The sequence below is a fragment of the Neoarius graeffei genome, chromosome 1 (genome assembly GCF_027579695.1).
Source record: "Neoarius graeffei isolate fNeoGra1 chromosome 1, fNeoGra1.pri, whole genome shotgun sequence".
Lineage (NCBI taxonomy): Eukaryota > Metazoa > Chordata > Actinopteri > Siluriformes > Ariidae > Neoarius > Neoarius graeffei.
Genome location: NC_083569.1, coordinates 78658496 through 78802674, shown reverse-complemented (window position 1 = coordinate 78802674; position 144179 = coordinate 78658496). Strand labels below are relative to the sequence as shown.

General features: G+C 42.0%; 4 protein-coding genes across 6 annotated transcripts; 3 read left to right on the top strand and 1 right to left on the bottom strand.

Moving 5' to 3' along the window:
* Window positions 1-48869: 48869 nt before the first annotated feature.
* On the top strand, window positions 48870-64021 carry LOC132893172 (E3 ubiquitin-protein ligase TRIM39-like). Of its 3 annotated transcripts, none has more exons than XM_060932158.1 (9): window positions 48870-49029; window positions 51215-51304; window positions 54472-55028; window positions 55178-55273; window positions 55392-55625; window positions 55722-55884; window positions 56027-56053; window positions 61382-61507; window positions 63307-64021. In XM_060932158.1, exons 2-9 carry the CDS (start codon window positions 51238-51240, stop codon window positions 63840-63842), a joined length of 1806 nt encoding a protein of 601 aa, XP_060788141.1. In that variant the 5' UTR covers window positions 48870-49029; window positions 51215-51237; the 3' UTR covers window positions 63843-64021. The 3 variants fall into 3 exon arrangements, with proteins under 3 accessions (XP_060788141.1, XP_060788055.1, XP_060788226.1); XM_060932072.1 differs by having other exon boundaries at window positions 61379-61507; XM_060932243.1 differs by lacking the exon at window positions 61382-61507.
* Window positions 64022-72828: 8807 nt separating this feature from the next.
* LOC132893112 (E3 ubiquitin-protein ligase TRIM39-like) lies at window positions 72829-86922 on the top strand. The gene is made up of 8 exons (XM_060931946.1): window positions 72829-72950; window positions 73573-73659; window positions 76792-77348; window positions 77499-77594; window positions 77715-77948; window positions 78045-78201; window positions 78329-78355; window positions 86275-86922. The coding sequence occupies exons 2-8, from the start codon at window positions 73596-73598 to the stop codon at window positions 86820-86822; spliced, it is 1683 nt and encodes a 560-aa protein (XP_060787929.1). The 5' UTR covers window positions 72829-72950; window positions 73573-73595; the 3' UTR covers window positions 86823-86922.
* A 5104-nt stretch (window positions 86923-92026) lies between these two features.
* On the top strand, window positions 92027-127628 carry vbp1 (von Hippel-Lindau binding protein 1). Its single transcript, XM_060931821.1, has 6 exons — window positions 92027-92135; window positions 101099-101223; window positions 116650-116716; window positions 116831-116929; window positions 118917-119055; window positions 126954-127628. Exons 1-6 carry the CDS (start codon window positions 92055-92057, stop codon window positions 127028-127030), a joined length of 588 nt encoding a protein of 195 aa, XP_060787804.1. The 5' UTR covers window positions 92027-92054; the 3' UTR covers window positions 127031-127628.
* Window positions 127629-135541: 7913 nt separating this feature from the next.
* On the bottom strand, window positions 135542-143907 carry LOC132893000 (ras-related protein Rab-39B-like). The gene is made up of 3 exons (XM_060931704.1): window positions 143787-143907; window positions 139597-139817; window positions 135542-136520 (listed from the first exon to the last, which is right to left on the bottom strand). Exons 2-3 carry the CDS (start codon window positions 139809-139811, stop codon window positions 136094-136096), a joined length of 642 nt encoding a protein of 213 aa, XP_060787687.1. The 5' UTR covers window positions 139812-139817; window positions 143787-143907; the 3' UTR covers window positions 135542-136093.
* Window positions 143908-144179: the final 272 nt, after the last annotated feature.

The window sequence follows — 144179 nt, the reverse complement described above, 5'->3', positions numbered from 1 at the left end:
TTAATTCGAGACCCGATGAGGAGGCCGCTGAGACTCACCTGACCGATTATCGGATCAGACCTGCAATATCTACCCCAATGACACACGGAACAACAGACTGAAGTTTTAAAGGAGTTATATTGAAAGCAATAAAGACCTTTCGCAGCAAAAAAGGTGAGTAAATTAAAGTGAGTACTGTGAAAAAAAAAACCCCAACAGTACCTAGTACATAATCACTCAAAGTTGGATTCAAGGTATACAGTTGTTTTAAGTACCTTTGTTGTTTGATTTGAACCAAAAAAATATGAAAATAAAAATAACAAAAAAACCTCTGAGATCTCAGGTAGTAAAAAGTAAATTGTCCCAAAAGTTCAAATGAATAGAAAAAATAAATAAAATGAGTGCACTCAAGTCCTACCGCCCTCAACAATGAACGTCCAACGGCAAGTATTGCAGGGGGCTGAAGATGTGGATGAAGGCGTGGATGACCGGGGAGTAGCAACCAGGATGAAGATGGAGATGAACCAAGGACCCAAGTGAAGGACTCTATGGAAAAAAAAACAGCTGGGAAATCAATCGTTTACTACAATTCACATCGTCCTACTCGAACTTGCAGCACGCCGATAGTCTCTTCTATCTCTGTCTCTTCTCTTGCAGTTTCCTGACTTCTGACTTCCAGTTTTTATCAGTTCAATTCCAAGTTTTCCTCTTTATTCCCTTCTCTTCCAGCATCTACTCCCACACACACACCAGGCATCAGTCGAGAGGGATTCGCAGAGACCGGCGCTAAGGTGAGATGCACACTCCTGTCAGCTTTTCGCTCACCGAAAACAGCGCCTAACAACTGCCACCTAAATTAAAGGGGCAGTAACACATATAGAGATCTTGCATGTGACGTCACAGCCGATCCAGATTGTGACAGACGCCATCGTGTCGGTCAAACGCCATATTCCGCCTTCTACTTCTACCTTTTCTTCTGGAAAACCCTACTATATACAATTCTACTACAACGGCTGTGGCTACAAGCTCTCCCTACCTGTGCACGGTTTTTATGTTTTTTGTGTGTATTTTTGCGTGTTGTTCGTCTGTACCAGACTTCAATATCCACTACAACCGTATGGACTTACTGGACATTGGTTTCCAGCAGAAAATGACAGTTTGTAGCGATTTCCATCGCATGCACAACATTCCGGATGAGAGAAAAAAAACAAAAACATTCCGGACGAGACCAGATTGCGAGACCAGCAGGGTCTCCGTGGATTGTTATCGGAAGCAAAGCGAAGGAGGCAGCGCCGGGAGCCGAAGCAAAAGCGAGGCTACAGGCAGAGCCGGCCTGTTGACTAAGCTCAGAAAACAGCCACTCAAATCTCCACTGCCAAGCCTCTACCTCTCCAACGCCAGATCCATGTAAACAAGACGGACGATTTGGAATTACCTTATTCTATAATCGGCTGGTCAGTGCTATACTCAATACTTGTGACTTACCCATCCAGTGAGGATCATTTTCTTGTTTACAAGATGCCACATCTGAGTCGCTGACAAATCCTGAATTTCTGTAAAGATAACTGTCCAGAGATTTACAAGCACGTAGTGCTTCACCACTGAACAGCAAGGGAAAGTTGATGAGGTAATCATACACGTCTGGGTATTCCGCTGGCAGTTCAAAATCCGGTTGTGAAAACTCCGTCCGGAAAGCCATAAGGGTCACAAATCTGTAGATCGTTTATTTTAGACATACATCTAGTTATCTGTTCATTAGAAAAATGAGCCCTGTAGTCTGTCGGTTGAAATTGATCCATTCTGTACACGAGTGCAGCAGTATTCAGCGGTGTTTTTGACCGACACGATGGCGGTTGTGTACTTTCCGGTCACGTGACTGCAAGATCTCTATACAGGTTTGTTTTTTTAGGAGAAGATATTTTTACTGCTCCCCTCTCATAGAAAAATACTAATGAATTGAGATTTGAGAGAACACTTAGAACATTAATACGTAATGTACAGATAAATAACTACAAACAACCTGGGGTTTAATTAACGCTGGTTACATGTATATTACCGTGAAGGCCTCCAAGAGTTCCTGAGACAGTGAGCTTTGTAGTCTATTTTTCACACATTTTAATGCAGAGAAGCTCCGCTCGCATGCAACCTGAGTGCTTGAAAGGGTCAACAGAAACTTGTATGCCAGCCCAATTACATGGTAAGCATCTGTAAAGAGGTTATACTGTGAGAGGATCAGATAAACACAGATGGCACAGTTTTTGCAAGAAGAGCAGGTCCTACTCTCAAGTTCAAACATTGGCTCCACATATGACCTCCCACTATTCTCCTCAATTGTCTGTGTCACCTCTCTTTCTGTCCTGACAGTGTAATCCTCCAGAGGAGACTTTTTCAATCTCTCCCACTGGGATGCCTGGCTATACAGCTCTCCATGCAATGTACTAACAGTTGCTCTGTCATCAAACCTCAATAGACAATTGCTATTCTCTTGGAGTGCTGTACTGGGGAGTCCATTTGCCCTTATGTCCAGAAAATATTTAGGGTCAAGGCAAGCAAAATCTGAGGCAAGCTTTGCATTGGCTGAAAACCGCCCATCTATGCTGCCAACAACAGTGTCCAGAATTACATTATGGACCTTGACCTCAAATGCAGTATCAGGTGAGGCTACTGGATCATCTTCCAGGAGCTCTCCTGGCATTCTTTTCTTTTTCGAACACATTTTTGTGGAAGTGCAGTCTCCACAACAAGCTCACTGTCTGCCTCCTCCAGTTTCTCATTGGCCCAACTCACAAACACATCAGCTGCTCCTTTAACTCCCTCAAAGTCCCTGACATATTTATTGAGGCTATCCTCTGTCCGCTCAACCAAACGCTGAGCTGACAAAATATCCATCCCATGTGTCTGTAGATACTTGGATAGAGGGGAGGTGTGTTTGAAAATGCGGAGGAAAGTCTGAGCAGTGAGGATAACCTCATATTTCAAAAGGGTTTCCATGTGTCCCTTTGCTTTTGCCCTAACCGCTGACTTCATAGTGTCATCCCCTTCGATTGCGACTAGGGTCAACAGGAGGTCAACATACAGTAGGAGGGCATCCCAAGGATCACCAAAGCACCCAAACACTTTTGTTAGGGCCTGATCCCTAGCCCACCACCTGGTTGCCCCTATTGGAGACAGTTTTCTGTGTCTTAGGTCATCACTCATCTCCTCCCACTTCTGCATGCGTTTCCACGACTCCCTCAGAAACACTGCCACATCGTTAAGTACTGAAAAAAGTGATGCACTTTCAACCACACTGCCTGTTGTCTGCCAGGACTAGATTTAAAATATGGCCATAACACCAGACATGGACCTGTGTAGGAGACTGCTCAGAGAGAAATGCAGAGAACCCCTGATACTGTCCCTGCATATTGGCAGCGCCATCAGTGGAATTGCCCACACATGTGCCAGTATCAATGCTGAGCTCATCTAAGGTCTGTTTCAATGCCTCTGTGAAGTACTTTCCTGTGGACTTTTCACAGTTCTCCACAGCAACCAGCCTCTCATGAATGACATCTGAAAACATATCTTAAGATGATAGCACACTGGTCTGTTGAAGAAACATCTTTAGTATCAATTTGAACCGAAAACATGCCTGCCTCTCTAACCTCATCTGCAATCGTGCTCTTTATCAACTTTTTGAGAACATCCACAACTTTGTTGACTATGTCCTTCGATACAAGAGTCACAAGAGAACCCCTACCTTTTGCCCCAGCCCCACTGTCATGATGCATCTTGCTTTGCTCAATACAACTGCTAATGTGCTGCTGAAGGCACATATCATACCGGCTTAAAAGAATTAACTCTAAAAAGTTGCCATGATTTACTGCAGTGTTTTCTAGAGTATAAGCACACTCTGCTTTATCCCCTCTGTAACTGAGGCCACATTTTCCTATGACTTTAACCACATCTACTATGCGTTCCATTACCTGACGCTTCTTTTTCACCTGCTCATGATGTAAAGACATGTTTGCCTGCCAGAAGGCTTTTTACATCTGCCCCTTTAGCCATCAGAAAGTAAACATCAGCACTATCCCTGTGGATCTTACTTTTCTCATGCTCTCCAATGCGCTAATGAATATGTTTCCGTGCTTTCATACCACCCTTTATGAATGGATTATCAGTTGCAGCGGATGCAAATGCCAATCAGACAGAACAATACAGTGATTGTGTTTTTTCACTATACGTCAACCATTTGTGGTTGGTGCCTTGCTTGTTATAAAACACTTAAGGGAATTTTGTGGGCTGCTGTGGATGGTAACTGAAAAACATTTGTAGACCCTGTCTTTGAGGATGAGCAAAATAATCAAAATCAGTCTCCTCATCTACACTAGCAGCTGCCTGAATCTGTGGGACCTCCTGCTGCACTGCTGCTGTCTCACTGGACTCTTCCCTCTCAGCATCTGACTCACCTGTATTACATAGCATATAGGGCATATACACTGATCATGGACAGAGATAATTATTGATGAAACAATGTTTACCTATTTCAATTGGGCTGATTTTAAAGCATTTTCAGCATTCTGAATATCTGGGTACCATTTAGAATCTCTCTTTCACATCTGTTCTGTGTGCAATTTCTTACATAAAATAGGTTTTTTTTAGTTGATTTTTATTCTCTCTACCTGTTGCCTCTGTAGTCCTGGCCTCTCCATGCCTAATTGGTTCACCAACAGGATCAGACTGACTTATCTGCTGCTCTGAGGCTACAAAAACATTTCATTAAGGGTTAGCCTATTTTGCTGAATAACGTAACATGCAGAAGTCCCCCCCCCCCCCCCCACACACACACACACAATTTAGCCTATATTGTGATTGTGTAAAATTGATAGTGATTTAGGCTATTTGTCTCCATTTGTTAAAATAAATTAGGCTATCGTGCCGACATCTTTCTGAATGTCTGAACAATTTAACATATATATTTATCATATCTCTCTATGTTATCATTTACATTACAAATAACTATCTTAGTTTAAATAAATAAACTGTTCGACCATCCTCTACCTGTCCCTTCAGTAGTCATGGCCTCCTCGGGATCATCAGTAGTGTCAGAAGGGGTTTGCTGCTCCGACGCTACAAAAACATTCCATTAATGAGATGCTATTTAATGGGAAATTTGGTCTCTGCATTTATTCCAATCATGAATTAGTGAAATGCACACAGTGAACACACAGTGAGGTGAAGTACACACTAAATTATACCTCTAAATTATGTTTATTATTGTCAGCTTGAAACTGGATTTGTGATTAATGGTGTGTATTGGGCTCTACAAAATAAACTATGCTAAATTGACATTGCAATTGTTGCGCAATAGCCTTACACTGACAGTAGGCTACAAAATTATTTCCATATCTCTCTTTACTGGCTGCAACTGAGGTCTGTCCTCTGGAAAACAGGTCTGTTAATTTCGCACATTTGGCAGCATCTTCTTCCAACACCTTTCTTCTTTTTGTCCTGGCCTTTTCGGCTCCACCTGGCCTCTTCCTGCCCTCCATCACCACTGACTGACGCTTCGCGCTATTCTGTTGCTATATTTAATTTTACCCCTCCAAAAAAGACGACTTGTGGGCCCAACCAACTTAAACATTTGGGAGGGGAGAATTCATCAGATGGTAGAACCCACAGACATATAAACATAGACGCCGCATTGAGCTCGTGGCCCGTTGCTGGGATACGTCAGAGTGTCCGCCATATTGGATGTGGCAAATCTTCCCCGTAAACCAATGCAAGTAAATGGACTGAACTTCATAAAGCCCCTTTCTACAATAATATTTAACTCGATGCCTTTTATTCACCCATTAAGACACACACGTATATATTTGGGAAACAAACAGGCATCAAAACAACGTATATAACTTTTAATGTGATGGTTATAAATAGTGTGTGAAATACCCTGTACACTGCAAACTAGTGACAGATATGCGATAGATAGCTCAGGTAAGCTAATCAGTCAGCATACCGTAGCAAGCTACCAAAACCTGAGGCCAAAATAACCAACCTACAAGACTGAATATGATAAATGATGGAAATAGTGGAAAAACTGGAAATAGTGAATGAAAATAAAAATTTACTGTTTTATTTATTGAGTCACCACACAGACCTACTCTTGTTGAATAAAGTGAGCTGAATGAGCACCAAACTGAGTTCGGCCATGTTCTAACGTCATACCAAAACAAAATACATCACTGATTCCTTCACATTCAGAAAGGTTAAAAACATTCATCATACATTCAAAAACGTTCATCATAGTGTGGCACTGTATTATCTAATTCTCACTGCTTATAACTGTACACCTACCCGGTGGAGATGAGCTGGGAAACTGAAGACTGAAGGAACAGCTCCCTCTCTGATCCTGACTGTCTGACCTGTTCTGTCCAAATCCTCCATTCTGAAGTGTTCACTGCAGAGCATGGATGACGGAGTAGCAGAAAACCCTTCCCGTCGCACAGCTGTCTCCCACTGCTTTTTCATGTCTTTATTTTTGGGAAACCTACATAGTATGTGAAAAGTTAGCTAAGCAACTAACAACAATCAGCGTAGTTATGAAGGAAATACTCCGTTGTTTGGAGACAGGTTTCACCGAGCGGCTATTACGTACGAGACTTCATATTAGCCACAAAGTCAGAAAAACCTGTTCGTAAAATTACGTTATAATGACCAAATACAGTGAAAAGTATTTTCCCAGTCTCACCTGTGAAAGGTAATCCCATGTGATCTCGTTTGGACGGTAAACCTGTTGGTACAGTTAAACGCAGCACATGAATGAGGCATCTTTATTCTCGGCTACTGTCTAGACGCTATACCAGAGACGGTTGAAGAATCTCCACTTTGCCACATCCAATATGGTGGCGAGGATGACGTATGATTCTACGCAGAAGGCGGCGTCTATGTTTATATGTCTATGGTGGAACCCATCTAATCTACTGCGCTGTCAGATGAATGGAGAATGAATGCAAGAAGATGATTAGATAAGCAGACCCTCCAGGATTTCGCAATTTGCAAATTCAATGTAAATTCAACCAATCCCCACAAATCAGGGCGGTGTTGCAATTATATCCAATCACTGCAACTTTCCCGCAAATTTGACCAATCGTTGGCGTCGTCTTGAGGTGACATCGACAAACTACCTTCCGCGTAGATGTTCAAGAGAAGCAGCATGTGTGCTGTGTTGCCAGATTGGGCGGTTTCCCGCCCAATTGGACGGTTTTAGGTGCATTTTGGCAGGTTTTGAACATATTTTGGGCTGGAAAACCTCAGCAGTATCTGGCAACACTGCGATGTGCGAGTCAGTGTTTATATAGGCTTAAATTCTGTTACTTAAAGTGTGTTATGTTTACAGTGGACTGTGTGCACTTTACATTATTTTTTTACTTAATACAAGAAATTAATGGATGCCAACATTTTTGCCAAAATGGTATTTTATTTTCCATTGTTTAGGCAGCTTCAGCATCATACTGTGAGATTCTGTTCAAATTGTTTTTTTTTTCCTTCTATGAAGCCTGAGCCATTTATTTTATTAGTTTATAATTATTGTTTAATTTAGTCTTCAGGAGAGACTGCCTGCACACAGTACTAGTATTAATAGTTTTTTTTCTTACATGAAAGCTGAGGCATTTATATTATATTTTAAGGTAACTTCATGTTGTGCTGTGAGGTTCTATGCACTTTAACTTTTGAACCAACAGGTGCATTTGGATAAGTAAAGCTTATTTTTCTGCATTTTTGTAGTCCTGGTAATCTTTTATATTGGTAAAGATGTTTATAGGACCATTTCTCAGTGTCTTTGTTTTTTTTAAATCAATAGTTTTTCAGTAATAACTTAATATTTAACATCACTCAATTTTAATCACAAAAAGAGAAAATCGCAACAATTTCTCGCAACTTTCACTTCCTCCCGCAATGTAATCGCAACAAAAACCTAAAAAACACTGCAACTTTCATCGCAATTTTTTTGGAAAAAAACCCGCAACAGGCATTTTACCCCGCAACAATCACAAAAAAGGCCTGCGAAATCCTGGGGGGACTGGATAGGTGTCAAAATAATTTTTTCCATCCAACCGGCCCAAATTTGAGATTGACATGAGCTGGCCCATCGGGAATCCTCCCGAATCTCCCGATTACCCACTCCGGCTCTGGATCTGTTAACCATTTTAATAAATTACGTGATAACGTTGAAGAAGTTTGCAGAAAACCACCAGGTCGTTTTCTCATAAACCAGCGCTGACGTAGGATTCAGGGGGAGGCGTCCCACACGCGACGTCACGAAAATCAATGTTTGCCAGGAAATCCAAATGCCAAGTTTTTTTCAGAGGCGGACCAATTCGCCTCAAATGGCTTGATTTCAACTGAATTTTTCTGGTATTGCACAAGGTGAAAAAATTGCACAAAATGTGACAGATATTTGACCAAAGTTTAATATAAAATAGAATTACATTGATCTTGCTCCTGAATTTACCCATGATATGCACTTTAAGGGCCTCCCAAAGCAAGGAAGGGGAAGTCTCTTTGTTTACATTCGTTTCTAAAAATGTGTCTATGTAAACATTAATAAAGGCAATAAATGATTCATCTGACAAAAGTAGTGGGTTGAGTCTCCATCTGAATCTGCTACAGTAGGTCTGTAGTTGGGGAAGATCAAAACGAGTGTTACAGGGGCATGATCAGATATCACAATACGGTTATAATCACATTCTTTAACCAGTGGAACTAAGGACTTGTATATAAAGAAATAATCTATGCATGAATAAGTATGGTGAACAGATAAAAAAAAAAAAGAATATTCTCTCCTCGTAGGATAAAGGAATCTCCATGGGTCAGACATCTCACAAGATTGTAAAAAATTCTATGTATTCGGCTGTTTTGGAGTTACTAATTGGGCGGCTTGACGATCCGTCTAATACAGGGTTAATTACACAATTACAGTCACCAGCTAAAATAAGCTGATGAGTATTTAAGTAAGGTATACCTGACAGGAAGCTGCACATGAACTTAGAATCATCCCAATTTGTATTTAGAGATTTTTGTATTTAGAGATTTATTCCGAACAGTAAAGAAGAAATAAAAACAAAATAAAAGTAAAAAAATGCAATCACCAAAACATCTTCATAAACAAACAGAATAGCGTAGCCACAAGGCAATAACAATGTTCGGAAAGGATTAGGAAGAAGTAAATAACTTATCAAATCCTAACCCTCTATACCACCGTTAATCAAACGTCACTTTCCACCATAATAAACTATATATACAAAAGAAAAAATCAACAACAACAAAAAAAAAAACCAAGAAATACCAACATCGTATATTATCGATCAAATCATATCTACAGATATGTATTGTATATGTGTGCATAACAAAAGTATGTACAGTACATACACTGTGCTCACTCTAGGACCCAAATTGTTTTAGCGAAAAGTGCTAAAGACTGAAATATTTATTTAGCAATTTGCAATTTCGCTTAGCAAGAAATGCTAAAAGAACAATTTTTTTTTTAGCAAAGTAATTTTTTAATTTATACCATCTACTGTGATAGGTAGTACCTTTTATAGACAGGGACAGGCTGTTGAACAGGCAATTCCCATCACCAAGTGTTTGGGGTATCAGATTGCTGTTTTTGACATTGGACAGGGTGAATCTGGGGGAATGAGGGCTGTGGAGAATTCATCAACTCGCATCTTGCAAGGACTACTGTCAGACTGGCCTATAATTGGGATCCGTGTGTGTGTGTGTGTGTGTGTGTGTGTGTTTAGGGGGAGGGGGGTGTCTTTATGGGTAGGATGAAGGGAGCTCAGGGAGTTAAAATCAATGGTTGTTTCTTATAAATTAATCTCATAACCCAAATATAATGATATTCACCATTCATTTCTCAAGTGAAACACTTGCAGTCAAAACTTTGAACCATGTGCGTCAAAACACTCTGAAAACAAGGTACACTTAGTCGATATATCCTGGTTCATCTGCGAGTTCTTCCAAAGTTCTGTCAGAGTTGATATTATGTAGAAAATACATCTTTAGAATGGTTATATCGTGTTTTTATCCCCAACTGAGAAAGCTAACAGAATATTCTAATATGTTATTTCACTTTTTAGATAAGTTTTTGTCATACATAAATTCGGATAATTTATTTTAAACAAACCTCACTATAATCTTGTTCACCAATGAGCGAGAATTGCCGATTATCAGTGCAACTCGGAAATTGATCATTTTACAGGCTTTCGTCTAAACCGGGGAACAGGGGCGCTGCGCCCTCTTACTGAAATGCCGATTGAACCGCAAGTCACACTTAGGCCATGCACTTACAGTATATGCTACTGCACAACATGCAATCTCTCAAAATGATCTTTTCTCCGTGAAAACATCCCAGCAACACCACATGACAATGTGTCTGATCATCAAATAGAGTAGAGTGGGGTAATACGCCCCCGTGGGGTAATATGCCCCCAGCCTGTTTTACCCAAAATAACCACCAGATGGCGCAAAGTTACATTTCTATTGTTGCTATGGACTGGCTTGACAACGGGGATATACAAATATCCACTGTGGATCGCATATCAGCAACGCAGCGGAGAGAAATCAAATTTCATGGTAAGTCATATAATTTTCAGATATCAGTAAAACTGTATTTAGATAGCTGCTATTTCGTCAGATATCACAGCTGTGTATGTGGTATGAGTAGACAAGTCAGTAACGTTAAAAAAAATACATTAGGTATAAAAAGTTGAATCACATTTTGAAAGTAAGACCCTTTTTTGTAAAAGTGTAGTCTGTGGGGTAAAACGCCCCCTTAATGGCGGGGTAAATGGCCCCCAGGGGGCATCGTTTCCTTTTATCATAATTACTGTATTTCATACATTTCTGAATAGCAGATACATTAGTTTTTAATAACATCTCACTTACCTGGTTGAGTAAAGCAAGTAATTTGAACTTAATATTAAAAATATTACCTCAGATTAGCCTAGATAGCTATGTAGCTAGCTAGAACAGTAGCCTAAGATTAGTCACATCATGTTTGGCTAATTGATGCTCATAAGATTCAGATTCTTATAAGCAAACACTTTTGCTATCCAAACAGCTTTTTTTTGAGTGAGGGGGCCTATTGCCCCACCTCAGGGGGCCTTTTACCCCACTGGGGGGGGGGGGAAGGCCCCCTTGGCACAATGTTTGTTTTTGTTAAAAAAAAAAATTAAGTATTAACTTTAGGCAAACTTTAGGTGGCATTATTGTTCATGTCACTGTTGTCAAAAACTATGATTAAAACTAAACACATGGTTCATTTCAACTTGGAGAAAAACTGAATTTTCCTTAAGGGGGGCTTTTTCCCCCTCACTCTACTCTACGTTATAATTACTCCAAAAATATTCCAATCATAGTAGATACACCGCCAGACGGTGCAAAAACAATCCGAATTGGCGTTTTCCAGACTGAGGCGCCATGTTGTTTACGTGTCGCGGCTGCTCTCGCGAGATTTGACATGGGTTACATACAAGGTCAGCTGACTTGTAGAGCGAGATTTCTCGAGACTGAATGACCTTTCACCCACCGGCGCGGGAGCTTTTGACAGGAGTAGTTCGCGAGTTGTTTTTGTTGACACTTGGGCATTTAAAGATGTCATCCCGCGGCACGAAGCGGAAGAAAGCCAAAGACTGTCCGGGGCAGAAGATGATTACTTCTTTCTTTTTCAATGTTGACAAACAATTTGTTACAATTTCCCTCTCAGACAGCCTCAGAATGTCCCATTGTAGCCTCAATTTTTCAAAGGCTTCGCACGGGGGGGAGGGGGACAACCGGCACCCCCGCTTCACTCCCTCGCCATGGTGAGCGCCCTCATACTAAATTTTTCTAGAAAAAACCCTGATTTTATATGTAAGGTCCGATGCTATTGGAAGATGTAATTTGCGGTCAACCAATAAGAAGCTTCGAAACTCGGGGGCATTGGTTATAAATCAAAACATCAAAGATGGACACAAAAGGTACTGTTTATCTTGAGAAATCACAATTGTTTGATGGATTTTGCTTAAACTTTAAATGACTTTCGCATAAAATGCGAATACAGATGATTTTCTTTTCGCAAATTGGAATAAAACTTCGCAATTTGCGGATGTGCGAGTGGCTAGCGTGAGCCCAGATACATACAGTGGTGCTTGAAAGTTTGTGAACCCTTTAGAATTTTCTATATTTCTGCATACATATGACCTAAAACATCATCAGATTTTCACACAAGTCCTAAAAGTAGATAAAGAGAACCCAGTTAAACAAATGAGACAAAAATATTATACTTGGTCATTTATTTATTGAGGAAAATGATCCAATATTACATATCTGTGAGTGGCAAAAGTATGTGAACCTTTGCTTTCAGTATCTGGTGTGACCCCCTTGTGCAGCAATAACTGCAACTAAACATTTCCGGTCACTGTTGATCAGTCCTTAGAGGAATTTTAGCCCATTTCTCCGTACAGAACAGCTTCAACTTTGGGATGTTGGTGGGCTTCCTCACATGAACTGCTCGCTTCAGGTCCTTCCACAACATTTTGATTGGCTCAAGGTCAGGACTTTGACTTGGCCATTCCAAAACATTAACTTTATTCTTCTTTAACCATTCCTTGGTAGCACGACTTGTGTGCTTAGGGTCATTGTCTTGCTGCATGACCCACCTTCTCGAGATTCAGTTCATGGACAGGTGTCCTGACATTTTCCTTTAGAATTCGCTGGTATAACTCAGAATTCATTGTTCCATCAATGATGACAAGCCGTCCTGGCCCAGATGCAGCAAAACAGACCCAAACCATGATACTACCACCATGTTTCACAGATGGGATAAGGTTCTTTTGCTGGAATGCAGTGTTTTCCTTTCTCCAAACATAATGCTTCTCATTTAAACCAAAAAGATCTATTTTGGTTTCATCCGTCCACAAAACATGTTTCCAATAGCCTTCTGGCTCGTCCACGTGATCTTTAGCAAACTGCAGATGAGCAGCAATGTTCTTTTTGGAGAGCAGTGGCTTTCTCCTTGCAACCCTGCCATGCACACCATTGTTGTTCAGTGTTCTCCTGATGATGAACTCATGAAAAATAACATTAGCCAATGTGAGAGAGGCCTTCAGTTGCTTAGAAGTTACCCTGGGTTCCTTTGTGACCTCACCAACTATTACACACCTTGCTCTTGGAGTGATCTTTGTTGGTCGACCACTCCTGGGGAGGGTAACAATTGTCTTGAATTTCCTCCATTTGTACACAATCTGTCTGACTGTGGATTGGTGGAGTCCAAACTCTTTAGAGATGGTTTTATAACCTTTTCCAGCCTGATGAGCGTCAACAATGCTTTTTCTGAGGTCCTCAGGAATCTCCTTTGTTCGTGCCATGATACACTTCCACAAACATGTGTTGTGAAGATCAGACTTTGATAGATCCTTATTCTTTAAATAAAACAGGGTGCCCACTCACACCTGATTGTCATCCTATCGATTGAAAACACCCGACTCTAATTTCACCTTCAAATTAACTGCTAATCCTAGAGGTTCACATACTTTTGCCACTCACAGATATGTAATATCGGATCATTTTCCTCAATAAATAAATGACCAAGTATAATATTTTTGTCTCATTTGTTTAACTGGGTTCTCTTTATCTACTTTTAGGACTTGTGTGAAAATCTGAAGATGTTTTAGGTCATATTTATGCAGAAATATAGAAAATTCTAAAGGGTTCACAAACTTTCAAGCACTACTGTATACACATACCTATAACTATACACATCCATACGTACACAGACACCATCTCTCACACACACATTTTTATATATATATATATATAATGTGTATGTACCCATCCCCACATATATACACTTATATTAATAGCATGTTATTGTAATTCCTCCTCCCTATACCTCATAATGATCTGTTCCTTATACCTTTTTTTGAACTGGTTTCTAGTTGTACATTTCATGAGCTCCACGTCCAAACTGTTCCATAGCTTTACTCCACAAATAGAAATACTGAACATTTTTAACGCTGTCCTAGCACTGCAAATTTTACATTTCAATACCTGGTATATCTGTCCCACCCAGCCTCTCCTTAGACTATTATGGTCTGACCTGCGCATATGTGTCTCAGTTTGGAAGGCTATATCAGTTTTCAGAAGCGTAAGATGAGCTAGGACCTTGGTGCATTTAATAGTATGATTGAGCCCTTTCACATTCCAATTGGTAAAGTTAACAGACTGGCCACTCCCCCCAGAAGGCATATATGAATTAACTATATTATTCAGCAATATAAATAATATTATGGTACACAAACAATCTGACATGACAGATTAATTTTGTGACTCTGGCAGATGACATGCATGAAATAATGTGGAACCACAAGTGGGCACAGTGAAAAGTGATCGACAAAATAGAAAAAAGACTCATTACACAAGCAACACTTACCCCCACCCCATCCCAAACAAAGTGCATAAACCCAAGGACAGCACGCCCCACATTTTCCAAATCTCTAACTTGGGTCTCTAACATAACCAAAACTGACCCAAAGCACAGTGGGCAGCTAGAATCATAAGGAAACAAACAATGCCAACCAATCTGTATGCCACAGGTAAATCAAATGAAACAGTTTTAGTGGGACACCTGCTTTAAAAAACACATAGGCTCAAATATTAGCCCTCTAAAAATAGTGTGCTATCCAACAGTAGCAACTTATTAATAAATTCTGTCAGCAAAGAAGTAGCCCCATATAAAATAAGATAGGCCTACGCCAATTTAAAAGTAATAATAAATGGGCTAAATAAAACAGCCTCAAGAAAAACAGATCAAACATTTTAACACCAACATGGGAAAAAGAAAAAAAAGAATTCAAGGCACATTGAAAAACGTGGCTCCACCTGCTGGAAGCTACGTTCGACAAAAAAGGGGCTTCTATTGGTCCATAAGAAATTAGGACAGAAAATACAGCCTCCACCATAAAATCATAAAACACGTACTCTCTCACTTGAATAGGTATGTATGGTCAGATTCACAAACCAAAACGCTCTCAAATAAGCATAAAGATCAGTCACTTAGATATAGGCCAATCCATTTTTAAAGTAGCCGATGAAGATACCTGATTATGCGATAGAATGTTCTCCTTAATATGTGCGACAGCTGGCTCAGGCTCGGTGAAGGAATTTTCCTCGTCTTTGAACATGATCCAGAACATAGCTGGATAATGAAGGCTGAACTTAACATTCTTTATGTTTCTAAGGAGCTTCCTTGCCTCTGCAAAAGCAGCTCGCTTCTTTGCTACATCTGGAGTGAAATCCGGAAAGATGTGCACATGCTTCTTGTAAAACAACTGTCTCTTCTGACTGGAAAGGCAAAGGACACGGTCCCTCATGTCTCCATGGTGTACACGGATTATGAAGGGCCTGGGCCTCTCCCCCTGTTGAGGTTTTGGTGCGAGTGAACAATGGCAACGGTCCAGGCGTGGAGTTTCTTCCAGGTCCAATATCTCCTTCAATGCAGTCGCACAAAATTGCCGAGGATTGTTCCCTTCCTCTATTCCCACCAACCGAATGTTCTGACGACGGCTACGGCCTTCCACGTCCAAACATTTTTCCATCAGACTGCACACATCTGACTGCAGCGTTTTCACTGTAATTTCCAGGGTCATGACAGTCGAGCTCCACTCTGAGGCAGACTGCTCAAGGTCGCCAATGCGCTTGGTATTCTGTGCATTAGCAGACTGCAATGAGCTAACAGTCGTATGCAACTCTTGGCGGATGGAGGATATTTCTTGACGAAGGGCAGTCATTTGTGTGTCTATTTTCATGCTCAATGATTTGATCGCTGTCAATTTTCTCAACGGAGTCTGAGGAAAGTTGTTGTGCATCAGCTTCGGTATTAGCTCTTCTGCAAGTAGTAGCAGGCTTCGGTGGCCAAGCAGCCATTTTTAGACGAGGCAGGAGGGAGAAAAAAAAAACCTTAGGCGACTTCTATCTATACTTCAATTCCTTCAGTAGTGCCATACAACATTTAGAAACTATATTCAAATGTCAATATGTATTTTGCACACTTATAAACACAAAGTAAAGTTGCCCACTGAGCTTGAGGATCTCGCAGCCTCACATGCCGAACGCGAACCGGAAGTCCCCCGCACTAAAGTGCTTCAACCCTTTTCTCCTTTAGAAAGACTGATCATCTTCCATTTCACTCAAAGTCATTCAGGAAAAGTGTGTGTTTGGACAGAATTTAACTTGATTCTTTATTTCACTGCATGAGAATAAAACTCTTGTCCTCTCAAAGGTAAATGTTGTTCTTGTGGTAAATAAAGAAGTCAAAGAGTTTTATACTCCTGCAGTTAGAAAATAATTTTGGAAAAACGCAGTGTCTATCATCGACTTTAGAGTGACGCGTTTTCTTTCAAAAGCTAAAACCAACCAGACATTTATCATCACTAGAGACACTCACTGAACTTATTTTGTCCATCAGGATCGAGTTTTTCCTCAAATGTTTCCCTCATGTTCTGTGACTCCTTCTATAATTTCCTGAAAAACAAAAATTACAAACACAAATAAATCACAAACGGTTCAGAAAGAAAACATTTAATATTTCTTACCTTTGAAAAGCTCTGGCCATAAACTGTACAAGTTTTTTTTTTTCTTTTTTCAAGGAATAATTTAAAAATGTTTAATTATTTAATCTTCGACAAATCCTCTTATAAATCGTGACGAATCTGATCCACTGGATGATGATTTAATCTTTTTTACCTGCAAACTCATATCACACACTGTGTGTTTCTCTCAGTGGATGTGACTCTGGATCCTGATACAGCTCATCCCAATCTCATCCTGTCTGCTGATGGAAAACAAGTGACACATGGAGACAAACAACAGAAACTCCCCGATACACCACAGAGGTTTGATCCGTGTGTTAATGTTCTGGGAAAGCAGAGTTTCTCCTCAGGGAGATTTTATTATGAGGTGCAGGTCAGAGGGAAAACTGAATGGGCATTAGGACTTGTGAGAGAGAACATTAACAGGAAGGGGATGATTACAGCGACTCCTCAGAATGGATTGTGGACTGTGGTACTGAGGAATGAGAATCAGTATCAGGCTTGTGCTGGTCCCTCTGTCCGCCTCACACTGAGAGAGAAGGTGGAGACGGTGGGGGTGTTTGTGGATTATGAGGAGGGTCTGGTCTCCTTTAATGATGTGAAGTCCAGATCTCATATCTACTCTTTCACTGGTCAGTCTTTCACTGAGAAACTCTATCCATACTTCTGTCCTTGTTTAAATGGACATAAAAATTCAGCCCCACTGATCATCTCTCCTGTATTAAAGACTGAATGAATTTTCACCTCATTAATTTAATCTATTAAATAGTGAGAATAAACAAATATTTTACATTTTCTGGTTAATTTTAGAAATGCATATTCCCCTTTAAAGTGCTGTACAGTTTTTTTTTTTAAATACCTGGGCTTTGTTTTTGGCATAAACAATTTTAATCCTACAGTCTGTTTTTATACATTTTGATTGTGGAACTGTCTCATGACAAATCAAATATTCATGATGCTGTTCTTCAAAATAGAAATGAATGAATAAATGAATCTTCAATCTGCACTAAATCCTGCCATCTGCTGGTACAAAGGTGAAATGATGCGGTCCATTTGGGCTAAAAATCCTAAATTAAAACAAATATGTACAACGTAGGATGGCAGAGGGAGTTTCATTATTCAGAACAAAGCGCTCCCTGATTGGTCAGTGACACGTTCCGGCTCTGACGTTTCATGCTGCTGCACGTGAGTTGTGACTGCAGTGAAAAGTCATCCTGAGGAGATTACACTGACTAGTTTACCTGATTCCCTGATTCCTCTATCAGAGTCATTGTCACTTCTTTCCTCATGAGCGTCACTGTGTTTTGTCTGTTTAAGAATGTGACCGACTGCTCGTTCAGGATTTTGATCTTTTTATAAATGTCATGCTTTTGATTGATGCATATTTAAATACTTATTTAAATTAACTTTTTTATATCCAGTCAGGTCCATAAGTATTTGGAGAGTGACGGTTTTTATTTTGCCTCTGTACACCACCACAATGGATTTGAAATTAAGCCATCAAGTTGTGATTGAAGTGGAGAGTTTCAGCTTTAAAAGGTGCTGTGGGTAAGAATTGGCCCCCTGGTGAATTAATTCTCCACACTCCAAACAAATAGGGGGCAGTATATCACCAGAAAGTTGGGGTGTCCACCACTATCATAAGAAAGAGGTAAATACATGGTCCCTCCTCCCTCATTCTCATTATCTCTAGCCGCTTTATCCTGTTCTACAGAGTTGCAGGCAAGCTGGAGCCTATCCCAGCTGACTACGGGCGAAAGGCGGGGTACACCCTGGACAAGTCGCCAGGTCATCACAGGGCTGACACATAGACACAGACAACCATTCACACTCACATTCACACCTACGGTCAATTTAGAGTCACCAGTTAACCTAACCTGCACGTCTTTGGACTGTGGGGGAAACCGGAGCACCCGGAGGAAACCCACGCGGACACGGGGAGAACATGCAAACTCCACACAGAAAGGCCCTCGCCAGCCACAGGGCTCGAACTCGGACCTTCTTGCTGTGAGGCGACAGCGCTAAACACTACACCACCGTGCCCCCTACATGAAACTTGATGATTGTTCCAAAGATGCTAGTTGCTTATTTACGTATTGTCAATAAAAATAATTTTGAATTTATCTAGAAAATCATTATTCCAGTTTGAATAAAGCCCTACATCCATCTCCACACTCAATTATTGTTTGAGTAAAGTGTTTGATTATAGGCTCATTTCTGACTATATAAAATAATTTGTTGCTAACTGTTGTATATCTTCTGCTCCTTTATCTGATCACTGTTTGAAGTGTTTAACTCTGAAACCTAGTAATGCCTACAACCGAAACAAGGGCTATTGGAAGTTCAATGCCAGCTTGTTACATTCTGAGATCTACTGTCAAGGGGTTCAAAGTATTGCTGATGTTTCTGAAGATGCCAGCCTTTCTTCTTGGATCTCCAAATGGGAGTTTCTGAAATTTAGAATAAGAAACTTTGTTATTTAATAAACAACAAACATTGTGTCCAGCTGGAAGAGGCCAATTTGATGAGAGAAATATATCTGTGCTGCAGTAAACCCTCAGTTAGTGATGCTGACAAAAGGAAATTGCTTACATTACAAACCAAACTGGATGATATTTAGACAAAGAAAGCAAATGTGGTTTTCATTCGATCTAAAGCTAAATGCATTGAGGAGGGAGAAAGAAACTTATTTTTGCAGATTGGAGAAAAACCTTCAAGAGAAAAATATTGGAACATTGATCATTAACGATAATGAATGCTCAGACCCAAAGAAAATAGCCAAAGAAACACACTGTTTTTAGTCAGTCTTACTCTTCTAGTTTCTCTTCTGATTCAGAAGTCTTTTTTTGGTAGAATAAAGACTTCATTCCTCAAATAAATGAGGATTTCAGAAATGACTGAGAGGCACAAATCACATTTGAGGAGCTTGAGAGAGCATTGCATTGCCTGACTCCAGACCGCTCCCCTGGCCCAGATGGCCTTACAGCACATTTTTATCAACACTTTTAGGATCATATCAAAGCCCTTTTTTGAAACACTAAAAGAATCTACAGAATATGTATCACTTCCACCAACTATGATTTAAGGTGTCATAGTTCTTATACTAAAACTAGATAAAGATCCAAAAATATTAGATAACTAGAGACCAATAACACTCCTCAATAATGATTACAAACTACTAACAAACGCATTCTCCAACGGTCTCAAAAAAGGACTCTCTCAAATAAGTAATACTCAATCAGGTTTTATATGAGAGGTAGATCAATACATGTGTGCCAAGTTCTGGACCTTCTTGAATATAGTGATTATATTGATGATTGGTTAGCGCTGTCGCCTCACAGCAAGAAGGTCCGGGTTCGAGCCCCGTGGCCGGCGAGGGCCTTTCTGTGCGGAGTTTGCATGTTCTCCCCGTGTCCGCATGGGTTTCCTCCGGGTGCTCCGGTTTCCCCCACAATCCAAAGACATGCAGGTTAGGTTAACTGGTGACTCTAAATTGACCGTAGGTGTGAATGTGAGTGTGAATGGTTGTCTGTGTCTATGTGTCAGCCCTGTGATGACCTGGCGACTTGTCCAGGGTGTACCCCTCCTTTCGCCCGTAGTCAGCTGGGAGAGGCTCCAGCTTGCCTGCGACCCTGTAGAACAGGATAAAGCAGTTAGAGATAATGAGATGAGATATTGATGATTGCTTTCTTTTTCTGGATTTCTATAAAGCTTTCAACATGGGAGATCATCCTGTTATTGTAAAGGCATTGGAACTCTGTAGTTTCAGAGAGAACTTTAGGACTGTAATCAAATCCTTTTACCACGGCACTAATAGCTCAATATTGTTGTCAGGCGGCACCTCCCATCATTTCACAATTAACAGAGGTATAAAACAAGGCTGCCCAATTTCACCATCACTCGTTTTAAATGAAACAGAAATGCTGTCAATTCTTGTCAAAAAATCTGACATTAAGCACTTAGATGTTTTTGAGAACCAAATAGTCATAAATCAACTAGCAGATGATGTATGACAGATGATGTATGACTATGTAGCACCTACAATATGCAATGTGCTTAGGACCAGTGTGTAGGTTCAATAAGAGCAGTAATTAAGTACATAATAAAGAGACCACAGAACATGAGATAAGTTTTAACTGCTGGCGTACTTTTATCGAGAAAATTGCATGAAAATAGGTACACCAAGATATGTGATTATGCACATGAAATGCAAACTTCAATTGCAGATATCAAAAATAAAATAAAAAAACTTATCAAATATTTGGTATTCTTGTTTTATATTCCCCCTTTTCCCGATAGGTTTTGTTCAAGTATTCAGGTTTCAGTTGTTAGTAATCAAACTAAAGGTTATTTTGTCCTCTTTTCGGATTTAAATTCTAATTTTAGGCCCATTTTAATCAAATCCCCCCTTACTTTTGTCTTATTCACTTTTTACCAGAATATATTGCAGTTAACCATTTAAAAAAAAGAAAAGGAAACTTTCTTTCCACATTCACAATTCACCTGAGAAAATGAAATACAATTGTTATTAAATTTGTCCACTGCAATTCACAAATCACCATAAAAAGTTCCTGCTTATCAGCCTTGAAATGTCCATTTAGCATGCAGTGAAAAAATGACAAAATGAATGTCCAGGCTATATCAGCCAATCAATGTCTCTGTACAATACCACGTGGCCTTTCGCGCTGAGATCCTGGCAGTTGTTCCCTGAGAAGACCACGTGGTCGATCCTCATGGTCGGCTCGCCATCTTAGATTCTTCACAATGGTATGAAAACACCATGCAACCAACCCAACAAAAAACCTGACCTGTTTATGCAACAGGTTATACATAAAAATTAATTAGCAACATAAAACTGTCAAATCCAGATACATTACAAACTGATAAGACATCGGGTTTCATTACCTACGAATATGCATTTCGCCAGCGCACTACATTACATGAAATGGCGGTAGCTATAGTAACACAGCTAGCGAGCAACCTAGCTACACACACAGGTGAATAATTACAATCTTATGAAGCTAATCACATTCCCTAACTGTTCACCATTAGGCCTACAGCTGCTGGAACACTGGTCCATTCTCGTATACAATACTCCAAATGAACAGAAAATAAAATGACATGAACTTACCAAATCCGTTCAACAACTTTTCCACGGCCAGTTCGGAACGGTTTGCACATGAAAGTGAGGATAATTGGCAAGATATCAGTTTAACCAGTCTAGCTTGAGTTTGTTTAATAATCTGTTTTTAATTCAAAAGGTTTGTCTTATCACCGTTCGAACTACGGGGGTACTCGGGGGATCCGAGATCCCCTGAAACAGACATGAGATCCCTTGAAAACATGATTTGGGAAATGTTGGGGGGGGTGTCTCTAAAATATTGGCAAAATGATGTTTATTGACATAGCAATCGTGTGTAACGGGAAGCATTTGCATATCCGAAGTGTTGTGTTTACATCAAAGATATAATAAACCGATATGACAACAACTGCTGCTGCCAGGTTGGGGACACAAACTAGTAGAAAGGAAATGTGCCAACAGTGCCAACACATTTCCTTTCTACTAGTTTGTGTCCCCAGAATTTTCCCACGACTTCCATCCATGTTTCTGTAGTTGCCCCTCTTTCCCACGGTTGTTTTGCTACAATGTTTGCAGTGGGCGTGGCAGTAGGTTGAGAAAGTGTTTATCATTCGGTGCATCTTCAGATCATGCGAGTGCTAGTCTTCAGCGTTAGCCATGTCGAAAAGAAAACAAGGTACTCTTTCGAGTTTTGGATTTGTTAAGATAAGTAAAAATTCCGAGGAGCAGCAAGACGGTTCTTCAGCAGATGACAGTGGACAACCGTCCGCAACCACCACCGCTGCACCTGCTGGGAATGCCGGGCCCGCTGTCAGCATGCAGCAGGATGAGCAAGCAGGCAGCGTGGAGCTATCTGCCGGCGAGTCCACATCCACGGGCCTCTCTCACCCGAGCATCTGGAGCAGCCAGCAGTGGACAGAGTGGAAGTCCCGCAACCCCTGGCTGTTTACGAAGGATGGCAAGTTGGGGTGCTCAGTCTGCCGGGACACAAAAACCCTTCTTTCGGAAACTATTGGAAGTGGCACACACCTGTCCGAAGAACGGATAAACGGGGATGGAGGTGTGGAGTCCACGTGATATGTGCATAAGATAGGCTTCTCATGTGTTTGGAGATCCGCGCTCTGAGACAAGCGCAAGCACCCCCCCAAGGGAAAAAAAGGGACCCCCCGAAAATATCGGCATAGTTCGAACACTGCTTATATTTATCCAAGTATTATGTATTTTAAAACACGACTGGCGCGCCGAAGAACTTTCCTGCATCTCCTGTTTTTAGCTGCTTCATTCAATTGAAAGAAAAAAAAAACTGCATCTCGTTTGCCTTTCTTTCTCCTGCTTCTTAAAGAGACAGTACACAATTTCAATACCAGCAATTACAATGAATTAAATCGAATTATGTAAATAGTTCACAATGTGTTATATTTATAATAATGTATTATTGTATAGTTTTAATTAATTATAATATAATGCTAGTTTATATTTATTCATCCTGGTTTCATAAGGGAAATTGGAACCTGTGTTACAACTACTTTATTTATTTTGTTAAAGTTTGATCAAGTTCCAAAGGCTATTCAGATTATAGATTTATTTTCTAAAGCATCAGGTTTACAGTCGAACAATTGTAATATTGTATTTATCTAATCAGTGTGAATTACTAGCTTTACATAACTGCCACCTTGTAGCAACAAATGGTATCACCATCAAAACCTCAATCAAATACTTAGGAGTGCACATTACACAGGATACTACAATAAGTGATGCTGTGAATAAGATACTATCCCAAAAGGGAAATTCGTCTTGAGCTCCAGTCACAGCATCACAGACCTACAGTAGCTTGCACACCACATAAATACGAACATGTGCTTCACTGCATCATACAGAACACAGAGACACAACATAATTGCAACTCAACAAAATGAGCACGCACAGAGCATGGGAGGGAAAAGTAAACAACAGCAGTCAAGGCTACAATAAGCCCAATATATAGGTTGAATAAATACTGAATAATGAAAAATACACTGCTATTTGGGGGCGGCATTGTGGTGTAGTGGTTAGCACTGTCGTCTCACAGCAAGAATGTCCGGGTTCGAGCCCCGTGGCCGGTGAGGGCCTTTCTGTGCGGAGTTTGCATGTTCTCCCTGTGTCCGGTTAGGTTAACTGGTGACTCTAAATTGACTGTAGGTGTGAGTGTGAATGGTTGTCTGTGTCCATGTGTTAGCCCTGTGATGACCTGGCGACTTGTCCAGGGTGTACCCCGCTTCTTGCCCATAGTCAGCTGGGATAGGCTCCAGCTTGCCTGCGACCCTGTCGAACAGGATAAAGCAGCAGGAAGATGGTGAGGTGAGGTGAGATGAGACACTGCTATTTGTTACTATTTAACATCTTTATGGCAGCTGGGATGAAAGAGTTCTTATACAGTGGTGCTTGAAAGTTTATGAACCCTTTAGAATTTTCTATATTTCTGCATAAATATGACCTAAAACATCATCAGATTTTCACACAAGTCCTAAAAGTAGATAAAGAGAACCCAGTTAAACAAATGAGACAAAAATATTATACTTGGTCATTTATTTATTGAGGAAAATGATCCAATATTACATATCTGTGAGTGGCAAAAGTATGTGAACCTCTAGGATTAGCAGTTAACTTGAAGATGAAATTAGACTCAGGTGGTTTCGATCAATGGGATGACAATCAGGTGTGAGTGGGCACCCTGTTTTATTTAAAGAACAGGGATCTATCGAAGTCTGATCTTCACAACACATGTTTGTGGAAGTGTATCATGGCATGAACAAAGGAGATTTCTGAGGACCTCAGAAAAAGCGTTGTTGATGCTCATCAGGCTGGAAAAGATTTAAAAAACATCTCTAAAGAGTTTGGACTCCACCAATCCACAGTCAAACAGACTGTGTACAAATGGAGGAAATTCAAGACCATTGTTACCCTCCCCAGGAGTGGTCAACCAACAAAGATCACTCCAAGAGCCAGGCGTGTAATAGTCGGCGAGGTCACAAAGGACCTCAGGGCAACTTCTAAGCAACTGAAGGCCTCTCTCAAATTGGCTAATGTTAATGTTCATGAGTTCACCAGCAGGAGAACACTGAACAACAATGGTGTGCATGGCAGGGTTGCAAGAAGAAAGCCACTGCTCTCCAAAAAGAATATTGCTGCTCATCTGCAGTTTGTTAAATATCATGTGGACAGGCCAGAAAGCTATTGGAAAAATGTTTTGTGGATGGATGAGACAAAAGTAGAACTTTTTGGTTTAAATGAGAAGCATTATGTGTGGAGAAAGAAAAACACTGCATTGCAGCATAAGAACCTTATCCCATCTGTGAAACATGGTAGTGGTAGGATCATGGTTTGGGCCTGTTTTGCTGCATCTGGGCCAGGACGGCTTGCCATCACTGATGGAACAATGAATTCTGAATTATACCAGCAAATTCTAAAGGAAAATGTCAGGACATCTGTCCATGAACTGAATCTCAAGAGAAGGTGGGTCATGCAGCAAGACAACGACCCTAAGCACACAAGTCGTTCTACCAAAGAACGGTTAAAGAAGAATAAAGTTAATGTTTTGGAATGGCCAAGTCAAAGTCCTGACCTTAATCCAATCGAAATGTTGTGGAAGGACCTGAAGCGAGCAGTTCATGTGAGGAAACCCACCAACATCCCAGAGTTGAAGCTGTTCTGTATGGAGGAATGGGCTAAAATTCCTCCAAGCCGGTGTGCAGGACTGATCAACAGTTACCGGAAATGTTTAGTTGCAGTTATTGCTGCACAAGGGGGTCACACCAGATACTGAAAGCAAAGGTTCACATACTTTTGCCACACACAGATATGTAATATTGGATCATTTTCCTCAATAAATAAATGACCAAGTACAATATTTTTGTCTCATTTGTTTAACTGGGTTCTCTTTATCTACTTTTAGGACTTGTGTGAAAATCTGATGATGTTTTAGGTCATATTTATGCCAAAATATAGAAAATTCTAAAGGGTTCACAAACTTTCAAGCACCACTGTATTTATTTAATCTGCAGTTTGGCATCCTGAATCGTCTACTTGAGGGTAGCATCACAAATTCCTGATTCAGAATGTGAGTCGGGTCGTCCAGAATCTTTAGTGCCTCCCTGAGCACTGACTTTTCATACGGTGACTGCAGGTAACACTGATCTTGATGCCCTACAATTTTCAAAGCTGTTTTAACCAAACGCCCCAGCTTGGACTTTAACTGAACTGAAAGACCAGGTTTGCATACCACACCGTATCACACTCTCAAATATCATTTGAAAAAATAAAAACAGAAGTTTGCTGTTGACACCATACAGTCTACATCTTCTCAAGAAATACATCCTCTGTTGAAGCCTAATACAAAGACTTTCAACATAAATGTGCCAGGTGAGTGAACAATCAATAAAAACACCCAGATACTTATATGAAGTAACCTGACGTATGGGTATGTTATGTATAAGCACTGGACTCGGTTCATAGATTGATTTCGGATCAAATACCATTTCTTCTGTTTTATTCGTGTTAATTACCAGATGGTGAGCATCACACCAATCTACTAAATGCTTAATTTCAGAATGGTAGGAGGCTATGTCTTGATCTCTGTGTAGTAAGCCAGGAATGGCAGTATCGTCAGAGAATTTAACAATGGAGTTTTGTAGGTGTTTACTCACACGCTCATTGGTATAAATAGTAAAAAGGACAGGGGAGCTCACACACCCCTGTGGAGCCCCCGTGCTGATGGATTTGGGGTCTGAGACTGCTTTATGCACCTTCACATATTGCATCCTGTTAGTTCAAAAAAAAAAGAAGAAGAATACCTTTTAACAAAAAAAGAGCTTACACCCATCTTTTTCAATGTCTCCAATAGTAGAAAGGGCTGAATAGTATTTAATGCTGAACTAAAATCTATAAAAAGTAGATGTGCATAGGCCTTAGTGTCCTCAAAATGTTTTAGGACTATGTGGGTGATGCTACTTATCCGTACTCCTACCCCGTTTGTAGGCAAACTGCCAGGGGTCTAAATTCTGGTTTACCTTCGTTTTTTACAAGGGACATTTCTCAAAACATTTAATTACAGTAGATGTCAGTGCTACAGGCCTAAAATCATTATTCTCTATGGGACAAGGCTTCTCAGGGACTGGAATGATGACGGTCTTTTTCCATAAGTCTGGGACAGTGTGTGAGTCAAGTGATTGCTGAAAAAGAGGACACCAGGCTGGGACAAGCTCCTCCACACACATTTTTAAAAGGCGGGCAAAGATCCCATCTGGACCCCTAGCTTTCCTGGTACACAGCTGTTGGAACAGTGACTGTATCCTTAACCATCTACTTCATGCCCTACACTCATATCAGTGCTTAAAGAGTTTAGGACAGCGATGCATTCATTGGTAAAGTCCTGAGTCCGAAACCTAAGATAAAAGTTGTTCAGTTCATTAGCTTTCAGCTGATCATCTGAAGTAACTATCTGCCCCTTGCTTGGTACCATGTTTGCAATGGTCTTCACTGAGTCCCAGAGTTTTCTAGAGCTCATAGTGGTGAAGTGGCTCTCCATTAAGTCCTTTTGATGTCTCCTGGCCTTTTTAAGCAATTGATTCAGTTCCTTTTGTACCACTTTTAACCCAGCCTGATCTTTGTTTCTGAACGCTGCCTTTTTCTGGTTAATACAATCCTTTATGTCCTTAGTTACATAAGGCTTATTATGAGGGTAGACCACAATTTCTCTTTTGGTAAGAACACTGTCTACTCAATAATTTATGTAGTCCGTGATTGTATCTGTAGTCACATCAATGTCCGTGTCATGAAAAACATTCCAGTCTGTGCACAAGAACACAAGGTTAAGTGTTTCTATCCCATCATCAGACCACATAGTTACTGTTTTCACTTGTGGCTTACTGCATTTCAGTATCGGCTACAGCACAATCAGGTGTATGCGTTGTGTTACAAAAATGGTCAAAATTTGATTAAGCAGTTTCAAGAGGTAAAGTGATCATTTTGCTGCCACATATTGGGAATGTGGTACTGAAAGTTTTTTTTCTTATTCGGACCTACATTTAAAAAAAAAAACAACAGATATATGGAGCCATGTATTGAGGGCCTACGGACACTACATACTCATAATGAAGTTATCAATAAATGCCAATGACTATATACAATATTTAGTGTAAAATAACCTTTATTCATAAACTTTAAAACAGAACATGTGCAATAAATGCTTATAAATCCATATCAAAATGTCATTATGTATTTCTTACATCTAACGTAATGAAATTTCTAAACTCAAATTGCTTTATCTACTAACAGATTCTGGAATCTGAATGGAATCCTCCCTTTTGATCTTGTTTCATATAAACCCTTAACTGTTTATATTTTTCAAGTACAAAAGTAGTATTAAATTCACTATTATGTCATTTATTTGAGTAAAATAGCAATTTCTATTAAGGTACCTACGGACACTACAGACAACCGGTCTAAATCAAATACTCACAACTAATGTATACAGTTGTATTTTTTTTATTCACCAATGTTACAAAGATTCAGATACATATCAGCTATGGTCAAAGTTAGCCCAGGCCACAAGCCAGGTCACAGTCTTCAGTGGAGCCAAACAGGGCATCTCAGGCATCGCCAACCACTGCCTGGGGCGGAGCAGAGCCTAGAATTTTCTGGCTAGGTCAAAGTTAAAACAACATGCAATTAAACTGTTAAATAACTGGTAAATACAAATAGATGTAATTTCAAAATTTATATAGCTGGATCCGGTTAGTACTGGATCCAGCGAGGAGAGTGGGGGTCGGCATCAACTTCTTCACTGAGGACAGCAATTCCCAACTTAATCTACTTTCGATGGCCAGATGTACATGCCAGTTCTTTTATACTCGCTCATGTATGTTAGGTGGACCTCTTCACCTGAAATCTCCTTGATCTGAAAGAACAAGAAGAAACATTATTGACAATTATAAAAAGGACTGGTGAATACTAGCTAGTTATTCAAGTGAGTTTGAAGTATGAATTTCACATATATAAATTTACCTCTTCGATGAAGTCTTTCGTAGTCTTTCCCACTGCCAGGGAAACCATAACAAATTGTCCTTCTTGGTAGAGAAGGTCATGTAGGTTATGTAGGTGGATGTGAGATTAAGGCAACTGCCACTGTAAATGCAGAATGTATGTTTACTACTGATGTTAAATAATGGGAACAAGATCAGTGAAGCTTTGGACCTACGGACACTACAAGTAGCTTGTGTTATTTTGACTGATTTAACAACAACAAAAAATTTATATTGACTGATGTGAGATTTGACAACTAGCATTGTAGACTAAAAACAGGCAGCACTACAGTGCTAATCATACGACTCAATGTTAAATTTTATTCTTTGTTTGCTCTCATGTTAAATAATTTTCTTCATTAATTTGACGCTCATACCATTACTGTTCCTTCATTTTATTTGCACATATATAAAATTTTGTTTACTTATTTTTACAAAATTTGTTAATTTAATGGGAGAAATATGGGTAAATCACTGCAAAATAGGAACAAGAATGCTATCCTATTTTGCAGTGATTTACCCATATTTCTCCCATTAAATTAACAAATTTTGTAAAAATAAGTAAACAAAATTTTATATATGGGCGGCACGGTGGTGTAGTGGTTAGCGCTGTCGCCTCACAGCAAGAAGGTCCTGGGTTCGAGCCCCGGGCCCGGCGAGGGCCTTTCTGTGTGGAGTTTGCATGTTCTCCCCGTGTCCGCGTGGGTTTCCTCCGGGTGCTCCGGTTTCCCCCACAGTCCAAAGACATGCAGGTTAGGTTAACTGGTGACTCTAAATTGACCGTAGGTGTGAATGTGAGTGTGAATGGTTGTCTGTGTCTATGTGTCAGCCCTGTGATGACCTGGCGACTTGTCCAGGGTGTACCCCGCCTTTCGCCCGTAGTCAGCTGGGATAGGCTCCAGCTTGCCTGCGACCCTGTAGAAGGATAAAGCGGCTAGAGATAATGAGATGAGATGAGATGAAAATTTTATATATGTGCAAATACAACGAAGGAACAGTAATGGTATGAGCGTCAAATTAATGAAAATTATTTAACATGAGAGCAAACAAAGAATAAATTTTAACATTGAGTCATATGATTAGCACTGTAGTGCTGCCTGTTTTTAGTCTACAATGCTAGTTCCGGTGGCGGCGCGCACATACGCAGCAGCCCCTCTCTCTCCCGTGTTTTGTTTGTTTGTTTCTTTGTAAATGTGTTTTTCGGAGTGTCTTTCTCGTCAATGTATGTCGGAACAAAAGTACAGCCGACAGGAATTGTTGCACATTTGGAACAGCAAGATATGCGATGTTTTGGACATTGAAACACAGACGCTACAGGAGCTGGGAATCCTGCGCAGACCTGCGGACTCGCCTAGCACGTCGACCCCAGGGAAGAGGCATCGACCGCGGTGCTCGGGAACTAAGAAGCGGGGGAAACGCGGAGGCATCCTGAACAGGCTAGCAGCTAACCCTACTCGGCCGGCCATACCATCCATCCTGCTAGCAAACGTCAGATCACTGGACAACAAAATGGACCACATTTGACTTCTAAAATCAGCGAACCGGACAGTAAGCAGCTGTTGTGTGCTCATTTTCACTGAAACATGGCTAAACGACAACATCCCTGACTCAGCCATACAACTGGAGCAGCTAACATGCTACCGAGCGGACAGAGCGCTCTCGGAAGGAGGTAAAAGTCGTGGCGGGGACGTGTGTGTTTACATCTGAGATGAATGGTGCAGAGATGCTAAGGTAGTTTATAGACACTGTTCACCACTGGCTGAGTTCATGATCATTAAGTGCCGTCCATTCTACTTGCCGAGAGAGTTTACCGCGATTCTGCTCGTCGCAGTTTACATTCCACCAACCAACAACAACAGCGAGAGAAATGCAGCACTAAACGAACTCTACCATGCCATCAGCGAACAACAGACAACACACCCAGATGGTTTCATCATTCTCGCCGGGGATTTCAACCATGCTGATCTAAAAACTGTCCTTCCAAAATACCACCAGCACGTGGATTTTCCAACAAGGGGAAAAAACACACTGGACATGGTATACACTTCCCACAAAGAAGCCTACAGAGCAACACACCTCCCCCAAATCGGACTATCAGACCATGAAACTGTCCTGCTACTGCCCGCATACAGACAAAAGGCGAAACTCACCAAACCAGTTCCAAAGGAGGTGAGAGTATGGCCAGACGGCGCCCAAGCTGCCCTCCAGCACTGCTTTGAAATAACTGATTGGGACATTTTCAGACAAGCAGCCACCTACAACAGCCAAACAGACATTGAGGAGTACACAGACACCGTGACCTCCTACATCACCAAGTGCATTGATGATGTGACGCACACAAAAACCATCATCACTCGGGCCAACCAGAAGCCATGGCTGACAGGGGATGTTCACAGGCTGCTGAGGGCTAGAGATAAAGCCTTCAGAGCTGGGGACGAAGCAGGCCTGAAAACAGCAAGAGCCAACCTGTCACGAGGCATCAGGAAAGCAAAAAAGGACTACACACAGAAAATAACCTCCCACTTCAGAGATAGCAAAGATGCACAGAGCCTATGGAAGGGCATCCAAGCTATCACTGACTACAAGCCAGCGCCACGAAGCTGCGAAAGCAACACACCTCTGCTGAATGACCTGAACAGCTTCTTCGCACATTTTGAGGAACTAAACAACACCCATCCACAAAAAACACCACCTCCACCTCACGACCAGACACTGTGTCTGCCTGTCGCTAGCGGGAAGAGAGCACTCACCAACATCAACCCACGCAAAGCAACAGGCCCAGACAACATCCCTGGTCGGGTGCTGAAGGACTGCGCTGAGGAACTAAAGCATGTCTTCACTGACATCTTTAACACCTCACTGGAACAAGCCATCGTCCCCTCCTGCTTCAAAGCCGCCACCATCATACCCGTGCCAAAGAAGCCATCACCATCCTGCTTCAACGACTACCTTCCTGTAGCACTGACACCCATCATTATGAAGTGCTTCGAATGACTGGTCATGGCACACATCAAATCCACCCTCCCACCCACCCTGGATCCCTTCCAGTTCGCATACAGGGCCCGACGCTACACAGAGGATGCAATCTGCTCTGCTCTTCACCCAGCCCTCACTCACCTGGAGAAAAAAGACTCATATGTGAGAATGCTGTTCATTGATTTCAGCTCAGCATTCAACACCATAATACCCCAACAGCTGATCTGCAAACTGGACAAGCTGGGCCTCAGCACCTCCCTCTGCAACTGGCTACTAGACTTCCTCAGCAAGAGACCACAAGCAGTACGTGTCGGCAACAACACCTCGAGCACCATCACACTGAGCACAGGAGCTCCACAAGGCTGTGTGCTCAGTCCTCTGCTCTTCACCCTGCTGACACACGACTGCAAAACAACCTACAGTACCAACCACCTGGTGAAGTTTGCAGACGACACAACTCTGGTGGGTCTCATCACCAACAGCGACGAGACGCACTACAGGACTGGGGTGGACCTTCTGGCCACGTGGTGCAGAGACAATAACCTCCTGCTGAACGTCAGCAAGACAAAGGAGATTGTTGTCAACTTCCAGAGAGGCCATAGCCAACACCTGCCACTGACCATCGATGGTGCTGCTGTGGAGAGAGTGAGCAGCACAAAATTCCTTGGAGTGCACATCAGCGAGGACCTCTCCTGGACCAACAACACCACATCACTGGCCACGAAAGCCCAACAGTGCCTCTACTTCCTGCGCAAACTGAAGCACGCCAGTGCCCCACCACCCATCATGACCACGTTCTACAGAGGGACCACTGAGAGCATCCTCTCCAGCTGCATCACTGTATGAGGTGGGAGCTGCACTGACCACAACAGGAAAGCCCTGCAGCGTATAGTGAACACAGCTGGGAAGATCATCAATGCACCCCTCCCCTCCCTGCAAGACATATACACCACCCGCCTCACCCACAAAGCTCTCACAATCGTGAGAGATGAGACTCACCCAGCACACAACCTGTTTAGCCTCCTGCCCTCTGGAAAGAGGTACAGGAGCCTCCAGTCCAGAACCACCAGACTCACCAACAGCTTCATCCACCAGGCCGTCAGGATGCTGAACTCCCTCCCCTCTCTCCCATCACTGAAAGACTCTGACTCAGGAACACCCCCCCACCACACCCACACACACACACGGAAAGACTCTGACTCAGGAAGCCCTCCACACACACACATAGAAAGACTCTGACTCAGGAAAGACTCTGACTATGCAACTGCACTATGTGACTTTGCACCTTTACCTGCACTACCTCACTTTTTTTTTTACACACCATACACTGCTTCTTGTTGCTGCTGCCCTCCACGGAAAAGACTTCTCTATGGAACTACACATGTGACTTTGAACCTTACCTGAACTATCTCACAAGAACTGCCTTGGGCCCTGCAATATAACAACTCACCATCTGCTGCTTCTGAATGCTGCTACTATGATAACCTCAACTGGACTGTGCTGTACTGTGTCTTGTATGCTAGTCTTGTTCTTATCTTCCTGTCTTTAGCCTAGATTATTTTTCTAAATGTTAAATGTTTCAATTTTTTTTAATACTCATTACTTTATTATTACTTATTGCTTGTTACACTGTTATTGGTCCTGTCTTGCACTTTAATGTCTGTCTCGTTAATGTCAGTCCTATGTATGTCTATGTCTTTGCATGGGATAGAGAGAAATGCAATTTCAATTTCCTTGTATGACCTGTGCATATGAAGAAACTGACAATAAAAGCTGACTTGACTTTGGGCCTACGGACACTACAATCAAGAATTATGTGATTTTGACTAATTTTATAACAAATTTTTTTATATAAATTGATGTGAGATTTGACAACTAGCATTGTAGACTAAAACAGGCAGCACTACAGTGCTAATCATTTGACTCAAAATGTTAAAATTTATTCTTTGTTTGCTCTCATGTTAAATAATTTTCATTTAACTGACACTCATACCATTACTGTCCTTTCATTGTTTAATCATTTGCTCATATATAAAATTCATCTCATCTCATCTCTAGCCGCTTTATCCTGTTCTACAGGGTCGCAGGCAAGCTGGAGCCTATCCCAGCTGACTACAGGCGAAAGGCAGGGTACACCCTGGACAAGTCGCCAGGTCATCACAGGGCTGACACATAGACACAGACAACCATTCACACCTACAGTCAATTTAGAGTCACCAGTTAACCTAACCTGCACGTCTTTGGACTGTGGGGGAAACCGGAGCACCCATGCAGACACAGGGAGAACATGCAAACTCCGCACAGAAAGGCCCTCGCCGGCCACGGGGCTCAAACCCAGACCTTCTTGCTGTGAGGCGACAGCGCTAACCACTACACCACCGTGCCACCCCTCAATGAGCATAAAAAATTAAATAAGTGATAAAAGAAAAACATGAATTTTACTAATATTTGCAATTCATTTAAACATTTTTTACATTTAAAAAATCAATAAATAGCAAGTGCAACATCATTATATCAAATTTATGAAAAATTTGGATCACATAATTAGTCATAACTTTGGACTCGATTGATCGATTTCCACAATTTTTTCAGGGATTTTAGATCCAACATAGTTACATAATTTTCATTATTCTTCATGATAGACAAGCAAACTCATATGATGTAGGATACAGATACTCGATACTAACAGTAATTGGTACACCTGATTGTGCTGTAGCCGTATGGTTTCATATGTGGGAATTAAATGAATGGCGTTGTGGTCTGAGTTAGCCAGAAGGGGTTTGGGTTTGGCAATGTCAGCATTTTTGATGTTTTTGATGATTCTCACGTGTGCTGCAATTAACATATTGTTCGAACCCAGGGAGTCCTAGTTCGAGTTTGCAATAATTAAAGTCGCCCAAAACAAAAACAGGAGCACCCAGTGAACGCTGTAGTTCTTGATATACACGGTCCGCAATGTGAGTTGCGGCTCTAGCTGCATTCCCGCTGAGAGGAACGTAAACAACGCACACAGCCACGCTTCCGAACTCCCTTGGGAGGTAAAACGGTCTCAAAGTCAAGTGCAAAATCTCAACATCAGGGCAGCAGAATGTTTCCCTAACTGTGTAGTGTTTGCACCAATTGTTACTCACATACACAGCTATGCCACCACTTCTACTTTTCCGGGCTTGTTCAGTCCTGTCTGCTCAGACGAGAGAAAATCCCTCAATGTCAACCAGAGAGTTTTGGATATCCTGGTATAGCCAAGTTTCTGTGATGACCATCAGACTTGAAGTGCGATACTCAAAGCATGTCCTGGTGTTAACCTAAAAAGTTCATCTATTTTAGCTCAAAGTGATCTTGCGTTGCAGAGTGTAGCCCACTTCTCCCCATTAAGTCAGAGAGGGGCCCCAAGTTCATATTTTCACTAATTTCACTTGTAATAAAATACACCAAATAATATTTCTGGATCTCTTAAATTTATAATGATAACAATTGTCTTGGGTTACTTTAATATTTTCCTACTAAGCTGCATCAATGATAGAATTTCACCAAGTTGACCTTTAACTTGTGTGACAAAATTAGAAAGAAGAAGAAACCTTTATTTGTCACATGCACACTTCAATCACAGTGAAATTCATCCTCTGCATTTAACACATCTGAAGCAGTAAACACACGTACACACACCCAGAGCAGTGGGCAGCCACACACAGCACCCGGGGAGCAGTCAGGGGTTTGGTACCTTGCTCAAGGGCACTTTGGCCCAAGGCCACCCCACGTCAACCTGCATGTCTTTGGGGGAAACCCGAGCACCTGGAGGAAACCCACGCTAGAGTGTGGATCGGGCCGATTTTTTCTGTCCGAGACCGGCCCGCATCCGACAGAGCGATGCTCGAAACCGACCCAAGTCCGAAAGGAATTGAGATATTTGTGCCCAAGCCCGACCGAAGCCCGAAGCCATTTAAATCACACAATTTTCATTAGCCTACTAAAGACCCATGTATGATATTTTGTGTGGAAAGTTTGTGTGGTTTTATCAGCAAACTGAAAAGGGCATTTTGAGTCATCAACGCCGGCGAGCGCTTTAAGCGCACGCTTGGAGCAAGTCTGCCAGGCTCATGTAGCCTACTCACTTAACCTAAGCAAACCAAAAATAACAGAACAGCAGAACAAATCCACAACATTCAGACAAAGGGTTCTGTTGACCTAATAAACACTAGGCCATTTAATGAAATTCAACAAATAATTGAAATGAAAATCCCGCTGTCTGTCTGCACACGTCATAAACACACACTCGCGTGTGCACCAAAATAACATAGCCACAATATTGCCGTAAAGCCATCACATAGCCTACAAATAGGCCTAACCAAGATATTATATGGGCCTAGGTCTGTAAATTAAATTAACTTCTGCTCCCAGCACGGTAACAATAGCCTATTGGCCAAACATAAATGGTTTAGGGGGATTAACAAAAACACTCACCATTCAAACAGGGAATTATTTACATTTACATGAGTCCATCCAAAGATTATGCTAATCCATATGCTTGTGGAGAAAAAGGATTGCATCAACGGTGGATGGCTTCAAGGCTGTCCTCCTCTGCTCAACTGTCCTGCCAGGAGCGCTGAAGTTGCGCTCACTGCTGCTGCTGCTGGCTGGTACGGCAAGGATGCCGCGGGCAAGAACGCTGAGCTTCGGGTATTTATGTTGCTGATCTCTCCACCAGCCCAAAAGATCTCTCTCTCGTCCTGCATTGCATGATTTTCAGTTGAGTACATTTCGACTTCGTCCCTGCCCTCTGCCATGGGTACATTTTCCCAGTCCTCAAATTCACATGCCGCTTTCTTGGGTGCTGCTGGTCCTTCAGAGGCGGCCTCGTCAGCGCGGAGCTCACTGACTTGTCTGCGAACCTCCAGGTGAAGATTGTCTCTGTCCGAGGCGGACAACATATGGAGCTGACTAAATTTAGGCCAAAGGAAAGTTGCGATTTTGTGGAGTTCTTGGATCTCCACTTTATGCAAAATCCATGTGAGATGTCGCTCGCGGATGGTGACTTGATAGGGGATGTCAGTTGTCTTTCTGTTGCAGTGGCACTTCAGTCGCTCGAACCACAAAAACACCAGGTTAATTGTTGGGTACTGGTCCTCTTCCAGTTCACGCTGGGCATCATAGAATGGTTGCAGAAACTCGATAAGAAAGTCAAGGACATCTAGGGATATGCCATCGAGCCGCCAGCCCTCTGCACGGTCATCCAGTTTCTCGCGCAGTTCTTGATATACTGAGCGGACAGAGTTCAAGGTGAGATAGACTGTGCTCAATCTCGTGTCTGCCATTTGCGTCACTGTTTTTGACAGTAAAGCTGCGATGCCTGACTTTTTCACATATTTCACAAGTGCCTTGGTAGCTTGCAAAGTCTCTGAACCCGTCGGAGCATATTCGGCCAGTTCTGTGAGGTCCAGGGAGTGCCTCATCACTGTGTTGTACAGGTGGTCTTGACAATCAAGTCTCCGGTATGGTCTGAGGGCACTAATGATGTTAGAGCCTTGGTCTGTCACCCAGACCACTTTGTTCAGCAAACTCATGTCTAGGCCATACCCTGTCAGAAGTCGGATGATTTCTCTCCTGATATTCTCCCCCGTTTTAGCATCTTCCAATGGGAATGCTGCTGTTGTCAGCACGGCGCTTGTCAATATAAATCCCCTCGTCACAAAATGGCAAGTAATGGTGATGTAGCTTAATTTGTGGTAGTCTTCTGTCCAGATGTCCGTTGTCATGCCAATTAAATTCACCTCGGCCAGAATGGCATTTAAATGCTCTACCAGATTTGCACGTTTCTCTGTTGCTAGCGATTGGCACCGTTTCGACACGGTGGTGGGGTCAGGCAGTATGTCCTGTGCTGCCAGTGAACCATACGTAGCACCAACATTGATAAGTTGCTGGGCCAATTCCATGAAACCCCTTCCTTCGATAGAACGAAATGGCCGTATATCTTTGCAGCAGAACTCGACACATTTTTCAATCACTTTCTCCTTAGCCTGCATTGGTATTTTTCTTGAGGTAGCAAATGCGGTGATATTTGTCTGCAATGGTCCATGCGACTTGCAACCTCTGTCCACGTGTCTCTGCAGCTGGGAATTTCCCGTTTTTTTGCTGTCATACTTCAAGATGGTTCCGCACATCTTACACTGAACATGTCCGACAAATTCGTTACTCTCGGCTCCAACGATCATGTTGAAATGTTTCCACACAGTGGATTTGCCCTTATCATTTTCAGTGGTTTTCAATTCTCCGGAGTGTAACTTCTTTTTGATGTCAGCTTCCATTGCACACTCAACTGCGCTAACCACGCTTTGTCACTACATCAAATCCCGCGCACAGCTATGACGCGTATGAAGCGAAACTGGTTTAAAGTGACTACTTTTAAATTTACACATTAATTTTACACAAAGTCTTATCGTGAGCATACAGTATGTCCAAGCCCGAGCATAATTTCTAAATATTTGTTCGAGTCCGACAGGTTCCCATGCCTTGACCCACGCAGACACCATACAAACTCCATGCAGAAAGGCCCTTGCCAGCCACCGGGTTCGAACCCGGAACATTCTTGCTGTGAGGCGACCGTGCTAACCACTACACCACCGTGCCGCCATGAAAATTAAGGAAAAGATTACACAAGACAGTTTAAAAAAATAATAAATAAATTATTTACTTGGACATAAACCCACTGAAACTAATAGGAGAGTTCGCCGTGACGTCACCAAATGGTCACGTGACGTTTCGGTTGGCAAGAGGCTATTTATAAATGGCCAATCGGAGTTATTGGGTCATTGATTAATTATGGTAGTGTCGTGTTATCGGCTGTACATACAGATTTGATAAGAATGATCCCAAGAGTTTTTTCTGTATACCAAAGAAACCTGAAGCTCGCCGAAAACTTTGGATCGCAGCAATTAAGCGTGACAAGTGGGAACCTACTGACAACCACCGGGTTTGCTTTCGACACTTTATATCTGGTAAGACACATGATTTTTTAAATTATTTTGCAGTTTAATATGATGATATTAGATAAAATGTCCTCATCAGAAATAATTGGTTGTGCTATGACATTGCTTAGATATCAACCAAAAGATGAGTAAAAACGCACGAGCAGCTGATTTGTTTGCAGCACACATGAGTACGATTTCCGCAAACGCACTCGCCGCACATTTATGGACTTTTTGCAGGATAAATATTTGACATTAGAAGATTGGTCGAACTTTTCATAATGTGTATTTGAAGATAAATAGCATAGCCTGGATTTAAAACACTGCTTGTGCATTCTAAATGTAGAACTTGCTGAAGTTTAGTACTGTACTGGATATCTTTGGTGTGCGCGTGTGAAGCAACAACATTAACTTATGTTTCAAAGATTATATTGTGCCTATTTAATCTTTGTCTTTTTATTAGGCACAAAAAGCAAATATAAATGCGTATTTCAATAAAACAACTGAATAATTAACACTTGTCTGCATCAAGAGACTTGTAGGCTTTCACTGATTCTTTAGTGTATATTGAAGGCGTGTCAGTCACATACAGTAGATATCGCTGAAGGTCAGGTCAGGCCAGGCGCTTGGATTTGGGTCCCATTTGTCCGTAACTGCGTAAGGATCAGGCAAAACTTTGGTGCCGCTGTTGTACAGAAGCTTTGCTGCATATCTCTGCTTACTAGGGTGACCGGACGTCCTCTTTTGCCCGGACATGTACTCTTTTTGAGACCTAAAAAAATGTCCGGGCGGAATTTCAAAATCGTCCGGGATTTTGTTCTGAAGCCCTCAAGCATGCTGAACATCGGAATTTCCATTGCGTTTCTCTGTGTCGCTCACAAGCTAGCCCCGCCCCCCTACTCAGTTCCGTTGGCTTTGCTTTGAGTGGCAGTGAGTAGGGGGCGGGGCGTACGGTCTGACTGTAGAGCTGCCGTCATTGGTCGAGAGCCTTTTCTGCGGGCGAATCATGTAATTGGTCAGTGTGCGCCTCAGCAGCGCCGCGAGCTGCCTTGTTTATCAAAGAGAGCGCGTGCAGCCGGCATCTCTGCAGCTGTGCCGAGGCGGAAATGTCAGTTCGCGGATGAACTAAACAATACATTTCCATGCTTTCGTCTTGGTCGCGATCCAAACGAAGCTGAGTGTCTGACGTGTAAAGCAGGCACTTACGTGTCAGCGGCAAATAAAGGTGCCAACGACTTACAAGCGCACATAAGTTGAGCCGAGCATGCAGCGGCAGCGAGGGGTGAGAGGCGCTCATCATCCAAACCCACCCAGTGTTTTGTGAGTAAATGCGGGAGTGCAGCTGCCACTGCAGCAGAGGGTGCCGATGCTTCTCACACGGTTAAGCACCACGAAAGCTACAGGTCAATGGACTGCACATCTGGCTTGTTAAAACAGGTTTTCACAGATTCCCCAACAGCTCAAAACTTCTCAAGTGCTGAACAAAGACAGAAGCGATTGTAAACGCCGTGACAGCCCCACATTCTGCTGACTTTGCTCTAGAAGCACTTCAAGATATTCCCTACTGTGGCGTGTCTCCTGATGGCAGCAATCACGGAGCAGTGAAAATATTCCCTCTGCTCATTCAGTATTTTGACTGGAAGAACGGTGGCGTGCAAAGTAAATTACTTGAAATTAAAAGCACCCCAAATGAATCAGCTGACACTATTGCACAGTACATAAAAGACACACTGGAAAAGAATGGGATATTTTCTAAATGCATTGCGTTTACTGGTGACAACTGCAATACAGTGTTTGGAGGAATTCTTTGAAAGATCCAAAAGTGTCAATTTTCATTCAGAGCTGCTTAAGATGGCACAGTGTTTTGTTTTTTGTTTTTTTTCCATACCTGCTCACAATGCAAATGTTGAGCGAATCTTTTCACTGATGCAAGCTCAATGGACCGAAGAGAGGAATCGCTTGTCTGTTGATTCACTGAAGGGGATTCTGTGCACACAGTACAATTTCAAGAACATGACCTGCAAAGATTTCCATTCCTATTTAATCGGCAATAGACAACTATTGGGAAAGATTCAGTCATCTGAGAAATACGCCCCACGTGAGGAGGACTGAAAAGCCATAGGCCAGTGTAGCCTATTACTTTTTTTAAATGTTTTATTTTGTGCCCATACAAATAATTATGTTTATGTTAACAAATTGTTTTATTTTGTATTTTTTTAGGTTACCATTATTGTTTTATAGGGACAAACAAAGCGGCTAGAGATAATGAGATGAGATGAGACTTTATCACAGCGGCGGCACGGTGGTGTAGTGGTTAGCGCTGTCGCCTCACAGCAAGAAGGTCCTGGGTTCGAGCCCCGTGGCCGGCGAGGGCCTTTCTGTGTGGAGTTTGCATGTTCTCCCCGTGTTCACGTGGGTTTCCTCCGGGTGCTCCGGTTTCCCCCACAGTCCAAAGACATGCAGGTTAGGCTAACTGGTGACTCTAAATTGACCGTAGGTGTGAATGTGAGTGTGAATGGTTGTCTGTGTCTATGTGTCAGCCCTGTGATGACCTGGCGACTTGTCCAGGGTGTACCCCGCCTTTCGCCCGTAGTCAGCTGGGATAGGCTCCAGCTTGCCTGCGACCCTGTAGAAGGATAAAACGGCTAGAGATAATGAGATGAGATGAGACTTTATCACAGCACTGAATGGAACAGAAATGTTTAATTTTGTTATTGCCCATTTGAAGCAGTGTAATGTAGCTCCTCTTAAAAGGAAAATGATCAGAGAGAAAAAATTAGCACCCTGGTATAATGATGACACTTGCACTTTAAAGCAGATCACTCAAAAATTGGAACGTAAATGGCGTCAAACAAAATTGGTAGCGTTCAAATTAGCTTGGAAGGAGAGCTTCCTGAAGTATAGAAAAGCTCTTAGTGCTGCGAGATCAACATATCTCTCCTCCCTAATAGAAGATAACAAAAATAATCCTAGATTCCTATTTAATACTGTAGCAAAATTAACCAGGAATAAGTCCACTATAGACACATGCACACCTGCAGTATGTAGTAGCAACGACTTCATTAATTTTTTTAATGACAAAATTGAAAATATCTGACAAAAAATTCAAACTACTAATTTAAGGTCAGACAATGTAAGTGACCCTGTAGTTAACAATATAACTGTATCATATCAGCAATTAGAATATTTTACTCCCCTTAGAGAAATTAAATTACTTTCATTAATCTCTGCATCAAAAGCCTCAACTTGTGTACTAGATCCCTTACCTACACGTCTATTCAAACAGATAATATCTGAAGTAATTGAACCGCTTCTAAAAATAATAAATTATTCTCTTTGGATCGGCTATGTACCCAAATCCTTTAAACTAGCAGTTATCAAACCCCTGATTAAAAAACCTGACTTTGATCCCTGTCAGCTGTCCAATTATCGGCCAATAGCAAACCTCCCCTTTATTGCCAAGAGCCTTGAAAAAGCTGTGGCACAGCAGTTATGCTCATATTTACATAGGAATAACATCCATGAAATGTATCAGTCAGGAATTAGACCTCATCATAGCACAGAGACAGCTCTGGTTAAAGTAGTAAACGACCTACTGTTGGCTTCTGATCACGGCTGTGTCTGGCTGCTTGTGTTGCTTGACCTTAGTGCAGCATTTGATACCATTGATCATTCCATTCTTCTGGATAGACTAGAAAATGTTGTGGGAGTTAAGGGAACGGCCCTCTCCTGGCTCAGGTCTTATTTAACTGATCGCTATCAGTATGTTGATGTAAATGGTGATTTTTCGAGACATACTGAGGTAAAGTTTGGTGTTCCGCAAGGTTCTGTCTTGGGTCCACTGATTTTTTTTCTTGATATATCTTACAGGGCGGCACGGTGGTGTAGTGGTTAGCGCTGTCGCCTCACAGCAAGAAGGTCCAGGTTCGAGCCCCGGGGCCGGCGAGGGCCTTTCTGTGCGGAGTTTGCATGTTCTCCCCGTGTCCGCGTGGGTTTCCTCCGGGTGCTCCGGTTTCCCCCACAGTCCAAAGACATGCAGGTTAGGTTAACTGGTGACTCTAAATTGACCGTAGGTGTGAGTGTGAATGGTTGTCTGTGTCTATGTGTCAGCCCTGTGATGACCTGGCGACTTGTCCAGGGTGTACCCCGCCTTTCGCCCGTAGTCAGCTGGGATAGGCTCCAGCTTGCCTGCGACCCTGTAGAAGGCTAAAGCGGCTAGAGATAATGAGATGAGATGAGATGAGATATATCTTACCTTTGGGTGATATTATTTGTAAACATTACATTAGTTTCCACCGTTATGCTGATGAGACACAGTTGTATGTTTCTGCAAAACCAGATGAGAGACACCAGCTAAATAGACTTGAGGAATGTGTAAAGGACATTGGACTCTGGATGCTTATTAAATTCCTTCTGCTTAACTCTGACAAGACTGAAGTACTTGTATTAGGACCACATGCAGCTAGAAGTAGGTTTTACACATCGAGAACACATCGATTACATTACCCAGATAGCTTTCTTTCATCTCAGAAATATTGCTAAGATAAAAAAAAAAATTTAATGTCACTTCACGAAGCAGAAAAACTAGTTCATGCTTTTGTTACCGCCAGGTTGGATTACTGTAATGCCTTACTGTCTGGATGTTCCAATAAGTGCATAAACAAGCTCCAGTTAGTTCAAAATACAGCAGCAAGAGTCCTTACTAGAACTAGAAAATATGACCCCATCACCCCTGTCTTATCCACACTGCATTGGCTCCCAATCAAATTTCATATTGATTATAAAATATTACTATTGACCTGTGTCTCGCTGGAGTCTCATCACATCGCTCCTGCGGAGGACGGCCCCATATGGACAGTTGAAAGTCACACTTGGAAGACGCTCTGGACACTTACAGTAATGCTTTTATGGCTGAGGACTACAGTTGATTTGCTAACTTTAGGTCTGCAGTTGTCATGAACAGTTTTGCACTGAAGTTTCCATCAATGAAGATTTATAACATCAACGAAACTGACTTCATGTTAAAACTTTTAATGTTGTCTGTTGTTGCCCAAATGAGGATGGGTTCCCTTTTGAGTCTGGTTCTTCTCGAGGTTTCTTCCTCATGTCGTTTGAGAGAGTTTTTCCTTGCCACCGTCGCCACAGGCTTGCTCATCGGGGATAGATTAGGGATAAAATTAGCTCATGTTTAAAGTCATTCTGTAAAGCTGCTTTGCGACAATGTTTATTGCTAAAAGCACTATACAAATAAACTTGACTTTACCTTCAAAAACTAAAGGGCTTCATTTTAAGTTTTTTTCATAATACTGTATATACAGTTAGGTCCATATATATTTGGACACTGACACAAATTTTGGGTTTTTTTTACCTGTTTACTGAAACATATTCAGGTTATTGTTATATAATGGACATGGACATAAAGTCCAGACTTTCAGCTTTCATTTGAGGGTATCCACATTAAAATTGGATGAAGGGTTTAGGAGTTTCAGCTCCTTAACATGTGCCACCCTGTTTTTAAAGGGACCAAAAGTAATTGGACAATTGACTCAAAGGCTATTTCATGGGCAGGTGTGGGCAATTCCTTTGTTATGTCATTCTCAATTAAGCAGATAAAAGGCCTGGAGTTGATTTGAGGTGTGGTGCTTGCATTTGGAATATTTTGCTGTGAAGAAAACATGCGGTCAAAGGAGCTCTCCATGCAGGTGAAACAAGCCATCCTTAAGCTGCGAAAACAGAAAAAAAAACATCCGAGAAATTGCTACAATATTAGGAGTGGCAAAATCTACAGTTTGGTACATCCTGAGAAAGAATGAAAGCACTGGTGAACTCATCAATGCAAAAAGACCTGGATGCCCACAGAAGACAACAGTGGTGGATGATCACAGAATAATTTCCATGGTGAAGAGAAATCCCTTCACAACAGCCAACCAAGTGAACAACACTCTCCAGGAGGTAGGCGTATCAATATCTAAATCTACCATAAAGAGAAGACTGTATGAAAGTAAATACAGAGGGTTCACTGCATGGTGCAAGCCACTCATAAGCCTCAAGAATAAAAAGTCTAGATTGGACTTTGCTAAAAACATCTAAAAAAGCCAGCACAGTTCTGGAAGAACATTCTTTGGACAGATGAAACCAAGATCAACCTCTACCAGAATGATGGAAAGAAAAAAGTATGGCAAAGGCGTGGTACAGCTCATGATCCAAAGCATACCACATCATCTGTAAAACACGGCGGAGGCAGTGTGATGGCTTGGGCATGCATGGCTGCCAGTGGCACTGGGTCACTAGTGTTTATTGATGATGTGACACAGGACAGAAGCAGCTGGATGAATTCTGAGGTATTCAGAGACATACTGTGTGCTCAAATCCAGCCAAATGCAGCCAAACTGATTGGTCGGCGTTTCATAATACAGATGGACAGTGACCCAAAACATAAAGCCAACGCAACCCAGGAGTTTATTAAAGCAAAGAAGTGGAATATTCTTGAATGGCCAAGTCAGTCACCTGATCTCAACCCAATTGAGCATGCATTTCACTTGTTAAAGACTAAACTTCAGACAGAAAGGCCCACAAACAAACAGCAACTGAACACTGCTGCAGTAAAGGCCTGGCAGAGCATTAAAAAGGAGGAAACACAGCGTCTGGTGATGTCCATGAGTTCAAGACTTCAGGCAGTCATTGCCAACAAAGGGTTTTCAACCAAGTATTAGAAATGAACATTTTATTTACAATTATTTAATTTGTCCAATTACTTTTGAACCCCTGAAATGAAGGGATTGTGTTTAAAAAATGCTTTAGTTCCTCACATTTTTATGCAATCATTTTGTTCAACCCACTGAATTAAAGCTGAAAGTCTGAACTTCAACTGCATCTGAATTGTTTTGTTCAAAATTCATTGTGGTTATGTACAAAACCAAAATTAGAAAAATGTTGTCTCTGTCCAAATATTTATGGACCTAGCTGTATCCCTCAGGTAAACTCCTGAGACAAAGATTCAAGTTTGATCAAAATAATTGCACATTCTGTGACAATGAAATAGAAAGCATGGATCACGAATTTTTCTTCTGTCTGTATAACGATACCTTTTTGGTGTGACATGTATGATTGGCTCGAAGCAAAAAATCTCTCTTCTTACACAATTTATCAGAAATGAGGTTACATTTGGAATAATAATGGAGGATCAAGAGACTGAATTTCTCTTAAATATTTTAGTTATTCTGGACAAATGTTACATTCATAAATGTAAATATATTAAAACAAATCTTATTGATTTTTTTAGAGAACTATCATATTACAAATCATTAAAATGAATGAAAAATAAAACAGCAGAAATTACTGAATATTATTAATGTATTAAACTTGTTAGAAATGACCCCTTAGTTGTGTTGTTGTTTTGTTCAGTTAACATTGTGTGCTCATTTTGCGCTTGCCATATATTATTGTACATTTCCTGCCTCAATTTAAAAAAAAAAAAAATCAGTAAATAGTGGTGTATTTCATGTGGTAGCGCCCCCTAGAGGAGACACACAACTTACAAGAAGTATAAAAGCTTCACACTGCGGAAGCGTCGAGGTCGAACTTCCGGTGTGGATTTGATCCAGAAGTGAAAATCAGCCCGAACAGAATCCTCACAAATCAGATCAAATACATTTATTTGTTTAAAGTCACAGGGTGATATGATAGTACAATGTTTATTTCTCTGTAATGTTTCAGAAATCTCAGTGAAATAAAAATGAAGTAGAAAATTATTGCACATATCACCTTTAATTCAAGGATTTTAACAAAAAATCACAAATATTTAGGAATTACAAACATTTTTACACATTTTCTCCATTTTCACAGGCTCAAAAGTAATTGGACAGACTGAAATGCTTATAAATGTAAGGATTATTTTTAATACTTGGATCATTATCCAGGGGCAGCATGGTGGTGTAGTGGTTAGCACTGTCACCTCACAGCAAGGAGGTCCTGGGTTCGAGCCCAGTGGCTGCTGGGGGGGTTCTGTGTGGAGTTTGCATGTTCTCCCCATGTCTGTGTGGGATTCCTCCTGGTGCTCCGGTTTTCCCCGCAGTCCAAAGACAAGCAGGTTAGGTTAACTAGTGACTCTAAATTGCCCGTAGGTGTGAATGTGAGTGTGAATGGTTGTTTGTCTCTATGTGTCAGCCCTGTGATGGCCTGGCGACTTGCCCAGGGTGTACCCCGACTCTCACCCATAGTCAGCTGGGATAGGCTCCAGCTTGCCTGCGACCCTGTAGGACAGGATAAGCGGTTACAGATAATGGATGGATGGATCATAATCCATCTGTACTGAAACTTCAAAATGAAGATTCTCTTTGGGTTTTTATTTTCAAGTACAGATATAAAATAAGCTTAAAAAAAAACCAGATACATAACTGACATAATCACACATTTCATTCAATTGTATGATTGTGGAACTTCATTACAATTCAAATATTAATAAAGATCATTTACAGTTCACACTGATATTAAAATGATCAATAAAATTTGTTAAAAGCAGCTGCTGATGTCTGTGTGGATAAAACTGAACAAACATGAGTTTCTCCTTTCAACAAAAATACAAACATTATTCTTATATTTAGAACTAAAAATGTTCCTTAAAAATACAGTATGACCAAAATAAGTGTTAATCAGGAATAAAATAATTCCACCATGTGATCATGAATGAATGAAGTCTCCATTTGGGCCAAATGCTGCCATCTGCTGGGACAAAGATGAAATGACGTGGCCCACGATCTACTCCATAGGTGGCCAACCCGCGGCTCGCGAGCCGCATGCGGCTCTTTGCCTGGTGTCATGCGGCTCTCACCTTCACGTCCAAGTTGGTGTTCGTTTGTGGTTTTATGTGCGTTTTCGCTTCACTGCAGTTAATTACGGTTATTTTATTAAAGGTGCTTCGCTTGGTTTCATTACGGTATTTTCACATCATGACAAATGCGCAGGTGCGTGAGATGATATGCTAAACTCCCCTACAAGTAGCAATTCTGCTGCTGTGTGTGTATATGTGTGTACATTTGAGTATGTGAATGTGTGCTGATGTGAATTCAGATACACTACAGGCCAAAAGTTTGAACATACCTTCTCATTGAAGTAGCGGGTGACCGTTTGTGATGCTAAGTGCGTGTGTGAGTATTGTACTATCCCTGCTGCTGAGGCTTGGGATACGCGCTGGGCGCGCAAGCCTGAGTAGTGGCTGAGTGCTCATTCAGGTTTGATGCCTTGAGTGAGAGTAGAGTATACTGTAAGTGTAAATAGTCATGAGAACACAGAACACATTGAATGAGAAGGTGTGTCCAAACTTTTGGCATGTAGTGTATATACATTATGTATTTGTTCATTTGTTTTCCAGTTATCAATTTGTGTGTGCGCGTGTGTTCTTCTTTCAAAAATTTGAGCATTGTATTATATTTTATCTATATTTGCACTTGCACTGATCACTGTTCCCAGTGCCTATGGAGCTTGTACTGTTTGAGGAAATTAAATTAGCACTTTAATTTCCATTTTCCGACTGACTGTATTTATTTGAATACTTATTTATTTGAATGCAGGTCTTGTGCAGGTCATGCAATTGAGAATTCAAGCTGAATCAAAATGGCTTTTGCATTTTCGATGTTAAACAGGTAACTCCAAAATGCACTAGAATACAGGAAATTGCATCTAAGAAATCCAAAATTTTTCGGGGGAGGCCCCCCGGAACCCCCCCAATGGGGGGGAATCCCCACATGTAAACAATGTCTGCCTTTGTGCCCCACCTACAATTTTCTTCACCAGTCGCCACTCTTGAAAATGACTGGCCTGTGGTCTTGGTACTGCAGTAAATGTATCATCATGTTGGTGTGGGGCATTGGTTAAGTTGGAGTGTGACATCAATGTGGCTGTGCGTGTGTGTCCACGCGCGCAGAAGGAAGGGTAATTGTGTGCCCATGTTCATGTGCCGATGTGGCTCTTTGCCGTAACACGGTAAGAATTGTGGCTCTTGGGCTCCAACTGGTTGGCCACCCCTGATCTACTCCGATAATCACGATAATCTGCAGGAGAAATAAACCACATTATTGTTACTTCATGTGCAGTTTGAATGACTGTATAAATCCACATGAGCAGAGGTGAAGTCAGGGAGGTGGAGACAAACTGCACTGTGATCATATGAGGAACCGCCCCTTTATCAACCCCTACAAAGGGAACAAGGAAGGGATTAAAGTCAAAGTGAAAGCAGTTCCAGCTCACATCGAGAAGAAACCCTTATTTTCACATTAATTTCTGAAATTCACTGCCGGATTTTCACCGAGGCTGAAATATAAACACAGACAATTCTCACTCCCTGAAAAGAGGCGAGTAAAATAAAGGTATGTTCTTCAGTGAATGTTTTATAGTTCAGAGGTTTTGTCAGTGTGTGATTTATCAGGATAAACTGTACATGTTAACAATGTCAGACAGAGACAGAGTCTCTAACACACTGCTGAAACACTGACACTGAAATACAAGCTGATTATAAGTGTTTTTACTGAGTTTAGTTTAAAAACTGTGTCTTTAATGATCAGTGATCAACCGAGACAACAAACCTGAAAAACAGGTTTAAAGGTTGCTGTGTTCAGGGCCGTAACCAGGATTTTTCAAATACCGAGGTCAAACATTGCGATACATCTTATTTGCCAAAAAAAAAGTCCTAATATGGTGACTTTTCATACATTTTGGAAATGAGTCAAAATCACAAGCCCAACAAGGAGATGAACATGTAGGTGAACATGTTTATTTTAACAATTTCAAAACTGCACGATCACAACAATATGCAGCATCCTCAGATGGAGAGTACCGTAGCCAGGGGTGTTTTTTTTTTCCCACTCAGCACTATATCTCAGAAGCCTTTTCCCAAATTGACGCTGGGGGTATTTATACTGGTCCCTACTCCATCTACCCTGAAGAATGTTCTTTTTCTCCTCATCTGTGTAGGAACTTTTGTTTTTATAGCTTGCCGGATCATGGATGGACAAACTTGTACTTGGACTTTCTTGATCTTCACGTGTTATTTCCCTATCTTTATCTCCTGATTGTTATCTCTTCCTCTCATGACTCAGTTCTTCCCTTTTCTTCCTTTACTGGCTCTGCTCTTCCCTTCTCTTCTTCTCCTGGCTCTCTCTCTTCAACTCGCTGATCCTCACCCTCAGTGTCCTCTATTTGATTTTAAAACATTATTATTATTATTATTATTATTATTATTATTATTATTATTATTATTACTATTATTATTATTGGTGATCGGAGGAGGAGCTGTGAACGCGGCTGGGCTGTTCATGATTGACAGAAAGCAGTCAGAGGTGGTACATCATGTTGTAAATAAAATGTGAACATGATAAGTTTGCTACCCGTTTTCATTTCCGTTCGAAAATACAACCAATGATCAAAACAATAGTGTCTTGTGTTCACGTTAGCCTATAGTCTGGTAAGTTAGCAAAATAGCTCAAGTCTCGTCAGCACCCAATAACTTCATAAACAACAGGTCACGACTGTCCAGCCTTTTCTGATCTGAAACGCACCAAATCAAATCGAGAGAGAGAATAAAAGAGTTTGTGCCGCCTGGAAAACGAAAATCCTATCTATAAGTGGCTTCGACTGTTGTTGCTTGAAATGCTCATTAAAATTGCACTGTTAATGATCATAAGCATTCCGGACTGGCAAAATTAACTCACCTTCTTCCCTCTTTCTTTTTCTCTCACTTGTTGACTTTCCAGAGCTGAGTTTGGTTTGTTTTAGTGTAGTAGACTTCTTCATCTTATGTCAATTTTCAGATTCCACGACTAATTGACAAACTGCCTGGCTGCGGAGTCGGACCTTGATGAGACACTTCTCAGCTCTTGTATATCCCGCGGTGCTTAGCTGACTATCGCGAGGCTGCCTGATATGAAATGTTTCCAATGTCGGATATTTCAGCTTCGTTTAAAAATGATTATGTGGACTTTATTTTTAGACAAACAAATGAGAACAGGGGGATGCAAGCTGAATTTAGAATTTTCCACCGATCAAAGTCAGAGTGAAAAAAAAATACCGTGGGAAAAAAATGCCGAGGACATGACCTCGGTGTCCTCAATGGTAGTTACGGCCCTGGCTGTGTTTTATTAACTGCTCAAAACTAAACTGATTCCAACATGAACACTGAAATACAAGTTAAAATACAATTATACTTTATTGTGTGTGTGTGTGTGTGTGTGTGTGTGTGTGTGTGTGTGTGTGAAGTCCAGAGGTGATCACTGGGTGAAGCATAAACACTTATAGAAACATATCAGTCAGTGAGAAACTGTGAATGATCCAGTTCCTGAGCTGAGAGCTGTGAGAATGATCAGTGAAATCCTGTGTTTATTACAATCTAATGAAGATGAGAATGTTTACGTGTGTTTTATATCACAGTCTAAATGCTTCCAGTGTCATTGCTGAGGTTTAACACTGCAGACAGGCCTGTGGAGTCAAACAGACTAATCAGTAACACCTCATACTGTTACATGTGTGAACTGAATGATGTGATTTCTGACTGAAAAGGTTCAAAACACAGGAGGAAGAAAATGGCTGAATCTTCATCACCAGCAAAAGACAGAAGAAGGAGAAGCATGGAACAACCAGGTTCATCATGTAAGTTATACAGCTCATAGATGATTGTTTATGTTTATTAATCAGTAATGCAGCAGTAAATTACTGTTTCTATAGTAACAACTAATTCTCAGGGACTTGTACTGCATGGTGGATGAGCTACATCATTTAATGAAGGACTATTATGAAATTTTGGCTGAAATGAAGGATTATAGAAATGATCTCAGTGAATGGTTTCATTGTTTTTCTGGTGACTTTGTGCCACTTTTCAGATCACACTTGTGTTATAATGCAGGAACATCTTAGAAAGCCAGTTATTGATGCTGTATATTGACATTGTGTAACTGTGGAGGATGTTTTAGAGTTTATTAGCTGAATATTTAATTACATAAAGATAATTTAATAATTAGATCCATAGTTAAATGTGTCAGAAAATAAACTGTCCTGGAGGAGGATTGTAACGCGAGACAAATCGTGGTCAGGAAACGGGCAACAGTCCAAGAACCAGGAATCAGAAAAACACAGGCGATATAAACACAAGGGCGGAACGGGGGAAAGCGGAAGGCAGAAAGGGTCAGACACAGGACTACACTCAGAATAATAGCGCTCAGTAGTCTGACGGAATGCAGAGGCGATACTGTGAGAGGAACAAAACAAGCAAAGGGGCATCAATACAAACGGAGACCGAAAGGAACAGGTGATGGTGATTAGAACTCGGGGGAGCCGCTCCGAGGAAGTGGCTCCGGATTGGCTGACGGAGAGCACGTGGTAGTGACTGGTGTGAGGGGGATTGTGGGAAGTAGAGTCCTGAGTGTTGGGTGAACCCGGAAGCGTGACACTTTCACAGTAAAGAGAAAAGATCGCTGTGATTAAATCTCATGCTTGCCAGTAATTTAGGCACAACTGAATATATATGAAAGTCAATTAAAGTATATGATTGTGGAATGTAATTGTTAATCAGAATCGGCACAAATAATCAGGATAAAATGGCTGTGATCAGGCTGCAATTTAATGGAACCTTACAACATTTTTAAAGCTAAACATGTATAATGTAAAACCAGGGGCGGTTCTAGCCATTTTGGGGCCCTAGGCGAAATACAGACATGGGGCCCTCAAAAGTCAGTCTTGAAACACACATACAGAATAATGGTCATCCTTACTTGGCACATGCCATATCTCCGTGCTGTAAATTCAGAAAAAAAGATAGCAAACTGCCACTAACAATGTGCCCCAAATAAGCTCCACAGTGAAACAGGTTTGAGATTACTCCAGCATTTGCCAAAATTCTGACAGTGTTTATTGCTCAGATCAAACCAGAAAGAGAGAGTGACAAGGCAAACAACAGAAGAAGAGACAGTAGAGAGAGAGAGAGAGAGCCAATTTTAAGAGTCAATCTCCATATTTTAAGAAAACAAGGATATCTGAAATCCAATTATTATTTTTACTCCACTGATACATATTACCAGATATAAAATTAACTTATTCTTATCAGAAGTAGAACACAAATGGATACATATTACCAGATACACATTACCAGAGATACAAAATGATCTTACTGTTATCAGAACTACAACACAAATGGATATTACTCTATCGAAACCTCTACATTTCAATGGGATAAGACTGATGGCAAGATAAATGTACGAGAGAGAGAGAGAGAGAGAGAGAGAGAGAGAGAGAGAGAGAGAGAGTTTGTGTGTGAGAGAGAGTGAGGGAGTGAGAGAGAGAGAGAGAGAGCCATTTAGTGACAGGCAATACAGTGGTTGAGAGACAGATACAGAGGGATTGTGAGTTTGTAAAGGATGCAGCCAGTACATTATTGAAATGTCCTTAATCTTCAAAATTCCATTGTTCATGTATTCCATCACCATTCCATAATGGGGTGTAGGTGGGTGTGTGTGTGTGAGTGAGAGAGAGAGAGAGAGAGAGGGGGGGGTAGAGAAAGAGAGAGGTATGAGTTTTTAAAGGTTGCAGCCAGTACATTACTGAAAAGTCCTTAATCTCCAAATTTCCATTGTTCATCATAATCATATGAGAAAGAAAGTCCTACTTGTTTTTGGGAAAATCTACTCCTCGTATTTGTACTGGACCTTTTTGAACAATTGAACACCTCTCTGAATCTGGTAACGTTGCTGGCCACAGTGCCAGATCATCGCTTAATATGACATTGTCTCCACTTTAGTTAGTTTCAGAAGTGCAGCTGCATTCTTTTTGCCCTTTTTTTCGTTTAGCGCAACCACTCTCATAACTGCGCTTCATCTTGTTTACAGTTCCCTCTGCTTTGGTTTGAATTTCCGTCGCGCACCTGTCTACGTCGTCAGATCATGGACTAGTCCAATGTAAAACAACCAGGGTGTGTGTGTGTGTGTGTGTGTGCTGGGACAAATACTATATACACATGAATTCGATATCCTGATGCTATTTTGGTGTGTTTTTCCATTTATATCGTTGACTACTTAATATCAGAGACAAATTAAGATTACATATATATCGTTTGGTGTTTACCGTGGTGGGGCTGACTGTTAGGGGCCCCCAAATTTGGGGGGCCCTAGGCAACCGCCTTGGTTTGCCTAATGGTAAGTCCGCCCCTGTGTGAAACAAAGTATGATAAAAAAAAGATGATTACACAGTGAGGTACAAAAGTCTGAGACCACATTAAAAATCTGGGAATCTGGACATGAACAAAGTTTGAATTTTTGCACATGTTCCACATTTAAAGTCACTACAGAATGAAAAAAGTGTGACTTTGTGAAAGAAAAGTGTTTTATTGTTGGAGTGTTGCACCGATACTGTATAAGAGGAATAAAGCACAAGCATGAACAGTTTTATGTAAAAATAATCAGCTCTGGGGTGATGACAACTTTGTCATTATTATTAATGCAGGAGCTTCTGGGTTTTATTTCTGATGTAAGATCTACAGTACACTTGTAAATACCTTTAACTGTAAAATTCATGAAAGTATTCCACAAAAATATTTTTACACAAACATTAAATGATGCCCCAACAAGTGCCTTTAGACTTCAATTGTAAGGGAGTTTAGAATAAAAACCTTTCATATCAGTCCAGAATAACATGTAGAAACTGTGGTGTATGATTTTCACACCTACACTACAGACGCAGTGGACTGTATAGAGACAAGGTTGAAACAAATTCCAGTATTTCTACACTATTTATAAACAATGTGTAACATTATTTTCTATCAACCCTAGTTTCTGGTGACTCCAGCAGTCTCCTGTCTGAAGAGCAGCTGCTGTGTTCGATCTGTCTGGATGTGTTCACTGATCCACTCAGCACTCCATGTGGACACAACTTCTGTAAGAGCTGCCTTACACAGTGCTGGGAGAAGAGTCAACACTGTCACTGTCCATTATGTAAAGAGAAATTCACCAAGAAACCTGAACTGAAGATTAATACAACGCTGAGAGAGGTTGTAGATCTCTTCAAGAAGAAACGTGGTCCTGACAAACCTGAGGTTCTTTGTGATGCCTGCACTGGAGAGAAGCTGAAGGCTCTGAAATCCTGTCTGGATTGTTGTACAACTTTCTGTAAAACTCATTTAGAGCCTCATAATCATGTTTCCAAACTTAAGAAACACAAACTAATAAACCCTGTGGAGAACCTGGAGGACTACATATGCCAGAAACATGAGAGACCGCTGGAGCTGTTCTGTAGAGATGATCAGACGTGTGTGTGTCAGTTCTGCACTGAGACAGACCACAAGAATCACAACACTGTTCCTATAGAGGAGGAGAGCGGAGAGAGGAAGGTGAGAAACGTTCATTAACATCAACTTTAGACATTATTATGTGGTAGATCAGATTGGAAATTTGAGATCAAGTTCCAGGACAAAAGTATTAAAAATATCAATTATCAAATATTAAAAATATCTATTATTTACTTCTGCTCTGTCATCAGACTCAGCTGGGGAAAACACAGACAGATGTGCAGCAGATGATTGAGGATCGACTGAAAAATATACAAGAGATCAAACACTCAGTCGAGCTCAGCAAAGTGTGTGGAAAGTAGTTTATGTATTGTTTGCTTTAATCTGTAGAAATGAACAATCCGCAATAAATATTAGTTCATTATTCAGTGTGATGTAAAGAAAGTGAAAATGTTGCTCCTTTAGAGAAGCACAGAGAAAGAGAAAGCAAGCAGCGTTGAAGTCTTCACTGCTCTGATTCGCTCCATTGAGAGAAGTCAGGCTGAGCTGCTCGAGGCGATGGAGGAGAAGCAGAAAGCAGCAGAGAGGCAGGCTGAAGGACTCATTAAAGCGCTGGAGCAGGAAATCACTGTGCTAAAGAGGAGAGACACTGAGCTGGAGCAGCTCTCACACACTGAGGAGCATCTCCACCTCCTACAGGTCAGTGTTCCTCTCTCTGCTCACTGGCAATGCAGAACATCACAGAACAACACTCACCATGCTGAGGGATTTCTCCTCTCTCCTGCTCTACTGTAGATTTACTCCTCCATGTGCAGCCCTCCACACACCAAGAACTGGACTGAGATCAGTATTAATGCTGATCTGAGTGGGGACACTGCGAGGACAGCTCTGTCTCAGCTTCAGCAGACTCTGAATAAGAAACTCACTAAAACACTCGATGACAAGTTAAAGGAAGCAGGTGAGAAACTTTTATATGATATGATTTCTTGGCACAAGTCTATAATAATATTTGACAAATTTTCACTTTATTATTCAAATCCTGCAATAAAACCATCTGAAATCTAATGAAAGTGATGTTTTGTTGTAATTATTTTCCACAGAACTGAAGAGGATTCAGCAGTATGCAGGTACAGTGAGGTTTCTGTTTCCTCTCATATTAAAATGTACAGATCATCATTACACCACTGCATCATCAGACTTATTTTCATCTGTAGATCTCTCCAGCTAAAAGGACGTCTTAAAGTGTCTCTCATTATCCTCCTCACTACACTGTAAAAACAAAAAATGTTGAGAAAACTCAAATTATCAAGGCAACATGATGCAATAGATTTTTGAACTGTCTCAACTTTTGACTACTGTCGTTGACTTTTACTAGTTTTCAAGTTTAGACAAGAGTTCTGCAGACTTTAATTTTCTTGTTTACATAATTTTGATAATCTTGCGAGGCTAAGCACGAAATTCTTGCTTCAATAACACGTATTTCTATCTTCAACAAATACAGAAATTCCTGCTGAATAAACAAGTCTTGATTCAGTGAGATAGAAATGTTGCTTTATAAATCGATAAAAACGCATGCTGCTGTAATAAATAAACATTTAAACAAAATGAAAAGCACAAAGCATTAAGTTCACCGACACTATGTTTATTCCTCTTGGTAAACATCGTGGTGAACAGGACATGCATACATAAAATAATTGCCTGTCCAAGTGTATCTTTAGAGATGAAAGTGGAGCAAAGAAAAAACCCCTGAACTTTTGAAAGTCAAAGTAAGATGGGGGCGGGGGGGGGACATCCCCCGAAAATATTTTAATAACATCACACGCAAAACCCTGCATTCTAGTGCATTTTAGCACTTATTTTCACTAAAACAAGTGATAACTTTTAAGCCTTGTCCTTTCATGTACATTAATGATTAACATGTCAAAAATATCAAATTTTATTCCCCTAGTTAATGAGTAATTTTCAGGAGTGCATTTAGAAAACGCGGTGATTTTCCTGCTACACAGTTCATTACTTTGAAAAATATCAGACAGCTGAAGGTAAACTCAGCAAAATCCCAAAACAGTCCTGTTAAAAAGTAAAGGTCTGTTAGAGTTTCTAAAGCTTTCAGGTTTCAATGTTGGGGACGTTAATAAATGAGGCTCAATCTTTTAGTCGAGTTGTGCGTTTGCATAAGCTAAAGTGAACTAAACATTTCCAATTCATATTTATGTGAGTTGAAGCCAATTGTTTACATTAGTTCGTATTGTCTGTAAATTTAAAACACCAATGAATACCAAATTTCTCATAAATCGGGCCGTAGTGTGTGTGTGTGTGTGTGTGTGTGTGTGTGTGTGTGTGTGTCACACACTGACTGGCAGCCTGAGTACATTATGTAACAAAAAATAAATTACCATTGCTAGTTTTAGGCAGCTTAGAAACCGGCTCTTCCATTATTGCTGTTTCTTCCACGTTTTCTTGATGATGTGTTCTAGAAACGGCACTACAACTTAGCTTCGAAACCACAAAATGCAACTTTGATGGAAAAAATATAGATATAATAAATTGCTTACCTCTCTTCATGTCGAAAGAAGGAGGAAAGTTTTGCTTGTTTTGACATGGCGAATTATTAACACAAGAGGAAATACTCGTAATTCGCAACTAAAAAGACTGCAGCTACACTGGTAGCGTGAACATGCTTTCTAGTGCGATTGTGTTGCGCTTGTGCAGAACGGTGTCAGTCCTGCGCGTGCGCCATTAACAAAGAACACCTGTCTTTAATCAATGAACTGTGTTTGGGCTATTGAAGGACTGCGCCCATGCAAGGACGATGCCAAGTATTACGCCGCGTCTAGGAACGCAAAAAATCCGAAAAATTAATTTGTCCATTTGGAAAACTGGAGATTTTCAAGAGTTTTGTCAAATATCTGGATTTCCGGGTATTTGCGGAAGACTTTCATCCCTGTATCTTGAAGTTGTAAATGAGCACTAATCACAATGAACTAGACAAGTTTAAAATTGCACATACATTGAAATTTTAGGAACAAACTTGAACAGGCAAAACACTGGTTATGTGCCTCTTACAAATCTTGTAAAATGATTGTGACAAACGCATCCAAAAACGTCTTGAATCTGGATTATGTCGCACAAGATGTGCATTTTTCAAATGCGTTTAAAAGGTCTTTGAATCAAAGAATTTAAGAATAAAAAAAATTATAAAGCTCCACCGCCTCTTGTTAACTGACATCCAACAATACCAAAAATGTATATTTCACAGGCAAACTGGAGTTGCATGCTTAAAATGACTGCACATGCAAGATAGTGCATACACCCAAGTTTTACTTGAGCACCAACAACAAACATGAACAGTGGAAACACGGTATATGCACCTCTTGTGAACTGGCAGCTGACATCTCCAAAAGTTTCATGAATCTTTGTTTCAGAGGCAGAGATCTGCATGCTTAATGACTAGCTTACAGCAGTAGCTTTGTTTTGAGACCCCTTATGCGCTGTGAGCATCGAGAGCCAAGCTCAAAAAAAGATAGTCTGAAGTGCTTCAAAGGTATACCTCATCTCCTTTGGATAATCAATGTTCATGGCATACAGAAGGCCAAAGAGGGATGCAAAGGCAGTACTGAGGTCTGGTAGGTCATGGAGCACAATGGCCCCTTCCAACACAATAGCCATGTCTCGCACATTTGGTGAAATGGCAGCATCATTGTCTTCGAGGACAGTGAGGATGGCAACAGACACACCTCTGAGCACTCGTTCTTCAGGGTCAGTGTCCTGAAGAGAAGGAACAAACATGATTGAGTGTTAAAGAAAACTGAAAGACAAAATGCATTTCTTCTTATTCCAACCTAAATTTTAGTAACATGCTCCTGACCCTTGCCATTCAGCTTGTGGAAGTTTAAAAAAAAAAAAAGCACATTGACTTACCTGTGTAGGAAATGTGCTATAGAAATAAACTTGCTATTACTCACCGAACACTTCAAGAAGAATTTAGCGGTGTCATCCCAAACAAAAATAGGCAGGCCCCTCAGTGCTGCTGTCTTTCAGTGAGACACAATGTCCAATGTCTAACAGTACCCTGTGGAAAACACACAAGCATATCAATTAGTATAGTGCCAAAGTGAATTTATACAAAACGCAAAAGGAAAGAGGGAAAGAAATTCCACTGCAATCCTGCATTAATTTGTACTTTTACAAATCAGAAATACTGTGATCATTTTCTGTTTCAATTCAGAACACCAAAGCAATGACTGGTACCAGGTTCTGGGTCAAGGCCCTTCTTTGACTTTTTGTACATCTCATTACCCTTACGCAATTTCAGTTCAACATCATATAAGAACTCAGGGATTGGGAACAGAGAGGGCCGCTCAGCAACATGCCTTAAATTGCTCTGGATAGAGTCTGAGCTAGACCTGAAATGCTCAGAGTGAACACTGGCTGGATCAAGAGCGGAGACTGAACCAATCGAATGGTCACTGGATTGGTTAAGTAGAGATGAATTACAGTCCCACATAATATGCAGGACTGCACGCTCAGCTGGTAATTCAGACATTGTCAAGTTGCATAATGCATTGCCAACATCTGGATCCTCAAACTGGAGTGAGAAATCACCTTCAAGTCCAAGTCTCTCTTTCAGTCCATCAATCAGTTCACTGACAGATTCTGCTACAGCAAGCTGTATTCGTCTGGCTTCTTTGGAGAAGACAACCACCCGAAGTAACAAAGTCTGAAAATAAGAGTGAAATAAAGAGCAGGAAATAGTCAGACTTGGTTCAAAAACATTTGACAAAATAAAGCCAAAGTCTTAGGTGATCACAGCCCAGAGTGACGTCTTCAAACTGCTTTCTTAATCTGAGCAGCAGCCAAAGTATTAATTTTATAATAAAAGGAAAAGAACCTTGACACCTCAGTGATGCTAGTATAAGAAAATGTTTAATAGTTTAACTTGATAATTTCAATCAGTTTTCAAAAGAATAAATTTGTTTAATCTCAAATAATCAAGCAATTGGGGCGGCACGGTGGTGTAGTGGTTAGCGCTGTCGCCTCACAGCAAGAAGGTCCTGGGTTCGAGCCCCGGGGCCGGCGAGGGCCTTTCTGTGTGGAGTTTGCATGTTCTCCCCGTGTCCGCGTGGGTTTCCTCCAGGTGCTCCGGTTTCCCCCACAGTCCAAAGACATGCAGGTTAGGTTAACTGGGGACTCTAAATTGACCGTAGGTGTGAATGTGAGTGTGAATGGTTGTCTGTGTCTGCCCTGTGATGACCTGGCGACTTGTCCAGGGTGTACCCCGCCTTTCGCCCGTAGTCAGCTGGGATAGGCTCCAGCTTGCCTGCGACCCTGTAGAAGGATAAAGCAGCTAGAGATAATGAGATGAGATAATCAAGCAATTGCAGATACATGTATATGTATGAAAATATAGATGTTCATGTTTTATAACTGATATGGTTCAGCATGAACTGAGAATGAAACATTTTCCCCCACATGCATGGACAGTTAAATGACTTAAATAAGACAGAATGTTCTGAGTAACTTAAATGGATTTCAATTTAAGCACAATTTTGAACAATGAAAATCCTACAAAATCTTAAAACTTGGACTATTTTTCCTCACATTTCACACATGAAAAGGTTAAATAAGATCTTTGTTGAATCGACCCTTTAGTGTAAACAGCTGGCACAAGGAAACATTCCATTCTGAGTTGCTTTAATGGAGATACGATCGATACTTTAGATCGATGCTTTTGATTGATACTTTAGATCGATCTGCCCACTGCTAGCGTTTACATTCCTGCCGCAGCATCCATTCGGGAGGCACTGGGAAGACTGTGCTCTTCTCCTGGGCCCAAGTCTAACCAACTTCAAAGCCCCTTCACTTTAATCAGCGAGTTTCCCGCATGGTGCTATACACTGGCATGGATCTGCAGAATTGTAACATTTCTGACTGACAAATCGCCCCGCGTTTGCGTTCACTGCGCGGCTACTGCTAACTGCAGAACCAGGTCACCCCCTCCCCCTCCTCCCAGTGCTCATGGGCATCATTTCCTCCTCAAACAAAACTACACCATAATTCAATTACAACGCATTATAAACACACGCAGTGCTTTCCAACATATTAAAGTTAGCATAAAGTCGTGTTTGTGAGGGTGACCAGACGTCCCGGTTTTACCGGGACAATCCCGATTTGGGGTTGTGTGTCCCGAGTCCCGACAAAAGTCTGTCGGGACTCGGATACGTCCCGGTTTTCGCCACTCGCGACGTTTGCGACTGAGCAGCATGGGAATCATTAGCGGAGAAACGTCTGCATTTACTATTTTGATGAATTGACAGGAATCGCAAACTTTCCTGGTTACTGTCCCCTGGCCCTGTGGCATGGGTGTTTATTTAGCCACATTATTCCAGACAATAGAACGTGTTGCCATGCAACAATATAATAAACATTAACTGGCGTGAATGTTCTTTGTCTAGCAGCTAGCAGCAGTAATGCCGCAGCAATCATGCCGAAAAGAAAATGTACCTTTTCCAAAGATTTACAGCGCACCTACCCCTTCCTCCAAGAGGTGCAGAACAATGCGCACCAAGCCTACTGCACACACTGTAAGTGTTTTGTTCTTGTACTGAGTTGGGTTGCCTATGTTGCAAATGCTGTGCGCTCCTGTGGGGGCTTTCCTCGGGCTGTCGCCCATCTCCTCCTTTACTGCTGTTTTGTTTGAGTGTATATTTACGGAAGCCGAGAGAGGCCCTTCAAATAATCTTTTTTTATTCACCTTGTTATCCCGACATAACGACATAATTAATTCAGGATCTCGAGAAAACAACACAACTAATTCGAGATCTCTAGAAAACAAAACCGTTATTTCGAGATCTCGAGAAAACAAAATTATTTCATGATCTCAGCTGGATCACTGTATCTCCGTCGGTAGAGACGAAGCCGGGCCAGTCTTCTGCAGAGGTGCTGCGGACTAATTTTGAAATGATCCCTTATTAAAAGACTTAATGCAATCTCTCCCTGTGTCAACCCCTGATCAAAATATTGCCTTATTAGGTGATCGATTATTCCAGACATTCTAATGACCAAAGTTGCGTCTATACAGAATGAGAAATAGCCCCAAAGTCAGCATATCACAAGTCTCTCGGTGCACCTGAATGGACCATTTCTCAGCTGTTTACTCGAGATCACGGAATAATTGTTTTGTTTTCTCAAGATCTCGAAATAACAGTTTTGTTTTCTCGAGATCTTGAATTAGTTGTGTTGTTTTCTCGAGATCCTGAATAAATTATGTCGTTATCTCGGGATAACAAGGTGAATAAAAAAAAGGATTATATGAAGGGCCTCTCTCGGCTTCCGTAGTATATATTCTCAAATCACTTGTCTCTTTTTTGTTCCTGTTTAACATACCATTCTGACAGTTTATTGCTGTGTTGAACAGCTTGTTGCACCTTCCATTAAAGTGTTCACTTTTGTACACATCTTCTTGCTTTATTCATTCAGCTGTGGGGAATGGTTAGTAAGGGTGATTCTGACCTAGGCTATGTTGAGGTCACATATCTACTTTTGAAGTTCATGCTATAGTGCATACAATTTTAGAGATATAGCCTACATGTGCATATGCATTCTTCTTGGTGTTCTCACAAACAGGTGAAATAAATCAGTTTAAATGTGGCCTATGGACATAGCCTGGCCTATTCTCAGCCATTACAAAATCTGCTGTCTGACCATAATTTAACTGATCTGTATACCACTATGCTACTAGATAACAACATGCCTGTTTGTGTTATTTCATGTGAGATGTTGATAAATGTGAGCTTCAACAAAATGATAAGAGCACCTCTCTGAGTGTCACAGTTACGTAAAAAAAAAGGTGCGCGTGCACGAGCATGGTCGCGCGCAAAAGTGTCCCGGTTTCAGACTCGGGAAATCTGGCCACCCGAGTGTTTGTGCAAGAATTCTTTTGAGGGTCGCTAAGCTTGGAGCGCCGTCTGGAGCCTCGCTAACAATGTTAGCTTTGGTGGTCGGACAAAATGAACCCATATTTCGTTTGAAACAGTAAACTGCGCTTCACTGTTAAAATCCCGAGTCTAGTAAAACAACACTTAGCTGCTTAGCCAAACGTAAACGGTGGCAGTATTTTAAGAAACTCGCATCCACGGTGTCCCACAAGTTGAGTCGGAGTTCAAAATGTCCGACCAGCAAGTGACTCCCACAGCTCATGTGGCCACTACGGAGTTTCCATCAAGGGGCTAAACGGAACCTCTCTCTGCTCAGAAACCGGTGTTTACCTGTTATTAAAATGCGTGTTAAGATATGTAAACGCTACAAATGATCCTCACTACTGGATGATGATTTAATCTTTTTTACCTGCAAACTCATATCACACACTGTGTGTTTCTCTCAGTGGATGTGACTCTGGATCCTGATACAGCTCAACCATATCTCATCCTGTCTGCTGATGGAAAACAAGTGACACATGGAGACAAACGACAGAATCTCCCTGATACACCACAGAGGTTTGATCCGTGTGTTATGGTTCTGGGAAAGCAGAGTTTCTCCTCAGGGAGATTTTATTATGAGGTGCAGGTCAGAGGGAAAACTAACTGGGATTTCGGAGTTGTGAGAGAGAACATTAACAGGAAGGGGAAGATTACACTGACTCCTCAGAATGGATTCTGGACTGTGTGGCTGAGGAATGAGAATCAGTATCAGGCTTGTGCTGGTCCCCCTGTCCCCCTCACACTGAGAGAGAAGCTGGAGACGGTGGGGGTGTTTGTGGATTATGAGGAGGGTCTGGTCTCCTTTTATGATGTGAAGTCCAGATCTCATATCTACTCTTTCACTGGTCAGTCTTTCACTGAGAAACTCTATCCATACTTCAGTCCTGGTTTAAATGAAGGAGGTAAAAATTCAGCCCCACTGATCATCTCTCCTGTATGAAAGACTGAATTAATTTTCAACTCACAAATGTAATCATCTATTAAATGGTGAGAATAAACAAAAATATTTTACTTTTTCTGGTTAATTTTAGTAATACATATTCCCCTTTAAAATGCTGTACAGTTTATTTTAATACCTGGGCTTAGTTTTTGCAGAAACAAATAATTTTACTCCTACTGTCTGTTGTTACATATTTTGATTGTGGAACTTTGTCACTACAAATCAAATATTAATAAAGATTACTTACAGTTCACACTGAGTTTTACTGCAGAATTTAATCTGATCAGTAAAATGGATGAAGTTCAGCTGCTGATGTCTGTGTAAATAAAACCAAACAAAACAGTTTCTCCTTCAAACCTCAAACATAAACTTGTATTTTATTTCAAAATAAAAGCAGCAGGGTTTTTCTGTTCTTCCAAATAGGAATAAATGAATCCTCAGTCTGCACTAAATCCTTCCATCTGCTGGTACAAACGTGAAATAATGCGGTCCATTTGGGTTGAAAATATTAAATTAAAACAAATATGAGATGTTAAATGTAGGATGGCAGAGGGGATTCTCATTAATATTCATGACATAACGCTACCTGATTGGTCAGTGACACGTTCCGGCTCTGACGTTTCATGTTGCTGCACGTGACAGTGTTGTGACTGCAGTGAAAAGTCATCCTGAGGAGATTACACTGACTAGTTTACCTGATTCCCTGATTCCTCTATCAGAGTCATTGTCACTTCTTTCCTCATGAGCTTCACTGTGTTTTGTCTAAGAAGGTGACAGGCTGCTCGTTCAGGATTTTGATCTTTTTATTAGGTCATGTTTTTGATTGATGCATATTTAAAATACTTATTTAAATGAAAACTTAACTTCCAGTCAGGTCCATAAGTATTTGGACAGTGACAATTTTTTGCTATTTTTCCTCTGTACACCACCACAATGGATTTGAAAAGAATCTGGAGAAATCTATGTACGCAAGAAACAAGGCTGAAAACTGACATTGGATGCCTGTGATCTTCAGGCCCTCAGGCGACACTGCATTAAAAGCAGACACCTGTCTGTGGTGGAAATCACTGTATGGGCTCAGGAACACTTCAGACAACTATCGTCTGTGAAAACAGGGAATTACTGTATCCACAAATGCAAGTTAAAACCAGATATAAACAATATCCAGAAACACCGCCACCTTCTCTGGACCTGAGCTCTTTTACAATGGACTGAGGTGAAGTGAAAAATTGTCCTGAGGTCTGACGAATCAAAAGTAGAAATTCTTTTTAGAAATCATGGACACCACGTCCTCCAGGCTAAAGAGGAGAGGGAGCATCCGGCTTGTTATCAGTGCACAGTTCAAAAGCCAGCGTCTGTGATGGTATGAGGGTCATTAGTGCACATGACATGAGTAGCTTGTATATCTGGGAAGGCATCATTAATGCTGAATGATATTTACACGTTTCAGAGCAATATGCTGCCATCCAGACAAAATCTTTTTCACACTGTAAAAAAATTTTTTTTTTTTGACTATGGGCGAAAGGCGGGGTACATCCTGGACAAGTCACCAGGTCCTCACAGGGTTGACACATAGACACAGACAACCATTCACACTCACATTCACACCTACGGTCAATTTAGAGTCACCAGTTAACCTAACCTGCATGTCTTTGGACTGTGGGGAAACCGGAGCACCCGGAGGAAACCCACGCGGACACGGGGAGAACATGCAAACTCCCCACAGAAAGGCCCTCACCGGCCACGGGGCTCGAACCCGGACCTTCTTGCTGTGAGGCGACAGCGCTAACCACTACACCACCGTGCCACCCCATTATTCAGCGAGATGTAAAGAAAGTGAAAATGTGTTGCTCCTTTAGAGAAGCACAGAGAAAGAGAAAGCAGACAGTGTTGAAGTCTTCACTGCTCTGATTCGCTCCATTGAGAGAAGTCAGGCTGAGCTGCTCGAGGTGATGGAGGAGAAGCAGAAAGCAGCAGAGAGGCAGGCTGAAGGACTCATTAAAGCGCTGGAGCAGGAAATCACTGTGCTAAAGAGGAGAGACACTGAGCTGGAGCAGCTCTCACACACTGAGGAGCATCTCCACCTCCTACAGGTCAGTGTTCCTCTCTCTGCTCACTGGCAATGCAGAACATCACAGAACAACACTCACCATGCTGAGGGATTTCTCCCCTCTCCTGCTCTACTGTAGATTTACTCCTCCATGTGCAGCCCTCCACATACCAAGAACTGGACTGAGATCAGTATTAACACTGATCTGAGTGGAGACACTGTGAGGACAGCTCTGTCTCGGCTTCAGCAGACTCTGAATGAGAAACTCACTAAAACACTCGATGACAAGTTAAAGGAAGCAGGTGAGAAACCTTTATATGATGTGTTTTCTTGGCACAAGTCTATAATATTTGATCAATTTTCACTTTATTTGAATCAAATCCTGCAATAAAACCATCTGAACTCTAATGAAAGTGATGTTTTGTTGTAATTAGTTTCCACAGAACTGAAGAGGATTCAGCAGTATGCAGGTACAGTGAGGTTTCTGTTTCCTCTCATATTAAAATGTACAGATCGTCATTACACCACTGCATCATCAGACTTATTTTCATCTGTAGATCTCTCCAGCTAAAAGTCAGTCTTAAAGTGTCTCTCATGATCCTCCTCACTACAGCTCCCTATTACTGCCCTGCAGGGCCGGAGTTGGCCCCTTTTTCAGCCCGGGAGTTTCATGCCCAAACCCAGCCCACTTTTTCCATGGAGGAGGACTTTGAATAAATGAAACAGCAGCTAGCTCTTACAATGCCTTTTTATTGATTATAGTTCAGGCATACGTTGGTAAGTTAACAGAAAGCACTTCACTTAAATTATATGTTTAATTCAAATCAGATAAATATTTAAAAGGTTAAAAATGTGATAAAGATGAAAACATATTTACCTTTGTACAGGAGCAATAATTTGTAATTAAAATAATTTGAAATTAAAATTGCATTTTTCTTCCCAATGCTCTATTGTTATTGTTTAGATTTACACTAAACTCTTAAGTACAGGGCTCTCAATTTTTGAATGCAGGCAAGAGTGCAGGCAAGAGCGGTTGGACGGGTCGCAGGAATGGGGGTCTTTCATTAATAATATTATTTTTAGTGTTGTTGTTATTAATAACTGCTCAGACTTGCAGAAGAAAGGATAACACACGGCACTGACAGTTCAACCAAATGCAAAGTCTTTATTCAATTTCCGTGTATTGAATAAGTGTATTTGTGTGTGAGAGAGCAGAGAGAGAGAGATTATGACTGGTGTTGTTTATTTTAAGTGTTTGTTGCCTTTTTGGAGTCCTTCATCATTTGTGTTGTTGGCTCCCACTTAAAACAGTTCGGCTCAAGTCCAGCCATTTTCAGGATCATGATAGAGGCCAATGTCCCGTCCAGAGACAAGCTGTTTTGGGTTGAGATTTTGTTCAGACTGACCACTGAAAATCCCCTCTCGGCATCAGCATTTGAATGAGGAAGCAACAAAACCAAGGTTATCTTTGATAACCTCCCAAATTGGTTCAAGCCAGTCATCTTTGAAAAAGGAACCAAGGGCCTCGATTACTTAAATGTTTTCCTTTTATCTTAATAATGAGCAAGTCATGTGTGCAAAAAATTTCTTACTTTGTTCTTTTTTGAGGACATTCTTCCCCAAAACTCCTCAACATCAAAGGATGTTGGGTCCTGTAATCTGTAATAGTTGGACTTTCCTCTTCCCTACATCTTCCCCTGGAGTCACGCAGTTTCTATATATTATGAACAATAAAAACTTAATCTTTCACAAACGGGTCTTTCATAACTGCTGACAAATAAAAAAAAAAAATCTTCACTCTTACTGCTATTCACATGCTGCTTAAACACACGTTAGTGTCGCTGTTATTACTGACCAGCGTCTGTTATTGCCTGTGAACAAGTGGAGCTGCTCGCCAGGGGATCATTTAAACAGGTGCAATACAGCTCAGCTCCTGTAAAACCTTACCATGTCCATGCGAATTATCTGGGCAACATTCTCTAACAGCAGGCAAGTTGTCATTTCTTGTGTCAAGCAAGTTGTGAATTTGTTGTAACATTAAAACAGGATATGCCTTCCTCTGGTCTCTGTGCTGCTCGGAGCTCATCCTCATGCTGCCCACTGAACAAAACTTTCAGAAGATGGTTGTAGCAGAATCACGTGAACAATTCCCGGGATAACAATGCTTTTTTCATTGGTTGTTGCGTTATCGACGCAGATACAATAGTGCTTCTGATTGGTTATTGTGTAGCCCCGCCCCTTTCCTTTTTTTGATTGGCTGGTAAGTGGCATGCTCGACTCATGGGAGACGTACTTGTTTCCTGCCGTTTCCATAGCGATAGCGGCGCGCCAGAGAAATTTATATTATAATTTTTTTTCAGCGTGAGAAATACAATGTGTGGCGGGAGTGCGTGACGAAAAACTGAAAAGCGTGACTGTCACGCTCAATGCATGAGACTTGAGAGCCCTGTAAGTAGCTTGACTACATGCATATTTAGTAGGCTACCTACAGCATCAAAAGCCTCCTAAGCAGTGCACTGGTTTCTGCAACTTTATTAATAACGGTGTCATTGTCTATAGACATGAGAATTTCCTTCTCTGTGTATGTAACCCCTACTCGCACCTGTTACTTTAAGGCAGTGTAATATCAAACAAGAAAATTAGGGCTAACTTTAATTCGAGACCCGATGAGGAGACCGCTGAGACTCACCTGACCGATTATCGGATCAGACCTGCAATATCTACCCCAATGACACACGGAACAACAGACTGAAGTTTTAAAGGAGTTATATTGAAAGCAATAAAGACCTTTCGCAGCAAAAAAGGTGAGTAAATTAAAGTGAGTACTGTGAAAAAAAAAATCAACAGTACCTAGTACATAATCACTCAAAGTTGGATTCAAGGTATACAGTTGTTTTCAGTACCTTTGTTGTTTGATTTGAACCAAAAAAATATGAAAATACAAATAACAAAAAACCCTCTGAGATCTCAGGTAGTAAAAAGTAAATTGTCCCAAAAGTTCAAATGAATAGAAAAAATAAATAAAATGAGTGCACTCAAGTCCTACCGCCCTCAACAATGAACGTCCAACGGCAAGTATTGCAGGGGGCTGAAGATGTGGATGAAGGCGTGGATGACCGGGGAGTAGCAACCAGGAAGGAGATGGAGATGAACCAAGGACCCAAGTGAAGGACTCTATGGAAAAAAAAAACAGCTGGGAAATCAATCGTTTACTACAATTCACATCGTCCTACTCGAACTTGCAGCACGCCGATAGTCTCTTCTATCTCTGTCTCTTCTCTTGCAGTTTCCTGACTTCTGACTTCCAGTTTTTATCAGTTCAATTCCAAGTTTTCCTCTTTATTCCCTTCTCTTCCAGCATCTACTCACACACACACACCAGGCATCGGTCGAGAGGGATTCGCAGAGACCGGCGCTAAGGTGAGATGCACACTCCTGTCAGCTTTTCGCTCACCGAAAACAGCGCCTAACAACTGCCACCTAAATTAAAGGGGCAGTAACACATATAGAGATCTTGCATGTGACGTCACAGCCGATCCAGATTGTGACAGACGCCATCGTGTCGGTCAAACGCCATATTCCGCCTTCTACTTCTGCTTCTACTTTTACTTCTACCTTTTCTTCTGGAAAACCCTACTATATATAATTCTACTACAACGGCTGTGGCTACAAGCTCTCCCTACCTGTGCACGGTTTTTATGTTTTTTGTGTGTATTTTTGCGTGTTGTTCGTCTGTACCGGACTTCAATATCCACTACAACCGTATGGACTTACTGGACATTGGTTTCCAGCAGAAAATGACAGTTTGTAGCGATTTCCATCGCATGCACAACATTCCGGACGAGAGAAAAAAAAAACATTCCGGACGAGACCAGATTGCGAGACCAGCGGGGTCTCCATGGATTGTTATCGGAAGCAAAGCGAAGGAGGCAGCGCCGGGAGCCAAAGCAAAAGCGAGGCTACAGGCAGAGCCGGCCTGTTGACTAAGCTCAGAAAACAGCCACTCAAATCTCCACTGCCAAGCCTCTACCTCTCCAACGCCAGATCCATGTAAACAAGACGGACGATTTGGAATTACCTTATTCTATAATCGGCTGGTCAGTGCTATACTCAATACTTGTGACTTACCCATCCAGTGAGCAGGGCTCGAAATTAACTTTTTTTCTTTGTGTCCCCCAGTGGTCCCGAATTCTGTGTTGTATTGTCCCGAATGGAAGCAATAGTGTCCCCATTTTTTTCCTCTCTGAAATAACCAGTGGTTAATATTATCATATGAAGTTACTATTATATTTGCAACTATGCGATTTTGAACCCTTTATATCATTTTTACAATAAGTCACAAGACACAAGCGACACATGTCCTATACATCATCTACTTCAAAATTACAGTTATTGCATTTTCAGTTTATTAAACTTTGGCGATCTCACTGTATGAATAGATACCCGTTTATTTAAAGGGGCCAACTAGCTCATTCAGAAAATGTTTCAACTCCCTACATCTGCAGTACACTTTAGTTGAAAATAAGACCCCTTTTATGTTCATTTCATCTACTTATACCTTGAATATCTGTTGGCACTTATAAGGCCAACTTATAATTTTCACCCTTACCGTTATCCATTTTTATGAACTTTCCGTTATCCATTTTATGAACTTTTGCTGCCGAAACGTGGGTGCAAATGTTAACAACATCAGCATAGTGCCAGCAGGTCCGAGCCTAGTTGTGCTGCTGACTGACTAAACTTTCTGAAAGACACCAAGAAAACTCACTTATTCTGTTGAACAGTATCTTCCGTCAATATCATCCACATCATTCCTGTTGTATTTTATAACGTGTCTAACAGTGTTCATTAAGTTCATTCAGTTGCTAGCGTTGCCTGCAGACCAGGCGATGACACTTTGGATCCTGAAGGTCCCGGAGACGTTATGTCTGGGCTTTCAGTTTCTTCCCCGCGGTTGGTCCGCTTCAACCACTTCAGCATTTTTGTTCTGGCTGTGCCGTTTATTTGGATGATTTGGTTCTGGTCAGCGACACTTGGGAATCGCATCTGCAGAGGCTCAAATCGGTGTTTGAACGTTTGACTGAGGCGCAGCTGACTGTGAACCTCGCAAAATGCGAATTTGCTAGGGGGACGGTGACTTATCTTGGTAGAGTTGTCGGTAATGGGGAAGTGCGTCCGATTGATGCGAAAATTTCGGTTGTCCAGCAATATCCACCTCCCGCTACAAAAAGATCTGCGGCGATTTTTGGGCTTAGTGGGTTTTTACAGATGTTTTTGTAGGAATTTTGCCACCGTGGTAGCCCCATTGACAAATCTTTTGAGGGATGGGGAGAAATGTGTGTGGGGTGCTGACTGCCAAACGTCGTTCGAAAATGTTAAGTCACTACTTTGTTCTGCGCCTGTTCTGTCTGCTCCATGCTTTGATAAGCCCTTTGTATTGCAGGTTGATGCCAGCAACGTCGGAGCGGGTGCTGTTCTGATGCAGGCTGATACGCACAATATTTACCATCGTGTTTTTCTTTTCAAAAAAATTTTTGTTCGTACCAACGCCACTATTCTGTGGTGGAGAAAGAGACATTGGCCTTTGCAGTACTTTTCGGTCTACATCAGTTCTGCCGTGTCCTTGACTGTTTTTTCTGACCACAACCCTTTAGTTTTTTTAAATTCGCTGAAGTGTCCAAACCAGCGCTTAGTGCGTTGGTCTTTATATTTGCAGTCACTGTTTGGATATTAGGCACATAAAAGGGTCAGAAAATATTGTGGCCGATGCATTATCCCGTGTCTGATCATTTGCTGTTTTTGTATTTCTTGTTCCCCTGTCTCTCTTTTGCTCTCTATAGGAATCTGTGGAGGACTGCGATTTTAGGCTCTGCGTTTTCCAAAAAAAAAAAAAGGGGGCGTGTGACGCCTGCGAGTGTTTCGGGGGCGGTGCCTCTGTTGACAGCGCGGAGCTGGAAGTTGATTGTGCTGAATGTCGCCAGCTGCGAAGCCTTCACCTGGGCCTATTAATAGGACTTTGTTTGTGTGTGATGGGCCGTGAGCGTTAGGCTTCACGTTGGTCACGGGTTTGGGTTTGGTAATTTGTATTTGTTAAAATTGTATGAATTCCAGTAAAGAGCATGATTTTCTGTTTTGAGTGCCTTATTTGGGGTTATTTGTTTGAGTCATTATGTAACATACCCCGACTCTCACCCATAGTCAGCTGGGATAGGCTCCAGCTTGCCCGCGACCCTGTAGGACAGGATAAGCGGTTACAGATAATGGATGGATGGATCATAATCCATCTGTACTGAAACTTCAAAGTGAAGATTCTCTTTGGGTTTTTATTTTCAAGTACAGATATAAAATAAGCTTTAAAAAAACAGATACATAACTGACAATCACACATTTCATTCAATTGCATGATTGGGGAACTTCATTACAATTCAAATATAAAGATCATTTACAGTTCACACTGATATTAAAATGATCAATAAAATTTGTTAAAAGCAGCTGCTGATGTCTGTGTGGGTAAAACTGAACAAATATGAGTTTCTCCTTTCAACAAAAATACAAACATTATTCTTGTTTTATTTAGAACTAAAAATGTTCCTTAAAAATACAGTATGACCAAAATAAGTGTTAATCAGGAATAAAATAATTGCAGCATGTGATCATGAATGAATGAAGTCTCCATTTGGGCATAATGCTGCCATCTGCTGGGACAAAGATGAAATGACGTGGCCCAAGATCTACTCCGATAATCACGATATTCTGCAGGAGAAATAAACCACATTATTATTTCATGTGCAGTTTGAATGACTGTATAAATCCACATGCGCAGAGGTGAAGTCAGGGAGGGGGAGACAAACTGCACTGTGATCATATGAGGAACCGCCCCTTTATCAACCCCTACAAAAGGAACAAGGAAGGGATTAAAGTCAAAGTGAAAGCAGTTCCAACTCACATCGAGAAGAAACCCTTATTTTCACAATTTCTGAAATGAACTGCAGGATTTTCACCGAGTCTGAAATATAAACACAATTCTCACTCCCTGAAAAGAGGCGAGTAAAATAAAGGTATGTTCTTCAGTGAATGTTTTATAGTTCAGAGGTTTTGTCAGTGTGTGATTTATCAGGATAAACTGTACATGTTAACAGACAGAGTCTCTAACACACTGCTGAAACACTGACACTGAAATACAAGCTGATTATAAGTGTTTTTACTGAGTTTAGTTTAAAAACTGTCTTTAATGATCAGTGATCAACCGAGACAACAAAGCTGAAAAACAGGGTTAAAGGTTGCTGTGTTTTATTAACTGCTCAAAACTAAAATGATTCCAACATGAACACTGAAATACAATTATACTTTATACTCTGTGTGTGTGTGTGTGTGTGAGAAGTCCAGAGGTGATCACTGGGTGAAACATAAACACTTATAGAAACATATCAGTGAGTGAGAAACTGTGAATGATCCAGTTCCTGAGCTGAGAGCTGTGAGAATGATCAGTGAAATCCTGTGTTTATTACAATCTAATGAAGATGAGAATGTTTACGTGTGTTTATATCACAGTCTAAATGCTTCCAGTGTCATTGCTGAGGTTTAACACTGCAGACAGGCCTGTGGAGTCAAACAGACTAATCAGTAACACCTCATACTGTTACATGTGTGAACTGAATGATGTGATTTCTGACTGAAAAGGTTCAAAACACAGGAGGAAGAAAATGGCTGAATCTTCATCACCAGCAAAAGACAGAAGAAGGAGCAGCATGGAAGAACCAGATTCATGTAAGTTATACAGCTCATAGATGATTGTTTATGGTTATTAAATAGTTATGCAGCAGTAATTTACTGTTTCTATAGTAACAACTAATTCTCAGGGACTTGTGCTGCATGGTGGATGAGCTACATCATTTAATGAAGGACTATTATGAAATTTTGGCTGAAATGAAGGGTTATAGAAATGATCTCAGTGAATGGTTTCATTGTTTTTCTGGTGACTTTGTGCCACTTTTCAGATCACACTTGTGTTATAATGCAGGAACATCTTAGAAAGCCAGTTATTGATGCTGTATATTGACATTGTGTAACTGTGGAGGATGTTTTAGAGTTTATTAGCTGAATATTTAATTACATAAAGATAATTTAATAATTAGATCCATAGTTAAATGTGTCAGAAAATGAACTGTCCTGGAGGAGGATTGTAACGCGAGACAAATCGTGGTCAGGAAACGGGCAACAGTCCAAGAACCAGGAATCAGAAAAACACAGGCGATATAAACACAAGGGCGGAACGGGGGAAAGCGGAAGGCAGAAAGGGTCAGACACAGGACTACACTCAGAATAATAGCGCTCAGTAGTCTGACGGAATGCAGAGGCGATACTGTGAGAGGAACAAAACAAGCAAAGGGGCATCAATACAAACGGAGACCGAAAGGAACAGGTGATGGTGATTAGAGCTCGGGGGAGCCGCTCCGAGGAAGTGGCTCCGGATTGGCTGACGGAGAGCACGTGGTAGTGACTGGTGTGAGGGGGATTGTGGGAAGTGGAGTCCTGAGTGTTGGGTGAACCCGGAAGCGTGACACTTTCACAGTAAAGAGAAAAGATCGCTGTGATTAAATCTCATGCTTGTCAGTAATTTAGGCACAACTGAATATATATGAAACTAAATTAAAGTATATGATTGTGGAATGTAATTGTTAATCAGAATCGGCACAAATAATCAGGATAAAATGGCTGTGATCAGGCTGCAATTTAATGGAACCTTACAACATTTTTAAAGCTAAACATGTATAATGTAAAACCAGGGGCGGTTCTAGCCATTTTGGGGCCCTAGGCGAAATACAGACATGGGGCCCTCAAAAGTCAGTTTTGAAACACACATACAGAATAATGGTCATCCTTACTTGGCACATGCCATATCTCCGTGCTGTAAATTCAGAAAAAAAGATAGCAAACTGCCACTAACAACGAGCCCCAAATAAGCCCCACAGTGAAACAGGTTTGAGATTACTCCAGCATTTGCCAAAATTCTGACAGTGTTTTTGCTCAGATCAAACCAGAAAGAGAGAGCGACAAGGCAAACAACAGAAGAAGAGACAGTAGAGAGAGAGAGAGAGCCAATTTTAAGAGTCAATCTCCATATTTTAATAAAACAAGGATATCTGAAATCCAATTATTATTTTTACTCCACAGATACATATTACCAGATATAAAATTATCTTATCAGAAGTAGAACACAAATGGATACATATTACCAGATACACATTACCAGAGATAAAAAATGATCTTACTGTTATCAGAACTACAACACAAATGGATATTACTCTATCGAAACCTCTACATTTCAATGGGATAAGACTGATGCCAAGATAAATGTACGAGAGAGAGAGAGAGTTTGTGAGTGAGAGAGTGAGTGAGTGAGAGAGAGAGCCATTTAGTGACAGGCAATACAGTGGTTGAGAGACAGATACAGAGGGATTGTCAGTTTGTAAAGGATGCAGCCAGTACATTATTGAAATGTCCTTAATCTTCAAAATTCCATTGTTCATGTATTCCATCACCATTCCATAATTGGGTGTAGGTGTGTGTGTGTGTGTGTGTGTGTGTGTGAGAGAGAGAGAGAGAGAGAGAGAGAGTAGAGAAAGAGAGAGGTATGAGTTTTTAAAGGTTGCAGCCAGTACATTACTGAAAAGTCCTTAATCTCCAAATGTCCATTGTTCATCATAATCATATGAGAAAGAAAGTCCTACTTGTTTTTGGGAAAATCTACTCCTCGTATTTGTACTGGACCTTTTTGGACAATTGAACACCTCTCTGAATCTGGTAACGTTGCTGGCCACAGTGCCGGATCATCGCTTAATATGACATCGTCTCCACTTTAGTTAGTTTCAGAAGTGCAGCTGCATTCTTTTTGCCCTTTTTTTCGTTTAGCGCAACCACTCTCATAACTGCGCTTCATCTTGTTTACAGTTCCCTCTGCTTTGGTTTGAATTTCCGTCGCGCACCTGTCTACGTCGTCAGATCATGGACTAGTCCAATGTAAAACAACCAGGGTGTGTGTGTGTGTGTGTGTGTGTGTGTGTGCTGGGACAAATACTATATACACATGAATTCGATATCCTGATGCTATTTTGGTGTGTTTTTCCATTTATATCGTTGACTACTTAATATCAGAGACAAATTAAGATTACATATATATCGTTTGGTGTTTACCGTGATGGGGCTGACTGTTAGGGGCCCCCAAATTTTGGGGGCCCTAGGCAACCGCCTTGGTTTGCCTAATGGTAAGTCCGCCCCTGTGTAAAACAAAGTATGATAAAAAAAAGATGAATATACAGTGAGGTACAAAAGTCTGAGACCACATTAAAAGTCTGGGAATCTGGACATGAACAAAGTTTTGAATTTTTGCACATGTTCCACATTTAAAGTCACTACAGAATGAAAAAAGTGTGACTTTGTGAAAGAAAAGTGTTTTATTGTTGGAGTGTTGCACCGATACTGTATAAGAGGAATAAAGCACAAGCATGAACAGTTTTATGTAAAAATAATCAGCTCTGGGGTGATGACAACTTTGTCATTATTATTAATGCAGGAGCTTCTGGGTTTTATTTCTGATGTAAGATCTACAGTACACTTGTAAATACCTTTAACTGTAAAATTCATGAAAGTATTCCATAAAAATATTTTTACACAAACATTAAATGACGCCACAACAAGTGCCTTTAGACTTCAGTTGTAAGGGAGTTTAGAATAAAAACCTTTCATATCAGTCCAGAAAAACATGTAGAAACTGTGGTGTGTGATTTTCACACCTACACTACAGATGCAGTGGACTGTATAGAGACAAGGTTGAAACAAATTCCAGTATTTCTACACTATTTATAAACAATGTGTAACATTATTTTCTATCAACCCTAGTTTCTGGTGACTCCAGCAGTCTCCTGTCTGAAGAGCAGCTGCTGTGTTCGATCTGTCTGGATGTGTTCACTGATCCACTCAGCACTCCATGTGGACACAACTTCTGTAAGAGCTGCCTTACACAGTGCTGGGAGAAGAGTCAACACTGTCACTGTCCATTATGTAAAGAGAAATTCACCAAGAAACCTGAACTGAAGATTAATACAACACTGAGAGAGGTTGCAGATCTCTTCAAGAAGAAACGTGGTCCTGACAAACCTGGGGTTCTTTGTGATGCCTGCACTGGAGAGAAGCTGAAGGCTCTGAAATCCTGTCTGGATTGTGGACTGACTTTCTGTAAAACTCATTTAGAGCCTCATAATCATGTTTCCAAACTTAAGAAACACAAACTAATAAACGCTGTGGAGAACCTGGAGGACTACATATGCCAGAAACATGAGAGACCGCTGGAGCTGTTCTGTAGAGATGATCAGACGTGTGTGTGTCAGTTCTGCACTGAGACAGACCACAAGAATCACAACACTGTTCCTATAGAGCAGGAGAGCGGAGAGAGGAAGGTGAGAAACGTTCATTAACATCAACTTTAGACATTATTATGTGGTAGATCAGATTGGAAATTTGAGATCAAATTCCAGGACAAAAGTATTAAAAATATCAATTATCAAATTTTAAAAATATCTATTATTTATCTTCTGCTCTGTCTTCAGACTCAGCTGGGGAAAACACAGACAGATGTGCAGCAGATGATTCAGGACCGACTGAAAAAGATACAAGAGATCAAACACTCAGTCGAGCTCAGCAAAGTGTGTGGAAAATAGTTTATGTATTGTTTGCTTTAATCTGTAGAAATTAACAATCCGCAATAAATATTAGTTCATTATTCAGTGTGATGTAAAGAGAGTGAAAATGTGTTGCTCCTTTAGAGAAGCACAGAGAAAGAGAAAGCAGACAGTGTTGAAGTCTTCACTGCTCTGATTCGCTCCATTGAGAGAAGTCAGGCTGAGCTGCTCGAGGTGATGGAGGAGAAGCAGAAAGCAGCAGAGAGGCAGGCTGAAGGACTCATTAAAGAGCTGGAGCAGGAAATCACTGTGCTAAAGAGGAGAGACACTGAGCTGGAGCAGCTCTCACACACTGAGGAGCATCTCCACCTCCTACAGGTCAGTGTTCCTCTCTCTGCTCACTGGCAATGCAGAACATCACAGAACAACACTCACCATGCTGAGGGATTTCTCCTCTCTCCTGCTCTACTGTAGATTTACTCCTCCATGTGCAGCCCTCCACACACCAAGAACTGGACTGAGATCAGTATTAACACTGATCTGAGTGGGGACACTGTGAGGACAGCTCTGTCTCAGCTTCAGCAGACTCTGAATGAGAAACTCACTAAAACACTCGATGACAAGGAAGCAGGTGAGAAACTTTTATATGATATGATTTCTTGGCACAAGTCTATAATAATATTTGATACATTTTCACTTTATTATTCAAATCCTGCAATCTAATGAAAGTGATGTTTTGTTGTAATTATTTTCCACAGAACTGAAGAGGATTCAGCAGTATGCAGGTACAGTGAGGTTTCTGTTTCCTCTCATATTAAAATGTACAGATCATCATTACACCACTGCATCATCAGACTTATTTTCATCTGTAGATCTCTCCAGCTAAAAGGACGTCTTAAAGTGTCTCTCATTATCCTCCTCACTACACTGTAAAAACAAAAAATGTTGAGAAAACTCAAATTATCAAGGCAACATGATGCAATAGATTTTTGAACTGTCTCAACTTTTGACTACTGTCAGTGACTTTTACTAGTTTTCAAGTTTAGACAAGAGTTCTGCAGACTTTAATTTTCTTGTTCACATAATTTTGATAATCTTGCGAGGCTAAGCACGAAATTCTTGCTTCAATAACACGTATTTCTATCTTCAACAAATACAGAAATTCCTGCTGAATAAACAAGTCTTGATTCAGTGAGATACAAATGTTGCTTTATAAATCGATAAAAACGCATGCTGCTGTAATAAATTAATATTTAAACAAAATGAAAAGCACAAAGCATTAAGTTCACTGACACTATGTTTATTCCTCTTGGTAAACATCGTGGTGAACAGAACATGCATACATAAAATAACTGCCTGTCCAAGTGTATCTTTAGAGATGAAAGTGGAACAAGGAAAAAAAACCCTGAACTTTTGAAAGTCAAACTAAGATGGGGGGGGCAACGTCCCCCGAAAATATTTTAATAACATCACACGCAAAACCCTGCATTCTAGTGCATTTTAGCACTTATTTTCACTAAAACAAGTGATAACTTTTAAGCCTTGTCCTTTCATGTACATTAATGATTAACATGTCAAAAATATCAAATTTAATTCCCCTAGTTAATGAGTAATTTTCAGGAGTGCATTTAGAAAACGTGGTGATTTTCCTGCTACACAGTTCATTACTTTGAAAAATATCAGACAGCTGAAGGTAAACTCAGTAAAATCCCAAAACAGTCCTGTTAAAAAGTAAAGGTCTGTTAGAGTTTCTAAAGCTTTCAGGTTTCAATGTTGGGGACGTTGAGCCTCGTTTATCAATCTTTTAGTCGAGTTGTGTGTTTGCATAAGCTAAAGTGAACTAAACATTTCCAATTCATATTTATGCGAGTTGAAGCCAATTGTTTACATTAGTTCATATTGTCTGTAAATTTAAAACACCAATGAATACCAAATTTCTCATAAATCGGGGCATAGGATGGGTGTGTGTGTGTGTGTCACACACTGACTGGCAGCCTGAGTACATTATGTAACAAAAAATAAATTACCGTTGCTAGTTTTAGGCAGCTTAGAAACCGGCTCTTCCATTATTGCTGTTTCTTCCACGTTTTCTTGATGATGTGTTCTAGAAACGGCACTACAACTTAGCTTCGAAACCACAAAATGCAACTTTGATGGAAAAAATATAGATATAATAAATTGCTTACCTGTCTTCAAGTCGAAAGAAGGAGGAAAGTTTTGCTTGTTTTGACATGGCGAATTATTCACACAAGAGGAAATACTCGTAATTCGCAACTAAAAAGACTGCAGCTACACTGGCAGCGTGAACATGCTTTCTAGTGCGATTGTGTTGCGCTTGCACAGAACGGTGTCAGTCCTGCGCACGCGCGCTGTTAACAAAGAACACCTGTCTTTAATCAATGAACTGTGTTTGGGCTATTTAAGGACTGAGCCCATGCAAGGACGATGCCAAGTATTACACCGCGTCTAGGAATGCAAAAAATCTGAAAAATTTATTTGCCCATTGGGAAAACCGGAGATTTTCAAGAGTTTTGTCAAATATCCGGATTTCCGGGTATTTCCGGAAGACTTTCATCCCTGTACCTTGAAGTTGTAAATGAGCACTAATCACAGTGAACTAGACAAGTTTAAAATTGCACATACATTGAAATTTTAGGAACAAACTTGAACAGGCAAAACACTGGTTATGTGCCTCTTACAAATCTTGTAAAATGATTGTGACAAACACATCCAAAAACGTCTTGAATTTGGATTATGTCGCACAAGACGTGCATTTTTCAAATGCCTTTAAAAGGTCTTTGAATCAAAGAATTTAAGAATAAAAACAAAATTATAAAGCTCCACCGCCTCTTGTTAACTGACATCCAACAATACCAAAAATGTATATTTCACAGGCAAACTGGAGTTGCATGCTTAAAATGACTGCACATGCAAGATAGTGCATACACCAAAGTTTTACTTGAGCACCAACAACAAACATGAACAGTGGAAACACGGTATATGCACCTCTTGTGAACTGGCAGATGACATCTCCAAAAGTTTCATGAATCTTTGTTTCAGAGGCAGAGATCTGCATGCTTAAAATGACTAGCTCACAGCAATAGCTTTGTTTTGAGACCCCTTATGCGCTGTGAGCATCGAGAGCCAAGCTCAAAAAAAGATAGTTTGAAGTGCTTCAAAGGTATACCTCATCTCCTTTGGATAATCAATGTTCATGGCATACAGAAGGCCAAAGAGGGATGCAAAGGCAGTACTGAGGTCTGGTAGGTCATGGAGCACAATGGCCCCTTCCAACACAATAGCCATGTCTCGCACATTTGGTGAAATGGCAGCATCATTGTCTTCGAGGACAGTGAGGATGGCAACAGACACACCTCTGAGCACTCGTTCTTCAGGGTCAGTGTCCTGAAGAGAAGGAACAAACATGATCGAGTGTTAAAGAAAACTGAAAGACAAAATGCATTTCTTCTTATTCCAACCTAAATTTTAGTAACATGCTACTGACCCTTGCCATTCGGCTTGTGGAAGTTTTAAAAAAAGCACATTGAATTACCTGTGTAGGAAATGTGCGATAGAAATAAACTTGCTATTACTCACCGAACACTTCAAGAAGAATTTAGCGATGTCATCCCGAACAAAAATAGGCAGGCCCCTCAGTGCTGCTGTCTTTCGGTGAGACACAATGTCCGATGTCTATTGGCCCTTTTCCACTACCCTTTTTCAGCTCACTTCAGCTCGCTTCAGCTCACTTCAGCCCGACACGGCTCGCGTTTCGACTACCAAAAACCAGCACGACTCAGCTCGTTTCAGCCCTGCTTGGCCCCTAAAACTCGCACCGTTTTGGAGTGGGGCTGAAGCGAGCCAAGCCGTGCCGAGTGAGGTTGGGGGCGTGAGCAGACACTCCCCTGTGCACTGATTGGTGAGGAGGAGTGTCCTCACATGCCCACACACGCCCCGCAAGCGCACTGGGATCTGTAAACACCGTAAACCCGGAAGGAGAATAATTACGAATTACGAGAATTTCTGAAGCCTTATGCACCTCGCCTCATCTATACGCTCTTGCCAGTATCTGTCCGCGTTGTCGGTGACAACAAGCCACAGCACCAAGACCAGCCACACTAACGAATCCATGTCCTCCATGTTTATTGTTTACTCTCCGAGTCGTGAGACTACTGCTTAAAAGATCACTGTCACTGTTTGCGCTGCTTAACGACATCACCTGACGTCCACCCACTTTCGCTAACTCCACCCAATGTGTCCACCCACTTCCAGCCAGCACAGTTCAGCGCGGTTGTAGTCGAAATGCAACTCCAACAGCCCCGCTCAGCCCGACTCAGCACGGCACGGCTCAGCCCGACTCAGCCGCGTTTGTAGTGGAAAAGCGGCATAACAGTACCCAGTGGAAAATACACAAGCATATCAATTAGTATAGTGCCAAAGTGAATTTATACAAAACGCAAAAGGAAAGAGGGAAAGAAATTCCACTGCAATCCTGCATTAATTTGTACTTTTACAAATCAGAAATACTGTGATCATTTTCTGTTTCAATTCAGAACACCAAAGCAATGACTGGTACCAGGTTCTGGGTCAAGGCCCTTCTTTGACTTTTCGTACATCTCATTACCCTTACGCAATTTCAGTTCAACATCATATAAGAACTCAGGGATTGGGAACGGAGAGGGCCGCTCAGCAACATGCCTTAAATTGCTCTGGATAGAGTCTGAGCTAGACCTGAAATGCTCAGAGTGAACACTGGCTGGATCAAGAGCGGAGACTGAACCAATCGAATGGTCACTGGATTGGTTAAGTAGAGATGAATTACAGTCCCACATAATATGCAGGACTGCACGCTCAGCTGGTAATTCAGACATTGTCAAGTTGCATAATGCATTGCCAACATCTGGATCCTCAAAATGGAGTGAGAAATCACCTTCAAGTCCAAGTTTCTCTTTCAGTCCATCAATCAATTCACTGACAGATTCTGCTACAGCAAGCTGTATTCGTCTGGCTTCTTTGGAGAAGACAACCACCCGAAATAATAAAGTCTGAAAATAAGAGCGAAATAAAGAGCGGGAAATAGTCAGACTTGGTTCAAAAACATTTGACAAAATAAAGCCAAAGTCTTAGGTGATCACAGCCCAGAGTGACGTCTTCAAACTGCTTTCTTAATCTGAGTAGCAGCCAAAGTATTAATTTTATAATAAAAGGAAAAGAACCTTGACACCTCAGTGATGCTAGTATAAGAAAATGTTTAATAGTTTAACTTGATAATTTCAATCAGTTTTCAAAAGAATAAATTAGTTTAATCTCAAATAATCAAGCAATTGGGGCGGCACGGTGGTGTAGTGGTTAGCGCTGTCGCCTCACAGCAAGAAGGTCCTGGGTTCGAGCCCCGGGGCCGGCGAGGGCCTTTCTGTGTGGAGTTTGCATGTTCTCCCCGTGTCCGCGTGGGTTTCCTCCGGGTGCTCTGGTTTCCCCCACAGTCCAAAGACATGCAGGTTAGGTTAACTGGTGACTCTAAATTGACCGTAGGTGTGAATGTGAGTGTGAATGGTTGTCTGTGTCTATGTGTCGGCCCTGTGATGACCTGGCGACTTGTCCAGGGTGTACCCCGCCTTTCGCCCGTAGTCAGCTGGGATAGGCTCCTGTAGAACAGGATAAAGCAGCTAGAGATAATGAGATGAGATAATCAAGCCATTGCAGATACATGTATATGTATGAAAATATAGATGTTCGTGTTTTATAACTGATATGGTTCAGCATGAACTGAGAATGAAACATTTTCCCCCACATGCATGGACAGTTAAATGACTTAAATAAGACAGAATGTTCTGAGTAACTTAAATGGATTTCAATTTAAGCACAATTTTGAACAATGAAAATCCTACAAAATCTTAAAACTTGGACTATTTTTCCTCACATTTCACACATGAAAAGGTTAAATAAGATCTTTGTTGAATCGACCCTTTAGTGTAAACAGCTGGCACAAGGAAACATTCCATTCTGAGTTGCTTTAATGGAGATACGATCGATACTTTAGATTGATGCTTTTGATTGATACTTTAGATCGATCCGCCCACCGCTAGTGTTTCCATTCCTGCCGCAGCGTCCATTCGGGAGGCGCTGGGAAGACTGTGCTCTTCTCCTGGGCCCAAGTCTAACCAACTTCAAAGCCCCTTCACTTTAATCAGCGAGTTTCCCACATGGTGCTATACACTGGCATGGATCTGCAGAATTGTGACATTTCTGACTGACAAATCACCCTGCGTTTGCGTTCACTGCGCGGCTACTGCTAACTGCAGAACCAGGTCACCCCCTCCCCCTCCTCCCAGTGCTCATGGGCATCATTTCCTCCTCAAACAAAACTACACCATAATTCAATTACAATGCATTATAAACACACGCAGTGTGTTCCAACATATTAAAGTTAGCATAAAGTCGTGTTTGTTAGGGTGACCAGACGTCCCGGTTTTACCGGGACAATCCCGATTTGGGGTTGTGTGTCCCGAGTCCCGACAAAAGTCTGTCGGGACTCGGATATGTCCCGGTTTTCGCCACTCACGACGTTTGCGACTGAGTAGCGTGGGAATCATTAGTGGAGAAATGTCTGCATTTACTATTTTGATGAATTGACAGGAATCGCAAACTTTCCTGGTTACTGCCCCCTGGCCCTGTGGCATGGATGTTTATTTAGCCACATTATTCCAGACAATAGAACGTGTTGCCATGCAACAATAAAATAAACATTAACTGGCGCGAATGTTCTTTGTCTAGCAGCTAGCAGCAGTAATGCCGCAGCAATTATGCCGAAAAGAAAATGTACCTTTTCCAAAGGTTTACAGGGCACCTACCCCTTCCTCCGAGAGGTGCAGAACAATGCGCACGAAGCCTACTGCACACACTGTAAGTGTTTTGTTCTTGTACTGAGTTGGATTGCCTATGTTGCAAATGCTGTGCGCTCCTGTGGGGGCTTTCCTCGGGCTGTCGCCCCTCTCCTCCTTTACTGCTGTTTTGTTTGAGTGTATATTTACGGAAGCCGAGAGAGGCCCTTCATATAATCTTTTTTTATTCACCTTGTTATCCCAAGATAACGACATAATTAATTCAGGATCTCGAGAAAACAACACAACTAATTAGAGATCTCTAGAAAACAAAACCGTTATTTCGAGATCTCGAGAAAACAAAATTATTTAATGATCTCAGCTGGATCACTGTATCTCCGTCGGTAGAGACGAAGCCGGGCCAGTCTTCTGCGGAGGTGCCGCGGACTAATTTTGAAATTATCCCTTATTAAAAGACTTAATGCAATCTCTCCCTGTGTCAACCCCTGATCAAAATATTGCCTTATTAGGTGATCGATTATTCCAGACATTCTAATGACCAAAGTTGTGTCTATACAGAATGAGAAATAGCCCCAAAGTCAGCACATCACAAGTCTCTCGGCGCACCGGAATGAACCATTTCTCAGCTGTTTACTCAAGATCACAGAATAATTGTTTTGTTTTCTCGAGATCTTGAAATAACAGTTTTGTTTTCTCGAGATCTTGAATTAGTTGTGTTGTTTTCTCGAGATCCTGAATTAATTATGTCGTTATCTCGGGATAACAAGGTGAATAAAAAAAGGATTATATGAAGGGCCTCTCTCGGCTTCCGTAGTATATATTCTCAAATCACTTGTCTCTTTTTTGTTTCTGTTGAACATACCATTCTGACAGTTTATTGCTGTGTTGAACAGCTTGTTGCACCTTCCATTAAAGTGTTCACTTTTGTACACATCTTCTTGCTTTATTCATTCAGTTGTGGGGAATGGTTAGTAAGGTTGATTCTGACCGAGGCTATGTTGAGGTCACATATCTACTTTTGAAGTTCATGCTATAGTGCATACAATTTTAGAGATATAGCCTACATGTGCATCTGCATTCTTCTTGGTGTTCTCACAAACAGGTGAAATAAATCAGTTTAAATGTGGCCTATGGACATAGCCTGGCCTATTCTCAGCCATTACAAAATCTGCTGTCTGACCATAATTTAACTGATCTGTATACCACTATGCTACTAGATAACAACATGCCTGTTTGTGTTATTTCATGTGAGATGTTGATAAATGTGAGCTTCAACAAAATGATAAGAGCACCTCTCTGACTGTCACGATTACGTAAAAAAAAAAAAGGTGCGCGTGCACGAGCATGGTCGCGCGCAAAAGTGTCCCGGTTTCAGACTCGGGAAATCTGGCCACCCGAGTGTTTGTGCAAGAATTCTTTTGAGGGTCGCTAAGCTTGGAGCGCCGTCTGGAGCCTCGCTAACAATGTTAGCTTTGGTGGTCGGACAAAATGAACCCATATTTCGTTTGAAACAGTAAACTGCGCTTCACTGTTAAAATCCCGAGTCTAGTAAAACAACACTTACCTGCTTAGCCAAACGTAAACGGTGGCAGTATTTTAAGAAACTCGCATCCACGGTGTCCCACAAGTTGAGTCGGAGTTCAAAATGTCCGACCAGCAAGTGACTCCCACAGCTCATGTGGCCACTACGGAGTTTCCATCAAGGGGCTAAACGGAACCTCTCTCTGCTCAGAAACCGGTGTTTACCTGTTATTAAAATGCGTGTTAAGATATGTAAACGCTACAAATGATCCTCACTACTGGATGATGATTTAATCTTTTTTACCTGCAAACTCATATCACACACTGTGTGTTTCTCTCAGTGGATGTGACTCTGGATCCTGATACAGCTCATCCATATCTCATCCTGTCTGCTGATGGAAAACAAGTGACATGTGGAGACAAACGACAGAATCTCCCTGATACACCACAGAGGTTTAATCCGTGTGTTAATGTTCTGGGAAAGCAGAGTTTCTCCTCAGGGAGATTTTATTATGAGGTGCAGGTCAGAGGGAAAACTGCGTGGGGTTTAGGAGTTGTGAGAGAGAACATTAACAGGAAGGGGGAGATTACAGCGACTCCTCAGAATGGATTGTGGACTGTGGTACTGAGGAATGAGAATCAGTATAAGGCTTGTGCTGGTCACTCTGTCCCCCTCACACTGAGAGAGAAGCTGGAGATGGTGGGGGTGTTTGTGGATTATGATGAGGGTCTGGTCTCCTTTTATGATGTGAAGTCCAGATCTCATATCTACTCTTTCACTGGTCAGTCTTTCACTGAGAAACTCTATCCATACTTCAGTCCTTGTTTAAATGAAGGAGGTAAAAATTCAGCCCCACTGATCATCTCTCCTGTATTAAAGACTGAATGAATTTTCAACTCACAAATGTAATCATCTATTAAATGGTGAGAATAAACAGAAATATTTTACTTTTTCTGGTTAATTTTAGTAATACATATTTCCCTTTAAAATGCTGTACAGTTTATTTTAATACCTGGGCTTAGTTTTTTGCAGAAACAAATAATTTTACTCCTACTGTCTGTTGTTACACATTTTGATTGTGGAACTTTGTCATTACAAATCAAATATTAATAAAGATTATTTCCAGTTCACACTGAGTTTTACTGCAGAATTTAATCTGATCAGTAAAATGGATGAAGTTCAGCTGCTGATGTCTGTGTAAATAAAACCAAACAAAACTGTTTCTCCTTCAAACCTCAAACATAAACTTGTATTTTATTTCGAAATAAAAGCGTCAGGGTTTTTCTGTTCGTCCAAATAGGAATAAACGAATCCTCAATCTGCACTAAATCCTTCCATCTGCTGGTACAAACGTGAAATAATGCGGTCCATTTGGGTTGAAAATATTAAATTAAAACAAATATGAGATGTTAAATGTAGGGCGGCAGAGGGGATTCTCATTAATATTCATGACATAACGCTACCTGATTGGTCAGTGACACGTTCCGGCTCTGACGTTTCATGTTGCTGCACGTGACAGTGTTGTGACTGCAGTGAAAAGTCATCCTGAGGAGATTACACTGACTAGTTTACCTGATTCCCTGATTCCTCTATCAGAATCATTGTCACTTCTTTCCTCATGAGCTTCACTGTGTTTTGGCTAAGAAGGTGGCAGGCTGCTCATTCAGGATTTTGATCTTTTTATTAGGTCATGTTTTTGATTGATGCATATTTAAATACTTATTTAAATGAAAACTTCCAGTCAGGTCCCTAAGTATTTGGACAGTGACAATGTTTTGCTATTTTTCCTCTGTACACCACCACAATGGATTTGAAAAGAATCTGGAGAAATCTATGTATGCAAGAAACAAGGCTGAAAACTGACATTGGATGCCTGTGATCTTCAGGCGCCACTGCATTAAAAGCAGACACCTGTCTGTGGTGGAAATCACTGTATGGGCTCAGGAACACTTCAGAAAACCGTCTTCCGTGAAAACAGGTAATTACTGTATCCACAAATGCAAGTTAAAACCAGATATAAACAATATCCAGAAATGCTACACCACCGTGCCGCCCGAAAATCAATGTTTGCCAGGAAATTCAAATGCTGTTTTTTCAGAGGTGGACAAATTCGCCTCAAATGGCTTGATTTCAACTGAATTTTTCTGGTTTTGCACAAGGTAAAAAAATTGCAGAGAATGCAGAATGTTACAGATATTTGACCAAAGTTTAATATAAAATAGGAGAATTACAGTGATCTTGCTTCTGAATTTACCCGTGATATGCACTCTAAGTGTGCTTTCAATAGACAGACAGCCTTGTAAGAGGCTGGCAACTAACAGGCCAATTGGCCTTCAGGATGGGGAAAATAAATAAATAAATAAATAAATAAATAATTTTATATATATATATATATATATACACACACACACACACACAGGTATATGTGTGTGTATACACACACACACACACACATCTCTCTCTCTCTCTCTCTCTCTCTCATATATGTACATGAGAGAGAGATATATGTATCTGGAGCAGCCTGGGGAGCAGTTAGGGGTTAGGTGCTTGTCTCAAGGGCACTTCAGCCATTCCTGCTGGTCCAGGGAATTAAACCACCAACCTTTTAGTCCCAAAGCTGCTTCTCATTAGACCATGGCTTCCTCTATCAGTTTTGGAGCACTTTGATTGCATCTGAGCAAAGTAAAGCTCTCTGTACTTCAGAGTTCATACTTCATCCTGCTACTTCTATCAGCAGCCACATCATCAAGAAACACCAGTGACCTCATTCCATTCGCAGCCACACATGCAAATGTCCACCATGTTTGACAGATGATGTGGTATGCTTTGGATCATGAGCCCTTCCTTTCCTTCTCCATCCTCTTTTCTGACATTATTCTGGGACAAGTTAATCTTGGTTTCATCCAGAGCATTTTTTAACATAGTTACTGGGAGACCAAATGGTCTCCCAGTGGCCAGATTTGGTCTCCTCGTCAATGCCAAACCAGCTTCACTGGGGGACCAAATTTTAAACCAAGTTGTCTTATCATTTGGTTCAATCAGTTGCAATTAATTAACCAAGTACCATGCAAGTATACATTTAACAAGGAAAACGAAGATCTATGTTATAAGATATACACACAAGATCATGTTGGTTAAGAAAAACAAAACTAAAATTTGGTTACTGAGATGGCTGATGTCAGAATCCGATGCCATTACTGTGTAACTTTGAGTGTCTTTGACATAACATTTGTGCTTTGTAATTGCTCTTGATAGCTCTGTAGTCACTGTGGTGTGTTTGCCTGTATGGTGATTGGTGAACCATTGTGCATCACAGAATATGCCGCAGCGGTGCAGCCGCATGGACTCTGGGGCCTGTGATTGTATTGCCCAGACCAGTTGGTCTCCTACAGTGACTTCACGTGACTCGGAGGAAGCATGTGAAGAGTTTGGTTCCAAAACACGATAAGTGCCATTTAAAAAAAAAAAATCAAGTTCCTGCCAAAATAAGTTTGACATTTGATCGCTATTCAAAGTTCCAAAATCAATTTTATACAAAATACGATGTCTGCCACATTTCTCTGCATTGTATATCCCCTTTCTTTCCAATATGCAAATACCACTCCTGATTTTCAGTAGAAAACGATTTCTCCGCTCGACCAATCACAGTGCACCATTCAAACACAAACAGTAATAGTGGCTCCCACTGACTGTCAATATCATGTAGAATCCCAATCTTTTAGTTCAATTTTGAATGAAATAAATGAATAACATTGACGTGTGTGTGCAGGGACTGTTTATTATCTGAACTCTTTCTACTTTTAACGGGGAAAGTCTAAAGGTTAGAGAAGCAGCTTTGGAACCAAAAGGTCACTGGTCCAATTCCCTGAATCAGCAGGAATGGCTGAAGTGCCCTTGAGCAAGGCACCAAACCTCCAACTGTTCCCACTGCTGTGGGTATGTCAGGGTCCTGTTGCATGTTACTCTGGATAAGAGTGTCTGCTAAATGCCTGTAATGTAATGGTTTCTCTTATTATTCCAGTAGTGAATGTGGTCCAGTGTTATTTTCCACTTTGAGTGCAACCGATTCCTCTTGGGATCTAAATATACTCATCTCATCTCATTATCTCTAGCCACTTTATCCTGTTCTCCAGGGTCGCAGGCAAACTGGAGCCTATCCCAGCTGACTATGAGCGAGAGGCGGGGTACACCCTGGACAACTCGCCAGGTCATCGCAGGACTGACACATAGAGACAAACAACCATTCACACTTGCATTCACAGCTACGGTCAATTTAGAGTCACCAGTTAACCTAACCTGCATGTCTTTGGACTGTGGAGGAAACTGGAGCACCCGGAGGAAACCCACACAGACACAGGGAGAACATGCAAACTCCACACAGAAAGGCCCTCACCAGCCACTGGGCTCGAACCCAGGACCTTCTTGCTAGGCGACAGTGCTAATCACTACACCACCAGGTGGGACTCCATCAAGGATCTGCTTTGAGTCCGTTCTTATTTGCCATAGTGATGGATAGCTTGACGGACGAAGTGAGGCAAGAGTCACTATGGAGCATGATGTTTGCAGATGATATTGTGATATGTGGTGAAAGTAGAAAGGAGGTTGAGTTGGGTTTGGAGAGATGGAGGGATGCATTGGAATGAAGAGGAATGAAGGTGAGCAGGAGCAAAACAGAAAATATGTGCATCAATGAGAATGTGATGAGAGTGTAGTGAAGATGCAAGGAGTAGACGTAAAGAAAGTTGGTGAATTCAAGCACCTGGGGTCAACTGTGCAGGAAAATGGGGGCTGCGATAGTGAGGTGAGAAAGAGAGCGCAGGCAGGGTGGAGCAGTTGGAGAAGGATTTCAGGAGCCATTTGTGATAGGAAAGTCCCAGCAAAAGTGAAAGGTAAGCTGTATAAGACAGTAGTGAGACCAGCTGTGATGTATGGATTGGAGACCGTACCCTTAACGAAGAGACAGGAGGCAAAGTTGGAGGTGGCGGAGTTGAGGATGTTAATATTTACGATGGGAGGTTGGACAGGATAAGGAACGAGCGCATCAGAGGGATAGCACATGTAGAGAGCTTGGGAATGAAGCTAAGAGAGATGAGACTGAGATGGTATGGGCACATCCTGAGAAGAGATGCAGAGCATGTTGGAAGGAGAATGTTGAGGATGGAGCTGCCAGGCAAACGAAAACGAGGAAGGCCAAAGAGGAGATACATGGATGTGGTGAGAGAGGACATGAAAGTGGCAGGTGTGGTCGAGAAGGATGCGGAAGACAGGGAGCAATGGAGACGAAAGATCCGCTGTGGCGACCCCTAATCGGGAGCAGCCAGAAGAAGAAGATTTTCTGATTTTATTTTGATTTCCATATTTATTTTCGTATGCTTTTATTTCTATGTTTTTATTAGTTTTCTTTTTGTTTTTCAACGTTTATTTTCTTATTCTTTTGCAGATTCATTCTTTTTATGACACTCATGTGACTCTATACATTATTCTTGTGGAAAATAAATATAAATAAAATTAAAGATCATTTACAGTTCACACTTCACACTGTGACTGCAGAATTTAATAACGTCAATAAAACGGGGGTTATTAATATTCATGAGGGAGGCGCTACCTGATTGGCCGGTGATATCTACATTTTGGTTCTGAAGTTGTTACTTTCGTGATTATTTGTCTGTTTGTTTAGTTTCCGTTTATAAGCATTAGTACGTTGAAATAGATAAAGAGACGGCTGTTTGGCTCGGTGTCTGGGGTGGTGGTTGTTGTTGTTGTTATTATTATTAAAAGCGCGGACCGGAAGTTTTCACCAGCCAATCAGGTAGCACTTCCTTCATGAATATTAATAAGCGTTCCCATGCCGTCTTATGTTTAAAATTACTACACTTAGATATCGGACACAATAAATCACGCAAAAATTTAAAACAATAATTCTGACATTTTTACATATTAGATTTAAAACCCATATTTCTACTTGAACGTGTTATTTAAAATTAATTTCTTCGTCATCAAGTTCGTCTCCATGGTAACTCCATAAACCCCATCATCGTGTGGAGCGTTTATGCTAAAGGCTCGCGCGCTGTTGAGACGGTGACGTCTCCGTAAAGAGGAAGCTCTTTGGCTCTTTCCAAAATGGCGGCCACCATAGAGAGCAGCAGTGCTGGAGCTGCGAATAAGAAAAAACACTTAGGGATTCCGGAAGCGGTGTTTGTAGTGAGTAATCACTGGTCGGGATAATGTAGATGATGTGTAGAGTAAACACGGGCTCTTTTGTAAGCGCGTTAATATATTAAGAGTAGAGACGGTGGAGATTAGCCGTTAGCTTAGCCTGCTGTGCTAACACGGTTCGGGAGCTGAAGTTCCTCCGTGTCCTTTTAAGGCTGTGGCTCATGCTGGCTAAACTGCTCAAGCTAACTCACGCCTTTATTATCAACCATAAACTTGGTTTTGCGGATATTTTCCAGTTTGCTGTCGCTTCTGAAAAGTTTGCCCAACTTTCAGTGAAATGATGCGTTATGACTGTTCAACTGTTTTCTGGTTTGTTGTTATTCTTTAGTCTGTTCCTGCTCTGCAGATCTGATCAGTGATGAAATGTGTGATTTTGATGAGAGCATAAACATGATAAAGTGAAATACTGAATCCATGTGAAAGCCCTGATTCCTGCAATCGACAGACAGGATGTGATGAAAATGAAATGCAAGTGTGAATGTGTATAAATTTTACATTCACAGCAGAACGAGAATCGGAATTAAGTTTATTGCCAAGTACATTCTCACATACAAGGACTTTGCTTTGGTGGATTGGTGCTTGAACAGTCAAAATAGAAGATTTTCTCAAAGACGAGAAGTAGCTCTATACATAGAATAAGAAATGGAGGAATCTGAAATATACAAATGTGAAAAGTGGACATAATTTTAAGGGATATGTGCATGAGTTGTTGAAGTCCAAACTGTACAGTATGTCCAAAATGTGCAAAAATAGGTCACACGATGAAAATGAAGAGACATAAGAGTGCGTGAGAGTAAGAGAATATGTGTAGTGGGCTAAGTCAATAACCAAACTGTACAGTGTGAGCTGGAATGTGCAGTAAAGGTTCACAGAATGATGTCTGACCTTGAAATGTGCAAAGTTGCAGTTCAGAGACAAAAGTGCATTAATGTCACAGATTGGAAGTGTGAGATTAGAGTTTAGAGTCAGTGGGGGTCTCTGACCTTCTTGATCAGGCCAGCTGCAGTGGGGGGAAAAGCTGGCCTGATGACGTAAGGTTTTGGTTCTAATGGACCGTAACCTCCTACCAGAGGGGAGTGGTTCAAAAAGTTTGTGTCCTGGGTGAGGGGGGTCGGCCACAATCCTTTCTGCTCTCCTCAGGGTCCTGGACTCATACAGGTCCTGAAGAGATGGAAGGTTACAGTCAATCGTTCTCTCAGCAGAATGAATGATGCGCTGTAGTCTGCCCTCGTCCCCGACAGAGGCAGCAGCGTACCAGACGGTCATGGAGGAGGTGAGGATGGACTCAGTGATGGTGGTGTAAAAGTGCACAGTCATTGTCTTTGGCAGATCAAACTTCAACTGCCACAGGAAGTACATCCTCTGTTGTGCTTTCTTGGTGAGAGAGCAGGTATACTGTACATCTCCCACTTCAGGTCCTGGGTGATTATAGTGCCCAGGAAGCGGAAATACTCCACAGTGGGTACTGGTGAGCCAAACAGGGTGATGTGGGAGGGTGTGGCAGAGCGCCTCCTGAAATCTACCATCATCTTCACTGTCTTGAGAGCATTGAGCTCCAAGTTGTTCTGCCTGCACCAGGACACCAGATGGTCAATTTCCCACCTGTAGGCTGATTCGTCCTCATCAGAGATGAGTCCAGTGAGGGTGGTGTCCTCTGTGAACTTTAGGAGCTTGACATACTGATGACTGGAAGTGCAGCTGTTGGTGTACGGGAAGAAGAGTAGCAGAGAAAGGATGCAGTATTGGGGGGGGCAGTGAACACGTGCGTGCACACCTGTGTGGGGTGGCACAGTGGTGTAGTGGTTAGCACTGTCACCTCACAGCAAGAAGGTTCTGGGTTCGAGCCCAGCGGCTGGCAGGGGCCTTTCTGTGTGGAGTTTGCATGTGTCTGCGTGGGTTTCCTCCAGGTGCTCTGGTTTCCCCCACAGTTCAGAGACGTGCGGTTAGGTTAACATTAGGCGCAAGTCGTTAACAGAGTGGGGGGCCGAAGGTTTATCGTTAATGATCTGTCAGCCCTTTCCAGACAGACGTAGAGTCGTTGATTGAGAAATGGTGTTGAGGTTTTACAGAATAGTCGTTTAGCTTCTCTCTAGGGCTGGGCGATATGAGAAAAAATTATATCACGATATATTTTTTCAAAATTTTCGATAACGATATATATCACGATATAAATCAAATCACCATTTTTGTATTTTCTTTAATTTTCTGCTCAAAATATGAACATTACAAATTAGTAGTTCCTTCCTAATTAACAAAAATAGCTTAACAAAGCTTCTTTTTACCGGCATTCGAGGGGTCATTGCCGGTCTGACAGCACTCTGCGTGCTCTAGTGGGTGATACTGTTTTAAATGCTGGAAACAATTGGTGGTGTTTCCAGTCTTAGTAGGGACGTGTTTTCGGCATAATTTGCATAGTGTAACACTTTGTTGTATGTCCGATTTTAAATATCCAAAATACCTCCACACAACCGAAGATCTCTGGCCCTTCTTTTCAACGATGTCCTCCAGGGCAGTGCTCTGACTTTCCTGTTCAGAACTCCGCTCAGTCGGCTTCTCGCTCATTTTTATAATCGCTTTGTTTCACGCTTTGTTGGAGAAATGCCGCGCTCCTGCAAACTTCACCACAGCCATGCTGTGCGTTGCTGCTACACGTGTGTGTGTTTGTGTGTGCACGCAACCTAACTTGACGTGGCTCTCTTCCAACTGATTGGTTACGTGCGGTACTGTTTAGTTATGATTGGCTGTTCGCGTGTCTGTCAAAACTTCGGATGAAGTAATTTTATTGAAGGCGTAGGCATATCGTACGTGTCTAATTTCTAATCGTAGAGATTTTATATCGTGAATAACATCGTAATCGTAAAATCGCCCAGCCCTACTTCTCTCACTCAGTGCGTTTACATGCACATAGAGAAAATCGAATTTCTGCCGTTGCTCGACTGAAATCGAAGTTCTAAATGCCATGGAAACACCTTAGCTCGGCTGAAACTGAACCGAACTGGATTTCTCGTAATCGAGCTACACGACCTAGATTATGTGATTGTAGCCGAGCTACTTAGTGCATGTAAACCCTATCGAGCTACGGAGTCGAGCTACTTACTTCAGCGCTGCCCCTTCCGGGAGTGACGAGTGACGAGACCACAAGCGGGAAACACAACAGCCTCGGTCGGCATGACGCTTCACCTTAGCCGCCACTTTATTAGGAACACTTGTGTCTGGGCATGTACGCACCCATTTCCAATTAGTTGGTAAGTTATTAGCATGTTAGCAGGCTAACAGTTAATATGTTCACCATTACAGATCAACTTCAACTTAGTGGCCATTTTATTAGGAACACTTCTGTTCATACATACAAACACTCTTCTTGTGAACACGGAACTGATAACTTTGTTTGTACTCTTGAATAGCTCTTCATGACGACAGCCGGAAGTGTACCAACACGATGGGGCGTGTAGCGCCACCTGTGGCTCGGGTGCACAATGTACCTCGCACAATAGCTCGATTTCCTTGTGTGCATGTAGGATTGGATTTCTCTGGCACCCCTGCTGGGACCCTTAGCTCGATTACCGACAGCAGCTCGATTTGGATGTGCATGTAAACGCACTGACTGTCTTGCTAAACCTGTTCCTAGACTCTTTAAACCTGTCCCTGTCCCCACTTCTGAATGCTTCTTCCTTTTGCCGCCTTAGCTGTCTGACCTTATCTGTGAACCAGGGTTTGTCATTATTGTAACTCACCCTGGCTCGTGATGGAACGCAACGGTCCTCACAGAAGCTGATGTAGGACATCACAGCCTCTATGTACTCATCCAGACTATTGGTAGCAATCCTGAACACATCCTGGTTTGTACGGTCCAAGTATGCCTGAAGGTTCTCCACAGCCTCACTGCTCGACATTGTAGGTGTCCTCACTGCAGGTTTCCTCAGCTCTAATTTCTGCCTGTATGCAGGAATCAGATGAGCCGTGATGTGGTCGGACTGGCCCAGTGCAGCATGGGAGATGGCGTGATGGGCATTATTGACTGTAGTGGAGCAGTGATTCAAAATATTCTTTTCTCTGGTCGGGCATTTAATAAACTGTTTGTATTTTGGTAGTTTGTGACTGAGGTTACTGTTTGTTAAAGTCACCGAGGACAATAACAAGGGAGTCTGGGTTAGTCTGCTCCACACCCAGTCTCTGATCGGCCAGCATGCGCTGTGCGTTCTGCATGTTGGCTTGCGGTGGAATGTAAACACCGACCAGAATGAATGACGCAAATTTACAGGTGGAGTAGAAGGGTTTACAGTTGATGAAAAATGATTCCTGTTCAGCCGAACAGTGTTGCGTGATTACTGACACGTCACTGCACCAGCTGCTGTTTACATAAAAACAGATTCCACCACCCTTTGTTTTACCGGAGAGATCTGTGTAATGGTCTGCTCTGAAAAGTCGGAAGCCGGCCAGCTGCAGCGCAGAGTCCGTGGTGAGTCCGCATAGCCATGTCTCTGTGAAGCCTAAAATGGAAGATGAGTGAAAGTCCCTGTTTTCTCCCCACCAGCAGCTGGAGTTCGTCCAGTTTGTTGCACAGTGAGCACACATTGGGGAGAAATATCGCAGGTAGCGGAGTGAAAAGTCTGTGCCGATGGAGGTGCACGAGCGCACCACTGTATTTTCCTCCTCTGGCATCTCGCTGAGTGAGTAAAAGTGGGTGGACTTTTGACCAGAATGTCTAATATTTCCACGGAAGACACCAGAAAAGTTGGCAGTAAGTCCGCTGGAGTTGTTCCTCTGATGTTCACGAGCTCTTCTCTGCTGAAAGAGATCGCAGCAGTGAACTGAGTTTACAAACAAAATAAGAGAAAACAATGCGTACCAACCAGGCCTGGAATTTCGTCATTTTAGGGGCGAGGCCACTTGGCCTTTTGTGCTGTTAATTTTTTGAGGGCACGAAGGCCAAAAGCCAGGGCACCAAGGCCATAAAATAAAACAATGATTTTAAGTTCACGTCTATAATGAATTTAATTTAAGGACTAATGACTCTTCTGAGGAAGATTGGAGTCTCAGTTAAAACTACAACCCCGATTCCAAAAAAGTTGGGACAAAGTACAAATTGTAAATAAAAACGGAATGCAATGAAGTGGAAGTTTCAAAATTCCATATTTTATTCAGAATAGAGCATAGATGACATATCAAATGTTTAAACTGAGAAAATGTATCATTTAAAGAGAGAAATTAGGTGATTTTTAAATTTCATGACAACAACACATCTCAAAAAAGTTGGGACAAGGCCATGTTTACCACTGTGAGACATCCCCTTTTCTCTTTACAACAGTCTGTAAACGTCTGGGGACTGAGGAGACAAGTTGCTCAAGTTTAGGGATAGGAATGTTAACCCATTCTTGTCTAATGTAGGATTCTAGTTGCTCAACTGTCTTAGGTCTTTTTTGTCGTATCTTCCGTTTTATGATGCGCCAAATGTTTTCTATGGGTGAAAGATCTGGACTGCAGGCTGGCCAGTTCAGTACCCGGACCCTTCTTCTACGCAGCCATGATGCTGTAATTGATGCAGTATGTGGTTTGGCATTGTCATGTTGGAAAATGCAAGGTCTTCCCTGAAAGAGACGTCGTCTGGATGGGAGCATATGTTGCTCTAGAACCTGGATATACCTTTCAGCATTGATGGTGTCTTTCCAGATGTGTAAGCTGCCCATGCCACACGCACTAATGCAACCCCATACCATCAGAGATGCAGGCTTCTGAACTGAGCACTGATAACAACTCGGGTCGTCCTTCTCCTCTTTAGTCCGAATGACACGGCGTCCCTGATTTCCATAAAGAACTTCAAATTTTGATTTGTCTGACCACAGAACAGTTTTCCACTTTGCCACAGTCCATTTTAAATGAGCCTTGGCCCAGAGAAGACGTCTGCGCTTCTGGATCGTGTTTAGATACGGCTTCTTCTTTGAACTATAGAGTTTTAGCTGGCAACGGCGGATGGCACGGTGAATTGTGTTCACAGATAATGTTCTCTGGAAATATTCCTGAGCCCATTTTGTGATTTCCGATACAGAAGCATGCCTGTATGTGATGCAGTGCCGTCTAAGGGCCCGAAGATCACGGGCACCCAGTATGGTTTTCCGGCCTTGACCCTTATGCACAGAGATTCTTCCAGATTCTCTGAATCTTTTGATGATATTATGCACTGTAGATGATGATATGTTCAAACTCTTTGCAATTTTACACTGTCGAACTCCTTTCTGATATTGCTCCACTATTTGTTGGCACAGAATTAGGGGGATTGGTGATCCTCTTCCCATCTTTACTTCTGAGAGCCGCTGCCACTCCAAGATGCTCTTTTTATACCCAGTCATGTTAATGACCTATTGCCAATTGACCTAATGAGTTGCAATTTGGTCCTCCAGCTGTTCCTTTTTTGTACCTTTAACTTTTCCAGCCTCTTATTGCCCCTGTCCCAACTTTTTTGAGATGTGTTGCTGTCATGAAATTTCAAATGAGCCAATATTTGGCATGAAATTTCAAAATATCTCACTTTCGACATTTCATATGTTGTCTATGTTCTATTGTGAATACAATATCAGTTTTTGAGATTTGTAAATTATTGCATTCCGTTTTTATTTACAATTTGTACTTTGTCCCAACTTTTTTGGAATCGGGGTTGTATCAAGCAGGTAAAGAAGCATCTACACTATTATGTCTGAAGATAAGTTTAGATGTGTTCAATATTTTCTTATCAATCCATCACTCACGTCAAAAATTGTAAAACTTATTAAACCTATATCCTCCCATAATTTTTGTTCAATTGACACCGAATGTGCAAGAGCATCTTCAGACTGTACTACTACGCAGATTTTTGATTAATCAAAATGTTTGATTATAAATGGAACATATACTCGCATGCAGGCTACTGATTAACCCATAAGAGCCCAGACCGATTTCTCAATCAAGGAAAATTATTGAGGAAATAAAATGAACTAAATAGACGACAAAGAAAACATTTCTGACCTTTTATTTTTTAAAATGGCACTTTCATGTCTCAAGATCTGAAATATTAAATTGCAAATTTGCAGAGCACTGCAACACTATTACACTGTTAACCCCAAAGTTCATTCTATGCAAACAGTTTGAGTAAACACCACTTTTAAAGATTAGTTTTATTGCATTACTTAAACAGTATGAGTATATGAAGAGTATATGAGACAGTCATTGGGTGTACTCATTTTTGTAATTTAAACAAACTTAAACTATCATGTTTTACCTCAGGCCACAGTGCTGCCCTGCTGTGATTGGCTCAAAACTCAAGAGAAGTCTGTGCTTGTCCGTTGACGGCTACAGAGGAAGTTGCGCCATTTTCTAATTTACACAGAGCAATTTAAGGTCTTTGCACTTTGCATGCTCCTTGGACAATATGCCTGCATTTTTCTGTTTTTAACAATGTGTTAAAATCTCTTGCGATGGTGATCTCGTCAAGATGGCAGCGGTTACACTTCGGTTAAACGGCAAAAAGAAACATACAATACTAGTAACAAAACAATGCTAACTGCATAGATTAAAAAAGTGGCTATGAACAGACAACAGCACATATCACGTATCACATTACGGCAGGAACAAGCAGTAGTAACATCCATGACCTTATGCTTAAAGCTCGACAGAGGATAAACTTGACAGCAAGCTAATTAGTATTTGTTACTGGCTACAGTCGGTACTCGGCACATTAAAAGTGGGTCAACGTTGTAACGACATAACGTTACTGTACAGGCAATGCTTATTTAACGGTAACAAACTTAAGCCCTATATGTTGAAATTCCTGTCTTATTCATTCGTTAATTTATCACACAGTCTTGCCTCAGTCAACTTCTTCCCTCCTTCTGTGAAAATTCAACGTCTCAGACGCGGACACAAGTGGGCGGGGGATGCGTTTGATTAAGTCTCCTGGTTGGCTGGTGATAGATTGGTGTCATTATAGCACGTCGGAGCGGTTCATGCCAAGCTCAAGTCTGATCCACCACTGATGAGTTGCCCAATAAGAATCCAGAATGTCATCAAAAGACGTTTTTTTTTTTTTTTTTCTCAGTAGACGCAGGTGATGTTAAAGCCTATCGGCAGTCACGAGGCAGACTGCAAAACCGCAGGGCATCAAGGTCACTGTGGCCTTATGGCAGATATTTTTTTCCAAGGACACAAGGCCAAATTGAGAGGGCACGAGGGCCATGGCCCTCGTGAAGTTCCTGCCCTGGTACCAACACACCAAGGCAGCCATCCGTGGCGCCATCTTGGTGATCAACATTACAGCGTGCTCTGTATTCTCCAGTAAATATCACGCTAGTCCAAATGGATCAGGGTCTAAGAATACTATCAAGATAAAACCCTGTTAGAGAGGAGTTAGTACAGCAAGAAAATAACACACAAGTGAAGGGATTTATTTTCCATAAATTTCAATTAGTGTTCATTTATTTGCTTGGTGAAGAGTCGGGTCTTCAGTCTTAGTTTGAAGATGTTCAGACAACGTTTTTGAGGACGTTCATTCCACCAAAGTGTTAGAACATGCAACATGTCCTGGAATTGTGCTCAGGGTTAAGGGTCTTGCTCAGGGATCCAGGAGTGGCAGCTTGATAGTACTGGGATTCAGTCTGACAACCTTGTGATCAGTAGTCCAGAGCTTTAACCACTGAATCACTCCTGCCACACAGTGTAGCTTCCTTCTACACGTATTATGGGATTGTCAGTCAATTCGAGCCATAATAAAGGGAATGATAATGTGATGAATATGACCAATAATGTGTTTTCTTTGAACACTTTTTTTTAAAATAACTTGCATTGGGCTGTGTCCCAAACCACATACTACTTTACGGCAGTATAGAAGTGGTGTACTCCATAGACACATTTATTGGGAAAGAAGCCCACATCATGAAGGTTTGCTGAAAGACTGATGTACTTTTATTCTTGTTCTGTAGGAAGATGTGGATTCGTTTATGAAGCAGCCCGGCAATGACACGGCAGATGCCGTACTGAGGAAGCTTGATGAACAGTACCAGAAATATAAATACATGGAACTCAACCTGGTTCAGAAAAAAATGAGGTTTGGACAATTAATCCTTTCTTGTGAAGTGTTGCTCAGTGGTGGGAGAGTTGCTTTGAAATTTGAATGAAAATTGCATTAAATTTCCTTGAACTCGGCAAACTGGTGCCAGCTGAGCTGCGATCAGTCCGGCTACCTGTTATTGGATCGCGTTGGTTAGTATATCTACAAAAAACAGTAACGTTCTTTTCAATGTTGTTGTAATGCGGCTTCTTGGCTGTTTTTAGTTTTGCTCTAGGTAATGTTTATGCAGACTAAGGCTTTTTATTCTATCCATATTCGCTGGATATGAGCAATCGCATGCTCTGATTGGCTACTCTACTACTAGGCTATCAGCTCATATACCGTGAGTAGAGAAAAACAAAATGGAGGAACGTGTTGCTGAACCACCCGAGGACGAAATAAAAACTACTTGAAAACAAAACCCCAAAAAATAGAAAAGAAGCAACAAAATATGGAATGAAAGTATTTGATGGTAAGAATATATCTTAATTTTTTCAAGGATGGTTATTAATACAGCACTTTTCACAAAGTGCGCCTGTCATTTCTCTGGTTTGTTTACATTCTAAGCAGAAATGATTTTGTTGGATGTTTTGTATAAAGTTTTTATCAAATTTGCATAAAATTAAAAACACTCTGTTTCTCAAAATCCAGTGAATGTGGATAGAATAAAAGTTGTTCCACTCAATTAAACCCCAAGTCAAACTACAGGTAGAACTACAGACCATCACTTCTGCTGTCAGTGACTCTCTAGATTGTCTGTCTGCCTGTCACTGTAAGAGCTATGAAGATTCTTTGCCAGATATAAAAGCAACAACACCCGGGAAAAACCGTGAAATACAATGCACAGACAGTATTCTTCGTTTGTAACCACGTGACCAAAACTGCTTGCGTCATTGGCCGCCGCCATATTGGAGGATATACAATATACATACACAGCGGTAAGAGTACAGACTGGAGGGTAAAGAGGAATTACATTTAGAAGCTTGTTGTCATTTCTCAAATCTGTTTAAAAAAAAAAAGATTTTGACTGCTTCAAAAGATAGGTATAGAACACGTTTAGCTCTTAAAGAGCACTCACCGGGCGAGGAGGCTGCAGTGTTTGAGGTAGTGGATTGACCTGAATCTTGTTCGATTGATTCTGATCATTTGGGAAGATTCTTCAATCATTTTGCATTTCTTTCTGCGCTCTGTAAGCCGAGCATTTCAAACTCCTGCTTTAGTACCATCTTTGATTTTGTTGTGGCTCATATTTTGTGTCGGAGCCCAGTCTGGATCTGTAAAATTGTAGAGATCAGCTGGTTTCCTTAATGGAAAGAAAAAGCAAACTAAAAGCAGCGTCATCAAAAATTATATACAGCTCTTTTTAAAATGAAATAATCATAGAAGCCTTTGATTTTCGGATCACACACTCAATGATCACGCCAAGTTTCTGCACGACCAGGCTATTAAACGATCCAATATTTCTTATATGTTGCAGTCTTTCATTAATAACTCGTTCGTAGCACTTTCCATTGATAAAATGTTCACTGCAGACTCGTGTGGTTTTTGTTTTCTCATCGCTTGGATCAGCCCGGTTTATGTTGGACAGCCAGTGATGTCTACGCTCCATGGACAACTCTCGTTTTTTTTTTGTTTTTTTTTTCTCCTTGATTATTTATAATTGCTGGAATTCTAAAGAGTCCCCTTGTCTTGAGTAGAGTTGCGCCCGCATCCTGTTACAGCACAGAGTCGGCATAGCGAAGAACCAAAAGGAATTCTTGAGCTTAACGGCCTCTTGAGGATCTCTTCGATAGTAACCATGCACTGCGCAAGTTTGTGTACATCCTCCAACATGGCCCACTTCCGGTTCAAAGCCTCAAGCATAATTAGCTATGATGTCGTGGAAACGAAGAACTGCTTTACATTTGTGACCTTAGGATAGTGTGCCGCACTTAAAAAATTGCATTGCTTTAAATGCTTTCTCTTTCATTAAAAAAATCTGGTATTTCTTTAAAAAAGGGAGGGGGATCTACCACTGTCTTTGTCAGAAGTTAGCATAATTTCTGTTGTATTGCATTTCTCTGCCATTACTGCACTGCAGTAGTCCCACACTGTAATGCATCCACTGTCTAACCACAGCACTGAGCTGCACCCGGGGATGTGACTGTAATCAGAGAAGGGCCTGAACGTGTTATTTTCCAGGAGATGTTGCAGTAGATATGAAGAAACATCCCTTTATAGTTGGGCTGTACCTGAATATTCAGCTATTAATTAATTCGTCTCGTCTCGTCTTCTTCCGCTTTATCCGGGGCCGGGTCGCAGAGGCAGCAGTCTGAGCATGGAAGTCCAAACTTCCCTTTCCCCAGACACCTCGGCCAGCTCCTCGGGAAGAACACCGAGGCGTTCCCAGGCCAGCCGAGAGACATAGTCCCTCCAGTGTGTCCTGGGTCTTCCCCGGGGCCTCCTCCCAGGGGAACATGCCTGGAACACCTCCCCAGGGAGGCGTCCAGGAGGCATCCGAAAGAGATGCCCGAGCCACCTCAGCTGATTCTTCTCGATGTGGAGGAGCAGCGGCTCTACTCCGAGCTCCTCCCGAGTGACTGCGCTCCTCACCCTCTCTCTAAGGGAGCGCCCAGCCACCCTGCGAAGGAAACTCATTTCAGCCGCTTGTATCCGCGATCTTGTTCTTTCGGTCATTACCCAAAGCTCATGACCATAGCTATTAATTAATTAAGGATGTTAATTCAGGCGATGCCGTCCATCTCAGCCGAATATGGAGAAATGTCTGACTGGTCCTTCCTGAGTGAAATTCAACTTGCGTGCGCACACTCACACAGGAGAACAACTTGAGTTCAATCCTAGAAACTTTACTGCAGTTTATTTTAAAGCATGTTCAAGGGAAACTCCCATCTTGGTTTTTTTTTCCCCCCATGTAGGTCCGATTTTCCCAACTTTTTGGGTCTAAATTTTTTACTGGGGACAAAAACGATCGTAAGCAGTCCACTGTTGATTTAGAGCACTGTAACTGGCATGATGCTGTAAAATGTAATCCCATGGGGAAAACTGCTTATCATGACAGGCTCATAAACGTCTCATCATGGAAAGCATCCCTACAGAGATGTGCACGCGCACACACGTCTGTTTATCTGACTAATGCCGTTTTTCCACTACAAACGCGGCTGTGCCGTGCTGAGTTGGGCTGAGTCGAGCTGAGCGGGGCTATTGAAGTTGCATTTCGACTACAACCGCGCTGAACCGTGCTGGCTGGAAGTGGGTGGACACATTGGGTGGAGTTAGCGAAAGTGGGTGGACGTCACGTGATGTCGTTAAGCGGCGCAAACAGTGACATCAGTGATCTTTTAAGCGGTAGTCTCACGACCCGGATAGTAAACAATAAACATGGAGGACAGGGAGTCGTTAGTGTTGCTGGTCTTGGTGCTGTGGCTTGTTGTCACCGACAACGCCAACAGATACTGGCAAGAGCGTATAGATGAGGCGAGGCGCATAAGGCTTCAGAAATCCTCGTAATTCTTCTTCTTCCGGGTTTGCGGTGTTTACAGATCCCAGCGCGCTCGCGGGGCGTGTGTGGGCATGTGAGGACACTCCTCCTCACCAATCAGTGCACAGGGGAGTGTCTCCTCACGCCCCCAGCCTCACTCAGCTCGGTTTGGCTCGCTTCAGCCCTACTCCAAAACCGTGCGAGTTTTGGGTGCTAAGCAGGACTGAAGCGAGCTGAGTCGTGCTGTAATGAGGTAGTCGAAACGCGAGCCGTGTCGGGCTGAAGTGAGCTGAAGCGAGCTGAAAAAGGGTCGTGGAAAAGGGCCATAACTTCACAAATCCTGCAGGAGTGTAGAAACAGTTGTTTTCTACAGTTTCTTTACAGTTATTGAGGTAAATAGACACGTGTATCTCTCTAGAATCCTTTCTATGTTGTCAGAAACTTATAATAACATTATGAGCCTGCAGTGGCGAAAACAAGCGCTTTACTTTGACTCGGATGTTTGCCCTGTAGAATTACATCATATAGCCACTTTGCGGTTTCTGGTTAGTGTTCTAACTCGATTGAGGACCAATTTCAGTCGTTTTTGTCCCTAGTTTAAAAAAAAATTACTGGAGTTTCTTTTTAAACAAGGCTTTATATACAGTGGTATGAAAGTGTTTGCCCCTTCCTGATTTCTTATTTTTTTGCTTGTTTGTCCCACTTAAATGTTTCAGATCATCAAACAAATTTAAATATTAGACAAAGATAACAAGTAAACACAAAATGCAGTTTTTAAATGAAGGTTTTTATGATTAAAAGAAAAAAAATCCAAACCTACATGACCCTGTGTGAAAGTGATCCCCCCCCCCCCCCCCCCCCCCCCAAAAAAAAAAAAAACCATAAATTAACTGTGGTTTATCACGTCTTTGGAAAGCTGAGTTCAATTTCTCTAGCCACACCCAGGCCTGATTACTGCCGCACCTGTTCTCCATCAAGAAATCACTTAAATAGGACCTGCCTGACAAAGTGAAGTCGACCAAAAGATCCTCAAAAGCTAGACATCATGCTGCGATCCAAAGAAATTCAGGAACAAATGAGAAACAAAGTAATTGAGATCTATCAGTCTGGAAAAGGTTATAAAGCCATTTCTAAAGCTTTGGGACTCCAGCGAACCACGGTGAGAGCCATTATCCACAAATGGCGACAACATGGAACAGTGGTGAACCTTCCCAGGAGTGGCCGGCTGACTAAAATTACCCCAAGAGTGCAGCGACGACTCATCCAAGAGGTCACAAAAGACCCCACAACAACATCCAAAGAACTGCAGGCCTCACTTGCCTCTGTTAAGGTCAGTGTTCATGACTCCATCATAAGAAAGAGACTGGGCAAAAATGGCCTGCATGGCAGAGTTCCAAGATGAAAACCACTGCTGAGCAAAAAGAACATAAAGGCTCGTCTCAGTTTTGCCAGAAAACATCTTGATGATCCGCAAGACTTTTGGGAAAATACTCTGTGGACTGACGAGACAAAAGTTGAACTTTTTGGAAGGCGTATGTCCCATTACATCTGGCATAAAAGTAACCCAGCATTTCAGAAAAGGAACATCATACCAACAGTAAAATATGGCGGTGGTAGTGTGATGGTCTGGGGCTGTTTTGCTGCTTCAGGACCTGGAAGACTTGCTGTGGTAAATGGAACCATGAATTCTGCTGTCTACCAAAAAATCCTGAAGGAGAATGTCCGGCCATCTGTTCGTGACCTCAAGCTGAAGCGCACTTGGGTTCTGCAGCAGGACAGTGATCCAAAACACACCAGCAAGTCCACCTCTGAATGCCTTAAGAAAAACAAAATGAAGACTTTGGAGTGGCCTACCGTAGTCAAAGTCCTGACCCGAATCTGATTGAGATACTGTGGCATGACAAAATGACGGTTCATGCTTGAAAACCCTCCAATGTGGCTGAATTACAACAATTTTGCAAAGATGAGGGGGCCAAAATTTCTTCATAGCGTTGTAAAGGACTCATTGCCAGTTATTGCAAACACTTGATTGCAGTTATTGCTGCTAAGGGTGGCCTAACCAGTTATTAGGTTTAGGGGGCAATCACTTTTTCACACAGGGCCATGTAGGTTTGAGATTTTTTTTTTCCCCCTTAATAATAAAAACCTTCATTTAAAAACTGCATTTTGTGTTTGTGTTATCTTTGTCTAATATTTAAAATTTGTTTGATGATCTGAAACATTAAGTGTGACAAACATGCAAAAAAAGAAATCAGGAAGGGGGCAAACACTTTTTCACACCACTGTAGCTGTACATAACACACAGAGACCCCCCCCCAACTTAACCTAGAGACCAAAACAAGGTGTTCAGGACAGCCTTAATTATCCCCCGCTGGCTGAAAGACCCAAAGGGGGATTATGTTGTGGTGATGTCCGCCCATCCATCCGTCTGTCCCGGAAAGGGTGCTCACCTTCTGAAATCAACTCCTCTCACAGGTTTTGGAGGAATTTTACGAAACTTGGCAGGATTCTTTGTTGTATGTCGGTAATATGCATACTGCAGTTTCATTCAATTCAGTTGCATTTTACCGGAGTTACAGCCCTTGATATTAACAAAATTATAATTTGACAGTTTCATGAGGGCATATGTTCTTCTGAAATCAACTCCTTTCACAATTTGCGGAGGGATTTCACCAAACTTGGCAAAAGGCTTTGTTATATGACAGTTATACGCATATTGAAATTCCGTTTAATTTGGGCAAATTTTCCCAGAGTTATGCCCTTGATTATTCACAAACTTGTACTTTGGCAATTTCATCAAGGTGTCCGTGCTTTCTGAAATCAACTTCCCTCACAATTTTTATCCCCCGCTGGCCGAAAGACCCGAAGGAGGATTATGTCGTGGCGATGTCCATCCTGGGAAGGGTACTCACCTTCTGAAATCAACTCCTCTCATAATTTTTGGAGGAATTTCACGAAATTTAACAAGATTCTTTGTTATACAGTTGTGCTTGAAAATTTGTGAATCCTTTAGAATTATCTATATTTCTGCATAAATATGACCTAAAACCTCATCAGATTTTCACACAAGTCCTAAAAGTAGATAAAGAGAACCTAGTTAAACAAATGAGACAAAAATATAATACACAGTCACTTATTTATTGAGGAAAATGATCCAATATTGCATATCTGTGAGTGGCAAAAGTATGTGAACCTTTGCTTTCAGTATCTGGCGTGACCCCCTTGTGCAGCAATAACTGCAACTAAATGTTTGCGGTAACTGTTGATCAGTCCTGCACACCGGCTTGGAGGAATTTTAGCCCGTTCCTCCATACAGAACAGCTTCAACTCTGGGATGTTGATGGGTTTCCTCACATGAACTGCTTGCTTCAGGTCCTTCCACAACATTTCGATTGGATTAAGGTCAGGACTTTGACTTGGCCATTCCAAAACATTCACTTTATTCTTCTTTAACCATTCTTTGGTAGAATGACTTGTGTGCTTAGGGTCGTTGTCTTGCTGCATGACCCACCATCTCTTGAGATTCAGTTCATGGACAGATGTTTTGACATTTTCCTTTAGAGTTCTCTGATATAATTCAGAATTCCTTGTTCCATCAATGATGGCAAGCCGTCCTGGCCCAGATGCAGCAAAACAGGCCCAAACCATGATACTGCCACCACCATTGTAGAGGCTCATTCGTAGTGAGACCTTGAGAAAAGTGCTATAGCTTACGCTGACGAAGTCTCTGTCCCAAAGTAACTGTTTCCACTCTCAGTGTCCCTGTGCCTTGCAATAAATCCACTTGAAACGTCTTGAAAGTTGAACTTTAATCCTCGTTTAACTATTACAAAGGTTCTAAGATACAGAGAGTCGGTGAGTCAATATCAGAGAGTCAGAGGGTCAGGTAAGAAAAACTGTTCGCTTCCACGGCTTCTCGAGATCTACCCTGAGAAGCGCGAGACCGTTCTTATATAGCTGAATGAATTCTAATTCTTGAGAAGTGTGAGACAGTTCTAATTCTTAACATATGAATTCTGATTCTAATTCTAATTCTTTTAACCTTGCCACATATTATTCATCATCTTAATCATGAAATAAACTACTTATATGAAATTACACACTCAAATGAAATTATATATACCATGTAACATAAATTGTAATTCACATCTATATGAATTCTACTTTGGCCGTTACATACCCGGCCCCTAATTGCTTTCTATCCTAGAAACAATTACAACATTGAATGTACTTAACAGTCCTTTTCATTCTGCTTCTTGAAGCAGGCAGAGTTTGGTGATCGGCCGCTCAAGTTCGTTTGTCTTCGTCTTGACTCGAACCTTGCGGACGACTCCATGTTCGTCCTCCACAGTCTTCACGATTCTTCCCATCAGCCATGATCCTCTGGGGGCTGATTCGTAGACGAAGTTTTGCCAAATTCAGGTGGCTTAAAGCATCGAGTTACTCCAAAGCCAGTGAGCTGTTGGGGTTCTTCGGTCCACTTGGTCCATTGTTGTGCGAGGTGTTCTGGCACAGTGTCGTCCCAGGCTGTTCTTAGTCTACACAATTCTTGCAGGATGTTTCTAGCAGGTAGTATGACTGGTGACAACATTCCTAGCGGATCATAGACAGAGCTCATTGTAGACAGGATTCCTCTCCTGGTGAGAGGCTTCTGCTCGATGTTCACCTGAAACTTGAACTGATCTGACCGGATGCACCATTGTACTCCCAAGGCTGTCTTGATGGTGAGTGAGTCCTGGTCGAGATAAAGATCTTTGACTTCTGTTGCTCGGTCCTCAAGCGGAATGGTTAACAACACGTTTCGACTGTTGGTCGTCCATTTTGTCAGTCTAAAGCCTCCTGTTTGACAAATGGCCGTCAAGTCGTGGAGTAGCTTGATCGCTTCCTGTTCTGAGTTAACTGATTTTAGACAATCGTCGACGTAAAAATTGTTCAACACTGTCTCCACAGCTGCTGCATCAAAAGTACTCCTGTTGTCCTCGGCGCATAGTTCGCACAGCTGGGTGAAGAGGTGGCTCCGAACAAGTATTGAGGTATTTCACCTGACGTCACAGGGTCACGTGACGCCCCGGTGTCCACCATTTTGGACGGCAAGCTAGCTAATGTCAACAACAGTAGCTAGTATGTTACTGTAGCAATATTTACGTTCAGTCATTTGGATGACTGTTAAAACCTTTCAGTCTCAAGTTTTTCCTTTACTGGATTTACTAGTTTACTGAGCTAGCGCGCGATGGCTCGCGGCCCGGCCGGAGAGCGCGCGATGGCTCGCGGCCCGGCCGGAGAGCGCGCGATGGCTCGCGGCCCGGCCGGAGAGCGCGCGATGGCTCGCGGCCCGGCCGGAGAGCGCGCGATGGCTCGCGGCCCGGCCGGAGAGCGCGCGATGGCTCGCGGCCCGGCCGGAGAGCGCGCGATGGCTCGCGGCCCGGCCGGAGAGCGCGCGATGGCTCGCGGCCCGGCCGGAGAGCGCGCGATGGCTCGCGGCCCGGCCGGAGAGCGCGCGATGGCTCGCGGCCCGGCCGGAGAGCGCGCGATGGCTCGCGGCCCGGCCGGAGAGCGCGCGATGGCTCGCGGCCCGGCCGAGCGCGCTAGCTCAGTAAACTAGTAAATCCAGTAAAGGAAAAACTTGAGACTGAAAGGTTTTAAGTCATCCAAATGACTGAACGTAAACATTGCTACAGTAACATACCAGCTACTATGTTGTTGACATTAGCTAGTGCTAACAGCTAGTTGCTAATACACTGCTACAACTACACCGACCCTAATAATACAGTTCTTAGTCATTGCCTGGTAACAGCAAATTTATAACGGGCCATGTCTCAACAGACTAAGAAGTTATTTCAATGACATTTAATAACATTTTGTTTATCCTGAGGACCGAAAGTAAATGAAAATGTGAACAAACCTTAGCTGTAATCAGATGGCGACCACCGGCTCCAGGGACGACCCACTGATGTAGGCATGTTACCCAGCCTGACACAAAATATTTGTAGGCATCCAAACTTGTATACGCTTTCAGATCAATACCTGTGTATGGCGATGGGTTTTTAACGACATAGGTATACAGATCATGTGGGCCGAAGTCAGGTAAAGACGAGGGCTTCGTGTACTTCCGTACGTCAGTGAACAATCCTGGTGGAAGCAGGTAAATGTCGTTCTCTAAGCCTGCTAACCTCAATTTTTGCAAATATCTCTCCCTCTGCTCGCCCTGTAAATGCCCTACGTCACTGGATAGTGAAGGTGTTTTCTGCATCTCGCTCCTTTTTCTTTTGTTTTTCGTTTGTCGCCTTCCTCGCATTCAAACTGATTCGAGCCGTGCCGTCCAAAATGGCAGCATCACATGACTTGGTCACGTGAGTGAAATACCTCAATACCTCCATTCTGTACTCCTGCAGCTCCCTTGAGATATCCCCGTCAGGCCACCATAAAAACCTGAGAAGGTCTGCGTCTTCAGATGGGACCTTGACCTGGTGGAACATGGCCTCCACATCTGCCATAACTGCGACTGGCTCCTGACGAAATCGTGTTAAGACTCCAACCAGACTGCTTGTCATGTCAGGCCCTTGCAGAAGTTGCTCATTGAGTGTGGTTCCCTGATATGAAGCGCCGCAGTTGAATACCACTTGAAGTTTATGCTTCTTGGGGTGGTAGACGGCATGATGTGGAATAAACCACACCTTTCCATCACTCCTGTTAAGCTCTTCGTCTGGGACTTTGACGGCGTATCCCTTGGTTATGACCTGGTTCATGAAGCTGACGTATTCTTCTCGGAACGTCTGGTTTCTCTGAAGCTTCTTTTTCATGTTGAGCGCTCGTTGCTCCGTCATTGGTCTGTTGTTAGGCATTTTCACATCTTTGTTCTTCAATGGCAATCCGATAGAGTAGTGACCGTCGACCAGTTTTGTGGATGTGGTGACTCTGTCCATAAACAGTTGATCTTCCTTTGACATCTCAAGCTGCTCTCCTTGAGCATTCTCGGGAAAGTCATACTTAAATTGCTGGGTCCACAATTCTTCAAGTCGAGCCACCGATATCCGATTCATTTGGATCTGTGGGTATCCGTTCTTTGACCAGCTTCCGATGTTCTCACGCAGCGGCCCGTTCACTGTCCATCCCAAGACTGTACGTACTGCATACGGTCCATCTTTCACGCTGCGGATTACCTCTTCTGGCTCTAAAGCTTTTGCGACATCGGTCCCAATTAGAAGATCGATATCTGCCTTGATCAATGGAATTCGTACACCTCGTAAGTGTGGCCACTTATCCACGTCCTCTTGGGTTGGGATATTCTCCTGACTAGCAGGTATGGCCCTTTGTGTAAACACACCAGTGAGCCCGACAAAGTCATCCCCCTCCAGACTGCTGACTTCTAGGTCTGGCAACACCTTGCACGAGACGGTCTTTTGGTCTCCCATAGTAGTAAGTAGGATGTTCACATTTTTTCCTTGCAGGTTAAGGTTGTTGGCTAGCTTGTTAGTGCAAAAGGAGGCATTGCTCCCTGGATCCAGGAACGCATAACAGGTCAGCACCTTGTTGCCTTTCTTTGCCTTCACTCTCACCGGAACGATGGCGAGGACGGTTCCTGCACCCCCGGCCCCCATCTGAGAGCAAGTTTTCCCTGCATCCACGAATCCACTGACCACAGTTTGTTCTTCCTGTAAAGACTCCTTTTTTGGTTCCTCCCTTGAAGTGTCTTCTTTTGGTATAGGGGTCTGCTTTATGTGTAACAGTGTAGGGTGTTTAGCTGAACACATCTCACAGCTCTTCTTTTCTTCACAGGCACTGCTCATGTGTCCTCCTATAAGACAGCTGTAGCAGAGACCTTTACTCTTAAGGAATTCCAATTTTTCTTTGTGCAGCTTTTTTTGAAGTTTCTTGCACTGTTCCATGGTATGCTCTCCCTGACAGAAGATGCACGGTTTCACGAAAGCCATGTTCATGTTTGGTTTCTTCTCTTTAGCTTTCTTGTTCTCGGCACCAGCAACATCTTTCACTACCCTCTGCTCTTTAGCTTCAGTGGCTAGCGTTATGATGGTTTTCTTGCCAGCTGGTTTTTCAGGTTGGCGCTTTGTTTGACCTGAGATTTCACCAAACACAGGGTGTGCTGCCATTTCAGCCTGTTTGGTTACAAATGACACCACGTCTTGGAACTTTGTTCGCCGATCTTTCTTCTGAATGTCAATGGCGACACTCCTGAATTTCTCCCTCAGCCTGTATGGGAGCTTGGAGATAACTGTGCGCATGTTCGCAGCATTCTCCATCTCATCCAAGTACTCTAGATCCGACATTGCATTGTTACAGTTGATCAGAAACAGAGCATATGCTTCAAGTGCCTTAGCGTCGTCCGACTTGATAGTAGGCCAATTTAAAGCCTTGTCCAGGTATGCCATCGAGATCTTATATTTGTCACCAAAGCGCTCCTTTAATAATTTCTTGGCTTGAGGGTAGCCCCGTTCAGGATCCATATGAAGACAGCTGCGCACTAAGTCATTAGGCTGACCACATGTGTGCTGTTCCAAATAATAAAGCCGATCTTTGCTGTTTTCAGTCTTGCTTTCTATGCGATGCTCGAAAGCTCTCATGAATAGATGGTATTCCATTGGATCTCCTTTAAAAACTGGAATATTCGGCGATGGCAATGTAGATAGCTTTTGTTGCTTTATTAGACTCTCAGTTATCTCATTTTGGCGTTGCATGACAGAAGCCAGGTTATCTGTGTTTGCAGAATTGCCCTTTGAAGTAACAGGCTCTTGTCGCACAACAGGCGTTGCATCGGCAGCTATTCCACTACTATGGCTATGCTGAGATACATTACTAGCCCCACTGCTCCTATTGCAGCTGACATGTTGTCTCCGAGTAGCCCTCAGTGAATCCACCCTACTGCCTTTAGAGCCGCTTGACACATCTGAGCCTTCATATTTTCTTAACACAGCTAATCTTGCATTCGATGCAGTGAGCTTTGCTTGTAACTCCAACTCTTCCTTTTCAGCTTTGAGCCGTAGCTCCTGCTCTTCCTTTTCAGCTTTGAGCCGTAGCTCCTGCTCTTCCTTTTCAGCTTTGAGCCGTAGCTCCTGCTTTTCCAAAGCCCTTTTCTGTTTCAACACAGCTGTCTCGGTTAACAAAGCGGCTTTCTCCATTTCAACTTTTAAGCGCTCAGAGCGAACCGATGATGCTACAGAAGCAGAAGAGACAGACTTGGTCTTTTTACTCTTTCTGGATGTAACTGAAATGCTATCTTCAGGATTTACCTCATTGTTCACTCTTTCAGACTCTTCTATGCGATGCGTTGCATCCTGTATCCATGATCTAACCTCTTGCACAAAATTGCATTGCTTATCATATCTTGGCTGAAACCACTCACTTTGATCTGCATTCATATTCTCTATGTATCCAAGTTGACTGTACAGGTCTTTGACATCAGCATTTATCTTACTGAATTCTTCTATCAGCTCTTCATACTCGGTTAACAATTCCTTTGTTATATTTTCCACGTTTGCATCATCATACATTAACTCACGCAATTCATTTTTTTTCTCAGTCAGTTTCTTTAGCTTTGCTCTTCTGGAGTCAATTCTTGTCTTCAGACTATTTTCCAATGACCGTTGTGTTGGTTTACGCTGACGTTTTTCCCTCGGAAGGCTTACCGTCTTTTCTTCTTCATCCGTCATGGTTGCTTTGAACGTCGGTCCGGTTTTTCGTTCCGATTCCACTTGCGACAGTCACGTTGCAGCCACGTCCACTTGTCAATCACCAGCCACGAGTGTAGCGCGCGATCGCGAAAGTTCAGAAGTCCCTCGGTAAATCCCTCGATGAATCTTCTTTCCAGTTTCAGCGAACCTCTCCAGCGTTTTGTAATCTGATGTCAAGCAAGTTTTTCTTACTAATGTAGAGGCTCGTTCGTAGTGAGACCTTGAGAAAAGTGCTATAGCTTACGCTGACGAAGTCTCTGTCCCAAAGTAACTGTTTCCACTCTCAGTGTCCCTGTGCCTTGCAATAAATCCACTTGAAACGTCTTGAAAGTTGAACTTTAATCCTCGTTTAACTATTACAAAGGTTCTAAGATACAGAGAGTCGGTGAGTCAATATCAGAGAGTCAGAGGGTCAGGTAAGAAAAACTATTCGCTTCCACGGCTTCTCGAGATCTACCCTGAGAAGCGCGAGACCGTTCTTATATAGCTGAATGAATTCTAATTCTTGAGAAGTGTGAGACAGTTCTAATTCTTGTTCTAATTCTTCACATATGAATTCTTAAGAAGCGTGAGACAGTTCTAATTCTTAACATATGAATTCTGATTCTAATTCTAATTCTTTTAACCTTGCCACATATTATTCATCATCTTAATCATGAAATAAACTACTTGTATGAAATTACACACTCAAATGAAATTATATATACCATGTAACATAAATTGTAATTCACATCTATATGAATTCTACTTTGGCCGTTACAACCATGTTTCTCAGATGGGATAAGGTTCTTATGCTGGAATGCAGTGTTTTTTTCCTTTCTCCAAACATAACGCTTCTCATTTAAACCAAAAGTTCTATTTTGGTCTCATCCGTCCACAAAACATTTTTCCAATAGCCTTCTAGCTTGTCCACGTGATCTTTAACAAACTGCAGATGAGCAGCAATGTTCTTTTTGGAGAGCAGTGGTTTTCTCTTTGCAACCCTGCCATGCACATGATTTGTTGTTCAGTGTTCTCCTGATGGTGGACTCATGAACATTTAACATATTAGCCAATGTGAGAGAGGCCTTCAGTTGCTTAGAAGTTACCTTGGGGTCCTTTGTGACCTCGCCGACCATTACACACCTTGCTCTTGGAGTGATCTTTGTTGGTCGACCACTCCTGGGGAGGGGAACAATGGTCTTGAATTTCCTCCATTTGTACACAATCTGTCTGACTGTGGATTGGTGGAGTCCAAACTCTTTAGAGATGGTTTTGTAACCTTTTCCAGCCTGATGAGCATCAACAATGCTTTTTCTGAGGTCCTCAGAAATCTCCTTTGTTCGTGCCATGATGCACTTCCACAAACATGTGTTGTGAAGATCAGACTTTGATAGATCCCTGTTCTTTAAATAAAACAGGGTGCCCACTCACACCTGATCGTCATCCCATTGATTGAAAACACCTGACTCTAATTTCACCTTCAAATTAACTGCTAATCCTAGAGGTTCACATACTTTTGCCACTCGCAGATATGTAATATTGGAACATTTTCCTCAATAAATAAATGACCAAGTATAATATTTTTGTCTCATTTGTTTAACTGGGTTCTCTTTATCTACTTTTAGGACTTGTGTGAAAATCTGATGATGTTTTGGGTCATATTTATGCAGAAATATAGAACATTCTAAAGGGTGCACAAACTTTCAAGCACCACTGTATGTCATTAATACGCATACTGCAGTTTCATTCAATTCAGTCGCATTTTACCAGTTATGGCACAGTTGCCAGCGGGGGATATTGTGCTCTCCGAGCACTCTCGTTCATATTTTCCTATTGGCACTTTGGTTCTTCATTCCTTCTGCACAGACCGTTCAACCCAGAATTATCACTAAAGCATTATAAAGGTGTTAATGTGACTAAAATACTTGCAACTTATGGCAGGACTTGGTTATGTTATGAAATTTCTTACTTTTAATGAGTAGTTTCACTGTTTATCAGTAACGTAATGCAATGACTTAAGCGCAGTGCAGTGAATGTTTTTTGCTTTTCAGCCTGGTGCAAATCAAGATCATGTTAATATCATGGTTGGTCACAAAGTATTTCTATTATTAGGATGTGACTTGCTCGGTTCCTGTAGCTGTAGTGCTTTCAGTAGCGGTATTGAAACGTGAAAAAGTGCAACCACATGTGAGACTGACGATCACTGCAGTATATAAAAGGTGTTTGTTTTTTCTCTCCAATTTATTAAGAGACACATTATTTTTTTTCCTCATTCAGGTTGAAAAACCAGATTCCACAAATCAAGCAGACATTAGAAATCTTACGGCACATGCAGAAGAAAAAGGTAACTCCATCATTTATTGTCTCCATGTTTCTTTCCAGTCCGAGCTTCCTGACTATGCACTCTCTAGTTCACAGTCATTCATGTATTCTGTAATGTGTCCACGTCTCGATACAGGACTCTACAGATCCGATGGAAACACATTTCCTGTTGGCTGATAATGTGTACTGCAAGGCCTCCGTCCCACCCACGGATAAAGTGTGTTTGTGGCTTGGGGTAAGTCCTCACACACTTCTGCAGGACCATGCCACCTTAAAACACCTGCTTGTTACCGATGATTCCTTTTAGTGCTGTTTTGAACAGAAAATTCAAAATGGCTTTTCCCCCCTTCTTTTTTCATCAATTCTCAATCCATTCACAAGTTAATATATCGGAGAGGGGAGAAACAGATGGATTATGTACGGCCATAGCTATGTGCTCGTGGAAAAAAAATTAGAGTGGGTTGGGATTTTTTTTCCCCCTAAATCCTCTGCTTTTTAGCAGAATGTTCTGTAAATAGTAAACACTTCTAGTTTATATAGAAAGCTTTTTAGTCTGAACAAAAGGTAAGGATGGTTGATTTGGAGAAATTAAAATGAAATTTAACTGAATAAAAAGTGTTTAATGTTTAGAATTGGACTTTATAGCTCTGATTTTTTTTTTTTAATTAAACTATATTTTATTGTTGTGTTAAATTGCTACTACAAATCTAAATTGTTTCCTTTCAGATTTCATGACATTACCTGAGTAGAGGACTAGTCATCTTTCCTGCAGTTAAAAGAAAAACAGCAGATTTTTTAATTATTATTATTATTATTATTATAACCCTGCTCCGAAGGGGGGGTTATACTGGTTTACCTTTGTCTGTCCGTCCAAAACGCCCTTTTTCTCAGCAACCACAAATCATAGCCACTTGGTACCAAACTTCAGCTTGGGGTTCTATACAATGTATACCGTTTTCAGGTCTGTCACACATCAACTTCTTGTTTACTGACAATGTATTTACGAGAAACACAGCGTGGATTTACAAATTTTCCTAACACTTTTCTCAGCAACTACAAATCACAACTGCTTGATATTTGGTACAGAGTTTCAGCTTGGGGTTCTATACCGTGTCTACCGTTTTCAGGTCTGTCGCACATCGACTTCCTGTTTAACGACTGAACGTATTCACAAAACATATAGGGTGGATTTTGACGCTGTTTCAAGAAGCAAAATGCTATTTTAAAATGACAGTTTACCAGGACGCTATTTGAAATCCCTGGGGAGAGACACGGCTCTTTACTGACTTGTTTCAGCGTTAATTATTTGTTGAAGTCTCATCTCATTATCTCCAGCCGCTTTATCCTGTTCTACAGGGTCGCAGGCAAGCTGGAGCCTATCCCAGCTGACTACGGGCGAAAGGCGGGGTACACCCTGGACAAGTCGCCAGGTCATCACAGGGCTGACACATAGAGACAGACAACCATTCACACTCACATTCACACCTACGGTCAATTTAGAGCCACCAGTTAACCTAACCTGCATGTCTTTGGACTGTGGGGGAAACCGGAGCACCCGGAGGAAACCCACGCGGACACGGGGAGAGCATGCAAACTCCGCACAGAAAGGCCCTCGCCGGCCACGGGGCTCGAACCCAGAACCTTCTTGCTGTGAGGCGACAGTGCTAACCACTACACCACCGTGCCGCCCTTTGTTGAAGTCAACATTCATAATAAGTGTCCTATTCCTTCAATTGCTTGTATTCTGATATAAGCGGGGGGAGGGAGATATGTAAGTGAGCAGTAGCTCACAGTTGATCTTATTTCATGCTATTTTTTGAGTGCAGTTAATGCTAATAAAACCAAATTCAACCTCCTTGTTTAACTCCAACTTCATTCTGTTTTCTGGCCTAAACTAGCTGAGTAGGAGAGGATGGTGGCATGTAGCCCCCATCACTATTTGACACAATGCTTAGCTCATATATAACATTAGTCTAACTCCTTTTTGGTTTTGCCCCAAAGAACTTAAAACGTCAGTGTTTAAAGGGAAAAGTTTGAATTAAGTGTTACAAAATTTCTCAAGTCATATAATCAGAATCAGCCATACTGTGTGTGCGCGTGTGTTAACCTGTTAATATCATGTTTGAGTTTAGGGGTACCTCTCTGAGCTCTTAACATTTAAAACCAGTGATGGTGGTAGCTGGTCAGCATGTTTCTTCACTGACGCTCTCTTCCTGAAACAGGCCAACGTAATGTTAGAGTATGATATCGATGAAGCTGAGACGCTGCTGGAGAAGAATCTGGGCACGGCTTCTCGAAACCTGGAGTCTCTAGAGGAGGACCTGGACTTCCTCCGAGACCAGTTCACAACCACTGAAGTCAGTATCCTTACACAGCTGCATCCCCTGCCAGGTTGACCTTCTGGGCCACGCATCCAAGCAGAATAGGTTTGAATTAAAATGGATCAGAGGACATCCTTTTAATGATTTAACTGATGTCATTCTTATTTTTGGTTCCTGAGCTCTGTGTAGTTTTTGACACTGCATGATGATGTACTCCGTTTGTGTTCTTGAAAGTCCTTTTGTTTCAGGTACTGAGTAGAGCTGAATCTAGACCATGCAGGAGCTCAGCATTGGAATTAGTTGTGTGTTCTGAATCTAAAAGAGAGTGTAGATACAGCTGAGAACCCACATAGCTTCAGTAGGTCTTGTACCAGTCAATAAGCGCGTTTCTATTAACCTTCATAATGCAGAAGTTAAAATTGCAAATTAAAAAATGAGTAGGGAGACTTGGGACAAGTTTTCAGTTTTTGTAGATTGTGTGGAATTGTTTGCAGGGAGCGTCACATTCATATTGCATTAGAGTATTTACTATACCCTCTTAGCACAACATTAGTTTCTCAGCTTGTCACATACACGGGCCTTCAGGCTTCACTTTCTCTGTCATTATTTTTCACAGGGAGACATTGAGAGGGGACATGGGACATTATGTTGGGAGACTTGGAGCAAAAATAAAATACCTAGCTTAATTCTACACGTTTAATTTTTATTTATTATCGAACTATATGAACACAATGCTGGTACAGCCACAGAAAAATGTCAGTTTACCCAAAATCTGACTCGACAAAACGGCTCCATTCTCAAGAAGGAAGGAAAGAAGTTTAATCCTCATGCAGGTACACGCCCACATTTTTAACAAACATTTTAAAAGAAGTTTATTTGTAGAGCTCTTTTCCAAAATGCTATAAATCCATTTTGATTGTTTTCAGAAAAATTACATTTACCCAGACCCATAAATTTTGCAAATATTTAATTTATCCTGTTATAATAGTTGGTTCAGTCTGAACATTTTCAACAATAATTGACAAATCTAACAATGTTATTGATTATAAATCCAAAGTTTATTATATATTTTTTTCAAAGCGCTATAAATCCATTCATTTTTTCTGTCTTTGTTTTTAAAACAAGAGAACATGCTGTAGATACATAATATCAGGAACTTTCATCATACAATTTATAATAAAATCAAATAAATTATATAAACACTTTTTTCATTCATTTATGTTTAATCTTACGTTTTAAGACTGTCCACCACAGAAAACCACTAACTAAATAACAAATGGCCAGTTAGTTCAAATTTTTTTTAAATGAAATCCATCAAAAGTATTCACAACCACCATTTGCAAAAGTTATTTGTGCTCAAGAAGCTACACAAGCAAACAAAACTCCTCGCTTCAGGGCGCCGCCATGTGGGAGAGTGTAGAATGCTGACCGAACTCTGGTCTAGAGGAAATGTCGCACTCAGCCAAAAAACAGGTGTAGCGCCTAACGCGTTTTGGAGAGAAACTACAATTTTGCAGCATGTATAAACAAGGAAATATAGCGATTTGGCATGAAACATTTAATGGAGCAGTGAATAGGCTCAGTACACAGCAGAATAGCGCGACGAACTCAGTTTTGTTTTGTTTTTTAATTTGGCGTTTATCGCGTTTTGGAAAAGAGCTCTTCATTTGTAAACCCCAAGAAAAAACCTGGAACATGATGAACTGTCCCAACTCTCCCCATCTGGCCATTTAAGTTTAATAAATAATACTGTATATGTTAACTCTCGGGTATATACTTTAATTCCGAAGAAATCCCAAATTCACCGCAGAATGGAGGTGGAAGCGAAAGAGAAAATACAAGTTTTGGTTGAGGAAAAATATTGACCTGTACAGACCTCACTGCAGCATCCAGCTTCATGGCTCCAAAGGAAGTCGGTTTCTCTAAGGGGCAGCATCTAACTTCTGATTATAATCTAAAACCTGATTGGTTAAAATTAGTTTATGGGAATACAAACTGTCCCAAGTCTCCCTGTTCTCCCTTAATGGAAATGCATGAATTTTGAGGGGAAACCCTCTCAAATAGTTTTTTTTTTAAAGTATATTCTTGCATGCAGTGGTTTCTTAGACGGTCTGACAAGGCACTATTTTGCAAAATTGACAAGGCAATACATTTTTCACATTTAATTCACATGACATGAAATCAACATAACACTTATCAGGTTTTGGAGATCCATGGCCATATTTAATTTGAATGACTGTCGTTAGAGCAGAAAAATCCAGCTTTAATCACATAACATCACTCTGTGAAAGCAACCATTCACATTGTTGACTTTTGAAAAAAAATTGATTTCTATTTTGCACAAAACTGCAGTGGAAACCTGGCTAATCAGGCTTAATAGGATCAGAGAGAAAGTAATCGATGGGGATCTTCGTGCATGATCTCAGTCAGGTTTCACATGTTCTCAGGAATGGCTCTGGTCTGACTGACTGACTGACTGAGGGAGGGAGGACTCACTCTCATGATGTCATTCTACGTCCTCTACTTTCCATGTTGGGACACAATGGCTAAAGTATCAGGGCCTCGTCTCGTCTCTTCTTCTTTTGCTTTATCCGGGGCCGGGTCGCGGAGGCAGCAGTCTAAGCATGGAAGCCCAAACTTCCCTTTCCCCAGACACCTCGGCCAGCTCCTCGGGAAGAACACCGAGGCGTTCCCAGGCCAGCCAAGAGACCTAGTCCCTCCAGCGTGTCCTGGGTCTTCCCCGGGGCCTCCTCCCGGGGGGACATGCCTGGAACACCTCCCCAGGGAGGCGTCCAGGAGGCATCCGAAAAAGATGCCCGAGCCACCTCAGCTGATTCCTCTCGATGTGGAGGAGCAGCGGCTCTACTCCGAGCTCCTCCCGAGTGACTGTGCTTCTCACCCTATCTCTAAGGGAGCGCCCAGCCACCCTGCGAAGGAAACTCATTTCGGCCACTTGTATCCGCGATCTTGTTCTTTTGGTCATTACCCAAAGCTCATGACCATAGGTGAGAGTCGGAACGTAGATCAACCGGTAAATTGAGAGCTTCGCCTTTTGGCTTAGCTCCTTCACCATGACGGACCGGTAAAATGACCGCATCACTGCAGAGGCTGCACCGATCCGCCTGTCGATCTCGCGCTCCATCCTTCCCTCACTCGTGAACAAGATCCCGAGATACTTATGCCGCTTTTCCACTACAAACGCGGCTGAGTCGGGCTGAGCCGTGCCGTGCTGAGTCGGGCTGAGCGGGGCTGTTGGAGTTGCATTTCGACTACAACCGCGCTGAACCGTGCTGGCTGGAAGTGGGTGGACACTGGGTGGAGTTAGCGAAAGTGGGTGGACGTCAGGTGATGTCGTTAAGCAGCGCAAACAGGGACATCAGTGAGCTTTTAAGCGGTAGTCTCACGACCCGGATAGTAAACAATAAACATGGAGGACATGGAGTCGTTAGTGTTGCTGGTCTTGGTGCTGTGGCTTGTTGTCACCGACAACGTGGACAGATACTGGCAAGAGCGTATAGATGAGGCGAGGCGCATAAGGCTTCAGAAATTCTCGTAATTCGTAATTCTTCTTCCGGGTTTGCGGTGTTTCCAGATCCCAGCGCGCTCGCGGGGCGTGTGTGGGCATGTGAGGACACACCTCCTCACCAATCAGTGCACAGGGAGTGTCTGCTCACGCCCCCAGCCTCACTCGGCACGGCTTGGCTCGCTTCAGCCCCACTCCAAAACGGTGCGAGTTTTAGGGGCTAAGCAGGGCTGAAGCGAGCTGAGTCGTGCTGGTTTTTGGTAGTCGAAACGCGAGCCGTGTCGGGCTGAAGCGAGCTGAAGTGAGCTGAAAAAGGGTAGTGGAAAAGGGCCTTTAAACTCCTCCACTTGAGGCAGGACTTCTCCACCAACCTGGAGAGGGCAAGCCACCCTTTTCCGGTCGAGAACCATGGCCTCGGACTTGGAGGTGCTGATTCTCATCCCAGCTGCTTCACACTCGACTGCAAACCGCCCCAGTGCATGCTGAAGGTCCTGGTTTGAAGAAGCCAACAGGACAACATCATCCGCAAAAAGCAAAGATGAAATCCTGTGGTTCCCAAACAGGATTCCTTCCGGCCCCTGGCTGCGCCTAGAAATTCTGTGCATAAAAATTATGAACAGAACCGGTGACAAAGGGCAGCCCTGCCGGAGTCCAACATGCACTGGGAACAGGTCTGACTTACTGCCGGCAATGCGAACCAGACTCCTGCTCCGTTCGTACAGGGACCGGACAGCCCTTAGCAAAGAGCCCCGAACCCCATACTCCCGAAGCACCCCCCACAGAATACCACGGGGGACACGGTCGAATGCCTTCTCCAGATCCACAAAGCACATGTGGACTGGTTGGGCAAACTCCCATGAACCCTCGAGCACCCTATGAAGGGTATAGAGCTGGTCCAGTGTTCCGCGACCAGGACGAAAACCGCATTGTTCCTCCTGGATCCGAGGTTCGACTATTGGTCGAATTCTCCTCTCCAGTACCCTGGAGTAAACCTTCCCTGGGAGGCTGAGAAGTGTGATTCCCCTATAATTGGAGCACACTCTCCGGTCCCCTTTCTTAAAATGGAGGACCACCACCCCAGTCTGCCACTCCAGAGGCACTGTCCCCGACCGCCACGCAATGTTGCAGAGGCGTGTCAACCAAGACAGCCCCACAACATCCAGAGACTTGAGATACTCAGGGCGGATCTCATCCACCCCCGGTGCCTTGCCACCGAGGAGCTTGCAAACCACCTCAGTCAGTGCGTTTACATGCACATCCAAATCGTGCTACTGTCGGTAATCGAGCAAAGGGTCCCAGCAGGGGTGCCAGAGAAATCCAATCCTACATGCACACAAGGAAATCGAGCTATTGTGTATGGTACATTGTGCACCCGAGCCACAGGTGGCGCTACACGCCCCATCGTGTTGATACACTTCCGGTTGTCATCATGAAGAAGAGCTATTCAAGCGTATAAACAAAGTTATCAGTTCCGTGTTCACAAGAAGTGTTTGTATGTACGAACAGAAGTGTTCCTAATAAAATGGCCACTAAGTTGAAGTTGATCTGTAATGAACATATTAACTGTTAGCCTGCTAACATGCTAATAACTTGCCAACTAATTGGAAATGGGTGCGTACATGCCCAGACACGTGTTCCTAATAAAGTGGCGGCTAAGGTGAAGTGTCATGCCGACCGAGGCTGTTGTGTTTCCCGCTTGTGGTCTCGTCACTTCCGGAAGGGGCAGCGCTGAAGTAAGTAGCTCGACTACGTAGCTCGATAGGGTTTACATGCACTAAGTAGCTCGGCTACAATCGCATAATCTAGGTCGTGTAGCTCGATTACGAGAAATCCAGTAAGGTTCGATTTCAGCCGAGCTAAGGTGTTTCCATGGCATTTAGAACTTCGATTTCAGTCGAGCTACGGCAGAAATTCGATTTTCTCTATGTGCATGTAAACGCACTGAGTGACTTCGGCTTGGGTAATGGACGAGTCCACCTCTGAGTCATCAGCCTCAGTCTCCTCAATGGAAGACGTGACGGTGGGATTGAGGAGATCCTCAAAGTATTCCTTCCACCGCCCGACAATGTCCCCAGTCGAGGTCAACAGCTCCCCACCCACACTGTAAACAGTGTTGGCAGAGTACTGCTTCCCCTTCCTGAGGGCAAAAACTCGGAACTGGGAGGAGTTCGGGGAGGCCATGGAGAAGGACTGTCGGTTGGCCTCGAAGTATCGGGGCCTTTTTTATTTATTTATTTTTCTTAGACCATTATTCAGTAGTTGGGTAGGAAGTACCATATGTATGCAGTTATTGTTACTTTTGAAAGGTGAGATGATTTCTTCTTTCCCCTCTTATGCAGGTTTCCTTTGCACTAATACAAAAACATGCATCTACACCCAAATCCTTTCAGCTTATGACCAGATTTATTTGCTCACAAATAGTACCAGTACACCAAAAATGCTGCTTCTTTTGTGACATTTTGTTCTAGACACCCACCCTTAAGTGTGCTATGCCCCTCCTATCCCATTAGTTGAGAACCTTTTTTTTTTCCCCTCTCCCCCTCCCCCTTGCACATTAAGTTTTGGCATCCATGCTTTGAGCCACTGAATGTCATTTTTTAGCTTTTTTTTTTTTTTGGACAAAAATAGCTTAAAATTGATCAAGCCTTCTTTGTACAACTGGGCTGGGTTTCCCTGAAAGCCTCTTAAGGCTAAGAGTGTCTTTAACAACCTCTTAAGATCCATTGTTAGGCTAACATGGTTTTCCCAAGCACTGTCGTAGCCAAAGTAGTACTTTAGTTCACTCTTAATTTACGATGGGCCTGGATCACTCTTTCACGACACCAAGCGTCTCCTTACAGCCAAATACACAGAACGCACATGCGCCTCCAAGGGACTCTTGCAGTCAACGGGCGGAAACTGGTGTTGAATCTGCTGCCCGTATTCAATTCCTTTTCCTGTACATTGCAAGTACATCCAGTTAATTATTAAAGGTAGACAGCCTTTCAGATTTTTCACGTTTAGGTCATAAAAAGACGGTTCCCTGACCCATATAGAACAATTAATGAATTTAGAGCCCCATGGCCCTAAATTCTCCACCATTCCCCCACCCCCTTCACCGTGACTTCATTCAAGATACTATGTCATGCATGACGTGGTGTGCTTTCCCCATTTGCGCAAGGCATTGTGGGATACAAATTTGAAACAAGAGAAAAATGGAGGACGTGAGTGTGCGAATGAACCTGAAAGACCGACTGCAGTAACGGAAAGCGAGAAGAAAAGCTGTTATGTTGCGAAGGAAAGGAAACGCAGGACCAAACTAATAAATATCGGCGGTCAGCAAGCACCTCGGTGTGATCAGCTGTTCGTTTAGTGACAGAATGATGGAACTGTCAGTGCACGGTCAAAGTAAACCTGTAGATGGCAGTAATGCAACACTGTGGATGCCAGCTGCTATAAAACCCAAAAGAAGGTAAACCTGCGCATGCGCACACGGACTTTCTCTGTCTGCTTGACTGCACGAAGCTAGTGATTTCATGCACATTATTTGCTCCGGAATCCCTTCAAATTAAATAACTTCCCAGCCACAGAATGGCCTGTTTTGTTTGGTTTTTTTTCCTTTAAAGATATTACAAAATAAGTATATCACAATGACCTAAATTTCACTGATTTTATGAAATCTAGAGGCTGTCTTGCTTTTAAATTTACACAAAACATGGATATATTTCAGTGTTATGGAATTGCACTTGGATATCGTAATGTCTCATTGATATCGCCACGTTTTAATCAAATTTAACTCTGTTAGGCGAGTGATGTCTCATTTATGGAATAAAAATAAATATAATAGAAATAAGGGAGAATATTGCCAATTTGGCATTGTTGTGGATAAGAGCTGAAATAATCATGACTGCGTGATTAACAGTGAAATGAGCAGGCAAAGGGAAAACCTTTTACTGAATTATTTAGCTTATTATTTGTTCAGCCTTTCCTGTGAACGTTTGTTCATTTAATTAAAAACACAAAACTCTTGGAATAAATATTGTCCAAAAATGTAAAATAGTTTCAAGTATTAATTACCACGTTTTAATAATAATACAATATATTTTAATATGTTATATTTCATTAGTTTTGGGTTAAAAATGAACGTCATGTGACTTCATCAACTGGATCTAATGCCTATATCAAGGACACGTGTTGCAAAGTTGCTTTTAAGACGACTCCTGACGTGTGAGTTTGGGAAAACTACATACAGAGACAGTGTCTGTTGCTTAAGAGCATCTCTAAACTCACTCCTTAGCCCTAAAGTGCAATGGTATCAGGAAACCCACCCCGTCTGTTTTACCACTCATTTAAGTTCGGATTTTGAGGAAAGAAACCATTCAGAATTCTCAGAGTACCATTTTATGAACAAATGTAGGCCTTAACATTTTCTTCAGATATGGCACGTGTGTACAACTGGGATGTCAAGAAGAGGAGCAAAGACAACCTTCTTAAATCAGCTGAGAGGTCTTAGGAGACGTAACGCTTCCTTGTCAGTGAAACACCCCAGTCAGTTTCTCTCCGCACTGTTATATATTGACTTTTTTTTTTTTTGTTACTTTTAAAGTATTTTTTCAAGTAAAATGGAAATGAAACAGAAGTCATAATGTCCGTTTTTATTTTTTTCATTAATCAATAGTTGTTTTTGTTTTTACTTACCTGGTTGTTCCGTTTATTTTCTGACTTGAGTCTGGTGTTCATGACACTGAGGTCAACTGTTTCCTGTCAAGGGGAGAAGTATACTGCTTCTGAAAGTCACGGAGGAGACACTGCATCAAAGGGGTGGATTGCTCTAAAGGGGGAAAACGTGTGTTTAATAAACCCTTCCGGGGGAAACGTGTGTTCACTGGTTAACCTTCCCATCTGTCCTGACTCCTTTCACTTTCTCCTGTCTGTCTCCTGCTTCTCTTGACTCCACAGCTCTTACCTCTGCTGAAACGTCTGTGTGTGTGGGGTTCCCCCCCCTTCCCTTTTTACTTCTTTTTCAACTGTATTTATTTGTTAAATTGTATCCATTAAAACTGAATGAGCAACTCACAATGAAGCTTTAGGGAAAGACACAAAGTGAACAAGATGGTCTGTGTTTTTTCTTTGTTCCTTTATAGCACTATTTCTGGGTACCATGGTAACACAGCAGGTACTGTTGCCCCCTCACAGATCCAGAGTCAGGATGTGATCTCTGTGATTCTGACCATGGCTTGGTTGTTGGTTGAATATTTCTGTAACTGCTGATCTTTTGGGGTTTTTTTTTTCCCCCCAAACACAAGTCAGTAGAGTTTACATAATGTCAAGAATAACTCTCATTCATTTTCTATATGATTTTATCTATTGCGGGTCACGGGTAAGCTACAGATAATTCCAGCTGACATCGGGCGAGAGGTGGGGTACACCATAAGCCTCGGTCACAACCGGCCGTACGTGCTCCTACGGCTGGTCTACGTGCAAAAAACACAAGAAACGCACGGCGGGCACGCGTGTGACGTGCTGATTTTCAAGCCGTAGACTGGCCGCAGATCGGCCGCAGAGGTTCTTTGTCATGTCAAACAAACTCTACAGGTGCTTACATTTTTTTCAGGTTGCAAGACAAACTTGCAGCCAACGTGCATCTTTCTCCACGAACAAAAAAAACGCAGCAATTTGGGAAATGCCAAAAATCGCACAGCCAAAAAATCGTACGTCCGGTTGTGACCTAGGCTTTAGACAGGATGCCAATCCATCACAGGGCTAACACAGAAATGAACAACCATTCACACCTGCATACACACATTTTGGGCAATTTACAGTAAGCAGATCACTTGATGTCTTTGGACTGTAGGAGGAAACCCATGCAGGCACACATGCCCCTTTTCCACCAAAGCAGTTCCAGGGCTGGTTCGGGGCCAGTGCTTAGTTTGGAACCGGGTTTTCTGTTTCCACTGACAAAGAACTGGCTCTGGGGCCAGAAAAACCGGTTCCAGGCTAGCATCAACTCTCTGCTGGGCCAGAGGAAAGAACCGCTTACGTCAGCGGGGGGGCGGAGTTGTTAAGATTGACAACAATAACAAGATCGCCATTTTTAAGCGACGAGAAGCAGCAGCTGTACAAACGCGAAGTCAGCCATTATTATTATTGTTGTTGCTGCTGCTGCTTCTTCCGTGTTGTTTTTGCTTCGATATTCGCGCCAAGGTTTATGCAAACATAGCGACGTAACTGACGTATACAGCAACGTAATGACGTGGCTTCCCTTAGCACCGTGAGCTATGGAAAAGCAAACTGGTTCTCAGCTGGCTCGCAAGTTGAACGAGTTGTGAACCAGCACTGGCCCCGAACCAGCCCTGGAACTGATTTGGTGGAAAAGGGGTAAAAGAGAACATACAAACTCCACATGGACAGGCCTCAGTCGAGTGTGAGACTTGAACCCAGAACCTTTTTGCTGTGAAGTGATAGTACTAACCATCGTGCAGCTCCATAATGTTGAGAATAACTAACACACACAAAAAAATGCATTCAGCAGCAGGTCTGCAGGTGGGAGTATGTTGTTGATGAGGGGTCAGAGAAGGACGGTCAGATTGGTTCAAGCTGACAGGAAATCTACAGTATCTCAAATAACCATTCTTTATAGCCATGGTGAGCAGAAAAACATCTCAGAGAACACAACACTTTTTGAACCTTGAGGCAGATGGACATCAGCAGATCACTTCCAGTTCTGCATGTCAACCAAGAACAGTAATCTGAGGCTACACTGGGCACAGAGTCACCAGTTGATGGTTGGAAAGATGTTGCTTAATCTTTTTCTGTCTTCAGCTATCCAGCTCGTTTCTGTTCTTGGGTGGCAGTAGTGGAACCTGATGCTGTATCATTTTATGCACGGTGTTGACGCTACATGATTGGCTGGTTGGAAATGGTGAGCGTATATTTGGTGCATTGTTGAAAAATGATTCTTTAATATTTATCCTTCAGTATAATATGAGCAGCATGTTTTAAAATATTATTTTAGAATGCAGCATCAACAATAATCCTAATATCATTACACGTCATTCCGTGGTTTCCAAGTACTGCTTTGTCCAAATTTCAGACTACTGCCATTGTGCCTTTTATTTAGTTGTCCGCCCAAGTTTACATGCTTGTATGAGTGTTGAATAAATAGCAGACTTTTTGATGGATTATTTGCCAAATCAGGAGTGTTAAGTTTCAGAATCTTGACTGTTTCAACACCAATTTGGAAAAGATTGAGCAACCTAAGACTACTGAACACAAGTACGTTTTAAATAATATGCATAGAAACACTTTATGGGTTTGTCCAAGGAATCAGATGAGGGGGGGGGGATATTACATTATATTACATTACACACATACACCTCATTTAATAAGTAATACAGTTTTAATTCTAAAACCATGAGTATTACTTACCAGTGTCCAGCTGTCTGCAATGATTTAAAGCTATGATACCACGATGTTGGAGGCATGACCACTGAAAATACTGCCTCCAGAATTTCAATTCATGAGGTACAGCAGTGGTGTTTGTCAGCTTCACCGAATTCAAATTCCAACATGTCTTAATGCATGGACATGTAAGATATTTATCTCCTAGGCATGCTGTTGGAGTTGTGGACCCAAAAAAATTTATTTCACTGCCATTTAGGCTGAATCCAAGTACCAAGTTTTATGTCTCTATGACTTAGGAATTGTTCTCCATCAGAATATCTCTTAAAAAAACACACACACACTAGATTAACAAGCTCTGCATGTCAACATGTCTGTAAAAAGTCATACACTGCCTGGCCAAAATAAAAGTTGCCATTTGGATTTAAATAATCAAATACATTAGAGTCCTTGATTGGATAATGACTGCAATGATTAATATGTTTCAGTCGGGAATAATTCTTTTAACCCTAATTGATGCAGTGAGTAGCTTCTCATTTCTTAAAGTGTATGTAATGCCTTTTTGTAATGCTTTAAAATTAATATACACCATTAGTACCGACCAAAATGAATTAATAAAGCAGGGGAAAAATATTATTTATTTATATCTACTGATAAATTGCTGCTTCCAGATCCTGGAAAAAGGCAGCCTTACCCCAGGGCTAATTTTGCATGACGTCACGTGTGGGACCCTGGTTATCTGGGTCATTTTGGTTCATCTGACTCCGTGCTTGTTTACGCGCTGAAATTTGATATTGTTGTTGGAATCTTACAGAGATAACGATGGGAAAGCGCTGCATTGTGTTTGGATGTTCAAATCCATATACAACAGGACATTCAGTTCACAAATTTCCAAGAAATTACACTAATCTAAAGCGAGAGGGGGTGATGCAGGCAGATTTCGTGTCGCCTACTAATAATAAATCTGATTCATCAAATGTTCATCACCACCAGAATGACCATATGGGAATTATTAGAGCAAAAAGAAACCCATTGATTTAATAAACATTTGATCTGACATTTGGACAGTTCATCGATTCCCCTGTTATCTCACTGTCTCTCTCACACACACACAGAGTGCACCAGAGGCAGGATTATGAGCAACATTTACATGCTTGCGACATCTGATCTCATCATATCTAGCACTTTAACAGGAAGAAAAATGCACGCGAGCAATCATCATTATTAACTAAAATGTGTTAAATGCTCTCAGATTGCAAGACTTTTTTTTTTTTAGTTTTGTTCAGGAAAACATGAAAAGTAACCATTATGTTCTGCACATCTATCTATCTATCTATCGATCAATCCGTCTTGTATGCTACAGAGGAAGACTGTCGTGAACTGGCAGTTTCTCATCTTGGGGGCTTGAAAAGATAACCATTTACTCCAGAATATCCTTGATAGTCATCTGCCCCTTCATCCAACATATAAGAATCCCAATCACTATCAGAATTCTCTCCAAAACGTGATTCCATATCGAGACTGCTCTAACCACTGCTGCACACATGAACGAAATTGATACCCGGATTGTTACACGTGTGACATCATGCATCCCTTCGGGATCTTCCGGTTCAGTCCTGGCAGATTCCGTGAAAATCAGCTGATCTTATTGATTCTCCATCAATGTATGGCCTTTTGGATCCGTTATGGTTTGAAAACACGTAGTCAATCAACATAATGATTATTGTTTTGTACAAGAAAAAAGTGGGGTTTAGGGACATTAAATTCATTTGAAACAACCATATCGTAAGACATATGTGATTTGTGGAAAAGATGTTACTGTGTTTCAGAAGGGTCAAATTATTGGCCTGCATCAAGCTGACAATAACTACGGTGGTTGCTGAAATGACAGGAATTGGGTTAAGAACTGTCCAATGCATTAAAACCTGGAAGGATAGTGGTGAGCCATCAAGTTTGTGGATGGAAAAAGATCCTGACTGACCATGAGCAGAGATCACTTAAATGCTATGTGAAGAAAAAAAAATTGACAGTAGAACTCACGGTAATGCTTAATAGTGAAGAGCATTTCCACACTCGTAATGCAACGAGAACTCACAGGATTGGGACTAAACAGCTGTCTCAATAAGAAAACCACTTGTTAGTGAGACTAAGCAGGAGAAAAGTCTTCAATTTGCTTGGGAGCATAAAGATTGGATTCTGGAGTAATGGAAAAAAGGTAATGTGGTCTGATGAGTCCAGATTGACCCTATTCCTGAGTGATGGGAGTCTCAGGGTAAGAAAGGAAGCACATGAAGCAATACATCCATCATGCATAGTGTCCACTGTACAAGTCTCTGGAGGCAGTGAGATGATCTGGGGTTGCTTCAGTTGGTCAGTTCGAGGCTCAGCAATGTTATGGGGCAATAAAATGAAGTCAGCTGATGACCTGAATGGACTGAATGACCAGGTCATCACCACATCAATGGAGTTTTTCTTCCCTGATGGCACGGGCATAAAATTACAGCTCAGATTGTGAAAGAGTGGTTCAGGGAGCATGAGGAATCATTTTCACACACGAATTAACCACCACAGGGTTCCGACCTTAACCCCATTGAACGTCTTTGGGATGTGCTGGAGAAGACTTTACAGAGTGGTTTGACTCTCCCATCCTCAACACAAGATCTCGGTGAAAAATTAATGCAACTCTGGATGGAAATAAATGTTGTGATGTTGCATAAGGTTGTTGAAACTATGCCACGGCAAATGCGTTCCATAATCAAGGCTAAAGGTGTTCCAACGAAATATTAGTATGTACAACTTTTTTTTTTTTTTGGTAGGGCAGTGTATTCTGAAACACTTTTTCATCCACTGGTCCACCAAAAGGTTGCAACACAAGACCTAACGACTCCATTTGAGGAATTCATTATTTAGAAAAAAAAAAAGCTCCATTTTTTTTTTTGTCGTAGTATTTTAATCTGTAGTACATCAAGTTATGAAAGAGGTACAGAGTGTTTTACAACTGTTTGTACATACACTCATCATTAATATTCCAGTCCTCATGAGCTCAGATTCACTTGCACCAGGAAACAAACCGTGACTGAAGCCCAATTCAAAATGTGCATCGGTGCTGCGAGGATTTAATTGACAGGATTAAATCCAGCACTGTGGCTAAAGCTGCACAATATGGATACATCACGAAACAAAATGTAATAATTGCTATCTGTTCAGTTGTCAGACTGTAGAGGACGATATTGTGATCTTTATTACCATGCAATATATTATTGTGCAGCCTTAAGGATAACAGAATTAATTCAGTCAAAGCAGCAGTGTGTACTACAGTCTGGCCCAGTTAGATGTGCTTGATAGAGCAATTTATGATGAGAATCAGCATTTTTACTGTTATACGTGTCTGGACTTGGAAAGGGGAAGAAACTGGTTAGTATAACAGGGTTGAAAAAGGTGTTTGTAAAAATAACAGTGCAAACCAATCGCTCATATAAGGTGCTTGAGTTGTTAAGAGTGAAATTTACAGTTTATTGTCCCTGAAGCACCTGATAGGGTTACGGTTTAAAAATATTTCCTTTTTCATAATGGAGATGTGTCATGGTATTTGTCATAGTGCACCTCGTTTCCAAGTTCCTCTTTCTTTTTATTTACAAGCTGACATACAGTGGTGCTTGAAAGTTTATGAAACCTTTAGAATTTTTTATATTTCTGCATAAATATGACCTAAAACATCATCAGATGTTCACAAAAGTCCTAAAAGTAGATAAAGAGAACCCAGTTAAACAAATGAGACAAAAATATTATACTTGATCATTTATTTATTGAGGAAAATGATCCAATATTACATATCTGTGAGTGGCAAAAGTATGTGAACCTCTAGGATTAGCAGTTAATTTGAAGGTGAAATTAGGAGTCAGGTGTTTTCAATCAATGGGACGACAATCAGGTGTGAGTGGGCACACTGACAAGCCAGAAGGCTATTGGAAAAATGTTTTGTGGATGGATGAGACCAAAATAGAACTTTTTGGTTGAAATGAGAAGCATTATGTTTGGAGAAAGGAAAACACTACATTCCAACATAAGAACCTTATCCCATCTGTGAAACATGGTGGTGGTAGTATCATGGTTTGGGCCTGTTTTGCTGCATCTGGGCCAGGATGGCTTGCCATCATTGATGGAACAATGAATTCTGAATTATACCAGCGAATTCTAAAGGAAAATGTCAGGACATCTGTCCATGAGCTGAATCTCAAGAGAAGGTGGGTCATGCAGCAAGACAACGACCCTAAGCACACAAGTCGTTCTACCAAAGAATGGTTAAAGAAGAATAAAGTGAATGTTTTGGAATGGCCAAGTCAAAGTCCTGACCTTAATCCAATCGAAATGTTGTGGAAGGACCTGAAGCAAGCAGTTCATGTGAGGAAACCCACCAACATCCCAGAGTTGAAGCTGTTCTGTATGGAGGAATGGGCTAAAATTCCTCCAAGCCAGTGTGCAGGACTGATCAACAGTTACCGCAAACGTTTAGTTGCAGTTATTGCTGCACAAGGGGGTCACACCAGATACTGAAAGCAAAGGTTCACATACTTTTGCCACCCACAGATATGTAATATTGGATTATTTAACTCAATAAATAAATGACCAAGTATAATATTTTTGTCTCATTTGTTTAACTGGGTTCTCTTTATCTACTTTTAGGACTTGTGTGAAAATCTGATGTTGTTTTAGGTCATATTTATGCAGAAATATAGAAAATTCTAAAGGGTTCACAAACTTTCAAGCACCACTGTAAATCCCTTTGGTAAGTTCACAAAAGCATAAGTTTAGGATTCACTTTCGTAAATGTATGTTAAGCAACAGGTTTTCCAATGTGTCAAAAAAAAAAAAAAGAAAAACCAGGCAGGACTTTGTTGATATGAATGTTGATTTGTAACCTTAAAGGAACAGTCCACCGTACTTCCATAATGAAATATGCTCTTATCTGAATTGAGACGAGTTGCTCCGTACCTCTCCGAGCTTTGCGCGACCTCCCAGTCAGTCAGACGCGCTGTCACTCCTGTTAGCAATGTAGCTAGGCTCAGCATGGCCAATGGTATTTTTTGGGGCTGTAGTTAGATGCGACCAAACTCTTCCGCGTTTTTCCCGTTTACATAGGTTTATATGACCAGTGATATGAAACAAGTTCAGTTACACAAATTGAAACGTAGCGATTTTCTATGCTATGGAAAGTGCGCACTATAATGACAGGCGTACTAACACCTTCTGCGCGCTTCGGCAGCGCATTGATACGGAGCTCAGATATCAATGCGCTGCCGAAGCGCGCAGAAGGTGTTAGTACGCCTGTCATTATAGTGCGGACTTTCCATAGCATAGAAAATCGCTACGTTTCAATTTGTGTAACTGAACTTGTTTCATATCACTGGTCATATAAACCTATGTAAACAGGAAAAACGCGGAAGAGTTTGGTCGCATCTAACTACAGCCCCCAAAAATACCATTGGCCATGCTGAGCCTAGCTACATTGCTAACAGGAGTGACAGCGCGTCTGACTGACTGGGAGGTCGCGCAAAGCTCGGAGAGGTACGGAGCAGCTCGTCTCAATTCAGATAAGAGCATATTTCATTATGGAAGTACGGTGGACTGTTCCTTTAATGCTCAGGCCTGGTTTGTGTGTTATGTGGTATATTGCAATACACCAATTTCATTCATTTTACCATTGATATGTGTCACATGTGCACCTCGACCAAACTAATATACAGTCCAGTCTTTTTTCCTCAAGCAGCATTTCAGCATCCTGAGCTCAGTAGTTCAGTTAAAAGTCCTTGCTTTGGGCTATTCTCTCATGGAAACATCTGTGCATGTCTACAGAAGACCCAGTCTCTAAAGGCTGTTTACCCTCAAGGGTAACATGTCATGGCTTTCAAGTGATTGAGACGTGTGTAAGGTGCTGGACTAAGGTTCTGATTGGTTGTTTTGTTTTTTAAGAAAAGAGGCTGAAGGAGCTGAAATGTGTGTCAGTGTTCCCTGTTTTGTAAATGGTTAGTTATAAGGAGCAGTAACTAGCGGAGAACCAGAGGGTGAAGACTCGGGACCATTCAGCAGGCAGGGAAGGAGTAATGTCACAAGTGAGGATTGAAGTTTGCCTTTTTATTCTGACGTTTTGAGTCTGAATGTTAAGGTTCTAGATGTCTCAGCAGAAGCACCGGCGCTCATTCTTTGTCACCTCCTCAGATGAGTGCACCACGTTGGGCACGAAGCCGCTCCGCACACCCTCCCAGTCTTCCTGAATGGTGATGTCTCCATGTTTGACCAGCTCAAAGATGTCACGTGTCAGCTCGGTGAACGCCCTCTCGACGTTGATGGCATCGCATGCCGAAGTCTCCACATAGCGCATGCCGCAAATGGTCGCCAGCTTCTCGGCCTCATGCCGGGAGACCTGACGCTGCGCCTCCAGATCACACTTGTGGCCCACCAGCACGAAGACGATGGTGTGTGGTTGCACATGGCTGCGTGCCTCTTCCAGCCACTCGCGAACATTCTGAAATGAGCGGCGGTTTGTGATATCAAACAGCAGCAAGCCTCCCACTGAGTTACGGTAGTATGCTCTAGTAATGGACCTGTGGAAAGCATGAAGCAGCTGTGAGTGATTCTGAGGAAATCGTGTGCACACTGTGAGGTCAAAACTCATCACTGGTTTGAGAGTAGTGAACTAGGATCAGCTCCGTGTTAAGAATGGAACTGCGATAGTTATGACTAATGGGCAAAAACAGATACAGATGAAGCACTAGGATTTTAAAAGGTATGGTTCGGGGTGAAAAAAAACAACTCCTTTACAAGTTTTTAAAATTATATAACCCAAACGTCAACTAAAACGTGTTTTGTGCCTGACCCTTGCTTCATTTGCTTTGCACTGGATCTCTGGGGCTAACAAGTCACTAAAATCTCTCACTACATTATTTCCAGAAATACAGGACTGTAAATACCTGTCTTAAACGGCATTCAGCTTTTAAGTGACCTGGATGGCTTGCTGATGTTGTTTAGGGCACAGCAAATGGACAATTACACTGTGTGTCCAAATGTGTACCTTTTAGTAACAATTTAAATTCTTTGCGTGTTCACAGCCATTCACTGGTCACCTGACTAAACCGTTCATGATCATTTCTGCTCTGAAAAAAAAATTTCAATATCTAAAATGCCAAAACATTTTTGGCATATCTCTGTCGAGTTACACATCAATCCTGAACCACCAGTGATGCTGATCTCTCCTGCTCTTCGGACCTGCCTGATCCATCCTAATGCCCTACTTCTGGCTGGAGTCTCATCACATTGCTCCTGCGATGATGGCCCTTATGGACAGCCCCTGATCCATCCTAATGCCCTACTTCTGGCTGGAGTCTCATCACATTGCTCCTGCAATGATGGCCCTTATGGACAGCCCCTGATCCATCCTAATGCCCTACTTCTGGCTGGAGTCTCATCACATTGCTCCTGCGGTGATGGCCCTTATGGACAGCCCCTGATCCATCCTAACGCCCTACTTCTGGATGGAGTCTCATCACATTGCTCCTGCGATGATGGCCCTTATGGACAGCCCCTGATCCATCCTAACGCCCTACTTCTGGCTGGAGTCTCATCACATTGCTCCTGCGATGATGGCCCTTATGGACAGGCCCTGATCCATCCTAACGCCTTACTTCTGGCTGGAGTCTCATCACATTGCTTCTGCGATGATGGTCCTTATGGACAGGCCCTGATCCATCCTAATGCCCTACTTCTGGCTGGAGTCTCATCACATTGCTCCTGCGATGATGGCCCTTATGGACAGCCCCTGATCCATCCTAATGCCCTACTTCTGGCTGGAGTCTCATCACATTGCTCCTGCAATGATGGCCCTTATGGACAGCCCCTGATCCATCCTAATGCCCTACTTCTGGCTGGAGTCTCATCACATTGCTCCTGCGGTGATGGCCCTTATGGACAGCCCCTGATCCATCCTAACGCCCTACTTCTGGATGGAGTCTCATCACATTGCTCCTGCGATGATGGCCCTTATGGACAGCCCCTGATCCATCCTAACGCCCTACTTCTGGCTGGAGTCTCATCACATTGCTCCTGCGATGATGGCCCTTATGGACAGCCCCTGATCCATCCTAACGCCTTACTTCTGGCTGGAGTCTCATCACATTGCTTCTGCGATGATGGTCCTTATGGACAGGCCCTGATCCATCCTAATGCCCTACTTCTGGCTGGAGTCTCATCACATTGCTTCTGCGATGATGGTCCTTATGGACAGGCCCTGATCCATCCTAACGCCCTACTTCTGGCTGGAGTCTCATCACATTGCTTCTGCGATGATGGTCCTTATGGACAGGCCCTGATCCATCCTAATGCCCTACTTCTGGCTGGAGTCTCATCACATCACTCCTTTAGAAGACAGCCCCATATGGACAGTTGAAAGTCACACTTGGAAGATGGCTCTGGACACTTACAGATTTGCTATGATGACTGAGGCTACAATTGCCATGATAACTTTCAGACTGCAGTTGTCATGAACAGTTTTGCACTCAAGTTTCCATCAATGACTAGCTATTAACGTCAACAAAATAGACTTCATGTTAAAACTATAATGAATTTCCTGGTTAACAGTTATACTTTGTGACTATATACCGTAGGACACTGTTATAGAAGCAAGTTATTTATAATCACGCTATCTGTTATCACCCAAATGAGGATGGGTTCCCTTTTGAGTCTGCTTCCTCTCAAGGTTTCTTCCTCATGTCATCTGAGGGAGTTTTTCCTTGCCACTGTCGCCTCAGGCTTGCTCATCAGGGATAAAATTATCTGATATGTTTAAAAAGTCTTTATTTTTCTATAAAGCTGCTTTGTGACAATATTGGTTGTTAAAAGCACTTAAAACACTGTCATGGTGAATGTAAATTTGTTAAAACATGAATTTAAAGATCCTAAATGACTTGAACATGGCCAAGTCTGAAAACTAAGAGCATAGAGAGTAATAGGTTTATCAAAGCACTGATTTGGAGATGCTGGAAAAAGATATATAAAGAGATTTAAAGAGTTTTGTCTGTCTGGGGGCGTCGTGGCTCAGGTGGATGGGGCGCTGTGCCGTGGATCCGGGGACCCGGGTTCGGTTCCGGCCCGGGGTTGTTTCCCGATCCCTCCCCGTCTCTCTCTCCTGCTCATTTCCTGTCTCTGCACTGTCCTGTCCAATAAGGGTGAAAAAGGCCCAAAGAAATCTTTAAAGAGTTTTGTCTACAGGTTCATTAGAATAACACTTGAGCAACAAAAACAGCTTTGTGTAGGCGCCTATGTATCAAGGAAATAACATGCCTCAATGAATCACGCCGATCAGAAATATCTCATTGACGTAAGTACAGGTTTGTCACCAATGAAGGAGTGTACAGACATTCAACCATCAGAGGAAAAATGCCTCCGTGTGCTTGCCAAGGGGACAGCCATCTTTGGGATAAAGATAGCTGTAAAAACCTGATGAGTTGTCTACTGAAGGTTCAAAGGCATTGTGTAACAGAAGTTTATTTATTGCTTTCATCCCTGTCGAATCAAAACACCCTAAATGTATACAGTATGTGCACTTATTTCATTATTGATTTTTCCAGTGCTTTTGTATCTTTTGAATACAGTCAGTAAATATCCATCAGTTAGTTCCTACAATACCTGAAGCGTTCCTGACCCGCCGTATCCCAAATCTGGAGCTTTATGCGTTTCCCTGGCTCGATCTCAACCAGGCGAGAGAAGAAATCCACACCAACTGTCGGGTCAGACACTTGTGCAAACCGCCCCTCTGTGAAGCGTCTTATCAAACATGATTTACCAACCGTGGAGTCACCGATGACGATCAGACGAAACTGGTAAAGCCATATTGTCTCCATGTCTATCTGTGGAGATCAGGTGGGGAAAGAGTTAATTGGTGCACACATACAGTAAATATACTATAGCCTAAAGACACATCAGATTACTTCCCTGACTGGATTTCCCAAACTGGAATGTTGTTGCAATGCCATTTGTTCAAACCAAGAATTTTATACTGTACCCCAAAGTCTAGTGTCCTAAAACATTACATTTCTGGGCCCTTTACAAATACACTATGTTTGTCTGAGTCCTCTCGCCATCTCTCTCGGAAGTGCAAACTTTGTAGCCCAGGTCTCCACCGAGGCCTCCTGTTACAGCCAGTTCAACTCGTCAGGACCACAGTATAATATACGCTCACCGGACACTTTATTAGGAACACCCATCCACTTGCTGATTTATGCAGTTCTCTAATCAGCCGATCCCTTGACAGCAGCACGATGCATAAAATCGTGCAGATACAAATCTTCAGTTAATGTTCACTTCAAACATCAGAATGGGAAAAATTGTGATCTCAGAGTGTGACTTTCACCCTGGTATGGGTGTTGGTTTGAGCCAGATGGACTGGTTTGAGTATTTCAGAAACTGCTGATCTCCTGGGGTTTTCACACACAACAGTTTCTAGAGTTTACACAGAATGGTGCAGGGGGGACACTGAGTGAGCGACAGCCTTGTTGAGAGGTCAGAGGAAAATGGCCAGATTGGTTCGAGCTGCCAGGAAGGATAATGTAACTCATAGCAACTCTTTACAACCGTGGTGAACAGAAAAGCATCTCAGCATGCAACAGCAGAAGAGCACACTGGGTTCCAGTCCTGCAGCCAAGAACAGGAATCTTAGCATCAAGAGCAAGTTCCTATTAAATTGGATGGTGAGTGTATAGGGCAGGGAAAATCCAGGACCACAGCAGGAAGCCTCTGTTGTTGGAAACTTCTTTGCCTGCTGGAATGGTTTCTACTTCGTGTTATAAGCATTTAATTTAGAATGTCCTTTATTAGTATTATTAGTAAGGGTATTATTATTAGAATGACCTGAGACTGGTATATATGTAGGCTAATCCATGAAAAGAATTGGATGAAATATTTTCTAATTTGACATTTTTGGATTCGATGCACCAACAGACATTTTGCTCTGAACATATAGCGATGACCAATAACATCCATCCATCCATTATCTGTAGCCGCTTATCCTGTTCTACTGGGTCGCAGGAGACTGGTATATATGTAGGCTAGTCCATGAAAAGAATCAGATAAAATATTTTCTAATTTGACATTTTCGGACTCAATGCACCGACAGACATTTTGCTCTGAACATATGGCGATGACCAATAACATCCAAGCATTATCTATAGCCGCTTATTCTGTGCAGGGTCGCAGGCGAGCTGGAGCCTACCCTAGCTGACTACGGGCGAGAGGCGGGGTACACCCTGGACAAGTCACCAGGTCATCGCAGGGCTGATACATAGACACAGACAACCATTCACACTCACATTCACATCTACGGTCAATTTAGAGTCACCAGTTAACCTAACCGACCGACTAGTGGCCTAGTGGTAGCATGTCCGCCTCTCGATCGGGAGATCGTGAGTTCTGTTCACAGTCAGGTCATACCAAAGACCATCATAAAAATGGTACCTACTGCCATCTGGCAAGGCACGCTGCAATACAGATGTGCATGGGGAGTTAAACTCTCGTGGTTACCAGAGGACTAGCCCCCCACTGTAACCCTAGCTATGTAATAGGCGAGAGGCCGAGGGCTATGGAAACGGAGATCGGCGCTGCCCGATGCGCCACATACAGGTTGGGCCTGGTTAGTACTTGAGTGGGAGACTGCCTAGGAATACCAGGTACTGTAAGGCGTGGGAAGGACTTTGACTTTTGACTTTGAGTTAACCTAACCTGCATGTCTTTGGACTGTCGAGGAAACCCACAGCGAGAACATGCAGACTCCACACAGAAAGGCCCTCACTGGCCACTGGGCTCGAACCCAGGACCTTCTTGCTGTGAGACAACAGTGCTAACCACTACCACCGACCAGTAATATGTCTTTAACCAAACTTGTCTTGAAACCCATGTTAAAATGATTTGCATAACTTGCCACAAGAAGTTCAGCGCTCTAATAGCCTATTGGGCGGCACGGTGGTGTAGTGGTTAGCAAGAAGCTTCTGGGTTCGAGCCCAGAGAGCCTTTCTGTGTGGAGTTTGCATGTTCTCCCTGTGCCTGCGTGGGTTTCCTCCGGGTGCTCCGGTTTCCCCTACAGTCCAAAGACATGCAGTTAGGTTAATATGGGACGGCCTTGGGCTGAGGTGCCCTTGAGTGAGGCACCTAAGTCCCTACTGCTCCCCGGGCGCTGTTAAGGAGCAATTCCAGCGTTATGGACGTGACACTTGAACTCAAAATGGCAACAAATGACCCAGTGCATGCTTTATTGTCTCCCAGTATTTAAACAGGTGTTGCATATTTTAAGGCTGTACCATACTGGAGAAGTGATAGAACAAGAACAATTCCCATAGTACATCTAGGGCATGCCAGAAAACGCCAATAAAAGATGCGTTATGGATGTGACAGAAAAAGTATCACTTTTCTTGGGTGACTGTACATTTTTATCAAACTCTGTGAAATTGTAAACCTAATGTCGAAATGGAGATATCCATTTGATAGAGGGGTCCAAGGTGAATATTAAAAAATCTTTGTTTAAAATATTTTGTATTTCATGCAGAGTTTCGGAAGGAAAAGTCAGCGTTATGGATGTGACGAAATTCCGTTATGGATGTGACGCGTCTGAAATAGACATGGCATATGTTTAGAAAATCAGCAATTTAACCACCATAACCCTTTGAAAAACTCCCTAAATATCAGCTAAAACTATCAAAGTTCTTAAATAATATTTAGGATGGCTATTGTTTTGCTGTTTTGTGGATTTTAGCATACATTTCTGTGGCTTGTGGCAATAATATAGAATTGTACATGATCAAAGTTGATTTTAGCTTGGGGTTTACATTATAAGAAAGAAAGACTGACAGTGACATATTAGGTTGGTTACAAATTGGTTCAACTTATTCACATCTGTAAAATACAGGCCTAGGTGATATCTCTGGGAGTGGTTTTGATGTATTACATGTTGCTTTATTTTTGCATGGTGAGGTTGACATTTACATGGAATTGCCCTAACATGGCTGCCCACTGCTCTGGGTATGTGTGTGCGTTCACTGCTTCAGATGGGTTAAATGCAGAGAGGAATTTCACAAGTGTGCTTTCTTTTTTTTCTTCTTGTTATTCTTTTTAAAAGCGTGAATTCTGTACATCCTGACTTATGAGATATTTCACAAGCTCTAAATATCTTGGGTTTTGTTTTTCTATTGATAGTAGAGTGATTTATAGCTGTAACCAGGCCTCTGATTGTCAGCTCTTACACAGCAAAAAAACAAAACTCAGGGCTGGAGTCACAGAGTGATGTTTCTGATTCAAGCTGAGGCTGTGTGTGTTTAATTCAACACTGTCTGTGTTGTCCTAATTTAATGCTGGGTATTCAGAGAGTGTCCAAACACGCAGGGATCAGCCGCAACCCTGCTCTCTCATACCGGAAGTGAGGCGGTTGCCATGGGGAGCGTTTATCTGCTGGAGCTACATAAACAACATGCTCATTATGGGATGGGCCATGAGTGATCCTGATCTTATATTCAGCTTATAACGCTTTATATCGCATATTCTCTGAGATTATAGTGCTGTCTTGTGTGTTATTAAGCTAAAAGACCCAAACTAAACTAATAGTAATAATAATAATAATGAGATAATAATATGACAGCTTAATAGTATAAACACAAACCATGTAAACCTAGAAATACAACTGATTTATGACCAAAATAGGCCTATCATATATACATTTACAAGCTCCTGTTTATTATCTTAGCATTACAGATGTTTATTTAAGGATGTTACAGAGTCAAAGGGGGAAAAAAACAAAAAACACATGCAAGCCCAGGTTAGATTAGTTGACTTACGGTGTCTGGTCGGGTTGATCAGAGCTTAGTGAACCCAAAAGCCATGGTCCTGCAGGATGATGGACTTTCTAGAAAGCTCACACACACATATATGAGGAGGCAAAGCAGCTCACACACACCCTGCTCAGTGTCTAACAGCTCACAGGGCAGCAGGAAGCGACTGCAGCCGAGTGCAGGAAAGGAAACGGAGATCTGATCTCACACCAAGCCAACAAAACACTTCCTGCAGAAATCTCAGCCATGAAGAAGTCTGAACAGTAATGACGCCTTTCTGGGGTGTCGGGCTCCATGCAGGCTTTAGACCCAGTGCAATGTTTGGGAATTGTGCTGATGAAATGGCACCAGGACCACAGACATCACACTGCCTGACTCATCCCGCATCAGCACCACTAC

What these genes read in the sequence shown, in the direction of transcription:
- LOC132893000 (XM_060931704.1), bottom strand. Translation starts at nt 139,811, where the DNA reads ATGGAGACAATATGGCTTTACCAGTTTCGTCTGATCGTCATCGGTGAC. An exon ending in GCGGGTCAGGAACGCTTCAG is followed by an intron (nt 136,521 to 139,596) that starts GTATTGTAGGAA and finishes TGCTTTCCACAG; the next exon opens with GTCCATTACTAGAGCATACT.
- LOC132893172 (XM_060932072.1), top strand. Translation starts at nt 51,238, where the DNA reads ATGGCTGAATCTTCATCACCAGCAAAAGACAGAAGAAGGAGAAGCATG. An exon ending in GGAACAACCAGGTTCATCAT is followed by an intron (nt 51,305 to 54,471) that starts GTAAGTTATACA and finishes TATCAACCCTAG; the next exon opens with TTTCTGGTGACTCCAGCAGT. An exon ending in ACTCAGTCGAGCTCAGCAAA is followed by an intron (nt 55,274 to 55,391) that starts GTGTGTGGAAAG and finishes TTGCTCCTTTAG; the next exon opens with AGAAGCACAGAGAAAGAGAA.
- vbp1 (XM_060931821.1), top strand. Translation starts at nt 92,055, where the DNA reads ATGGCGGCCACCATAGAGAGCAGCAGTGCTGGAGCTGCGAATAAGAAA. An exon ending in TTCCGGAAGCGGTGTTTGTA is followed by an intron (nt 92,136 to 101,098) that starts GTGAGTAATCAC and finishes CTTGTTCTGTAG; the next exon opens with GAAGATGTGGATTCGTTTAT. An exon ending in AAGTGTGTTTGTGGCTTGGG is followed by an intron (nt 116,930 to 118,916) that starts GTAAGTCCTCAC and finishes TTCCTGAAACAG; the next exon opens with GCCAACGTAATGTTAGAGTA.
- LOC132893112 (XM_060931946.1), top strand. Translation starts at nt 73,596, where the DNA reads ATGGCTGAATCTTCATCACCAGCAAAAGACAGAAGAAGGAGCAGCATG. An exon ending in AGGAGAGCGGAGAGAGGAAG is followed by an intron (nt 77,349 to 77,498) that starts GTGAGAAACGTT and finishes CTCTGTCTTCAG; the next exon opens with ACTCAGCTGGGGAAAACACA. An exon ending in GAGGATTCAGCAGTATGCAG is followed by an intron (nt 78,356 to 86,274) that starts GTACAGTGAGGT and finishes TGTTTCTCTCAG; the next exon opens with TGGATGTGACTCTGGATCCT.